This window comes from Musa acuminata, chromosome BXJ3-8 (genome assembly GCF_036884655.1).
Source record: "Musa acuminata AAA Group cultivar baxijiao chromosome BXJ3-8, Cavendish_Baxijiao_AAA, whole genome shotgun sequence".
Lineage (NCBI taxonomy): Eukaryota > Viridiplantae > Streptophyta > Magnoliopsida > Zingiberales > Musaceae > Musa > Musa acuminata.
Window position 1 is genome coordinate 6,485,099 of NC_088356.1, and position 119,502 is coordinate 6,604,600.

General features: G+C 38.2%; 14 protein-coding genes and 1 long non-coding RNA gene across 21 annotated transcripts; 6 read left to right on the forward strand and 9 right to left on the reverse strand.

Annotated features, from left to right (window-relative positions):
* Positions 1 to 823: 823 nt before the first annotated feature.
* LOC103993444 (mitochondrial import receptor subunit TOM20) lies at positions 824 to 7,391 on the reverse strand. The gene is made up of 6 exons (XM_009413517.3): positions 7,198 to 7,391; positions 6,898 to 6,976; positions 6,575 to 6,744; positions 6,432 to 6,479; positions 2,324 to 2,407; positions 824 to 1,235 (listed from the first exon to the last, which is right to left on the reverse strand). Exons 1-6 carry the CDS (start codon positions 7,294 to 7,296, stop codon positions 1,110 to 1,112), a joined length of 606 nt encoding a protein of 201 aa, XP_009411792.2. The 5' UTR covers positions 7,297 to 7,391; the 3' UTR covers positions 824 to 1,109.
* A 1,000-nt stretch (positions 7,392 to 8,391) lies between these two features.
* Positions 8,392 to 9,303, reverse strand: LOC135645720 (uncharacterized). The gene is made up of 3 exons (XM_065164362.1): positions 8,909 to 9,303; positions 8,547 to 8,684; positions 8,392 to 8,434 (listed from the first exon to the last, which is right to left on the reverse strand). Exons 1-3 carry the CDS (start codon positions 9,301 to 9,303, stop codon positions 8,392 to 8,394), a joined length of 576 nt encoding a protein of 191 aa, XP_065020434.1.
* On the reverse strand, positions 9,301 to 11,695 carry LOC108953546 (uncharacterized). The gene is made up of 3 exons (XR_010498614.1): positions 11,454 to 11,695; positions 11,224 to 11,315; positions 9,301 to 9,657 (listed from the first exon to the last, which is right to left on the reverse strand). It is a non-coding gene; the product is annotated as an uncharacterized LOC108953546 (long non-coding RNA).
* A 2,505-nt stretch (positions 11,696 to 14,200) lies between these two features.
* LOC135645004 (large ribosomal subunit protein eL30-like) lies at positions 14,201 to 17,452 on the forward strand. The gene is made up of 5 exons (XM_065163026.1): positions 14,201 to 14,334; positions 14,432 to 14,537; positions 16,250 to 16,351; positions 17,106 to 17,174; positions 17,261 to 17,452. Exons 1-5 carry the CDS (start codon positions 14,314 to 14,316, stop codon positions 17,299 to 17,301), a joined length of 339 nt encoding a protein of 112 aa, XP_065019098.1. The 5' UTR covers positions 14,201 to 14,313; the 3' UTR covers positions 17,302 to 17,452.
* A 1,304-nt stretch (positions 17,453 to 18,756) lies between these two features.
* On the reverse strand, positions 18,757 to 24,635 carry LOC103993441 (histone H3-like centromeric protein CENH3). 2 transcript variants are annotated; one of them, XM_009413514.3, is made up of 7 exons: positions 24,461 to 24,635; positions 24,327 to 24,367; positions 24,203 to 24,239; positions 23,905 to 24,035; positions 23,670 to 23,744; positions 21,111 to 21,186; positions 18,757 to 19,072 (listed from the first exon to the last, which is right to left on the reverse strand). In XM_009413514.3, exons 1-7 carry the CDS (start codon positions 24,549 to 24,551, stop codon positions 19,020 to 19,022), a joined length of 504 nt encoding a protein of 167 aa, XP_009411789.1. In that variant the 5' UTR covers positions 24,552 to 24,635; the 3' UTR covers positions 18,757 to 19,019. The 2 variants fall into 2 exon arrangements, with proteins under 2 accessions (XP_009411789.1, XP_018685259.1); XM_018829714.2 differs by having other exon boundaries at positions 23,905 to 24,039; positions 24,461 to 24,601.
* A 964-nt stretch (positions 24,636 to 25,599) lies between these two features.
* On the reverse strand, positions 25,600 to 28,102 carry LOC135645175 (AP2-like ethylene-responsive transcription factor At1g16060). The gene is made up of 7 exons (XM_065163302.1): positions 27,559 to 28,102; positions 27,402 to 27,484; positions 27,200 to 27,208; positions 27,034 to 27,122; positions 26,829 to 26,953; positions 26,645 to 26,721; positions 25,600 to 26,275 (listed from the first exon to the last, which is right to left on the reverse strand). Exons 1-7 carry the CDS (start codon positions 27,762 to 27,764, stop codon positions 25,770 to 25,772), a joined length of 1,095 nt encoding a protein of 364 aa, XP_065019374.1. The 5' UTR covers positions 27,765 to 28,102; the 3' UTR covers positions 25,600 to 25,769.
* A 6,490-nt stretch (positions 28,103 to 34,592) lies between these two features.
* On the reverse strand, positions 34,593 to 44,010 carry LOC103993438 (uncharacterized). Its single transcript, XM_009413510.3, has 12 exons — positions 43,784 to 44,010; positions 43,503 to 43,653; positions 43,003 to 43,080; positions 42,602 to 42,717; positions 42,462 to 42,515; positions 41,197 to 41,284; positions 41,022 to 41,114; positions 39,259 to 39,299; positions 38,727 to 38,780; positions 38,350 to 38,513; positions 35,803 to 35,872; positions 34,593 to 35,025 (listed from the first exon to the last, which is right to left on the reverse strand). The coding sequence occupies exons 1-12, from the start codon at positions 43,895 to 43,897 to the stop codon at positions 34,900 to 34,902; spliced, it is 1,149 nt and encodes a 382-aa protein (XP_009411785.1). The 5' UTR covers positions 43,898 to 44,010; the 3' UTR covers positions 34,593 to 34,899.
* A 992-nt stretch (positions 44,011 to 45,002) lies between these two features.
* LOC135644894 (pentatricopeptide repeat-containing protein At2g22410, mitochondrial-like) lies at positions 45,003 to 47,441 on the reverse strand. The gene has a single exon (XM_065162849.1). It carries the CDS (start codon positions 47,426 to 47,428, stop codon positions 45,578 to 45,580), a length of 1,851 nt encoding a protein of 616 aa, XP_065018921.1. The 5' UTR covers positions 47,429 to 47,441; the 3' UTR covers positions 45,003 to 45,577.
* Positions 47,442 to 51,025: 3,584 nt separating this feature from the next.
* On the forward strand, positions 51,026 to 55,446 carry LOC103993435 (zinc finger CCCH domain-containing protein 53). Of its 3 annotated transcripts, XM_009413508.3 has the most exons (10): positions 51,026 to 52,799; positions 52,881 to 53,072; positions 53,175 to 53,360; positions 53,458 to 53,555; positions 53,678 to 53,944; positions 54,041 to 54,215; positions 54,396 to 54,647; positions 54,739 to 54,780; positions 54,870 to 54,897; positions 54,980 to 55,446. In XM_009413508.3, exons 1-8 carry the CDS (start codon positions 51,799 to 51,801, stop codon positions 54,770 to 54,772), a joined length of 2,205 nt encoding a protein of 734 aa, XP_009411783.2. In that variant the 5' UTR covers positions 51,026 to 51,798; the 3' UTR covers positions 54,773 to 54,780; positions 54,870 to 54,897; positions 54,980 to 55,446. The 3 variants fall into 3 exon arrangements, with proteins under 3 accessions (XP_009411783.2, XP_009411782.2, XP_009411784.2); XM_009413507.3 differs by having other exon boundaries at positions 54,870 to 55,446; XM_009413509.3 differs by having other exon boundaries at positions 53,175 to 53,354; positions 54,870 to 55,446.
* Positions 55,447 to 57,928: 2,482 nt separating this feature from the next.
* LOC135582662 (L-ascorbate oxidase homolog) lies at positions 57,929 to 60,098 on the forward strand. Of its 2 annotated transcripts, none has more exons than XM_065163935.1 (3): positions 57,929 to 58,411; positions 58,488 to 59,585; positions 59,670 to 60,098. In XM_065163935.1, exons 1-3 carry the CDS (start codon positions 58,161 to 58,163, stop codon positions 59,965 to 59,967), a joined length of 1,647 nt encoding a protein of 548 aa, XP_065020007.1. In that variant the 5' UTR covers positions 57,929 to 58,160; the 3' UTR covers positions 59,968 to 60,098. The 2 variants fall into 2 exon arrangements, with proteins under 2 accessions (XP_065020007.1, XP_065020008.1); XM_065163936.1 differs by having other exon boundaries at positions 58,275 to 58,411; positions 58,504 to 59,585.
* A 1,642-nt stretch (positions 60,099 to 61,740) lies between these two features.
* LOC103993433 (probable galacturonosyltransferase 7) lies at positions 61,741 to 71,244 on the reverse strand. 2 transcript variants are annotated; one of them, XM_009413505.3, is made up of 10 exons: positions 70,553 to 71,244; positions 70,299 to 70,327; positions 70,155 to 70,214; positions 69,983 to 70,039; positions 66,427 to 66,553; positions 66,258 to 66,313; positions 65,692 to 65,987; positions 63,474 to 63,831; positions 62,838 to 63,383; positions 61,741 to 62,608 (listed from the first exon to the last, which is right to left on the reverse strand). In XM_009413505.3, the coding sequence occupies exons 1-10, from the start codon at positions 70,716 to 70,718 to the stop codon at positions 62,327 to 62,329; spliced, it is 1,977 nt and encodes a 658-aa protein (XP_009411780.2). In that variant the 5' UTR covers positions 70,719 to 71,244; the 3' UTR covers positions 61,741 to 62,326. The 2 variants fall into 2 exon arrangements, with proteins under 2 accessions (XP_009411780.2, XP_018685042.2); XM_018829497.2 differs by lacking the exon at positions 70,553 to 71,244 and adding an exon at positions 70,418 to 70,532.
* Positions 71,245 to 76,923: 5,679 nt separating this feature from the next.
* On the reverse strand, positions 76,924 to 80,904 carry LOC103993432 (protein SCARECROW 2-like). 2 transcript variants are annotated; one of them, XM_009413504.3, is made up of 3 exons: positions 78,615 to 80,903; positions 77,515 to 77,988; positions 76,924 to 77,378 (listed from the first exon to the last, which is right to left on the reverse strand). In XM_009413504.3, the coding sequence occupies exons 1-3, from the start codon at positions 80,234 to 80,236 to the stop codon at positions 77,375 to 77,377; spliced, it is 2,100 nt and encodes a 699-aa protein (XP_009411779.2). In that variant the 5' UTR covers positions 80,237 to 80,903; the 3' UTR covers positions 76,924 to 77,374. The 2 variants fall into 2 exon arrangements, with proteins under 2 accessions (XP_009411779.2, XP_009411777.2); XM_009413502.3 differs by having other exon boundaries at positions 76,924 to 77,988; positions 78,615 to 80,904.
* Positions 80,905 to 88,800: 7,896 nt separating this feature from the next.
* Positions 88,801 to 95,486, forward strand: LOC135646269 (ankyrin repeat domain-containing protein 2A-like). The gene is made up of 8 exons (XM_065165628.1): positions 88,801 to 88,946; positions 89,665 to 89,816; positions 92,188 to 92,397; positions 92,482 to 92,630; positions 92,701 to 92,863; positions 93,969 to 94,061; positions 94,868 to 95,007; positions 95,081 to 95,486. The coding sequence occupies exons 1-8, from the start codon at positions 88,928 to 88,930 to the stop codon at positions 95,178 to 95,180; spliced, it is 1,026 nt and encodes a 341-aa protein (XP_065021700.1). The 5' UTR covers positions 88,801 to 88,927; the 3' UTR covers positions 95,181 to 95,486.
* A 7,840-nt stretch (positions 95,487 to 103,326) lies between these two features.
* Positions 103,327 to 105,546, forward strand: LOC103974846 (polyphenol oxidase, chloroplastic-like). The gene is made up of 2 exons (XM_009389741.3): positions 103,327 to 104,636; positions 104,722 to 105,546. Exons 1-2 carry the CDS (start codon positions 103,452 to 103,454, stop codon positions 105,307 to 105,309), a joined length of 1,773 nt encoding a protein of 590 aa, XP_009388016.2. The 5' UTR covers positions 103,327 to 103,451; the 3' UTR covers positions 105,310 to 105,546.
* Positions 105,547 to 113,492: 7,946 nt separating this feature from the next.
* On the forward strand, positions 113,493 to 115,721 carry LOC103974847 (polyphenol oxidase, chloroplastic). The gene is made up of 2 exons (XM_009389743.3): positions 113,493 to 114,811; positions 114,897 to 115,721. The coding sequence occupies exons 1-2, from the start codon at positions 113,621 to 113,623 to the stop codon at positions 115,482 to 115,484; spliced, it is 1,779 nt and encodes a 592-aa protein (XP_009388018.2). The 5' UTR covers positions 113,493 to 113,620; the 3' UTR covers positions 115,485 to 115,721.
* Positions 115,722 to 119,502: the final 3,781 nt, after the last annotated feature.

Below are 119,502 nucleotides of genomic sequence, written 5' to 3' on the forward strand. Positions count from 1 at the left end.
CCTAGGTTGATAATGTTTTGGCCACCCTCCCTGCTGTGAGGCCTGTGGTGGTTGCTGCAATTCTATGCCCTCGCTCCCATCACAGTCTTTACACCGTATACTGACAACAGAGAGGTGGGATTTAGTTTTTATCACCACTGACGTTGAGCTCAGTGGAGTCCCAATTGATAACCGTACCTGCAGATCCAGGCCTGGAGTGAAGGAGCATTGAAGACCCAGGTCAATGAGTTTGGTGTGGGAAAGGGAAAAAGACAACCCATGTCACACACCAGCAAGCCTTTGTTGTCATTTGAACCACCTCCAATCCTGATGCCCTCATGAGACAAGCCTGTTAATTGGATGGGAATGTGATAAATAACCTCATTATGCTCCCCAAGCATGCTCAAAGGGCAATAGATTCAATGCAGAGGACACGCTGTGGACATCAACTTGAATGATACATAATGCTGGTAGAAGAATAAGGGTCCAAATAGTGGAGCAACCAGACTACCTAAGGATTTAGCCAACGGATGAGGATAGGTAATACGGAAGGCCTCTGCAATCCAACTAAACAGCAGTAACGAAGTAATAGTTATCAGAAACAATTTAGGGGGGTAAACATTCAATAGGAAGCCACTAAGCTGCTTGACAATGGTGTTCCCGGAGTTCCGTCAGAAAATTTCCAGGAATTTTCTTGTTCTAAGCTTATTGTTACTGTAAAATGTAGTTTGGCTTTCTGTAATGGAAACCTATCGATGTATACTACTGCACTAAGACATGCCGAAGAGTAGAGCTACAAACACCAGTGATCATCATAAAAGTTCACTTGCACAGTCGAGCTGCATTGAGATTTACCCAGCAACACTAAACCTGGGTCAAATATAAAACTCTTCCTTTGATCATGTGTTGGTGACAAGAAGGTTCCTTTTCATGGCAGTGGAAAGAAAACACTAAAAACTTGAAAATATGCATAGTAAAGCAAATCATGAAAATGGGCTTGAGAAGAGTAAGCCGCATAAGCAACATACTAGGCATTCTCCATCGGAAAACACATTGCTTTCGTAAACACTCTAGGATTAGTGATAAAGGCAGAAGCTTTCTCTCGTGGATGCATAAACAGGCCGACAGCCTTACCTAGGCGGTGGGGGAGGAACATGTGATTTAGCCATTCCGACCCATACAACAATACCGACCACAAGAATTGCCCAGCCAAGTATATCATACTTTAGATCGCTGCTTACTTTCTTCTTGGGTTCCTGGGATTCAACAAAAAGGAACCAGAAATTGTAATCATTTCATGGTAAGAAGGGGCACCAAAAATTGAAAAGCTGAGGCTAGTTAATTTATGGGTCAGATCACAATCATAAAAGAGTTCATATATCAACCCTATTGCAAGACAAAGTTGAGCAAGCTAGCATGACTTGCATCAAACAAGCAAAACTCAAGCCACACTTATCTGACACTAAAAGCATCACCACATTAGTCTGCTGCCAAAGAAGCCAACAAAGTTGGGATACGGGTGTTGCTTAGCAGCTTCGAAAGGCAACAAATGCAACATATATGGTATCAAAGTGTACTAGGGTATAAATGCCTGAATTTACAGAAAGTAGCAATGCTACAAGAATAAAGGGCTTAGTGGGAAGTTGCGTCATGTGAGAATTAATATAATCTTGAACTACAACAGGAAAACGCAAGAAAGCAGATGATGGCTATAATCAGTTCATTTATATACTTCAAGAAAACATATGCACTGGATGCACACGTGATAACTAACGTGCCTCAACAGAATGCTGACCAATATTCTAAAACTGAAACAGGGAGTTCGTCCATCACTTGGCTATGTTGCAAGAGGTAACAGGCAAATCCAAACCAAATAAATCCACTGAATATGGAAATCTAAAACGAATTAAAAGGATCTAAAGAATCCATTTAATAAGTCACTAGTTTAACCGTGGAATATGAAAATCTCTGAAACGAAGGTATTTCACTAATGAACCGGCAAAACATGTCCACACGAAAAGGCAAGATAAATCAATCGAAAGGAATGCTGAGTTTACCATATACCAAATTTATACTCTTAAACAAACAATAGTTTGAAGAAAAGACCAACCAATACAAATTACATTTGTCTAACTAGTCAGACCTCACATAAAGAAGTAATCTAAATGTCAATGTAAATCTTGCAGCGGAGAAGCAAAACAAGAGCATTAAACATGCAAAAGTGTTGCATCAAGCAGAGAAAATAGAACATATAGCTGATTTTGCATTGACATATGAACAGAATAAAATGGTAAAATCTGCTAGAAAAGAACATTATCTTTCTTCTGGAACAGGACAGCCATACCTTCCTGCTCGAAGCAGAAGTTGTTACATGTGAAGCCTGTTGACTTGCCATTTGCCTTTGGAGCTCTAGATGCAATTCAGGTGCCTGAGGAAGATGTAAATACTATATTTCAGATGAAGGCAGTGTGATGTTACACACAGTTGAGTAAATAGAATGGGAAAAGGCATTTCACCACACTAAAGATCACCGAATTTCTTTGGAGTTTTTATACATCTCTATTTAGTTCTTGTTTCCCAATAAGTCCAACACAATCAACAATCAAACTAGTGTACATATTTACAGCATTTACAATTGGGAGAGTTTCTACCTGATGAGCATATCAACCAACAAAACCTGATGTGTGAAAGACTTGTCAAAAAAAATTCCATATCAACTAGCTGAGCAACAGATTTTTACCCATTGGCACAAGACTGAAATCTATTAATTGCAGTTCCATGAGGCAAAAAATATGCAAAACACTGAAAAAACCAAAAGCAACTCACTAAGTATACACATTCTCAACGGCTGAAAGCTTATTCAAAATCACATTTCACATCCTACATTGCCTGTTTTCCTGCTAAGTATACACCAAAAAGGCACAAACTCTTTGCCAAGAGCAATAATATAAATAGTTTTAACATTTTGAAGCAAATCCAGAGACCCACTAGCAAAAAAAAGTCAAACATATGTCAACAACCAAATGCAAAACCAAAAAGGGAGGATAAAAATCAAGAACAGCTTGTATTTACACGCACTTTCACATGCTTACATGTAATCCCAAAGTCAATGCCTATAGAACTGTCCAATTATCGATGGTGACAGACTTTCTTGTACCATCCTTCGTCTCATGTCAAATTATATGGATGAGAAAATTGGTTAGTTCCAGGTTCTCATGCACCATATATAGGCCAGTTCTCAAGTTTCATAGCTCCCGTACCATGATTTAGAATATCAGAAATCTACTTAATTATGGTTCATCTTGTAAAAGTTGATGCTGATAAAAAGAAGGGCTCAAAAAAGAAAACAGATGAGAAAGACCAATGCAGGAAAAAGAAAAACCATGTTCACACACAAACAACAGGCATTGGACAATCCAATAGCAATATCTCAAGTGTTGGCCTTGTTAAGCTAGGAGGCCCTACATAAGTCACACGAGGGAAAACTCAAGCTCCTAAATGTCAATGTGTTGATAGAATAATGGTGTATACTAAGGAGAAAAGTCATAAATGCCAACATATCAAAAGTAAAATGGTATAGCATTATATTGGCTTTCATTCTCTTACAGGACACCTACAATGTTAAATTCATGCTACAACTACATGAAAAACACATCCACTCATCAAATATATAAGTAATTATTCACCATACCAAACAACAATTAGAAAAGCTCAAGTGCTTGTGGTTCGCTAAATTTCCTATACAAAGTTACACTCTCTGCTAGTTACAAGTGTCCTGCAAACCAATCACGTGAGTGATGGCACGTGTGAAACGCTGCACAATCTTTTTGGTTATTATGACTTTTTCTCATTTTATATTGGATAATGAAAATATAATATGATGTCCTTGGATCTGTGCAATAGAAATTGGATTATGATGAGATCATGATAATGAGACCAATTCGGCTTTAAACACAGATCACTAAATATTCTTGGTCATAGGTTACTTAAGAAGGACATCGAGATAACCGGATAGACCGATGTGCTATATATCCGTCCATATGATAGAGGCAGCTGGTCTCATAACTACTAGTATGAGGACACTATGGATATAGTGCAAGTGCTCAATGGAGAATGAGCTTACTGAATGATCTGCTTATGGAATGCTGGTTGGTTAATGATATCTTATCGTCGGACAACAATTTCGTAGTCTCGGTTCTATGTCTGGTCCTTAGACTTGAGACACCAAGGATGTTCTGTATGAGTACTCCACTATTTGATACCGAACTTATAGGTCTGAAAGTTTCAGATCTAGCACAGCCGATCGTCGGAAGTGGTAGCCAATCTTACGAGGACAATTAGACGTCAATAGAGGATTATCTACTCTTAACATCATGAGAGGAATATCTCATGTGCTCTCACTCAGGCAAATCCCTAGCTAAGGTCAATCGGATTGTGATGAATCCGATAAGCGTGAGATTCAAATTGAGAAATGAGTTCTCCGGGAAAATCCGATTATAGTAAAACTTGAATAGATTTCGTACGAGCCTAACAGCGTCATGCCCGGTATATGATCTTTGAGATATTAAATGAACGAAGGACTATAGATACACGGTAACTGAGGGCAAACCAATCCAATGAATTAGATTCCCCTGTACCGTCTAGGGACTATGGCGTAGTGACCTAGTACATTTGTAGTCGATTAGTTAAGTGAATTATTATGAAGATAATAACTCATTGAGTTAAAAGGAGTTCTGGCAAGTGCATCTCACGGCCAGCTCGGTATTGAGCCTAGAGAGACACACATCTGGTGGACAATACGACGAATAAAGGATCGGATATGGGATATCCGATAAGCCCCTGTTTTAATGGATCCTTAGGAGAGACCCAATAGAGCTTAAGATGATTATTGGATGAGAATCCAATATCCATTAAGCTAGGAGTTATTGGAGGAAGATCTAATACCTAAAAAGAGGATCCATTAAGGTTAGTTAAAGGAAACTCTCTATAAATAGGAGTTGGGACTAAAAAGGATCATAGGATAGACCCCCAATGCCACCACCTCTTTCATCTCCTCTCTGCCCCTTCCTCCAGTGGACGACCCCTCTTTGGTATGAGAGGACAACAAAAGGGATCGATCCATCCTTGGTTGCTGTGGTGCGGTAGTGCACGAACACAAGGAAATAATGTGCTATGAGATGAGGTGCATCGTCGCTGCATCCGCTGTGTAGATCACCGCTAAAGAGGATTTTGTGATAGCTCCTTCATCCACGGAAGGGAATCTGCAAATTTGGGGATATACGATCTCCCTTAGGTGAGAACGTCTCAACCACTTTATACAATTATGTGATTTTGTCGCTTTCGAGTTTTACGCTCTCGATTTTCGCACAATGATTCGATAAATTTGTTTTTCGGAAACCAGTTTTTGTTTTTATTTTCCGTTGCGCATGTGATGCTCTTTGCGGTTTCCCAACACACTCAATCTACAACCCCCTATAGCAACATAACTCTAGAAACTGAACTAGCAAAACAAAAAAAAGAAGCTAAAAGAACCCTAGGTCTCCACTTTACTAATAACTATAAAAAGTATTTCACGATTGTTTGGCTCTAAAAAGACATTTATTAGTTAATATCAGTAAAAGAGCTTCGTTAGCACTATCAAAAGATATAAATTTCCCACTAATGTCTTATATCATCATTGTGTTTAGCATATGACATTTAATGAGAACCCCTGCCGAAAAAGATGATTATAGAATCTATCTTGGGGTGAAAATAGGCCAATTTTGTCATTCCAAAATTATTTTCTTTTCCGCATGGAGCTGGATAAGGTAAAACAAATGAGTTTCTGCCATTTTAACATTTCCATCAAAAATTTGCATTATAATGCAGATTTTGGTTAGTTCCCTTCATATATGGAAATCTGAACTTCCAAATATATTTTAAAATAGTTTTTTCTTTATTAACCGAAGCAATGATGTTTTTGATAGAATCTTTCCGTTTTGATTTTCACATTTTCCTCATAGTCTCCTAACTCAAGAAACATGATTGATTGGTTCAAATAATCATCTTATAACTATTTTCAGGCAGTATAAACTCATAACTACCAGTCTGATTTAAATCCATACCTATCATGTATCTTATTCATATTCATATTTGTTTTATAATCACAGTTAACAAAGTTAGTACACCTGATATGCATTTGTTTTGTTTTACAATCTGTATAGTATGGCACCAGTCCTTAGTTGACTGGTAAATATCAGTCTTTGTAATCATTGCCTATATCACACTACCTCAGATATAAAAACCAGAACCACAGAATAGAAAATAAGATCTTTAGAAAAACCAGCTCTGCTCAAAGCTAAAGATGGACAAGAAAAGAACAAATAATATACAAATGATCAACATTTACTAGGTAGAATATTTCCATGAACTAATTGACACGTTATAGTCTCACTACATATAAACATATATACCTTCGCTGACAAATCCAGTGACTTAAGATACAGCTCGTTTCCAGGATCCTACAATAATCTGAAAATCTTAACACAAACAAAAAAATAACAAATAATCATGGAGAAAGAACTAAACTGGATCATTGTGTGCGCAAGAGAGTTACCAATTCCACGGCCTGCTTGAAACACTGAGTTGCCTTGTCAAAATAAACCATAGCAGTCTCATGTTCCGGTGTGAAGAACGCATGAGAAGTATGGGCGTTTCCCAAGCACCAGACCGTATCATGCTTGCTCGGATTCACCCCCAAGGCTTCCTCCAATTTGGATATAGCATCTTCAAGAATAAGAGTAAGGGAATTATATGCAACGCGTACAAACTTGCAATGCTGAGATTTCTTTCTTTTCCCCTAACTCAAGTTTGCAGAAAACTATCCTTTTCAATTGCAACTGTAAGAAGAATTTTTGCTCTAAATTCCATCCTACGGACCTTTTACCATCTTTATGGAGTCATCACCACTCTGAAACGAGGATAGCTCGAGAAGCGCTCCTCCCCACCTCGTCAGATTCTAACACCACGATGACACAATTCCATCACCAACCATTCAAAATAGAACATCGCAAGTTCAAGAAAACCGATAAAGGTGTAGGGAACACGCAGCGATATCGTTCATGGAAGCACCGAATAAGTCAAGAAACCAAGTGATTCGATCGAATCTAATTAATCCACACGCTGAAAAAGGCCAAATAGACGGGAAAGGAACAACACAAAGCGAGGTATGTCACGCACATCGGCGTCAAGCGGGTTCACGGCGTAAGCCGCCTCCGCTGCCTTTCGCGCGTGCTCGAAGAAGACGAGCCGATCGAAATCGTTCGGCTGCAAATCCATGGTCGCAAAAGATGAGAGGAACAGCTTAGTCGCCCCACCCTCTCTCAACGAACTCGAGAGGGAGATTAGGGTTTATCGAACGAGGGGATCTTGGACTACTCATGACGCCCTTCAAGGGGCCGATCTTGTTGCCACGGTTGCGGCGACCCCTTCGGACGCGTATGCAATATTTCGAATCTCGATGCATCGTTTGGGTCTAACTCCGGTCGGTTCGGTTCGGTTCGGTTCGGTCCAATTCGGTTCCCAAAAATTTTCAAACCTGCTTCGATTTTTTAAGATAAATACAAAATGCAACCGAATTGGATCAAATGTAATTTAACCTTGCATATCTATTTTTTTTCCAACTTTTAGATTTTCCATAAGCTTTGCAAAAGATGTATATACCCCTTTGAATATTTAAATCTTTTGCATGTATCACTTCTGTTGGTATCCATCTAATTAATACATTCAAAATTAACGACCATTAATTATAAATATAAATGAATTTAAGATACATAAACAAATTATTTGACATGTCTTGATTCTGGTAAGAGCTCCTTGGGATGTAGCACAGAGCTTGGATAAGAAACATCAATTCTAAATATCTCATTCTTAAAGCAATAGCAACTCTAAATGTATCATTCTTAAAAGCTCTGCAACCTTATTCCCTTGTAATGTTTTTGGGAATGAAGAAGCTGGATGCTTAAGATTGGATAGAAACTGTTTACAAGTATATTCACATCAACTAAGATTCAGCCACAGAAATAATCTCACAAACTGTAAGGACAAAGTCATGTATATTGAAGGAACCTTATACTAAACTCCATATTAGAAGGAACCTTAAGCACTAGATCGTTTATTTTACATAAATAAAAGGCAATGGATACAGAAACAAGTTGAAGTGCAGATCCTAACATTAACATCGATCATTAAAAAGATTAGATGTAGGATGGTACAAACTGCAACAGATCAAGGCCTCCTTCCGACAATTTTCATGTGAACTTTCTTCCAATTTTTATGAATTGTGAGGCTACTTCCCAACTCACTCTATAAAAGTTATTCACATGAGGAACTGATGATTACCTTATGCTTTTTCTACACTTGATCTCCACTCGGTTAGGAAGGCTGAAAAATCTCTTCTTGTGCGTTGAGCAGAAACCTGCAAAACAATTCACACATAATGAAAAGGAACATGGGGCTGACTTGCAAATGAGAATTACTCTACTTCTTACCCTTCTCAACAGCATGAGCCACAAGAAAAGCATGAGAACCATCTTTTCTCTCCTGCAGCAGGAGCTGCTTTTGGGGTCCCAGTCTGCAGTGGAAGCTGCTCTCCCTTATCTACCTGCGGCGATTGTCCAGGTTCCGCCTTTAATGAGCCACCACTTCTTTCACCTGTCAATCTGTTTCTACACATTTTAGTTGGGCAACCCAAAATTCAAGTTCACAATCACATATTTAGGCAGGAAATTTAAACAAGTAATTCAGTTTGCATGTAAGCTTGTCACTATGACAACCTCATCCCAATAGTTTCTGTGTAGTAGCAGAAACTGACATGTTTTCATGTTCATGTGCATTGTCAAGAACAGCAATGAATGATTAGTCAGCTCAAGTGCATGAGTAGTGATCATACATCGGGAAGGCAAATGATTCATCTGAGCGGTATAATGAGTTAGTGGGCAATGTTGAACCCTCCTCAGCTGAATGCTGCTCTTTTTTAGCATGTTCCTCTGCATGTTCCGGCAAGACATCCTTCATGGCCTCAGCATTTGCTGCCGCTGCAGCAGTCAGCTCCAACGAAACCTGCTCTGCATCGATTCCGGCCCGGTTCAGGCCTGAATCAGTGGACATCGGCAGGTGTTCCACTGGGCCAAGGACATGGTCCCTGGACAAGCTAGAATTTCCTACATGGATGCTAAATAAAGACTCATTGGAGGCCACACTCCAATCTTTTTGTGTTGTTGATTTAGTCCTTGTAAAGACGGAGGAGGGAATTCGATCTGGGTCGGAAGCATTTGACATCTCCATTGCCTGAACAGGAAGAGACTGCCTTGGTTCGAGAGTGCTGGAGGTGTCTGCTCCAGCACTGCTAGCTGAAGTATCAGGAAAGAATTGCTTGCCCCCCGGTTGAGGTCTTGCAGGTATATTATTGTCGTCAATGAGATCTAAGAAACCACCAGTAATTGTAGCTGCACCAGTTCTTGAGCTACGCCTCCATGTTGAGGCAGTGAAATGACATGCTGAGCTGAGTTGGATCCAACCAGAGAAAGTCCTCCTCAAATTAGTCAACAGATGTTGTGGAAGATGTGCATCTTTCTCGATTCAGCTCTTGTTGCCTTGTTTAGCCCTCTGACCTTTTATGACACTGTATAATGGACCTCTCTGCAGAAGTTCAAAATAATTATCTCAAATCATATATACTTGATTAGGAACAAGCAAGACTGATAGAGTGAAGACATATGATGTACTTGGGTAACGTGGAAACAACAAATTAGATGAGCTAAATTCATACTTGCTTCAGTAGAAACTAATTAACGTGAAGATTAAAACTAAATTCATATTGCTTTTATTATCCTGATGGCTAAGGTTCTTTCATGTTTATCAAGACAAGACAAAACAAACTGAAGTTACAAAATTAAATTATTCCACACAGAAATATCCAATGTGCTTGCCTCTGTGCCATTAAGAAATCTTAACTTGCTAGATCAGTAAAATAAATAAAAGAAGAATGCTTAGAAACTATAAATAAAGAATTAAATATTCTAAAATTAACTAAATATATAACTTTTTACAAATAATTGAGATTTACTGATTTATTTTTATTATATTGACTTCTTTCATCCATAAATCACTATTAAATATTAGTAAGAACCATTAGAAACATTGATTGAAGAAATCATGTCTATAATCCTTATCCATAAGAACAAAGACAAAATAAACCAATCATAGTAAATTGGACTCATTCATAGAACTAAGTTAGTTCAAATCAGCTGCAAGAAAGAAAAAAAAATCTGTTGTCCCTAATCACCTCAGAACAACATATTCGGGTGGTAAACCACTCTTCTGTTAGCCCACTTCATTCTGATTTTTCAAAACCAGTATTATAAGGACTAAGAACAAGAAGCTGCATCTAAGCTATTATAATGTTCCTTAACTCATTTCCTTGAGGTAAATTGGAACCCTTGCTTCAGTGGTCCTCTTTCTCATGGCGTTCCATGTTTCTGTGATTCTTAAAATGGATGGAACTTATGGCATTCAGACTTTTAACTCTCTCAGGTCAGCTGTATGGATTTATCCTCTTCACTGGATGTTTCCAATGGATTGCTATCATCCTCCAAGATCATTATAGAAAGTGCACAAACAGTGCTAATACTCGAAAAGAGTCATCTGATATAATGAACATGAGGAATAGACATGCCCAAGACATTCACAACTTGTGTTGAAATAGTGGAAGCAGTCCAAAGCATGAGGTTCCTATCACAGTACAATCTTAGATGCTGATGTTCATGACTTATCAACCAGACCTTTGAAGAGGCTGCAGGTTAAAATCCTTGACGATTATCTGGTTGGCATCACCTCTTCACGTATTTTCAGAAAACAGAAGGAAAAAAGGAAGAAAAGCATAGGTCTTATCCACCTTTTTGTTAAGGAATTTTACATATTGGCATCTCATCTAAGGTAGATGAAGCAACCTCGCTACCGTGTCAAAGCCTACCCTTGCTTGGGGCCTGGAAATCTCAATTGAAACTTCTTATAGAAGCTCAAAATAACATCATCATCATCATGTCACTTAAAATTTTGTTTTTTTAAGCTTAATTTGTAATCGAAACTGATCGTTAACCTAAACATATGTACAAACGAAAACAAGAATCGCATCAGCTGAAGATTGACAAAAAGGGAGAGGAAAAACAAGTTATTGTAGAAGAAAACGCTGCCTAACACACTGACCAGGATCGTTCGAGGAAGATGATGCCTTGCATTTGGGTTCTGAAAGGTAAAAGGGAGCATACAAACGCAGCCTTCTCCAAATAATCTGGGCCCTGCAGAAAGGCAAATATGATCAGATACGCTGCTCAAGATGGTGATTCCATGAAATGTATATACATGTACCTTCACTTTCACCTTCGATTGTTCTATGTTTAACAACAGGAAACAAAATGGGAGAGAACAAACTATACAAGGAACGAAGGCGAAGGCCGAGCGTCGCTTCCGGTTCCGTCCTTGTTGGATCGGATGGAGGAGATGCTTTCAGGGATATCTTACAACTGGATCGAATGCTCTGATCTGAGGCCTGTCGAAGAACCAACCGATCCGTGATGTTGATCTCCGCGCGATCGCCAATGGACGGCGAGACGGCGAGACGGCGGGAGATCCGAGATTGCAAGGGAGATAACGGCGGTGAAGGCGACCCCGTGACGGGCCCCACGTCACGGTGGAGGACTTTCTGATCGCGGACCCACCTGATCTTTCTTGACCAACGGTCCCTAAGTCTCCCAAAGAAAATAATAATAATAATAATAATAATAATAATAAGGATTAAAAACAACACGAAATATTTTAAAATCTAATAAATTTTACTACATGACATATACTTATTAAATTTCCTTAGTTATGTGATATTATTTTTGCAAATCAATAACTCGTCCAGAGCCTAATTATTGGGAGCTGAGGTTAAATCCAATTATTAATTTTTTTTTAATTTTATTAAAATAGAAATATCATATTTAAAAATCGTTTGAGAGATTATTATAGGTCTTACTTTTTTTTTCCCAAAATAAAGAAAGTTATAGTACTTCAAAACCCTAGTAAAAAAAAAAGCTCCAAGAATCAGAGCAAAGTGTCCTGGCCAGTTGGAAAGCATTTAATGTCAAAGGTGAATTTTTTAGTACAAAGAGTGAGAGAAGTGGGTAGATTTTTTATACATTAGTAATCATTTGTATCCAAATTTGATAGTTGTTATGTTAGATTTGGATTATTTCATTGGATGTTAATTCGTATCCAACAAATATTATTTCTTATGTTTTATGATGAAATGATGTGAGTATGCATCAAGATCATACCCAACAAAATCTCTTCCAATAATACCAACCGGACAAGATGAGACGAGAAAAAGATGAGTGAAAATAAGAAGAAGAGTCTGAGATTGATGAAGAATACAAAGATGGACACTAGACGAAATAGGAGTAAGATGATTGAGACGAAGACGCAGGTTTTCATCTTTATCACCAGAGATCTTTCAAATCCTGGTGGATGAATCAAGAGAATGGTAGTGGCATAGTATAACATAATTATAATGTGCGATGAGGGGTTAATTATATATTATCTATTATAGTTAGACATATTTAGTATCTCGATCTCTAGACTTAAAAAAATTATATTTAAATATCTATAATTATAAAAGTGAAATATTTAATCTCATTTATTCTAATATTATCAGTTTTATCGATGGAAGATACAATAAGTGACAGCATACGTAAGAATGACACAAAAATAATAGGTAAAAAGATAATTTCAACATCCCAAGTGAGGCATCTGTGTTAATGCCACTCTACAACTTTATTGCGGTGAGGCAAAGTCCTTGTGTCCCACGGATGCAAGTGCAAAGTAGCATAGTGTCAACACAAATGCCTCACTTACCATCGACGTAGATGCATAGCGGCACAGAATGCATTACAACTCTGGAGGAGAAAGAAGAGGGAGAGTGATAGCATAAGATAAGGCGAAATGAGATGAGGAAGAGGATGAGGATGATGGCCACGCTAACACAGATACAGAGCGACATTGATGTAGATACAAAGCATCGGCATATGCAGCTTTTGCTTCTCTGCATTATCTTATGTTTGTATCGATATCGACATAGATGTAGAGCATCAGCATCTCTGGCTTCTACTCTGCATTACCCTGCATCTACGTCAGTGTCGACGTAGATGCAGAGAGACAAAAGATGGAAAAAGAATGAGGGATTGGGGAAAGGAGAAATGAGGGAAGAAGGATGAGCACCACTTTGCATCTACGTTGACGCTGATGTAAATGTAAAGCGATGCAGAGTAGAAGTTGCTAATATAGAGTAGAGCTGTGTTACTCTACATCTTCGTCGATAGGGCCATCATCCTTATCCTCTTCCTCCTCATTCTTCCACAAGAAGCCGTAGAAGTCCCTCCACCATCACAACAATTGATTAAGAAGAAAGAAAATATAACTGAGATATTAAAATTATCTTTTTGCTCATCGCTTTCATATTTGCATGTGTCGTTATCTTTTATCGGTAAAAACAATGATGTTAAAATAAATGAAGATAAATATTTTATTTTTATAATTATAAAAAATCTAACATAAAAATTTATAATTATGAAAATTCTAATATAAAATTTTTAAATCTAAGATGTCAGAAAGATTTAACTACAATGAGTAAATTTATAATTAGCCCTAACAAAAGCATAAAAATAACATATTAGTGACGAGATTTGTTATTGGTGGGAGAAGGTTACAATCTTATAAGTTGAGTTGTAAATACGAAAAAACCCAATAACTACATGGACTGTTAGCCCAAAATGGCTCCATATTCATATTTATCTCTTTATATATTTATTTTCGCTTTATTAAATGACTATTTTAGGATTTATTTGGATATGAAGAATTAAGATCTTTACCAATTCGTAGGTTGTTGAATGAGCATGTGCAGTAGTACGATGACAGCATCAAGCAAATATAACCACAATACATTATTAGAATTTCGTGGCCTTAAACAACAGCTTGCTATAAACAACATAATATATCACGGTGAATTTTAGGGTCCGTTATATCTGTTATAACGGGCTCCATTTTGATGCGGTCTGATGAAACCAATCAAGTAAATGACGCCCACATGATTACAATGAAGGGTAATTAAGTAAATGACGCCCGACCCCTCCTCTCCATATATATATCAGAAACCCTAGCGAGCACTTCAGGGCGTCATTCGGAGAGATCTCCAACCTTTGCCGCTGCCTCCGCCTCTCGCCGCCCGAACACACCACTGCGCACCAATTTCCTTCACCAATGGCGCCCGTTAAGAAAGCGGTAAGCTTAGTTCCATCCTTTCGATTGTAGGCAGGTGGACGCGTCATCTCTCCTTTTTGATGGCCTCCCATGGGTTTTTGTGATTTGGATGGTGCAGAAGAAGAGTACGGAGAGCATCAACAACAGGCTCGCTCTCGTGATGAAGAGTGGGAAGTACACTCTCGGCTACAAGACCGTCCTAAGATCTCTTCGGAGCTCTAAAGGTTGGCGATGTTTATTTTCTTTTCATAAGGACGGCGAGATTTGATCTGATGCTGCATATCGGGAGTCCTATCTGTTGCTTTAACAATTTATTTATTTTGAAATTACTAGGATTTGTGAGGTTCCTAATATTGTAGATCTGCAGCAGTAATCTATACGGGTAGTAGAGGAAAGGGTTTGTTTTCTCATGGAACTATGGATATTGTTTCTTGTTTAAGGCTGGGTGGTTTCGAATTTTGGACGATGGGATTTTAGTTTGTGACATATCTTGTTGTTTGGAGTGGATATGGTTTGGATCAGGGGTTTGGTTCTTAGGCTATTGATTTGTGCCTATGAGCTGATTAGAGTTCTCGTATCAAGTTGGCTTCTCCTGTTTTTTGATTCCGATATCTATTAGATGATTTACTTATCTTTGGGAATGTGCGGAAGCCAAAGTGCTGCTTCTTTCATGGGAAAAAGGGTTCTTAGCCTATAATTGCTACATCTTTTCTGTGTATATGGATAAATATCATTCCTGTTCTGTCACTTCTGTTTTATGGATGGCAATTATAGTAGTAAGATTCTTATTGTAGTTACGGGAACTTAATAGCAGGTTTCAGATACCTTCAAAATTCACTATCAAATGCCTTGAAAATGTTATTGAATTCTTCCACTACTAAGCTTTAGAGTGATGCATAAATTGTGAAATTTCCATCTTTCAATATTTTGATAGACACTGGAATGAGGGATATAAAAAAGTGGGTCGAGTGATTAATGCACTGTCGAAATGCTGATAGGTAATTTCAGTTTGCTGTGCTTCTTGTTTCTCTAAGGGTACGAGAAGTCAAGTTATTGAACTTCATTATTTGCTGCAATGTCATGCAAATGTTGCAGAACTGCACCACCATTGATGATGATTTGGTTCTTTCCCCTGAACCTTATGTTGTTCCTTAATTGACTATTAGTCTGATTTTTAAGATTCTGTATCTTTTTTTCATTCCTGTGATGTAAATAGTGCGAATGATAAGGATGCTAGCTTGTTTAAGGATCAAGATTGAGGTTATAAACAGTCATAATCAGCTGAATTGCATGTGTGGCTTATACCATATCCCAATGGCCTTGAATTAGTCAACTAGTAGAAGTCACGCTAGTAAGATTTAAGAAAGGCCTGTACCATCCTTCACAATGGTCTTCACTAGTATTATGGTTTTTCATGGGTTGGCATATAGAGGGATCAAGTTGAAGGTGTTGTTAACCAATGCAAATTTGTGGTCCTGAAACAATGTTATCGGTCTTTGTTAATTTGATAATTTGTGTTAATTTTGATAATGTTATCGGTCATTGTTAATCTTGGCATATATAGGGATATATTTGAAGGTGCTAACCAATGTAAATGTGGTCCTGAAACGATGTTATCGGTCTTTTTTAATTTGATAATGTGTGTTAATTTTGATTTGTTTCCAATTTTAGGTTGCCAGACATATAACATTATCCTCTTATTTGTTTACTCAAGCATATTCTGCATTCTATACTTTTGCTTATGTCAATGTTATATTATTCGTTTTGAGATCGTTTAGCTTATTGAAGAAACTGCTGCTATGTTAGACAATTTAGTATAGAAACTGCAAACTTGTTGGATGAAGTTTTGTTTTTCAGTCTTTCCCTTGTTTGGAGTCTTTTCATTATACATGATAGATTTGCTTTCGCATTATCGAAATTTATTATGTTTCAACAGCCAAGTTGGTTATGATTTCAAACAACTGTCCTCCGCTCCGCAAGTCCGAGATTGAGTACTATGCGATGTTGGCAAAGGTGGGAGTACATCATTTTAGCGGAAGTAAGTCTTTTAGACCCTTGCCAAGACTTAAAATTTGTGCCACTTACGCAACCATAATTTTATTTAGTTCATGTCCATGGAGTAATGGACATGAAATTTCTTCATGATTTACTAATTTTGTTGCATTTACTGGATTTTTTTCCCATAAGTCAGCTTTTGAACTTTTCACACATTTAATAAATTCGATGGATGTGTTACTACCTATCTGGTGCTACCTTGTATCAAGGGAAGATATTACGCTCTTGGAAATAAAATTGTTTGTAATGGGGAGGAGATTAGAGTGAAGAGACATTGCAGGGGGAATAAAAATGATTGGTGTAACTATTAGTTAGATACATGCCCAAGAGTTAGTTTATAACCATGTATTTACAGACTTTTGATTCTAGAATTATTTGCTCTAGACGTAATTCAAAAAATTATAAAATTAGTATAGATGTTGCTCGTAAAATACTATTACATTGCTTTCTTATGCTGGGTTGACCATTTTTGTTGTGATTTAAGCTGTGGATGAAAACCTAAAGTGGCTGATGAATCCATGTTCGGTTTGGTCAGCCATATGTTAATAACTATTTCAGAATTGGGGTCGAAGTAATGCCAAGCTTCTACTTATTTGTCCTGAGTCCATGATAAACTTGTTTGTTCTATTTTGGGCAGATTTTGGCCTAAAACTATTCATCTCTTTTCTTCAGTTTAATGTCATAGCTATGATGATTGATTATTTCTTTAATTCTCTTTTGCTGATATGACACTTCAGGCAACGTCGACCTTGGAACTGCATGTGGTAAATATTTCCGTGTTTGCTGCCTCAGCATTATTGACCCTGGTATGTTTGCTCCATCTGCAAACTAGTGAACCTTGATTTACCTTACTAGGTGCCAGATCGTTAGTGTTTGATTATTTGTGTTTCAGGTGACTCTGATATCATCAAGAGCATGCCTGGAGAGCAGTGAGAGGAGAGCGCATGTGGTTTGGGAATTCAATGTGGTTCGCGGCACTTTTCTACTTTTTAGTTGATTAAATTTTGGCTCCAGTTTGTTGGGATTTTATCGCCACTCTAGATTTATAACCCTCTATAATAGCAGTTGGTTGCCTACTTGAATATCTTGATGCTACTGATTTATGAAATTTTGGTGATGAATATTTAAATTCCAATGAATCTGAATTAGGTTTCACAAATTTCCAACCTCTAGCAAAAATGAAGGATGCATGGCAGTTGACTCCCAGTTAGTTTCAGTTCCAACTTTGATGTATATCGTAAATATTATAATATAATTATTAATTTAGCTTTTACCAAGTATTTTTATTGTTGAGCCCCAGCGGTTTTGCTTGGGTTGAGCCTTGTTTTAATCGAATCTCTGAGAGACCGGCAAACCCCGTCGAAACACAACGACAGTGATGTTTGGAACTACTGATATGGAACAGCCATACATACAAATGGCACAATGGTTGATGCGTTGGAGGTGGGTGTCTTTGTCGATACGTTTTGTCTCAAAATTATATTGCAGAGTTGGAATAAGTGGAGGCTCAAAGATGGTTTGCCCTTGAAGGATCTGAAGTTACGATTTGTGGGTGAGCCTTCAAAGCCACCTGCAAATATTAGAAATGAAAGAAGCCTCGAGTTGCAACAAGAGGAGGCTCAAACATGGTGTGCCTTGAAGGATTTGGAATCGCAGTTTGTGGGTGAGCCTTCAAAGCCACCTGCAAAGATCCGAAATGAAAAGAGGCCTTGAGTTGGAATAAGAGGAGGCTCAAACATGGTGTTGTTGCCTTGAAGGATCTGGAATTGCGATTTGTGGGTGAGCCTTCAAGCCACCTGCAAAGATCCGAAATAAAAGAGACACATGAACCGTCCCGTAATACCTCTCAGATCATGGAAGACAACATGCACATGAACGCAAAAGATTAATAATGTATGTTTAATGACTCGAATCACTCTAGTACGTCTACAAAGACTTCAATAAAAGTTATGGTTTGTGCACTTTGCAGTTTGATTGGCACCACAATCAATTTCCAGTGTCCAAAATTTAACTCATAAACAATATGACTCTGCTATTGCCTGCTTTCCATTTGTAAGGATGATACGTTCAACAATTCAAACAAAGAAATAATTCAGAGAACCCCTTAATTATGCCACAAATAAAAAAGCGGAGTCGCTATTTGGCTCATCAACAGAGACTGCTATATCAAATTTAAATATACTCGATGTAATATAAACATGCACATGAAAATATTTGCATTGCCAAATACTCCTGAGTACTCCGGATGGACTATTTGATATACAAACAGCATAACAGACTTTTGTATTCACAAAAGATGAGTCAGATAAAGAGAAACAACAAAGGCTTCAGGTTATAAAGAAAATTAAGCAGCTACACCCATTTAGACCACTTGAGGATATATTTGCCTGATGCACTACTCATAATATCTCTGAATCTTTTACCACAAAAATATTAGAGTTTCACATATCAAGTATCTTCAGTGGCCAACCAATTAGCATTGAATGAAAAAAGAGTTTAGCAGTGGTCATGTGCAGATATCTAGTTACCATTCACACTTACATTATATTCAGAAGTCACTTCTCAAGGGAGAAAAAAGGCCTGATGAGGTTACAACATGTTTGTGAGAATAGAATCCAATTCTCACAACATATGGGTTAGTTTGGCTTGTTTCACCAATGTCTTCTTCCTCCTATTCGCCTTGCTAGATGGATATCTTTTTGCACTGCAATAAAGTAAAAGCCACCATAAATGGATGAATTGAAACAATGTAATTATGCAATCACAACAATGTAATCAATTCAGTTTGTTTGCAGGCATCAAAACAAAAAAAGAAATTGCACTTCCGATAAATGACAGGATGACAACCAGTACTGCAGAGATACTAAGTTAAGCCTTTTACAATTGATCTAATAATTTGTTAGGCTCTTCCTCACTCCAGAGATACGAAGTTAAATCTTGGTATTTTGTGAATAAAATGACTGTTAATACACTATATATACCATGAATCAAATCACACTGGGATTTTACACAACTGTTTTATAAAGTAGAATGGATCCTGATGAGGCCGGTCTTGAAACAAATTCTCTTTAAAATCAATTAAGGAACAGCATTTTTTATTTGGGTTAGAGTATAAGAGATCTCTCATAAGGCTATCGTTGTTTCTCACCGAAGTGGAGGCCACAAAAAGAGGAGAGGCAAGATTTCCACTTTTACTCCATTGTCTTTGTCATTTTTTTTCATTTGGATGCTGGCAGTAAGACTACCTCAGCATTGTGATTTCCTATGTGGCACCAATGGAATGTACTGTACCAGCTTATGGCCAAAATGAAGGGTGCCAGGTGGCACTTGAATCTTTGGAAGTATTAGTTCATGCCTAGGGAATCTTTGGAAGTCTTAATTCGTGCCTTGGCAATACAAGAGATTGAGTACATTATTGATTATGTATCACTATCACTATAACGAAGTCTTTGATGGTTTTCGTTTTTTTCTCTTCTTGTTTTGGCCACTGATTATACAGTAATAAGTTCCAATTATTATGTAGACACTGACATTCTGCAGTATACCAGTTGCCAACCTGAATTGATAATGTTGGCTCTAATACAAGTCTGTATCCTGTTTTTATTAGTTTAATTTGTGTACAAAAAATTTATCATGTAACATGCACCCTCAAATGAGCCTTGATGCATGTCTCTCCATCCTTAATCAATGTTACTGCATTAGAAAGATATTATATTTGTATATGCATTTAATAGCATTTTTTGCAAAAAAAAAAAAAAGTAGGAACTGTTTTAGGAGCATCCTTTTATAGTTATACTGTGGCTAAAGAAAGTGGTGTCATTAAGTTATATGCTCCTGAACATCTTCAGAATTTCTTTCTATATTGTAGTTATTTTGCTCTAGAGCAAACATGCGATTTCTAAAACTAATATTTTCATGATGCATCAGCGACAATTACCTGAACATCTTCAGAATTTCTTTCCATATTGTAGTTATTTCGCTCAAGAGCAACCATGCAATTTCTAAAACTAATCTTTTCACCATGCACTGGTGACATTAATCATAAGAGGAACCATACCTAGATTTAAGTTAATCAGAAAGGGATGAAAGGAATTAGAGGTTCAGGCATTCAGATCATAATGTATTTGCATGCGGGTGTTCACCAAGCAACTTCATGATTATCTGTTAGGAAAACAAACAATGTCCTATTCAAATAAACTAGTGAAGCAGTCTACTACCAGATCTTCATTCAATTCTATTTTGGTATGAGGAATTAGATTTTCCAGAACCAGTTAACGATTTATGGAAACACATTTATTAATCATGTCACTCCAAAGAATCAGTTGTGTGCCACTCCAATTTCCTTTATCAAATCAAGAAGACAACTATAGTCAATGACCCCAGCTCTGTAACAATATAACCTAAATGACTAACAAGGCATGTGCATGTTTAATTCAAAATATGACACGTTCTTTAGGGGGAAAAAGAGATAGTTGCTTTGTCTATGTATTTAAATTCACCAAGAACAGACAAGCAAGATATGATGCAAAGTATAAATCAACTTTCAAAAAGAAAATTTTCAGTTAAAGATCAACTTTCATTTTCATCAGTTAGACATCTTTACTCTAATTGCAGATATATAGTGGAACATATTACATAGAGGTTTTTTGGATCAAAATTCCCCTAAACAAAGATTGTTAAGTGATTTTCATCTAAGGAATTTGCTGCAAAAATAGAACCTTATTTCATGGTGTGTAACTTACTAAGGGTAACACGTTTTGCATGAATCGCACAGAGATATGCATCTTCAAACATTTCTATCATATGAGTTTCCGCTGCCTGCAATAATTTGGAAAGTTTTAAGTGAAATTCAAATGACGAATAAAACTGTTATAACAAGTTTATGATGTCAATTTCTATATGAATGACAAAAAGTAGACATCGGTTGCACAGAAGCCAGCTTAGATGAGCGAATCTTTCACCAATACGATAGCAGACCATATTACTTTCTGCCACAAATGGTAACTGCTTTTATGTTTTACAGTGAAAAACATGTCCAGCTTAAGATAAATCAGAGTCTTCACAGTGGTCAGTCTGTTTCACAACAAATAAATAAGAAAAGCAATTGAAACCTTGGATTGGTCCTCATGGACCTATAACCCTTCTCTAGTCTCTTCTGCTTGTGCAAATATCAAAACTGGCAGTTGAGCATGAATCTCAGCCAACAAGGTTGTGTTTAGTTACTAAATATTCGGTTGACACCTGCTACCAAACACTGTTTCACAAAACAACTGAAGGTGGCTATTTTTGCTAGTATGTGAAACTGGGCAAGTTCACCTACACATATAACCCATCCTTCCAAGCTCCAACTATTTTCATTGGCCAAAGACATTGTAACAATCTAAAATTGTGAAGGACAACAACTCTCAGGCATCCAATGACATTTACTACAAAAAGATTAGCAAACTAAGGCCAAGGCAACCACTCAAATTTCTCAAAGTTTGAGATTAACACACTGATGATGATAGGACTGTCACATAAAGCACACACAACTGAATATAGGAAATGGATGACAAAGAACAATTTTTAAGTTGGACATGCAGGTGAAAGAAAATAGCAACATATAATTTGTCACTAGATAAATCCTTTGCCCTATTTTTTTATCTACTCATTATTTATATGACACATGGATAGAAAACACTATCTAATATCCAAAAAAATTCCATGTTAGTCTCAACTAAATTATAAATGTTTAACACTAATCAACGAATACTAAAAAAAGGTTGATATGACTTAAATTAAGACAGATAAGCAGGACTCCAAGGCAACTCGATGCCTAACTCAGGTTGATCAAAACTCTGAACCAAACTCAGTATGTTTTAATGAGTTTCTTAGAATTTCTCACAAGTTATTGTACTCAACCAAGTTAAGAACACCAAAATCAATTATTTTTTAAGAAAATGTCAACTAGTATTAGGTTGACTTACTAGCCAATCATAGTTTTAATATATTAATTGAAGTGATGTTCTTAATTTCAAGTTGGGGCAACAGACTCCTACTCCTTTCTTTGATTGAGGCTTTGAACCATAATTGTGACTTGAATATGGCATTTCTTATATAGAAGTTCTTGTTCAAAAAAATTAGATTTAAGCAAGTAAGCATAAGCATAATCAGCAAACTGATGAAAGTAAAATACATAAGAAGTCAACAATGATCGAATCTTCCGAGTCAGTTAACTTTGATTCAAGATGAGGTTTTGAGTGACTTTGTTTACATTGGTTCAACGTATAACCCTTGTCCCCTCTTGAAATCTTAACATTGAACAACAGAGTCACATGGTCAAAACCATTTCATGTTGTTATTAAAGGCTCAGGAACCATATACAATTATCATCTGTTTATCATAATCATCAAAAACGACCATAATTATCGCTACAAAAAATGGTGATGTGACTTCTATTAAATTGAACTTATCTAAGAAATATATTGCTCTTTCCAGAACACATGTAGAAAACAATTAGTATTTCTTTTTATAGTCTTATCAACAACCAAGTTCATCAATCCTAACAGAATGTATGCTGTCAATCCATGATGCTGATGTAAAAGATCTGGATACTGAAATGTATTATCTAATCAAACAGATAGGTTTAAATGAAAAGTGAAATGCAATTTTTTAAGGAAAAACACAAAAAGGTTCATTGACATATTTGGGTTGTTAGGAATCAAGTTCAAGCAGGCACTTCAAGGTGATATATGGTACTACAGTCAGTTGTGGCCAGCTAATTCTGGTATCACTAACCATTTATATCTAAAGACAACAAAACTCAGGAAAGCTCTGGTGACAACCAATTGAAGAAAGCACAAAGAAAAGAGTACACTAATCCAAAAATGAAAAGCTTGCTACAGTTCAAGCACCATCAATCTAGAAATCTTAAACTGCAAGATCTTTTGGTGTATATGAATACACCCTTGCTCCCCTGAGTAGGCAAGCAACCCATCTGAAGGTGAAACAAAGTTGATTGCTTGTCAATAGACCTAGACATGAGCCAAATCTGGGGCCGATTTATTTGCATGTTCTGTGGACCTCAATAAGATGTTATCTCATCATGCTGATTATTCTTTGTGATGTAATTAGCGACCCAAATATGTAGGGATGGACCTTATATGATTATGATATTTATTTTTTTTTAACTTAGTGCCAAATTATATAAACAACTTGAGGTAATTATATTATTCATATATAATTTTGAATTAGCATTTTTGATGAAAATTTACAAGAAACTAGTGAACCAATGTCCCAAAGTGAAAATGAAGGAAAAGTACCTCTTGAATCGCAACCAAAGCTTCAGGGGTCCATCGGTTTACTTCTTTCGAGTAGAAATGAGTGATCTCCCGTACCTAGATCCACTGACAAACATCATTAGAAGTAGAACATGTAAACCTTTCTAAACCCAAAACCACAAGTCATCCCCAGAGCAGCATCTACGGAGCTTGGAGAACGTATTTTTTCTGCATTATTGTTGCAAAAGGGGAAAATACAGACGATGATGGTACTAACAAGTCTGACAAACGGAGCGAAAGGGATCAATAGATTCCACGTCTTCTGCAAATTCCTGATCTCGCGTAGCGCCACCACCCCCGGCCTAAACCTGCGCCGCCTCGGCTGCTTCTTTGATTGGCTCGGTGCCCCTGCCTCCGCCCAACAAAAAAAGGGAACCCTTTTCATTCAAATTCCGACCTCTTTTTCCTTTCTTTTTCCCCTTTTATCTAATAAGAACTTATTTGGTGTGCGCGTAAGAAAAAATAAATAAATAATCACATATAATCAAGCGCAACAAGTACGAAAAGGTGAAGACCTTGAGGCGCGTTCCTCGATCTGGTGGCCGTGGTTCTCTATTCGTGCGAAATATACAAGACAATCAAGCTTAAAAATCCAAAGAAACGAGGAAGAAGGAAAGAATAGTGAGAAGAGAAGCGCACAGGAGTAGCACCAGATGGCGTCGCAGGTCGATTCGCATCAGCTATTAACAATGAAAAGAGGCAAGGAAAGAGATCAGAAGAAATCTAACACCAACAAACCAGAGAAGAGAGGAGAAAAGGAGAGATGGGCGGACCGGGGGTTCGCTGCCCTGGAGACCGACCGAAATGGAAGCGCTTCCGAGGGCGAGAGGAGGACCTGTTGGACAGATGCTTCGTTCTCGCCATCACAGCAGTCTCCTCCCGAGAGAAAGAGAGCAGCGGGGCGAGGGAGAGGGGGTCATTTGGTACTTTTAGGGGATGTCACGGTTAGACCTGAGTCGATCCCTGGTGACGACGGCCCGAACACGGATCAAAATGCACACGCTCAAGCAGCGCTGGCCGTTCGATCAGGGATCGCGGTGAGACCATCCACGGCCTGGAGTCGACAATTTCGACGGAGGAGCAAAAGGTTTCCCGCCACATTTTCAAAAATGTGGCCGCCTCGGATTTGCCATGCATCGAACTTAAAGCTCGTATGGACCAATCGGGGAAGTATGCTTGTGCATGTAGATACATATATTTGTCATGCATCTCTCCAAGGCTTGATCACGGCTATCATAATTGATAAGGATCGATCGAGGATTAGGCTCTCACTCAATTTTGTTAGAGATGATGAAATTTACGAAAGTATAATTTGACAATACAATAAAAATAATAAAACAGAAAAATAAAATAGACAAGGACATCAAATTTATATGATTCGATCAATCACCTATGTCCACAAATGGAGGAAGAGCAAAACTCTACTATAAAAAGGATAATTATAAATGTCTTAGAAAAATATTCCTATGTCATAAAACACATGAAACTACTAAATAAAAAAACTCAAACTATAAGCTCAACATATTTTAACTAAGTATGAACTTAATAAAAATTAAATCTAAAATAAATAATTAGATTTTTGTGATGCGTATGACTTCAAAAGATCCTTATTTATAATTATAACAGGAGATAACAAGCTTGAATGTAGAATTTGTCAAACTAATAAATTTGTTTTTTTCGATTTGTCAAACTAACAAATTTGATTTTAGTATGGGATCATAGAACAGTAATTTGCGGATATTCCAGGCACCTGGAGCTAAATTTTCTCAGCTGCAGCTTCTTAGAGAAGATGAGATGACCTTTGATATTAAAAGGTCAAATTGTTCGTATATTTGGTATAGATTAACATGTGGATTACAGTAGTTCTGTACTAAAGATTTCATGAGCTGCACGCACAAGAAAACAAAAGAGGTGGGGAAAATGAAACAAGACATGCGAACAAAATGAACTCCTTTTCCTAAAAAGTTCAGAGGACCAGTACCAGAGTACTACTACTACTACTACCTGCACCACCTACCACAAAAGTCAAAGTTTTCCGAGTCCAAGTCAAAACACACAACAGTACACCCTTCAACGCGAATCCTAAGAACATATGCTAATTGGGGAAGCGTAGGAGACTGAGTTCATCTGACAAGAAGCCATTTCGCCAACCTCTTCAGCTTGCGTTGCAATCGAGATGTCCGCATTCCCTGCATCACGAGCCTCATCGCCTCCGCCACCGTCCGTGCCTTCGTTTGCCTCGGATCCTTCGAACAGGCACTCGATGTTGTCCTCGAAGCCGCCACCGTCCAGAAAGCCGTGCAGGTAGTCCGTCCGGTGGAGGCCGGCGTGGTGGTCCGGATAGATGCTGAAGCCGTGATCCATGCAAGGGGTCCAAGGGATCTCCATCATGCTCTCATCTCCTGGTGTTTGATCGATGAGCTCCTCGGATCTCTGTTCCTCCTGCGGCGGCTGTGGCTCGGGTTTCGGGAGGAGAGGCTTCTGCGGGCATTTCATGTAGCAGCTGATGTCGAAGTTGGTCACTGCGTTGGGGCCTCTGTACTCTATAGCAGCAAGATCGTAGGCTTGGGCTGCCTCCTCCTGCGTACCTACACGAGTACTGGTGCCATCAGGACATGATCAAACTATGATTGAGCTCGAAGCCATTGGATGGGCAGACTCAACATATGTTCTTATACACAGCGAGAGACGGTGTATAAGAAAGACGACGCACAGGAAGCCTCAGGTCAACACAGAACAAACAGGTGGGTGGCGGGGCCCCAACGCTGTAATTCGACTCACTGTCCACGTGGGGAGCACTTGAATAAGCAGAACACACGTGGATCTCACGTGCATCAACACCACGTGGAATCACGTGACACTTGCAGGTTGCATCAATGACGCATTATGTCTCGAACGAGACATGTCACCGAAGATTAAACGAAGGCAAAATTGGATGAAGAAGGCAAGAGGCGTACTGAAAGTTCCTAAATAGAGGTACTTGTTGCCGAGAACTCGGCCGATCCTGGCCTCCCAGCGGCCATTGTGATGATGCCTGTCAAATTGGGGGTGATTTGGATTAGATCGAGTGATAGAATCGACAATGTTCCTTCGCATGGTTGTTTCTTAGGACCAATTCGAGTGTGCAGGGAGAGAGAGAACCTGGCAACCCCACGGTACTTGGAGACGCCTCTCGAGAACCCGCTGCTCCTGCGCCGAAGCGAAGCCAAGTACTCTTCTTTGGACATGCTCTGCATCTGCTCGTACTCGTCGGCGTATGTCTGAAGCTGCAATTTTTGTCAGCAAACATGTATATTAATCCTCAATTTATCTTCGATTAAACATACATAAATGAGAATAAGCGTACAGGAAAGTTTAGGACTGTTTCTGGACCCCAATATTTGAGCGCCGCAAGATCGTAGGTGCGGGCCGCAGCCTCCTCGGCATCGTAAGCTCCTGTACCACATCGTCGGTCGTCCATGTTAACTTGCGGTGATCACCATCAACATGGGGGTTTGTGATCGATGGCTTACCCAAATAAACTAAGCGGAGGCAACGGAGCAGCATCGGTGGAGGAACCACATGCAGATCGAAGGACGGGATCCGAGTGGAAAGAAAAATGGGAAGCACACAAAAATTGTCAGCCCTAAGAATCGTATGAAGGCCGAATACAAAATGAATTAACAAACATCAGGTCAGGATTGTTAATTCTAATCTGAGAGATTTGTGTCGGACCTTGTCTTCCCTTCTTGTTCTGGATGGGGTTCCAGCAATGCTTGTCCCAGAGATGAGCTTCGAATCTCCCTGTCCATCGGTGCCTGATGAAATGCAGCATCCTAAATCAGGAGGAATGGCTCAAATCGAGAAGGGGAGCTCACCGGATTGGGCGTACCTTGTGACTCCTCTGAAGGCAGAGCTCCGCTTCCCGTTGTCGCCGCCATTGCCGATGGCAGTGGCCGGAGCTCTTTTGGAGCGCCTGGGTTTCTTGGGCTTGCTCACCTGAAGCACATCGCAGGAGGAGAATGTGGACGAGTTTGAAGAAGAGGAGGTGGAAGGAGATACAGGGAGGGGAGGAGGAGGAGGAGGAGAAGGTTTCATGTGGGTTGCTGCTGGAAAGGGCAGTGGTGTTCTTTGGGGGGCTGATGTGATTTATACTGGGGAGTGGGGTGGTTCAGCCTTTCGAGGGTAATGTTAGCTCGAAACATAGTGCTATTAACTCATGGTTACAGGTTGTCAGATGCGGCCAAATGGCTCGAGGGTCGGCGACGGGGTTGCATGGCTCTGTGTCAGAGTTCCAACACTTGGCCGAAACGCCCGCCATGCTGCCAATCTCTATGTCTCTGTGAATTGGAGGAGAGGGCTAAAGTGGGGGAGAAGTCCAATAAGCAGTGACCTAAAGGTCCTTTTACAAGCAGCTTTACCACATCACAAGGTAAATGCTTTGGGATCACTGTGACATGATTTATCTACCATGCATTTCCAGGACACATTGATACATACACTGCAGTTTTAGTACTCGTGAAGGATGATGAGTTATGTCAGACTAAATAGTGTCATCCATATCTACCTTTTCTCTTTCTGTAGGACAAACTTGTTGCTTTCTTGTAGGGTTTGATATTAGGTTGCCAGAAACAGAGCCAGGAAGGAAGGAGTTTTCGGGTTTTCCAAACAACTCATTCTTCTATTCTTCTGGAAGAATGAAATGGACCCTAAGATTAATAAGAAAAACTATGGTAGTTTAGAGTGACACTTTATCTAAGAGTAGATTAACATATTTCGACTTTAGCTCAATCAGGACAAAAGATCTGTGGAGGATGCAAGTAAGTCAGTCAGCTTGGCCATTGAATTACTGTAAGTGCTCTGTGGTGGATGCAAGATTGGATTTGCTAACCTTCAATCGGCTTTCTAGTGTTCTTTCTACTGTCATAGTATAGTTAGGAAATCTGAAGAGTTGGTGTTGAGGATTCATATCTATGCACAACATAAAGCTGGCAACATTTAACATGAATCTTAGAATTCTACTTTGCCCTTCTTATGGGCCACCTCCATATGTTATTATATACACTATAGCTATTCTCTTCTTGATTGTGAAGCATAATCCTTATTTTTCTCACTCCTATGGACTGATGATTTAGGATTGACTTCTTTCTAGATTTTGCTACATTGTTAGGATTGTTCATCAAGTGCTGCTGCACATTCAAAAGTGCAGTATGTTTACCTCAGAATGCTGACTGACACACATGCGCAAGAACATACCTGTCTTCAACATCCTAAACACCATGCATTAGTGCTGCACACTGCACCATTGCTTGTAACCTGTTAGCACTCTGAGGTGCCATATCTTTCCCATCAAATGCCAAACATTCTTAACTTTATAGCTTACATGCCATGCAGTAATTTGTGGAATCAACAGCAGTCATGCAACCTTATTCCTTTAAGTTCTGTGCTTGCGAACTGATTACTTTGAGCTAATTTTTTGGACAAAATGTCACTGAAATATGGTTATATTATCAAGAAAACAAATTTTCAGTGACATTTTGTCCAAAAATTTATTAGGCAAGATGAATTGATTAGTTTGAGTGATCTACTAGAAATACTAAAGAGTAATTAATAGAAAGAGATTTGGATATTCTTGACTTTATTAGAACTATTAGCTTACACAAAGCTCAAGGGGGAAAATTTATGAAGCTTATTTGTTGTTTTTGACTTATATTTGTTTATGTCAAGCTCTTATTACATATTGTTAACTTGAATTAGAACTAAAGCCGGATGTTTATTATGAATCTTGATGGAAAAATTCTCCTACAAATTAGTCATTACATGTTCTGCATATGTTTTCTTATTTCCTCTTGCTATAGTTCAATTGCAGATCACTTTATAGTGGAAGGCGAATCAACCAACTATTGCTACAAACAAATTAATATGACACACCAACTTTTACATGGCATTAGAAACAAGCAGTGGAAAGACCGTAAATTGTTGCATGGGACTCAGATGCATTGAAAGCCGTAAGAACAGCTGTAGATCGAAGAAAGTGATATGAAATGACTTGCTCTGCTTCCAGATGGCATGGAAATAATAAATGTTTTAGGTCGTGCAAAAGCTCTCGTGATGTGAGAAGAGAAGCTCGGCAAATTGACTGGTTTTTCGCCTTCAGATTTGTTGCAGGAGTTGGGAGTTGATAGGTTTATCTTTACCTCCACACGAGCGAGGTATCAACCTCACAGGTAGGCTTATGTTCGATCTAATGGAGACATGGTAGCTTTCAGTTTAGCTGTCTTATTTTGAAGCCGTCCAGTTGAGAGAGTGACAGCCATGACTAGTGCTGTTGCTGCTGCTCTTCCTATTGCGGCCTCTTTCTTGTAAAGCTCACTTTCCAGTGCAAACCTGCAAGCGAGCGACCTCTTTAATAGTGCTTTTTAATGGTTAAACAAATGTTTTGACCAACAAGGATTTGATGTGTAGCAACTTTATATATATATATATATATATATATATATATATATATATATACATATTAGAGGATAAAAAAAATATAATAAAAAATAATAAAAAATAAAGAGATAACTATATGTTCATCATTTTCATATCGACTATATCGGTTTCACATCGCCACATATCTCATAATCAATTTATTTTATCGAAAAAAATAAATATGATCTCGTGTCATTCACGACGAGAAAAATTTCATTTCTAGTCATTTCATTAAAATGATCTAATCGGCTACAAGTACAAAAAAGAATATATAAAAATAAAAAAAATAATACGATCATATCAGATCAAATATATGATATATTTTAAGTAATAATTCTATCTTGATTTAATGGATAATATCTCTCTTGATGATATTTTTTATTGATAAGTTGTTGGATAATCTTCGATCAATTTATATGAAGATCTTAAAATTCACTAATTAAATTAAAAACTAAACTCTAGGGAGTTTCCAAAATTACCTCAAAATATAATGATAAAAATATATTTGAAGAGATGAGAGTTATCCCATATAGTTGATTAGGTTTTGGCATGACTTTACTCCATTGAAAGGTCCATCTAATTTGAAGGACAATTCTTGTTGGAATGTCACGGTCTAACAGGGCTAAGCCTGTTGACATTTTATGTAAGTGATCGTATGGAACATACATCACCGATATAGCTTTCCACAGGTGTTGGTCAACCCATTGAAAAGTCAAAAGCTAGATAGATAGATAGATAGATAGACTCTTGTTAGCCATTAGCATTGGGTCATTGGATCATCTTAATTTTATATTGTAGGGTTATTTTAGGTACTTTGGTTATTTAAGTTTAAGGATTACATGAACTCTTCGATGCTAATGACAAATATAGGAAAATACACTTTATATAATGCAATTTATAAGGGTGTAAATCATAAGTTTGTAAAAGTAGAGGGTGCAAAAAAAAATAAAAATTATTTTATTTTACGCTCGCATAATTTTTGTTTCTTTTTTCACTTTAATATAATTTTATTTATCGAAACTCTTGCTTTACGATAAGATGCATTCATAAAGATTTTAATTATTGATAATAAAATTTTACACCCCTAAGTCATAATAATACATAATTATATGATTTACGTAAATTAAACTTCATTACTCTTAATCGAATTTCAAATTGACTATTGAAATTCTCTGACTTGGATAGAACATTAGATGTCCGAATCAAATTCAAATGATAGATAGTCGGGTTTGAAACTAAAAATTATTAATATTCTATCTATTTTAATTTTTATTGTTAAGTGAAAAGATCGATTTATTTAGTATTTTAATTTTTATCATCACCAATGCGAATTCTTGGAAGAGAGAAATTGTCTATCCTATAATAGTTGACACCTCTCGCATGAGATCTAAACTAGTCATCTGTTCTTGGATCGATATGGTTAATTAGATACCCTACCCTATCTATGCTACACTACCCTACACGTTGGTGCTACTAAAAATAGGTATGGTTGACTCGGCGGCTTGAGATGAGATGGATTCTTTCAGCATTAAACGCGGCAAGTAAATCTCGAACATCTGATCCAGGATTCAGCGCATGGATTTCATGGATCAGCAGCGGATCCCAGGAAGAAGACGACGACGGACTTGTGGAACTCCACGGGGGTGGGGGGGCCTTCCCTCCACGCAGCTGGGGACACGGCTTCTCCTCCTTGACGTGCCACCGGCGAGGGGGACCAGTCACATGGGGTGGCGGCCATCCATTGGACATGAGGGCCTATCGTCGATTCAGAACCCACCATGGTTGCTCGTCTCTGCTCCGTTCCTCTGTTTCACGTCCCTTTCCTCCCTCCCCGCCCCACTTTTGCCTCCTCTGCTCTGCATGTCCACGCCCCCTTCGTAAACGTCCAAGGCTTCAACCGTGTCATGGTCTCGAACGTGAAGCTTTTACCGAGACTTCACCTGCAAGCGTCGAGACTCGATTGATAGAGTCGAATCTTCGTGCAGCTGCAGCTGTCACTTCCATTTGCTTCCTTAAAATGTCCAGCGGCTCCTGAGCGAACTTTTTCTAGTTCCAAACTCGTGCCTGTCAGCTGTTCGATCATTCCCCGCACTCAACCGAGCGAGTGCTTTTTGGTTTGCACCTCTCGCGCATCATTCCAGCGGTGAACGAGAATGGCACATGGGGAGGAGCTTGTTTGGTGTGCGTGATGGATGACCACACAACAGGGCAACATCTTGGACCTAAGCAAATGCTTCATGGATGGCCACCTCATTAATTGCACCACCCACCCACACCTCACATCTGCTTTCATCTTTCATCCATTTGGGAGGAGGGTGACGATGATGATGATGATGACGACGATGATGAATCTAATGTCGTAGATCCCTATCACTACACCACTGCACCCGTTTATGGTTTTACATATATATATATATTTGGTGATATAGGATGATCGACATGCGTTTTACCATCAGCTTCGTACTCTTTTATCCACAGGTCTCTGACAAGTCTGTTTCGTCGTCATGTGTGCCACTGCTGTTCTTGCTAAGGTCCCTTCGGCAGCCACCACTCGTCACAGCAACGCCATGGAGTCTTCTCTTGCAACAGAGATATTCCAGTGCGTGCAAGCCATGGAAGCCTCAAAACCAGCACCAGAAATCCTTCAGATACATCATACATACATGACATAATTTGATCCACTCAACAGAGAAGCAAGAAGCGAAAGGATCCATTACCACCAAAACATCATCAATCCTTCCTTACAATCACCAAATCCAAACAAGAATCGGATATAAAATGAAGAAAACAAAACCAAGCCCCCCACCCCCTTGAAACAATAAGCAAGCAAGACATATCAATATATATATATATCTGTGAAGGCAATGGAGCACGAGGGAACGAAGCCACAACCAAACCACATAGGCGTAAGGGGAATCCGCGATCACCGGGGAGAGGTGGAGTTGGAGGAAGAGTCACAAACGGGGTCGGTGTCGACCTCGCGCTTGTGGAAGCTGCGGTGGCAGTTGCAGGCGGCACAAACGAGGGCTGCGCTGGTTCCCTCCTCCCCGGACGCCATGAACTCCCGGCAACCATCGACTGCGTATCCGCCTATGCTGGCAGCATGGTTCTTCCTGCACTCCTTGTACTTAACCACCTTCTCCTTCTTGGGTGCGGAGCCATTGGAGTCCTTCCTTGGGGCTTGGTGATGAAGGCCCATTCTGGTGTGCGTGGAGTGGAGGGGATGGGAAGAAAGAAACGGAGGGAGGGAATTGGGTGGAGAAGAGAATGGAGGGAGGAGACAACATGGAGGTCCATTTCTATGCGCCTTTGGGGGGGTGGGTTTAAATGGAAGCAGTGGGTGTGGTGGGGGGGAGAAGGGGGCTTTTGGGTTATTTGATCGAATAATGCAGCAGGCTTTTCTTTCTTGCTTTACTCGTGTCAGTAATTTGACTCGCTTTTTATTGACGTGTGACATTGTACCCTTTCCAAGAAGACCCATTCCAACTGGGAAGGTTTAGCCATACAACCACAGCTCACGTTGGCCCGATTCAATCCACCCCCATGATAAATATCATCTAATAATATATTATATATATACATTCGATAAAGAGTAAATGGTGAAGATGAAATTTGATTCCAGAATTTCTATATCAACGGCTGAAATCTTTGCAGTAAGGTAGATGGTCTCAGAAAAACAAGTTTCTAAGCAAAACCTACGCTTAGGTTCGAAATGTAGGATTTATTACTACGTTTGTTATGAAACTTATCCTTTGTTATACAAATCTACAACTACGGAGAGAGAGAGAGAGAGAAAGAAAGAGAGAGAATAAAGGAATTTGATAGCTTTAATGTGATAAACAGATGAGGATAACAATCCTTGGATTGGGTTATGGAGTGACATTAGTTGAGTGAGCCAAATGCTAATACTAAATAAGAATGTTTACCTCTCAGCCAATCACTAATCACCCATAGTTTTTTTTACTTCTTAGAGACAAGGGAAATACGAGCAACCAATAACAAATCATCTTTAACAGGCGGAGGCCGACATCTGATCAACACATCATCATCTCCATTTGATTGATTACTCTAATCTCATTCATTTGATTGATACCCTAATCTCATTCGACTGATGACGACAGATGCGTCATCAGGGACCCATCCTACAAAGTCGACAACGCACCATCAACAATGACGTCGAATTTTGCTCCACAAGGTCGACCATGCACATTTACCACGATCTCAACACACACACAATTCTTAATGACCAACACTCTCTGACTGAATATGTTAATGGAATATCTATATTATCAGATGATAGATATATCATCGATACAATATGTATGTGTAGGATCTTGAACCCGAAACCCCCCAATCTTTCGACAAGATAAAACACACTTAGAAATGAACCTCAATTAGTTCTGATTCCCCTATACGTGTCAAACAACCATAACCTATTGTAATACTTACCAATGAAAAAAATCTTGGACAATATTAAGATATCTAAGGCATTTCCTTGATTCTACAAAAGTATGCTGTATATAAAATAGAACATATCCAGCCATAAGTTTCAAAACCAGCAGAAGAAATCATGAAATATCCAACTTTCTGGACAATGGCAAGTATCTGTTACCTCCAGCATCTGTTACCTCGATCCGAGAACCAGCATGATGTTCATGTTTTGCTGCAGTGCTGACGATCCATAGGCCAGCATTGATGTTTAAGTTTTTCTGGGACACCACCAAAGACACAGAAAGTCCCAACGTTAGATATTCAGAACTTAGTGGAAAAGATCTTGAAGGTCGATAATGTCAGCAAGGACTCCCGCAGCCGTGGTGTCATTGCCTGCTCCTGCTCCTTGAATCACCAAGGGAGAATCTTTGTAACACCTACTATATATTTCAACCTGCCAAATTATTGTATCCAAGAATGGAAATGTGTTAGAAAAAAAGGCAAAATCAGCATGACAATTAAAAGCAATGAGAATACAAATTGAATATATTACATGTGGTTGCTACTGTAACTGATCAGAATAAAATTAAAAAAAAAAAACCAAAAATTGATAGTAGCAGGAGAAAAATAATGAATATAGCATTTCACCGACTCCAATCTTGCACTATGTCCAATGTTATAAAACTGCACATTTGAGAAGTACCTTCATGATCTACAGAATCTATAAGAAATCTTAAATACAGAAGGGAAGATGAAGTGAAAATTCCCAAACCAACTTGGATTTAAGAGCTCTTCAGTATAATGATCTAAGTCACTTAACCAGCAAACATAAGAAGATAAATTCTTCCGTTTGTTAATTGTCTTCTTGTATTGAGAGATTCTGATGGATGTTTTGCCATTTAGTTTTCCCTCAAAAAAAAAAAAAAATCTTATTTACTCTGCAAACTTTGGAAACCCTTTATATAGCCTAATATTGAATCTTGTTAGATCCTGATGAAACTCGAGCCTTTTTCCTTGTTTAGGATGGGTAATTACTTATACTTATTCCTCGTCAAATGATTCAAATATTCTTACATATGGCCAATGGTTGACATATGTAAGGGGCACAAAAGAGGGGCTCTCGTGCTTTCAGGGGTATACTGGAAACTTGGCATTTTTTGGGCCATCAGCAAACACAAATAAATGATGGATATAACAATATTTGTCCCATAAAAACAGAGAAAAAACATACCACATTGTCGCTTCCTCTCAATCTCCCCAATGGAGAATCTTTTGGGAGCTCTTGAAGACCCACCTGACACCTACAAGGATAATATAGATGTGTAATGAAGAATTAAATTACGATCTTAAGAATGCTCGCAGAATACTCATCTTAGTTTTCATCTAAAAGAGAGTGTCACATAAAACAACAATTACTATTAAGTGAAAGTTGGGGGTTTCACACTGTAAGAAATGGACAAACTGCTTTGTACATCTTTTACAATAATAAGAGTTCACACATGTTGGTGTTGTCTGAGCTGTCAAAATGAGCAAGCAACAGCGAGCAGCTTGTGCTCAGCTAAAAGTTTGTCACATTTAAGAACATCTTGTTTAGCTTGACAGCCGTCCTTCACTTGTTTCAGAAAGATTTAAATTGCAATTGGAAAAAAATATATAAATAAGGACCATGATTGGATATTTGACAAAAATGTAAGTTTCAATATTTGTTAACTGAAGTTACAAATCTGAGAACACTAATAAGTGATAATATTTAATAAACTCATGCATTTCTTAAAGGCTACATGAATTCATACAACAACAATATATCCCAACTAATCAGAAACGGCTACATGAATCTTCTTGCGACATTGAACAAAAATTTATGTAGATGACCTCATCTAGCTATCTTTTTCTTTTATATGAGCTCTTCACAAGTTACTTGATTTTCAGATTGAGGACCAGTGGACCAGCTCGAGTTCAACTGAAATATGGAAAAGCTCCTTTACAATCAACCCAACTGAATTTTCCCTTCTATAATGTTGTACCTTGGAAACAAATCAGCCACTAGCCAGTGAATTATCAAAATCAGGTACAGTCTCTTTGTCACACCAGCCCAATAATACCTTTCTTTAAGACCTATCTAATGTGTGGGAGGACTAACCAGGCCTAATTTAGATTCTACTTGTCTAATGCATGAGATTTGTCTAATAATGCATGCAGGTACTGTTGACTAACCCATCCAACATGAGATTTGTGAAACTCAGTTACTCAAGCCCATCAATTGCTTGCCCACTTAATCTCTCCTGTGTATTTAAAATATATATTAAAATGACATTCAAACTCAAACTACTTAATGCAATCTTTGACTTCTAACAGTTGCAATACTTTAAAGAAACAACACTGACTCCACACGAACAAGTTCATCCCCAGACCTCCAGGTTAATTCCAGCGTAAGCCACCTTGGCCAACTACTTTAAGAGGCCATGATGGACCATATTGTGGTCTAACGATTGTTGCATCAGCCCTAGTTTTGAATCGACCGACACCATCAGCCTATACCCATCATATGCTTTGGTCAATAGCAAGAATAGCCAACAATGATAGGGGCTTGGACGACCATCATAGGGGTCCAATCCACTGCAGGACAACCTCGTACAGGCTCTACATTGTATAAGATAACCTTGTTCCAAATCCAAACAAGTTGAGTCAACCCTATACTTACGTCGGTTCAGCATATTACAACCCAAAGTAGCCACAATTAACCCAGTTCAGTCCAGCTCCAGATCATATGGATCTTGGCTGTCACGGTCCAACTTGCAGAAGGCTTACCTAGAACTTGGATGACAACTACTCAGACTAGAGAAAGATATGCAAGCTGTCCAACCTAGAGCATTTCTGGTTGGAATAGGCATAGCAACCTTGTCGCAGGGACACAGCTTTCTTGCCTAGGTACTCGAGCAAGGCAATGCTAAGGAATGCACTCTCTGTAAGCATAGGGCTTTTGATTAGGTGCACCTCCCATTCAATTAAGAGGCAGGTATGTGCCTGGCTGAACCAGTTCAGCAGCACAAAGCTGTAATATCCCAATTATTTTCCCACCATTTAGCTATATGCAAGGCTAATTCCTAGTTGAAGGACAGTTAGATCTGTTGGCAATTATAGCTTTCACCGTGGTTGCTATACTGGCTGATGAATGCAAGTGGTTGATGTGATTTGGGCTTGGCCACCAATTGCAGCCCGCTGGTGACTTTGTTGGGATTAGGAATCAGCAGAAATTATTGAAATAGTTGTTGTACAGGCCAACAAAATAATAGGAATTATAAAACCAATGAAAAATTCTCAATAAATTATTCCATAAGCAACAATTTCAACAAGTTGTAACATCTCAACTATTTAGGATCAGTTACATAGATCTCTTGCCATCATTGATCTATGTAAAAAATAATATCTTAAATTAAATTAAGATAATTTAAATCTTTATTTTTAGTTTCTAGTAAAGTATTTTTAGGTCTCTCTCTACCTCTACCTCTTCTCATACCACACCATCAATATAATCGTCTCGTATCTTGTAGACTACAACATTTGTGTTTTTTTAGCACATGTTTATATCATTTTAAAGACGTCATTCTCATTTTGCTTCCTACTGGAGGTACACCTAATCATGAATGTAAATATTTTTTTTTTAGCAATTTAACATATCTGCCTCAACATTCTCAACTAAAGATGACTCTAAAGTCTAAACAGTATCTTAAGTGATATCAACATCTCTATCAAGTTATAACTGGAGTGAGAAGTGTACCTTGAGCCCTCAATGACGCAAACGTATCGAAGGACTTTTCCTCTGGAAGAAGCTGCACTAACTCTTTCTTGAACATCTCTATCAAGTGAAGGAAGACCAATTCTGAGAAAGTCTTCTGTGGACATTGAATTAGGCCCATGTTCATTTGAGTACAAACTTTCTACCTGCATGTAATTAGAATTGAAGAAGAAATTCTGTCTTGAGTGCTGCTAAATATCATTCAGCAGAGGAGTTTCCAGCATAAAAAAGATGATAATTTTCAATGAGCTACATAAATTTTTATGATCAAACATAATAAACTGATGTAATGCAGGAAAAGATACACATTCCAATCTAAAAGGATAAATCTAAAGAACACAGATGATGCCGATAAAAACCTGTATGTCATCCATGTTAATTCTCCATCCAAGAAGACGGGCAAGGATCAATGCCTGTTTCCACAAAAACCAAGGAAAAGAATAACTAATGCAGGTTTCTTTGGACAAGATAAACAAGTAGCCATCCAAAATAACTCTAAATTTCAATTTCCTATTATGGTAATAATTCCACACACTAGCAGCCTACCAAATTGATATAGAGTAGCAAAAAAATGAAGCTGCCTGTTTAGGTTAGAACTATGAAAGAAAAAACATCTACTGTCAGAAGTTCTTAAGACAGAAGCTATATATACATTCCAAAACTAAATTCAGATATCACTGATGCAAAATAGTAATAAGCCAAAAAAGCTCAACAAATTGACAAAAACTAAAAAGAAAGGTAAGCTTTTTTAATAATAAAGGTTTTATTTAGATGATAAACTGATAATAAAGGTATTTTTGTTGTCAATAAGATTAATTCTTGTAAAAAATACAAGTGAAAGCATAAGCAACCAGAAGAGTATGCAACTGAAAGGCAATCAAGAAGTTGGACCTTTCTGGCAACATCCATCCCACTAAGGTCATCACGTGGATCTGTTAAGAGAGAGGACAACTGTCAGTTTATTTCATAATTTATGTATTCTCTGTTATATAACAATGCATGTCATATTTCAAGGTCAATTATAAACACAACTAGATTTCCACGAGTTACATGGTAACCTCGTACAGATAGCATAGAGAAACAAAATAACTGCTTCCACAATGAAACTCCTATTGTTTTAATTCATTTCGGGAAAGGGGACTTCTTTACCTGCTTAGTGTTTAAGGTAATCTTTTCCCTCTCTTTCAAGAAAACAAATGGATATTAATCTGAGATATGAAATCTCCTCTCTTAAAAATGGAATGATATCAGAGTAGCTGATATGTGTATCTTGCTTTACCTTGGACAGATAATTGCGTATCTCATTGCCATCCAAGATACTATTACTTCATTTTCAAGGTACGACTGACTTGCTCTCTAAATGGAGTTTGGGCTCTTGTCTATAAATTGGGATGAAATAAGAACAAGAGAGAAGGGAGAAAAGAGTGGGCAAGTTCACAAGCGAAGAAAAAAAGAAGAGAGACAAGCTCTTAGCAGATTTGTGAGAGAGAAAAAAAAGTGCACAGCAAAAAGTTCATTCTAGAGGAAAAGAAGAAAATTATGATAGGTAAAAGGATATTCGTCATCCTCTCCTTCTCTTCTCTCTTTCCTCCTCTTTCTTAATTTCTTGACACTGATCCTTAAGCAAGGTTTACCTGTCCAGTGGTAACTAGTAAAGATATTCCCTATCCTCCCATTTTCCCCTTCCCTCCCATAAGGGGAAACTAGAAGGTTGACAGAGAGAGAAAGACTCACAGCTGCAAAAAAAGGAATGAAAAGGAAAGGAAAAATAAGGAAAAAAATGAGGGATACAAAAGGGAGAAAGAGCAGCAGCACTACTTGGACAAATTCTAAAAGAAGGAAATTCAATTCACTACTATATTCTACAAATACGGTACTTACAAACTAAGACTATGGATTAAAAAAATAAAAAAGTAAAATATCATTACTAAGCATGTTATCTTCATGAATATTCTCCAAGTAGGATTACAAAAGGGCATCATGCATGGTTCTACGTTGAGACAAGAACAGTTAAAAACATACTTGGATAATCTTGAGCATATGGAGATGCTTATTTTATTGCTACGCAAAGATTAGACATTTCATGAGAACATTTTTAAGAGTGACATCAAGAGAAAATCAGCAGTGACCATTGACAAAAAAACCCATATAAGGTAGAAGTGGGATTAGCAGTAGGATCTAACATTAGATAGTGACAATTGAATGCCAGCAAAGAGGAATGGTAATGATTTTTATATTGAATACAGTGACAGGTAAAAAGGCCATTGACACATATGCACTGCTATAACTAGGAGAACAGGAAAGAACCAGAAACAAAGAATGGATTTGGAACATCAAACTCTGTACCTAAGTCATAGCCTAAATGAATAAAAATAACTAGTACATGGACAGCCGGATGTGATTGTATGACAGCATGGCTATGATGTAGCAGCAGCAAATGATCAAGTACCTCTGGAGGAAAGATGAGGGTCAGAGAGTGACCAGTCAATCAGTACAACTTCCTGTTCTTAAAAATGAAAGATATCCAAACATTACCCGAAGAATGCATCCAACGGTGAATTAACATTCCAGTTCAACTTTTATATTCAAAATGACTTTATCAGGTACTTATTACTGTTGAAACTAAAATTTAGGGAAAACATTATAGGTTTTACCTGGTTCTGTGTATCCAAGAGATTTAGCTGCGAGAACAACTTTGCTGAATGACTTTCCATCCTCTACTTCACTCATCACATAACCTAGTGTACCTATAAACAAATTTACAGGAATGATTAGCACTAGAATATGAAAACAATGTAGATAGTTGAAGAAGTATCTTTAAATAAATACCACTCAAACTTCCAATGATACGATAAATGGGATCTCCCGACGCAAGCACACGAGTAACAGAAACTATTACTGGAAGGCCTGCTCCAACCTACAAAAACAAACACTGGAGAATTTCATGATCTCCAGCCTCGGGACTACAGATCCTATTTCCTAGCAACTCAAGACAATGAGTAAAAGGTATTAGGTATTATCCATTCAAGTACAAAGTATTAAGAAAAGCCATAGATCAATCAATCAATAATATATCAGACACGAGAAATAGTAGAGCATGGAATCTGGCATGATATCCTTCTAATTTTAAAAGCTAATTTAGAAGGCACAAAGAGTTAAGCTAAGCTATGACTAGAAAGCTAAGTCATAACAAAAAGAAAGGCTAAGAGTAAAAGCATGCGATAGGAACCTTGATAAAAAATAAATTACAGGTCTATTACCATCAGTCATCTTTTCACTTTTACCAAAAAGACAAGTGAGGCAAAGTAATGTTGAACAAGAAGAGAAGAGGCTGAGAAAGATTTTGGGATATGATAAAGAGAATCTCTTTTTTTTATTATCTTGAAGTAACTTAGAACTAAGAGTTCAGTTACAATTCATATATCCATATAGGCTGATTCACCCATCTTTTATAGATGATTTGCACATTAGATACCTCAACCACCAAAAATCTAATTAATTGTTTCAATTTACTAAGAGAAAAAAATACAATATACTATTAATTCTTCGTTTCTTGGAAGTTAGTAGCATGAAACTTCAAAGCTTGGGATTTGGTCATTTGGAACTTGACATTTTGAAATTGGGTGACATGAAAATTGAAATTAATCTTTTCCAGTACTGCCGTTGAACTTCAAATCTATTTATATACTGCATCACAAAGCCTTTCAGGGTGACTTGTCTATTCTATAAATCTTTTCAACAAGCCTCGGGGAATGATCACAAAAGAATAACTTGTTCAGTAACAGAAAAATGAAAACAGACCAATACCAAAGAGTAGACCAACTTAGAGTGACCCTTGTTTTGGTTTGATGAGAAGAAACATCATATAACTTAAAGAAAAAAGAGGAGAAGAGAGAAGGATAAAAAGGTTCATAATAACACTGATGTTCTACCAAGTAAACAGATGGATCACATCAAGAAAGTATAGATCTGTGTTCGCATGATTGATTCAATAACCTCCATCAATCAAATCAAGAAATCATATATACTGATAGAAAATAACTTAATTCTTTTTGTCTTGAAAATGATTCAGCTAAGAAATAAATTGCTCGTACGGTTGATTCAAATCGAATGCGACGGAAGTTGGAGATGAGCTTGTCATAATCGTCCTGCAAATAATGCATTTTTTATTACCACATGATATTAGTTAGATCTTCCTGAAACAGAATAAGAGAAAAAAAGAAGATGAATTTACAATTCCACAAGTAAGTGGCTTCTTGTTTGCCAACACAATGCAGCAACAGAGGTCAACAGTCTCCTTTAATATACCTACTGTCTCAGTGCTGGCAGTGCAATCAACTACAGATAGACCTGTTTAAAATAATCAAGATTTAAATGAAACAGGCATACTTTTTAACAAAGACAAATGAAGAATAAGAAACTCAACATCAGCAACCACAGGAAACTGGCATAGATGCACATTCCAGGAAAAGAGCTCTCTTTTTGGTAAATAGTCACCTCCATGTGCATTAGAACTAAAATCATGCAGCAGCATCAGCCAATGCCACATCAAATATTTCTGATACTCATCATGTCCGGAACACACAAAAGATACAACATAATGTCTTAGCTCAGAGTCTCAGACATTCTACATACCAGTGGTTCTGCCAAGTAAACCCGCAATATCAAGAATCTTTGTAGTGGCTTCTGAATCCTTGAACAGGTGACAATGTCCTGAAATCAAGTATTCAAACACCATAAATGATATTGTACAGATTTAATATGAATAAAAACTTGGTAATCCAATCGCATTCAAAGTCAATCAGCCAATCATCAATCTCCAATTCCTATCTATAAGTCGTACTATGATTGGTTGGAAGAAACTCAATTAGGTTAAATTTGAGTTGTCAATGCTTAAAGTTGTTATATTTTATCTGAAGACAACCTAAAAGATAGAATCATTTTCCTAGATCTCGTTCGAGAAACATTTTGTTGACTTCACTGCTATTCAGTGTTCTGGAAATAGAAGGGCATTTTGACATCCGAACTTCTAATATATCCAATCATTCAACAATCTGTTCCACAACTGTCGCAAGAAACAAAAGAATGGCAATGTAGAATGGTAAACCAACGAAAAATATTTCAAGCTGACAAACCAAAATCAACAAGGGCTGAAAGAGATGAGGATGAGGATTTTATCCGGTAAATCTCGGTCAAGAAGGCATCATCGAACCCCATCGTGGCGACATCTTCCACCAGGAGCAACGAACGGCTGTCACAAACCCCCACCACTCGCAGAACCAACCCCTGACAAAGAAAGAAGGGTCGGGAGAGGCGGTGTCAGAAGAACGGATGGACAAACGAAGCAGCATCAACAACAACCAGGATGAGCAAACCATCACGAACAGCATTAGATGCGAGAAGGGGAGAGACATGCCCGTTTGGAGTGAAGGTGGCGCGAGGCGACGATGTGGTGCAGGAGATCGCGGCCGACGCCGCCACAGCCCAACAGCAAAACGGGTATGGTCACGGTGGTTATGCCCTCCGTCATCTCGCTTGCCACCGCCTCTCGGCCTCCTTCCGGTCTTCCCTAACTAGCGCAGTACCGGAGTTTAGTTATCTCTAATGCGGAGTAAGAGGCTGAAGAATCCATGGATCCGATCCGATCAGATCAAAATCGGACCGTGTAATGTGAACCAACAAATCTTCATATCATCTGACCAAATTTGTAGCGAATTCCTAAGGTTTTGTGTGTCCAAATATTTGTTTTGTTTCAAAGCAAATATATAATCAAAAGATCATTTTAATATGCATTGGTAATATGTATTTCATAATCTAAATAGATGAGATTTGTAGAAATGGCAAAACGTGCAATCGCCACAATTCCTCTCTTCTTTTCTCTCTGCGTAGTATTTATTCTCTTTTCGGTCTCTCAAGAGGGTACATTCATTCTCTAAAGAAAGAAGATTTCTAATAGAAGATTGCTTATACTTTGTTCCTTACTAGATGACTCTTATCCATACAAGCTTTAGTAAACTGGCATTCAAGAGAAATCAATGGTTCTACTTCATTTTAAAGTGTAGGCAAAACAAACATTCTACAAGAGGTACTAAAAGAGGCACATCCATCTGCATGAACTTGAATGATGGATAATCTAATTAAGTTCTTGAACAGATAGTACAATGTCACAACATAAATTTAGGTGTCATCGCCTTCGGTGGCGTAATTCTTCTGAATTTCTATATAATAACTTGATCCAAAATGATAAATTGACTATTAAATTTAAAGCCAAGATATCAAAGCTATCATCGATATAAACATAAGAAAAATGCAAGCATTGGCTAATCCAGAGTCTCAATTCGCTATCCAACATGGCTTTCATGCCTAAATATGATGAAATAATATGTTTCAGTTATGGAGTACAAAACTACGATTGTATTTTAGTTAATAGACATAATTGCAACATACATTAGCCAACTTCCCAGAAACAGTATCAATAAATTCATCACTATCAGTTGCAGCTGAAAGAATCATACTTAAGTCTTCCATATTCTGGGGAAAAGTAGGTTATGTTTATTATTTTTTCAATGCAAACAAAACCTTGGAAATCTTAGTTTGGTTCACAACTGCATCAGCTAGTCCTAAGGTTCTCCCCCTGACCGACGAAAAAAACCAGTAAGGATTTACTTCCAGATCACCAAACTGATTCATTTCGGCTGTCACAAAGAATCTGAAAACTTATTAAGCCATCATTTTGTTGGTTCCACATGTATATTAGTCCAATCTGCCACAGGAATTTTGGATACTACAGGGTACAGAGTCACCAAAATTTAGTGCTGCTTCATCTAACAAACAGCAGCACTAGCTCTTCTAAGCGAAAAAGTTGGGTTACTTTTTACATTACTGTTCCACTCATAGCCGAGCTGTGCAACCTGTAAAGACATTTTGAATATATACTGCAGATTGTTTGCTGGATACACATGTAAGTTGCTTCTCCAAGGTGCCAAAGAATTTTATCGCATTATCATGGCAGGCGAAAACAATTTAGCGTGTAACCAATATATGGTGTCTTGCATCTCACAGTTTGGAAACACCTCCATTGGTATCTGAATGACATCTCTAATCCTTGAATCATGAGCCCGGTCAACTTGGTAATAATCGATTAGAGCAAGTGCCATGACAAATAAAATCTGGTCACTTGTTATCCAGAAGCATTATGCAGTTAACAGAATCAGATAGGAACACCTTGTTTATTCACCATAAGTGGCATTTCAGCAGCCGTTAACTCATCTGCCAAGTTTGTAACTTCGATCGAGCTACAACCAGGTATTTTCTGCACATCGGTATACTCCATTGTTTCTCTAACTTTCATGGAGTCATTCCATCTATTTCCACTGGAATAGGTGTCGGACAAAAGCATGTAGTTGCCATTGTTACTAGGATCCAATTCATTAAGCTTCTCTGTGGCTATCTCGGCCAAATCCACATTGCCATGTGTGTGGCAAGCTCGAAGCAGTGTCCTCCATATGATTAGATCTGGGGTCATTGGCATCTCCTTGATGAAATTGTAAGCCTTATCCAACTCACCGGAACGACTAAGAAGATCAACGACACAGCCATAGTGCTTCATCTGTGGTTCCAACCCATAAACTTCCTTCATGCTCTCAAAATATTTGAGCCCCTTGTCAACCAATCCACTGCGAGCACAAGCATTCAAGACGGCAAGGAAAGTGACATCGTCAGGCCGGAATCCTTCTCTCAACATATCAGTAAATACTTCTAGAGCACTATTAACATAACCATTAGCAGCAAGTCCAAACACAATGACATTACATGACAATGTATCCTTCTCTTTCATCTCCATGAAGACTTCGAATGCATCCATTATACATCCACATTTTGAGTACATATCAATCAGAGAGTTTCCGACATAGATGTCCGTCCTGATTTTCTTCTTTCGAATGTAGTTGTGGATCCACTTACCTAGGTTGAGTGCACCAAGATGGGCACAAGCTGACAGCACACTGACAATAACAATTTCACTTGGTTCAACCTCTGCCTCCTGCATCTGCTGAAATAGTGCCAAAGCTTCTGAGAAATGGTTTGCTTGGAAGCACCCTGTGATTATCGAACCCCAAGATATCAAATCCCTCTCAGGCATGCTATCAAAGATTCTTCTAGCGGAAACTAAATCCCCAGCCTTAGCATAAGTTGTAATCATAGAATTTAAAGTCATCATATTCTGCTCTCTCATCGCATTAAATATCCTTTCAGCAGAATTTACTAAACCTCGCCTACCGTAATAGTCAATTAAAGTATTTCCCAGGTAAACATCCACCTCTACACTGTTCTCTTCTATATACTTGACCATGGATTCAGCCAAGTCCCACTCTCCCAAGTGAGTGCAAGCAGAAATGACGTTGACCATGGTCACCTTATCGGCCTTGATACCTTCCGCCTGCATCGCTTCAAAAAGACCCAATGCGTCCCTCAAGCGGCCGTGTTGGCTGCACCCACAGATCAATGAGTTCCAGGAAACCAAATCTCGCGCAGGCATTTCCTCAAACACCAAACTTGCGCGACTAATATCCCCGCACACCGAGTAAAGATGAACTAACGAATTGGAAACGAAAACATCCGACAGAAACCCGAGTTTGAGACAATGTGCGTGCACCGTGCTTCCTTCTCTTACAGCTGAGATCCGTGCGCAGGCCTTTAGTGCAAAAGGGAAGGACATGTGATCTTGCGGGACGCCTTGTGCTCGCATTAGGTTGTAGAAAAGGATGGCATCATCGGGCGCTTCACTACGGGCGAATCCTCGGATCATGGTGTTCCAGAGGAAAGTGTTGGGTTCTTGTACTTGTTCAAAGACACGACGGGCGTGGGTCAAGTGAGGCGGGGAGAGAGCATAGGAGATGAGGACCCTGAAAATAGGGGACGATGAGTGCTTGTACAATCCTGTGACGATGAGGTGGGAATGGAGTTTTTTGATGGCTTCCATGGGCGGCAGGTTTACAATGTTTTGTCTCGGTTGCCATCTGAAGTGGGAGGAAACCATGAATGAAATGACCTCCAGGTTCATACCGCGGCTACAGGAAGACACGATTCATGATTTCATAACCATGTGTATATATATATATATATATATATATATATATATATATATATATACCTCTCTTTTTTTCCTCAAAACAGTATTTTAATATAAAAAATATTCAAATTATCCTTAAAAAATTTCACTTGTTACAGTATTTTAGTATATTATAATACTTTTGACTTGTTATAGTGTTTTACCATCTCCCCCTTTTCGATCCTTTCGTGCAGGCGATTGTCTTCCGGTATATGCGTCACAAACAACATCCTAGAAGTCATTCTTCGTTAATGACATATCACAAAAGAGTGTATATCAGTCAACCGTCGACATAAATGAGCCCCTGAAGGATACATGGATCCATCCTAATCAGTCATCAATTTCTCTCCATTGACCGCTCAAATATAAAAGTTATTCTCACTCCAATACTAATTTTACTATCGGAAGGGTTGGGTCGAAAACTTCCTTAATGTTGATCATTTGTGTAAGGATCCTAATGAAACCAAGGTACATCTCGATTCGTCTCTAGAATACCGATGAAGCTCGGACCATCTCGGTCCAATGCGAAATTCACCTTAGGCGAACAAGTAATACCTCGGGATTGCATCAGTTGAATCTCCTCCCACTCCAACCACCTCTCATTATTATCATATGGACCCTGTGGATGAACTTATGTCATCGTGATGGAATCAAGCTATATTGACTTATCAATGATATCAAGACAACACTAAATATAATTGAACTCATCGAGATATGATTTCTATTTTGTTATAGTAAGAAGACAAATAGATGGACTAACCATTATGGTGAGATCGACAACTCGAGCAGAGATCAGCATGTTGCCTTTCATATTAGTGTTGCTGGTTTAGGACAATACTATGTTGCCTTTGGAGCTTAATTAGTGGCCTTCCATTATGTGGCAAGAGATCCAAATTGGAATAGTCCATCCACTATGCAAGCATCAGAGTCCACATACACATATTGTCATGCAATCTTGCATATTTTAATTCCATTCTCTTTGTTCTCAAGCTGGATTCCAACTCTGTGAGAGCTGAAAGCTCAGCTTCCAAATTTAGTTTGTGCATGAGACTCCAGCTTAGTGTTGATTATGGGCGTAGCTGTCGGTAAGGATGTGATGGCATGACACTGTTGACAGAAACAAATAAAATAAGTAAATGTGATTTCCAATTGGCATGTAGCCTTCAAGCTGGATGGATGGGACTATTCAGAAGTTGACTCTCCTTGATTAGGATAAGGAAAGCTCTTCAGGTAGGAATCTGTACAGTCTTTGTTGATGATGTTATAAGACAATCTCAAAGTACACATGTAATTTTACTTTTATTTTCCGTGGTATCCATAGAAATATTATGATCATTGGACTGGGAAGAGTGTATTGCCTCTATCACTTGATATGCAAGAGAATGGTCCATTGCATAATCGTTGCAGGATAGCTAAATGGTAAAGGGGAATATATAGTTATTTGCAACCAAAAAATAAATAGATTGAGTTGCTGTTTGCTTGTCTCCATGTATGATCGCTGCCTATATAAAGATATAAAGTGGAGAAGGGGGAATATGTTGGGAAGTCAACAAATGAGAGGAGATCACAATTTGATTTTGACTTACTTATAACCCAATTGGATATGCGATGTTTCAAATCACAGATCCACACGCATCAGCTCAATTATTTTTGACATGTTGATAATATACTCTGATCACTTAAACTTTTACAAATGAATTATTATTTGAATGACTTGGCGTTGATAAAAAAAACCATCTTTTTAATCTCTAATTGGTGAGGGCCTATACGTCAAAGTATTCCGATGATTATTGTCTAAAAGAAATAATTACTTAAAATTTTTAATATTATATATTAAAAAAATAGATAAATTTTTTTTCGTGTTAAGTCAAAATTTAGTTGTCCAAGTAGGATGTGAATTCAGAAGTAACAAAAGTTCTATTTCGTATTTATTTCTGAATGGTGTGGAGAAACGTCAAATCTCTGGGGTGTATATAAGAAAATTCTTATGTTTGAATTGAATGATGAGGTTGTTATAGTGAATGCACAAAAGATTTATAAATTATTATGTGTGAAGAAACGTACACGATGAGTATTTTTATAATGTGGTTTTAGGTTCGTTATGCTTATAGATGGATATTAATATCGAGGATGGTTACACATCTCTCAACCCTAATGAAGTTATATTATGTTCAATTCATAGCACATGCGATAGTCGTGATGTTGTTGTTAATATTCGGGGAACATTAGTCATATACGATTAAAATGATAAGGATACGATACCAAAATATTGATCATATCATTATTTTCCTATCATTTATCCCTCGTTGAGTCTTGACGAGCGTAGCGAAAGCGAGGCATGATCAGATTCTCACTTTACTATCGATACCAATAAAAATGGGTAATTATTTATCCATCATCGAAGTGAGGGTTTTGGACCGTTTCAATCATGTTATCGTCAAATAGTACATTGTGGATCGTATCGATTGAATCATGTCAAATGTTTTATCGTCGAAAGAGACACTTTAAGCTGTTGAACTGTGCTATCATTGAATAAAATACTTTGACTATCTTATGTTTATCTACCCTAAAATCTTCCATGCACATGAGATCATAATTCCTTTTTTTTTTGTCATTGAATGAGACATTGTTGCTGGATTGGTTGAAAGGAGAAAGAATGATCCCTTTTTATTTTTGCCTCCAGTCCTCCTGTTGTTTCAATGCAGGAATCACTCAACCAGTAGCTTTCCCAACAACTACTACATGGGTTTTTTTGCTTCACGGCCTCATAGTGGGAGGACTACTTGGAAGGGGAGTGACTCCTATGCCTCCATGTGAGAGCCTCTGACAGCCATCAGTAGCAACCCCAACTTTAAAGCGGTGTTGTTCCCCGTCGGCCCCACGAGAGAGAGAGAGAGAGAGAGTCCTCTTCAGCACAATGTTCTGATTCCATGCATGTGGCTGGAGAAAAGGCTACTATGCCTCCCGCCATGATTGCCAAGCTAATCCAATGCAGATGTTTGAGATGGGGAAGGCAAAACTTTCAAAGAGAGATCATTCGGGCGTTGGTGAACTGAGAGTACTATGGATCGCATGGCAATTATGGTGGGATGGAAATCTGGTGATTGAGAACACATCCAAAGGCCACACATTTCTGATGGGTGTGTACTAAGTGCAGAGTGCACATCAGGGCAGCGATTAGTGGCTATCTTATTCTCGGCGAAAGCAGGAGCAAATGGATAGGATCTGCTCCAGCTGAGCACAGTGAACCGCAGATAAGATTAGATTCAACAAGCGTCTCTCTCAAAAAGGAGGATTCAGAGGGAGAAAGATGTACTTGGTGGCACTCATTTACGACTAATTCGGAGATGATGAGAGAAGAAATCGAAGGAAAATGTTAATCTTCTGTGCTCCGACTTGCCATTGCTTCTAAATTAATAGAGTCGATGTTGGAGAGCATTATGTGTTTGATTGTGACATAATTGCTTGTTAATGGACGTCGATCTCACAATGGCCATTTGTCACGGTTAAAGAAGGAGCGACAGGACCAACATGGAGAGCGCTCAGAGGGGGACCCGGCGCACGACGAATGGGGGTGTAAAGACGGGGAACCTGGCAGCAATGGAGAAAGGACTGATGGCGTATGTGTGAGAATGAGAGCAGGGCCAGAGGACGAAAGAAAGAGAAGGCAAGATTGGAACTTTGAGCTTATCCATGGGAAAGAACAATGGAGACACTTCCGGCCAGCTGCTAGTAGCCACAGCGGAGGAGGAGGAGGAGTCGCCGCTGGGTGGATGGTGGCGGACGTGGTGACCGTAGCGAGCTGAGCTCCACCAGTCCAATCAAAGCAACAACCACCACCAGTAGCAGCAGCAGCACCACCTCGGGAATGGAGTCACCGCGGAAGAGAGAGAAAGGGAGGGGCGCACTCCGGTGAAACAGCGAGGAGAAAAACAAGGGAAAGCAGCGTTCTTTTTCTCTTTGAAATTGAGAGTTTGTAGCTGAGCCGAGCCCTCTCTCTCCTCTGTTCTCAGCGTCTGGGAACGCCAGTGGAGAGTCTTGCATTAAATTGGCAGCAAAAGAATCGTTTATTTTCTTTCTTCTTTCTTTTATTTTCTTCTTTTTCCTTTGTTTTCTTCTCGCTTATCCTCTTTCTCGCTGAACACTGTCCCCCTCCCTTCCTTTTAAAACCAACGCCAAAATTGTTCGCTTTCCTTTTACATCTGTCTTCCTTACCTTTTCCTACTTCTCCCTCTTCTTGTCAAAAACACAAAAAGTGGGAACTTGGTGGCAATAGCTCCAAGGTCGTGTTTGTGGGAGATTTGGTTGCTTAATCGAACCAAATGGACGCCTTCGAGGCGACTCAGGTGGTATTCTCGCGGATTCAGAGCTTGGATCCGGAGAACGCCGCCAAGGTCATGGGGCTCTTGTTGATCCAGGACCACGGCGAGGAGTTGATAAGGCTGGCCTTTGGCCCCGACGCGCTTCTCCAGTCGGTGGTCCTCAAGGCCCGGAAGGAGCTCGGCCTCCTCCCGCCGGCCACTTCCCCGTCCGCCGCCGCCAGCGCCGCTCCTTACGCGTCCCTCCTCGGCCGGCAGGGTTTTTCTGCTCGGTTCTTCGGCGGCGGCGCTGGCCCCCTCGCCGAGAGCTCGTCCCCCTCGTGGGCTCCGCCCTCCGTCTTCTCCCGCACCAATAGCAACGCTGGTGGCGCCGGCGATGAGCTCCAGAGCTCGGATGAGCTCGAGAACGCGAGCAATCCGGCGCCGACGCAGTTCTATGACGGTAGTGGCGATGGAGCGGATCTTATAGACGAGTTCCAGCTACAGGATCAACTCTCCTTTTTGAACGATGGCGCAGCCACTGCCGCCCACGGCCTCCAGATCGGTCCAAAGAGGGACCTTTTTTACCAGGAGCTGGACGGGAACTTCCGAAGCCCGAGCAGCCACGGGGAAAACGCGCTCTTTCCTTACTCCGGTGGCTGGGCCTCTGCTGCAGGGAACCACCGCCGGAGCTGCTCGGCCACTGACAACTACCTCGGCTCGGAAGCTGCCGGGTTGGGGTGGAAGCCCTGCCTCTACTTTGCGAGAGGGTATTGCAAGAACGGGAACAGCTGCCGCTTTCTCCATGGGCAACCAGACGACTCCAACGCTGCCATGGCCGGCGGCGGCACGGTGGACGCCGCTCTTGAGCAGCAGTGCCAGGAATTGCTGTTGAGGTCTAAGAGCCCGAGGCAGTTAGCGGCGTCCGCCTTCCCTTACTCCCCCACAGGGTCGGTGCCGGCGTCGCCTTCAGGCACGAATAAAAGCATGAACTTTCTCGTCCAGCAGCAGAGTGAGAGTCAAAGGTAGCATTTTTAACACCAAACCGTTGCAGCCATTGCCGGTGTATGGAATGGATTAAGTTTAGGTAAATCGAATATGAACAGGGCGATGGCAGCCGCGACGGCTGCAGCTCTTATGCTGGGAGGCAATGGGAGCCACAAGTTCATGGGGCGACCTTGGATGATGGAAAAGAGCGATTTTGCTACCGGCATGGCAAATCCTGGCTCAAGGCAGATCTACCTCACATTCCCAGCCGACAGCACCTTCAGGGAAGAAGACGTCTCCAATTACTTCAGGTCATTGTTCGATGAAGTGTCCATGAGAAACCATTTTTAGCTGCTCTCATTCTTTTTCGCTTCTAATGGTGGAAATGTTTTGGCTTGTCGACCAAATTGCAGCATCTACGGTCCGGTGCAAGACGTAAGGATCCCTTACCAGCAGAAGAGAATGTTTGGATTCGTGACCTTCGTCTACCCAGAGACAGTAAAGCTAATCTTGGCCAAAGGCAACCCCCATTTTGTCTGTAATGCTCGAGTTCTCGTCAAGCCTTACAAGGAGAAGGGCAAAGTCCCCGACAAGTACAGGCACTCTTTCTTCCCATCTTTCTCACCACCCCTTACCACTTCTTTGTAGATGCAGGGATTTAATTATGTGTAGACTTGTTCCTCCACATTTGTCCAGAAAGCAGCAGCAACCGCAAGCTGAGAGAGGTGACTTCCCTGGGTGTACAACTCCTACTGGCTTGGACACCCGAGATCCCTTTGACTTCCCGCAACTTGGTAAGAAGAACATCTCTGGCGCCGCCATGTCCATCGCTTCAGTCTCACTCGCATTGAATTCTTAACTTCCCACCCGACGCATGCATTTGTTCTTTACTCATTGATCTTTTGGTTCATCTTAGGATCTAGGATGATGTTCAACAACAGCATCAACCAGGAGGCACTGCTGAAGAGGAAACTAGAGGAGCAGAAGCAAGTAGCAGAACTCCAACAAGCGATCGAGCTACAAAACCGGCGATTCATGGGCCTGCAGGTCCTCGACCTCAAGAACCGAAACCACTTCAATTCCATCGCTACCACGACCACCAACAATATTACCAGTCCTATCATTGCCACGACTCAATCTAATGGTGGAAGTAGCACTTCCCAGGAAGAACCAACATGCCAAAGTGAGGACTTGTCCCAAAAAGAAACGATGATCTTGCATTAGGTTAATTCTTCTTTCATGCTCCAACAATTGACTTCGACAACTTTTCTGTTTGTAGATAAGAACTCGAATCCTGTTGCAGCAGCAGCTGCTGTTTCAGTGGCAGCAGAGCCACTGCAGAAGGCTGCTCAGCAGTCGGCAGTCAAATCACAGAAGCCTGATTCTGTTGATAAAAGAGAATCTTGTGACGGTGAGCCAACCTGCAAAGTTGCAGATATTGGCTTCCAACAAAGGTAATTGAGCTAATTCCTCGCACTTCTTTCTGTGATTTGATTTGTCTTTCCCCCATTGCTCTCTGGTGCATTTGCTGCGCACCTGCAAATGCATTAAATACTCCTAGAAAGGTGTTAGAAAAGAAGAGGTTGGAAGAAACAAAGTTCCGTAATCGATTGGCTGTTTCATTTAAATAATAGCTGCAGCAGCGTGGAGCATAACCTGCCGGATAGTCCCTTTGCATCACCCACGAGAGCTTCTTCTTCTTCTTCTTCTTCTACCTTCATGGGACCCGCTTTCTCAGCTGCACTGCCTGCCGAAGAAAACCTAGTCGAAGCTGCTTCGCTCTTCGGTACTGGCAACAACCGACTCATCTCCTCCACCCTCTTCCCGTCCACCACCACCACGCTTGACATGCCATCCCTCAACGCCTGCTTCTTCCATTTGCCCAGGTACGTGCTTCGTCCAACTCCTGCGTCTTACCACGCCATCACATCCAAGTTTCAGTAAGTTGAATCCATTGCATTGTCACCATGTCATCAGGCTTTCATCTGACCAAGGAGCTGTAGGAATGTGAATAATGGAGTGAGTAACAATCTTTTTCCACCATTAATTCTTCAATCATCATAACTCCGTAACCTCTGATCGCTCTTTTGTCATCATGCTGTGTGCAGGAAGACCATGAACTTTTGGAAAGAGAAGGTAAAGTATACTTGGTAACGGAGTTATAGGTTGTTTCCCTAATCCTTAGTATGGAGTTAAAGATCACTGTTATCCTTTTTAGGTTTAGCCATAGATTACATATAGAGAGAGAGAGAACTACGTACCTTCATTCCCTTCACACCCAAGAAAAAGGACCATAAGCTATATCATCAAAGTTGTATTACCGTAGTATCATCGTACTTCTACTACGAGTTATGGTTGTGAAGTTGCCCTTCACCTTCCCCACAAGCAGCGAGTACAGACACCAAACAGAAGAAGACAAAGGCCACACTTGACATCAGGAAAGGACAGCAGCGGTAAGGACCGAGCTATCAGAGAGGAGAACGTGAGAGAGAGAGAGAGAGAGTGGAATCATCATCATCACACCATGACCCACTGTCCTTTCTCCTGTATCCTTCTCCTTTCTCGCTAAGCTTTTCCTTGTCTAATTCTTTTTCTTTCTCTCTTTCTTTCTTTCTTTCTTTCGAGTGTTACTGTAGAATGTCACAAAGAAAAGCAAAGGAAACCGACAAAAAGTTGCTGCTCTTCTTTTCTTCTTGTCTTGCCATGAAAGCTTTGTTGAGGTTTTACTGCCCGTCAAAGTGTCTAACCTTGTCCGGAAGGGGGTAAATAAAAGGAAACCCTGTCAGCAGTATCATCAGCTCTGCATGCCATGGCATACGTACGGTCACGAACTCTGACCACATCGTCTCTCTCTCACACTCTCGCTGTCTTATCTTTGGCGAATCCAATAGGAGAGCTGATGTGGAGCCCAGGTCGATGCCCTGTCAGCCAACCGGAGTCGGTGACGGGCCAACGTTGCTGACTTTTCAAAATCGCTGACAGGCCAACCTCACATTGGGGCCCACGTATGGTCCTTTTCATGATCTGTCAGTGAATGAGTGCGGGTAAAGAAATGGCGTAAATTATCGATATTATGTTGATGGTTGGTGAATAGTATATGCATGTGTTTTCTCGCTGCTCATCGATGGCGAGGTCGAGTTAAGGCTTTGGAAGCACAGCAGTCTATAAGTAGGGATGACGGAGCTTAAGAGAGAGAGAGAGAGAGAAGTTGTGTTCTGATCACCGACGATGGTGATGGGGAGTGACATGAGAGCGGTGATTGAGACGTAGCGGAAACAGCGGGGAGTTACGGATTGCTGATAATTCCCCTATAATTCGTTTTGACATTAAGATTGATGCCGTAATGTTGAGGTAACATCTCATTCTCAATTTCTTTAGAAAAAATAATATATATATATATATATATAATTTATAAAAATGACTACAAAATTCGTACAAGATATTAGAATGGACTAATAAAAATTAAGAGAAAAAAAAGTAATTTTCCTCTCTAGACTCTCTCTTGTAGTCAAGAATAAACTAATCTATAATCTAATTTCTTCTCTAAGAATAATAAGTATATTGTATTAGATTATAAAAAAATAGATTTAATATATATATATATATATATATATATTATAATTAGAAGCAATAAATATTAATTAATTACTACCATAAATCTCAAAAGCTCAATTTGTTAGAAAAAAAGTCACATATATTTATAAAATTTAATGAGAATTTTTTGTTTTTGCTAAAGTGTCATGTAAGGAAGCCCAAATTACATTACCTAATTAGCAAGTTAGCATTTACCCTATAAAGTAGGATTTTGTAGCAACATTCCACGTTCAGAAATTAATATAAAAATTTACATACAAATTAAATTAGACCAAAATAAAAATTAGTCTCAGTAGATGTAATTCTTGAAGGACCAATTCTTACCGCAATCGATATCATTTGCAATATATATATATATATATATATATATATGTATCCTTCATGTCATAAATTTGAATAAAACTATATTATATGTCTTGAGCATCCATTACGACCGAATTCATGTTTGCTTAGGTAACCAAATAAAATTCTCCTAAATGCATGATTCTTCTAATGATAATAAACAATGACCATACTTTCTCTAATAATTACATGTTAACATTATGCATAGTATACGGTTCATGTCCAAAGAGGATTATGTTCAAAGATCTATTTTTAATTTCAAATTTATTTTCAAATATCCAATGTCGATCATGCATTAAATATGGAGGTGTCAGCAATTATAATATTTTTGAAATTGAATTCATGTAGATAGTGATAAATGAGGAAGAGTATTTTCCTACTCTTCTATTTATTTATAGGGATTAGGGGACACATTTTGAAATAACTTATTCATTATCATGCACATATTCAAGATTTGTACATATGAAATTATACTTCTTGATCCTACTAGTTTTAAGATATTATACTGGTTCTGATCCATTCTCATTTTCACACAAAGCTGATCTATAGTTAGTGTTTTTATAAAAAATCCCTAAAATTTTATTTTTCTCGTACAACGCTTCTTATTTTCTAGCACTGACCTCTACTTCGCCTCAGTTCTATCGTCTCGTCGCCTTTCGCTTTTCTTCGTTGGCTCCCTCATCTTATATGATCATCGTATAAGAAGGTTTACTATCTCGTCTTTTTTGTCGATTCTCTCGTCTTCCTCTCTAGCATTGACCTTACTCACATTGTGACTCTCATATTCCCTAACTCTTTTGATTAACATGTTAGATTAAGAGTAGTAGGTGTTAGATGCCCGGACTCATGATAGAGGTTGTAGATGGGTGACCAATAGAGACTAGAAATAATTTCATCTTTTAGAACTTCAAATAAAAAGATAAAAAAAACTTATTATTATTTTTTTTATAATTTAGCATTCATATATATATATATATATATATATATATATATATATATATATATATATATATATATATATATATATATATATATATTCTGCATAGATAATTTCCTAATATAGTATACAGGTTGTTGATCTTCGACCATTGCGGCCACCCTTCACCTTCAATCTCCTCCAGTCTCGCCTCGTACGCTTTATGTGGGAGAAGACCGCGATATGAGGAGAACCAGTGGAAGGGAGAGTGGCCTTTGAACGGGCGGTTGGAGGTCCAAGTTGCCGATCTCAGCTTGCTATCCCCCTCCTCGTTCCACCCCTCTATATAACCAGCTCGAGGTCATCCCGCAAAGATCGAAGCTCTCCCCGGTTGGCCTTCTGGTAGTTCCTACCGCTACCACTTCATCTTCCCCAGTCGCTGACCGGGATCTTCCAATGGCCTCCCGCTAATTATATCCTATCCTTCCAAGGTCTGTAGCTAATAGAAGCAGAGAGAAAGAGAGAGTTTGTTAACAGAGGAAGAAAGATGTCGCGAGCCGTCGTCGTCGTGTTCATCGCCGTCTTATCGCTCCTGGGAACCTCGGCCGTCCTCGCCGAGGACCCTTATCTCTTCTTCACGTGGAACGTCACCTACGGCACCGTGTCTCCCTTGGGAGTCCCTCAGCAGGTCATCCTCATCAATGGCGAGTTCCCCGGCCCTAATATCAACTCCACCTCCAACAACAATCTTGTCATCAACGTCTTCAACAACCTCGATGAGCCCTTTCTTTTCTCATGGTATTTACTACACTCAATTATGTGCATTTTATGGCACATATGAATATGACAATGCGCATATATTTACTGTGTGAAGGAATGGGATTCAACAGAGGAAGAATTCGTGGCAAGATGGAGTCTCCGGTACCAGTTGCCCCATCGCTCCCGGCCAAAACTTCACCTACCACTTCCAGGTGAAGGACCAGATCGGCAGCTTCTACTACTACCCATCCTTGGCCATGCACAAGGCGGCCGGCGGCTTTGGCGGCCTCCGGATCAACAGCCGTCTCCTCATCCCGGTGCCGTTCGACCCCCCGGCCGACGACTACACCGTCATGATCGGTGACTGGTACACCAAGGACCACAAGACACTTGCTCGGATCCTCGACACGGGCCGCAGCATCGGCCTCCCCGCCGGCGTCCTCATCAATGGCAAGGCCGGCAAGGACGACGAGCCGCTATTCGTGATGGAGGCCGGAAAGGTGTACCGCTACCGCGTCTGCAACATTGGGACCAAGACCTCCCTCAACTTCCGCATCCAGGGACATTCCATGTTGCTGGTGGAGATGGACGGCTCTCACACCATGCAGAACACGTACGAGTCCCTCGACATCCACGTCGGCCAGTGCTTCTCCGTCCTCGTCACCGCCAACCAGGCCCCCGGGGACTACTACATGGTGGCCTCCACTCGGTTCTTGAGGAAGGAGCTCACCGCCACCGGCGTGATCCGCTACTCAGGCTCCCACACCCCGCCATCGCCCGTCCTTCCCAAGGCCCCCTCCGGCTGGGCGTGGTCGCTTAACCAGTGGCGGTCGTTCCGGTGGAACCTCACGGCCAGCGCCGCCCGGCCGAACCCCCAGGGGTCCTACCACTACGGCAGTATCGACATCACCCGCACCATCAAGCTCGCCAGCTCGCGCGCCATCATCGCTGGCAAGAACCGGTACACGCTCAACGGCGTGTCGCACGTGGAGGCCGACACCCCGCTGAAGCTCGCAGAGTACTTTGGCATCGGCGGCAAATCCTTCAAGTACAACCTGACCAGCGACGAGCCCCCATCGGGCGGAGCTCCGGCCATCCTGGCCACCAACGTCATCACGATCGAGTTCAGGACCTTCGTGGAGATCATCTTCGAGAACCCTGAGAAGAATGTGCAGTCCTACCACTTGAACGGCTACTCCTTCTTCCTCGTGGGGTACATATCTTTCTCATACCCGCAGACGTAACTCTGATATACAAATCTTTCTCGCTAAGATCGACCATTGCTGGTGGACAACAGAATGGGGCCAGGCAAATGGACGCCGGAGAGCAGGAAGACCTACAACCTTCTCGACGCGGTGAGCAGGCACGCGGTGCAGGTTTACCCTAAGTCGTGGGCGGCCATCATGCTGACGTTCGACAACGCCGGGATGTGGAACCTCAGGTCGGAGCTGTGGGAGAGGCGCTACCTGGGCCAGCAGCTCTACATCAGCGTCCAGTCGCCGGCGCGGTCACTCAGGGATGAGTACAACCTGCCCGACACGGCTTTGCTCTGCGGAGCGGTCGAAGGGCTCCCCAAGCCCGCTCCGTATACTTAAGAAGCGCCATAGATTGGTGCCCTATGATTGATCGCGTGGTGAGAGTGTGAGAAGCTTAAATTGATCAACCTCGTGTACGTTATGAAATATTCTCTTCTCTCGATCTTAATGGAGATTTTTATGATTGATTACTGTTGTTGTTTCCTGAGATTGAACATTGCGATTTACTTATCATGACTCGAAAAGAATGATAATAAAAATAATAATAATAAAGCGATGTTGCTCCAACATATTCTTTTTTAAGTAAATTGAGCAACAATCTTTAAATTTATTAATGATATCTTGACACAATGGTAAAATAGAATTCATTTATCATCGACTTAGCTTTTGTCTAATTAGTATAGGAGTCAATTTTTTTTACATCCCTTAAGAATTAGTAAAAGAAAATCCAATTAATAAAACGTGAAAACTCAAATCCAAGTAAACATTATGAATGGTCGCAAAGGCCTAAGACAATCCGTTGCACCTAAAAAAATTTTATGAATAAGTGCTCATATGACATTGATGTAGAATTGAGTAATGATCCAACCCAAGATACTACCCCAAAAACTCATCTATACATATGCTATCTGAGTTGCTCCAATATATTAAGATTAAATTTTTAGCTCTAATGTGTCACTCGAGTAGCCAAGACTTTCATTAGTCACATAATTTTCATTTGTACTAGATAGACATAAATATCAATAATAAAATAGTTTAAAGATAGAGGTTAATTTGATTCTTATAAAATCTTGATTCTCATACTCAATCGATATAAGAATAGACAATGTCATTTTATCATTATCTCTTGTAGGGAGCTTGTGAACAATTATTCATTTTAAATAAATCTCACATCATTTTACTCAAAGAATCCAAAGATGTGATAGACATGATACCTCTTTTAAGATGATGGTCCTATTACTCCACAATCATACAAGATTAAACTAATTTATTTTACTAATATAATCGACCTGAATCATTTTAATAATACTACTATCTCAACTCTAAATAGATAACTTTCTCTCTTGTGAATGATATAATCAAAGTTCAAATGCTTATAGTAGAGCACTACTTGGATTACTCTCCTTTGTATCGACGTCGATTCTAATTGTAATTAGAGTGGATATTGCGTAAAAGAGATTAGGTTCAAATTTAGGCATTTATCCAAGATGATGTAGATCAATCGAATGAGGTTGTCTTGGCACTTCAAGTGTGATTTTCTAAACGCCTATTGCTATCAATGCTTAATTTGATTGATCATTTCCTATCGTCTTACAGGAAAAATCAAACATTCCATAAATTACACCTGATCTCCCAAGGCACGACTACCATAGAAAAAGCATATAAATTCAAATTTACTCGAGATCTAAACACGTTTAAGTGGATCAGATGATTTGGATATCACAGAATGACAACAGACAAGTAATTGAATCAAGACTTAGTTAAGAGAGAGATTGTGGTTGTTCGACACATTATGAATCTGAGACCAGTCAGATCCAACGTTTGAGCGCGTCGAAAGTTCGATGTCGGGAAATGAGAGGGTTCGATTGTGAATCCAATCGAACCTGAACCCAACTAAAGTTTCTAGTTTTCGGTCAGATTCAATATCAAATCCAGTGAAATGGATACTTGAAATTATTGATACACCAAAGACTCTGAACCCACCCGCCGTCATGCGCAACTGAGTACACTACTCTTGAAAACTTACCAAAGCCTAGTCATTTCTTTATGGTGCATCTTCCGCCTGGATCGAACTCACCGGAGCTGATCACAAGACGTGCAAGAAATGACATATACTGCATATGAGATGGACATAAGAACATCAAAATACAAAATCGTTTGACTACCAAGTTTACCACACAAGTTTGTCGAGGATGAAGACCCGTCTACGTGCACTTGACAGACAAAGAATTACTAATAGGAAGACGCCGACTACACCCTTATTGCAAAAGAAAATGGAACAACAAGGGTTGGGAAAAAAAATAATAGGGGGAAAAAATAATAAATCTACAGTGGTCCAAGGATGGCATCAATCCAATTTGAGGTGCCACCCCATTAATCTTCAGACTATATATAACAAATGAATGATGGATGCAAACCAGCTAATACGTGAACTTACCTGAAACACATTGTACAAGATCAACTCTTGTAGCCTTTATCTTCCTACGCCTTTCTCTGCGGTGAAGAATCTTAGAGTTAAACCAATGCTCGCCTTGCTCGATGGCCGCTGCATAAGGACGAACGTTCCTTTCCAATTTTATTGGTGACACTTGACAGTTGAAGCATCTGATGTTTCTGCTTTAGTTGCAGACACAACAGCAAGCAAGTTTCCTCGGCTCCCCTTTTGCTTCAATTCTAATACTGTTTCTCGCAGCTGAAGCTATGGATTAACGTTGCACTCATCCATAAATCGCTCTTCTTGTGTGAGGTACTTCTTCCAGTATTTTTTGTACTTGGGAATGCCTAGATCAAGCCAAGGCTTCATGTTGCCATTATAATGCAATGCTGCCACATTTTCTATGGTGTCTTCAGGGACTCCATAATCATGACCGAGCCCTTGCTGAACCAATGCATCATCTAGAGCATATATCTGACCATGGAAAGAAAGTAAACTTGCTGGGAGTGTTGCAGCCCTCCACCCCGCCTCATTTTCATGTTGCAACTGTTATAAGCAGAAAAAGAACAAGATAAGAATTAGATGATGGATAATAGTAAGAATATTATGTCTAATGCTTGAATTTAATGAACTAGAAAAAAATTAGGCACACCAAAAAAATTTTAGACTAGTAAGTACAAATCCAGAAAAACCTGATCATTAGCAAACAAATCTTTTTATACTGGTACCACAACTGAAATTTGGAGTAAGCCAACATCTGATTTATAGCAATTACCTGATGGAGAAACCTTCTGTAAATTCCAGTGATATCATGTTCTCTCCATTTCTCCAAGTCAACTATGTTTAGTCCAGACATCCAAGCACAAGAATTACTCTCATACCCACTGGTGCCCAAGTACGGTTTCAGCTGACCCAATTTGACCCCACAAAATTGTGTCGCACCATTTACTTTTCCTCCCAAGTCAAGATTCCACAAAAATGATATGTCCTTCTGGACAACCACATCATCATCCAAAAGAATTACCTTCTTTAGATTCTTGAATATATCAGGGAGAAGAAAGTGGGAATGACCAAAAATTGAGAGGTACTTGGTTCTCATCTGCAAAGGGGTTGGTTGAGAAATAGCCTGAGAAGAGAGACGAAACTCCTCAGACACTGACAGCTCTGCCAAATCCAAGTTGCCAAAGAGATTAGCCTTAAGCTCATCAAAGTTTTGGATGTGAATGGTCGCCTTTCTGTATGAATTTCTGGCAAACCAATGTTTCATGGAATAAAAGTTCTCTTTATCAGTGATCACATGGAAAACTATGGTATCAGATTCCTGTAACAAAATGAAGATAAGTCACTGATAAACAATAGAATAAGATATTCACCATTCAAATTGTAGATCAACAGGACCAGAACACCGTACCTCAGAATTCATAACGGTAGAGTTGATAGTTACCGATAATGCAAGTATATTTCTGGAAAAGATAACATAGTGCTGAAGATTTGGACTGTCAATTTTGTGAGCAAATGGATGCTCCATATCTGATAATGGTGATTTGAAATATTCTACTGTCAGTCTCATGGAAAGGCAATGGAAACTTTTGGACATGGTCTGGACACCAAGTTGATATAGGAATGCACTTTGCTTCATATGAAAATGAGTTTCATCTTCTGTCAGATCAAGTATCTGTCTAAGTTTCCTGTCAACATTGTTGCAATCAACACTGCATGACTTGGCTTTTGCAATCGCCTCATTCAACCTTTTTATATTCTTCCCCACACTGAAAAGAAAATTCTTTGATCTTTAGAACTAATTCTAAATGATAAAAGAAAGAATGATGAATGCAATATCTTAACGAGATTTTTCATAGTCTAATCTCATGAAAGTTTCAATGACCAGGTTCAGAGCAAAACATACTGGTTATCTTATATAACCACAAAAGCATTTCAAATTTGGGGTTCTTTATAACCTTCTGCTCGGGATTGTGGTTGGTGGGTGGGTTTCAATGTTTAACTTCTGTTAACCACAAATTAAGTATTCAACATATTAATATCAATATTAGAGAACCAAAACCAAGAGAGATGAGATATAATGTTTAGAACAGGTCTAATCCTGGCATTGCATTGTGTTTTATTCTCCACACACTTGAAACAACAAGATAGTTTGTTGCCAGGTTTTGGGGGTCAGTTTTGTTTTGACAGCAAAATTAAAAGATGTTCTCGTCAAAAGATGTTTCAATCAAAGGAATGAAGCTTAAATGAAACCGTAAAGCAAATCCTCTTTCTTCATTGAGTGACAGAAAATTTTAATCAGCATTCCATTTCAGAATCGTTGGCATAGCTCAAATTTCTGCTTTAGAGATAAATAGCACATCATATATGTCAATATCGTACACATAGAACTCATATTAAGGCCAACCAGCTTGGATCAGAAGGAAAATAATACCACAGAGGAGATGAAAGGATAGAGAGAGTGTGTGAGTCCTTAGGCTCTCAAGACAAGAGAATTTTCTAGAAGCCCCTCTTTAGAAGGCCTTTCCTGTAAAGGTCCTCCACAAAGTTAGATCAGATGAAACCTCTTTACCATCAATGCCATAAGAAAGTCCAAAATTCAAGAATAAAAATGTAGTCTGTCATGAATTAGGTGTAAGCAAGAGGAGAAAGCAGAAAAGCATAGGTAAATTAAAAAAAGGAGATGCTGGGAAGAAAGAAATTAGTGGAATCAACTAAGAAGATTATATTTTATTTAAAATAACCAATACATACTTCAGAATTTTCAGTAAACCCGAGCTACAAGACATGAAGTAGGTTGGCAATTTGGATCTTTTCTTGCCATTCAGCACTACTAGGGAAATTGAGGCAATTTGGCAAGTTGTCTAGGCTTCAGATCAAGCATGATAGTCACAGCAAGGAGCAACAAACTCTTGCCACTGCTGAACATCTGAAGGGAAATTGGAGTGGAGAAAGATGAAATTGGAGAGAAGAAAGACCATGGAGAAACAAGACATCAATAATATGGGAGGTGCATTTTAATTTTAACTAAAGAAATATTTCCACTGTTTTTTGAGTTTCTCTTTTCTATTTTTCTTTTCTCTTTAGAAACTTCAACCCTCTCACTCAACTAGGTGACGATTTTTCTCATTTCATTATTGTGGTTGATTGTGGAAAAGCCACCAAAAGTATATTGCTCCAACTTTCTGTGAGAAAAAACACCAAAAGTTTGTGGATTGCAAAAAAGAATGGATGTACCATCAAACTAAGCAAACAAATGTAAGGATAAACTCATGATTCCATTGGGTAGAAGCAAGTTGAAGTTGCTCCAGTCAGACATGACTCAGTAAAACTGATAAAGACAAAACAAGGTTACCAACTGGATTTGGACCATCTCACAATAGCATCAAGAACTAGGTTGCCCTTTTACACCACTATAACTCCACTCCATTATAGGCATATATCTGATATAGTTCATAATTAACTTATGTATACTTATTAGGACAAGACTTCCTAGAATATTTGGACATTTATAAGCTGGGACTACATTCTTTATCATGAAGAACTTATGAATTAACTCATATAATACAGGGAACCAAAAGTTCTAAATCCTGAAGCAAAAAATCCAGCAATAATAAGAGATTACTTACAATGGTGGAAGATCAGGATCAGAAACTGCTTCACTAAGCATGCGCTCATGATCCTGAATTTTCAGTTTCAGTTCACGTGTTAGGTTTTCTTGACCCTGAAGTTTTGCAATGCTCGGATAGTAAGCTCTTGCCACGAAAAGCTGATCCTTCAATCTCTTCACAACAGAATCTTTCATTACTTCCCTGTGTTCTCTGGACCATAGGCAATAGCTTCCAAATTCAAGTTCACAGGAGCTCTCTGTCTCATAAGCATTTGAAGCTTTGTCACGGTTCTTCTTTCCATCTTCCCCACCAATCTGTAACAACATAATAATTATATACTCAGGAAAGCATAGAAATAAAAACCATAAGGCATCAAGAGCTAGAATCAGTTCACATACAAGGCATAAAACAAGGTCAAATTACAATATGTGTCAAAATAAACAAAAGGAAAATTAGCATATTACTTAATAATACAAATAATAAGCGTGCAACTTTGCTACACTTACTAGTCAGTTGGTTAAATCAGCCACCGCAATACTAAACACAAGATTGTGTAAATTTCTAAAGGTATCTAGATTTCTTACTCTATTACTCAGAGATGAAGGTTCCTTCGGAGCAACATTATTTTCTGTAAGTGGACCTGCACATGATTGGTACATGTTTCCATGGTTAAAAAAAGCGCTATGGAACAAAAGAAATGATACATCTTTGGGTACAACGAGGATCCACATGTAGTTATCCCGAGTTACATACCTTTCGATATGGATGCCTCATTCTTTGTTATAGGCTGAGAGGTATGGTCCTTTGGTTGCAAAGTAGATGGTGAACTACCAGTGTTGTTGATTCTCATGTATTCATCAGGTGACACACTATTAGCATCCTGATACAAAAGCAATTAAAAATTTCTTTTTTCAGAAAACCGTAGTCAACAACATAAGAACTTGAATAAGTTTTACCTCTGGAATTTAATTTTTTTTTCCCTGTCTATAGGTACATTATAAATTTTCCAAGATTCAATTTTCAGATTTATATGTATCCTAAAGATTAATCATGCATAAAAAATGGCATAATTTTAGAATTGGAGATGAAAAATGAGGAAAAATATATTAAAGGAAACTTTTGTTGCAACTGAATTTATCCACTGCTGAAACCACTAATTTTGAAATACCCACATTGTACTATATATCCCAGCCAAAGTCAAATAACAGTTTCAAGATCAGGGATCACTCATCACAACCAGTGGACTTATTGAGTACCATGGATGAGCAACAACTTGAGCTTGACAAGATCTTTTTCCTCTGACTTCGCACTTCATGAGATTCAGAATGATAAAACAGATTTTAACTGGTTACAATGTTGGCAAAGGCTGTGAGGCATGAAGAACAGATTTCAACCAGGTTGCACGTGAAAATTTGATAAACTAATAGATTCAAAGCACAGAAATCTGGTGTGCATCATTCAAGAGTACAGCACTATAAGGGTACTTTGGATGTACTTGATGGTAAAATGCACCAACTTTGTCAAAAGACCAGTTCAAACATCAACCCTCAGAATGTTGCAAAATGCACTTCCTAACACCGTCCGATCACCAATTCACTATTATACCAGAAACATACAAAAATTGTTGAGTACCCTTTGGTTACATGAGGGTATTTAACTAGGTGTCTAAATGGGTGTGGGAAACATTGCTCTAAAAGTAATAGTCGACTTCTTGCTATCTTCTGTGAAACTATGATTAAATGCCAACAAATTATGCTGATATTGGTTTATAAAAATCATACTTAAAAATAGGCAAATTACTAACCATAGATTCCTTGTGCAAGACATAGGCCATACAAGAGAGAAATCAAGGGTACAATTGAAGTTAAGGAGCTCAACAAGCTAACTAATATATTTAAAACCTGTGCGGAGAAAATCTAGCTCCATTTATTCCACTTTAAAGCAAAGTAAGGATCCTTCAATCCATATCTTCAAAAGCATCATCTGATTTTCGGTCTATCTAGCACTCCTTTACACTAACCAATCCGTGTTAACCATATGAAAAATATCTTCTTCAGTCTCTCCTTCCTACTAGACAATAAAGTTAAAACATCAAATTCCTATAATTTTGAGGACTTTTTGTCCATATATTTTAATTATATTTTCAATCTTTTCTTTGACTAGCTAAAGTTGCACTTCATGTAATTGGTCTTAAACTACTATATTTAAAACCCTAGATTTTCTTTTAATTGTCTCTATAGCTCATGTTCAGAGTTGATCCCAAGTCAGACTCCCATCAATCAGAACAATGTTGTCAATGAACAATATACAGCACAGAAGTTCAATGATGATATGCCTAGTAGTTCATAGTTTTTTCTTAGTAGTTCATAGTTATTAATGCAAAAAGATAAGAACTTAATGTTGATCCTTAATCCAAGACTATAATAACTGTAAACTTAGAAATAACATAACCTCATTTACAAATGCCAATTATCCCAATCAATCAGACATGTCATTGAATATATCAACATGACCACTATAAATCCGTTTTATTCTCCAAAATAAAAAATTGTTTTGTACCATGCCACTCCAGTGGCAGTTGAACTCATACTGTTCTAATTAGTACAGAACCAATAGCTTGGTGACACACTTTAACACCCAAAAAAACAAACCCTCAATTCAACCCAAAAATAGCAGGACCAGTAACCTGTCATATGCCAAATCAAGTGTCATCAGATCAGACCAATACCGACTTAATTCCAGTTAATCTCCCAGCCATATTATTGGCCTATCAGCTGCAATGGCAAGGTCTCATGCCCTAAACCACGTGTTTTCAACATTGCACTCTCCATTGGACTTGCTGAAAATCAACTAAAATTAGACAATTAAAGCAAGATCAGTACAACACTCTCGATCCATATAGCAGAATAACAAGGTATTATATATACACTTGATATTGGTTTTGGCAACCAATCAATCTGATACAATAGCAGTATGTTGGATGGTAAACTGAACTATACCACCCAATAGCATTAAATATATTAATATACAAATAAAAATAATCTGTTTATGTGCATACATTTTGGAACCAGTACTTTGTTGAAAGGGTAATACTGCATGTATTATATACTGGTCCAAGAAATATCTATGCCCTTGGAAAAGAGTACTCTTGTCAAGGCAGCCACTGCAACTGTATTAAGAGAAATACAGACTCGAGACAGTGGATCAAAGAAATGGAGAGAGAGAGAGAGAGAGAGAGAGAGAGGGTAAGTTATTGCTTTGACTCCCACAACTTTATAGGAGAGATGGAAAAATTATGACATAAACATGTCAATTTGTTCTTTAACTTTTTTAAAATAAACTTCTTAGAGTATATGATACATGAAACTGTCACATCTTAGCATATACATATTTTATATTCTCCATGGTTTTCTTTTATTTTGTGATCCTAGTCCAACAAATTTTGTCAATCCCCATATGAGATCCCTAGATCCCCAGATACTGCTCATTACAGCATATATCTTTAAATGTAGATAAACTTCGAAACCAAGATAAAAAAGCACCAACTGATATAGGAAAGTAGGAAAAAATTCTACTAAGGATCAAATTATGATGTAAATTGGAAGTGATCAATTAGAATTGCAGGAAATTGTATTTCAATTTTGATTCTAACTAAATTGAAAAATAACAGTAATCACAGAGAACATATTGTAAAAGACATACATGTATGTAACAACGAAAAAAGTAGATCTTCCCAGTGTCTAGCACCTAAATTGGAATCATGAAAGCGATTAACAGAAAGGTTTTCTCCAAAACAATCTTTCGTCCACCATTTATCAAATAATGTGGCCACGCAAAGAAGCAGGTGAGACATGGCATTAGTTCAAAATCCAATACCCATTGCTTAAGGCTAATAAAGGACTCCCTACATGATCAATAACAAGCAGAATAAAGCGTCTCCATACTTCTCCGACAGTGGAGAGTAAAACTTAACCAGTTTGGGACCCAAATAATTGAGAAGAAACCTAAGACGGCAAGAATTGCATCAAGGAATGAAGGAAAGGTACAAAATTGGTTACAGTCTACATGACTGGCAATACATAAATTTGAAAATACCACCAAAAAATTAATATTTAACATACTCCTGTGACTTCTCCCTTTCCAGCATTCCAAATTCTCCAAGGCAGATGTGAGTCTCATTAAAAAAGAATACAAGACAGAATCCTTTCATTGCAGTAGAACAATGATGAAGCACCAAGCTCTAGTTAAGTAAAAAAGCAATAACAATTATAATAATAATAAAAGCCTGATAATTAGGTGTAGGATGAACCTTCTGGAAAGGTGGCGCAAATCTGTTCATAAGGTTAAGAACCCTTCGCTGATCATCCTGTCAAATTCCAGATTATAAAATCATACAATAATCTGAGAACCGAGCAGGCCGATAAAAGAGCCCAATTAAGACGATGACCAGAGATAGTTGAGGAGAGAGAAAAAAAGAGAACCTCTGAGGGAGTCTGATCTTGACCACCGCCCACATTATGGTAATTCTCAAACGTAGTTTCCTACACATGAATCAAAACCAACAACATTGTGAAATCAACCAATCAAAACGATTCCTCTAACATCAGCCTAGTAGGTTTCCTCACCTGCTGGGAGCGATCATCAACCAAGTATCCTGCAGCCAATGAAAGATGCGGAATAAAAGATGTCAAGAAAGGAGCTTCAGATCCAGAAACAGAAAATGCAATCGAAAGAACAATCGAACCCCGGATCTCCCAGACACCACACGCGCAGTGCGGAAATCCGACTCCGACCGCGCACCGCGGTCGAACCAGTGCTCCTCGCGGGGGAGATCTGAGGCGAAGGTTAGGGTTTTAGAAGCAGATCTGGGATGACGCACCGGACGGGAAGCGGTTGTGGAGGCCGAGAAGGAAGGCGAGTGGGACGAGCAGCGAGAAGACGACGAGGGCCAACACGGCCGCAGCTTGCCCCTTCCACCGCCGCTTCGACGCCGGCTGGGCGACCACCGATCCTCCGCCGGCACCGGCGGAGCCGTACCCTTTCATCTCCTTTCACCTCCCGGAGCTCTCTCTCTCTCTCTCTCTCTCTCTCTCAAACCTAGCTCCTCTTCTTCCTCGTTTCCTTCCCGCGAAATCTCAACTACTAGTATGATTCTCTCTCATTATCATTGAGACGACATCCAAATCAATGTGGGAAGATCTCTCGCCCGCTCTCCCTCCCTCTTTATCTATATCTCTCGCTATTTTGGTGTAATTGCTTCAGTTAAGATTGATCTCCGATTGCATTCTAAGCACTGACACCCACAGAATGAGGAAAGAGGCGAGCGGAGGATAGGGAGGGGAGAGAACCGGAACGGATCGTATATAAAAAGGAAGAGCCTCGATCCCTTTCTCTATGTAAAATGGGGATTCGGCAGGCCACGTACGGTTTGCAAGACACAACACACACCCACACACACAGGAAATAACTATTCCTCTTCTCTTCTATGATTTATTGGAACCAGTTGCCATGGTCGCGATATAGCGCGTTTATTGGGGGGGAGAGGAGAGGAGATTTGATTGATCCATGTCCGATCTCCGATCCATGTGAACAACCAAATCTCGGATTTAATAGGGGATTTATTAGTCGACGAGGACGACGACCTCATCGATCACGCTCGAGCGCGAATCTCAACATCATCTGATGGGTTCTTTGTTTTAAGTGACAAAAGTAGGCCTCACTTTCTCGATGCATACTTGTCATGGAATGGGAATACGTGTGTGTGTACGTTGTCGGGTCTGTTCGAGCTTACTAAGTAACATTCCAAGTCCATTGACAATTTCGCACCCCACTAACTGAATATTGAGATTTAATTTCGGTCAGCGTATAGATCAAAATTAGTTGGACTCTTGAATTAGAGATGTAGAACTTCAAGATATGATATCACAGATATAATTATCGTAATCTTAAATTTTTTTATTTTACTTTTAAATTTTATTATTATTTTATATTTTGATTTTCCGACACGTTAGGGTTTGGATGGAACAAATTTTTAGGGTTCGAGTTTACTACAAATTGGTATTGAAAAATTGAAAGATTTGATAATTGATGTTACAAAAACTATATTGAGTAGGTAACCACTCTTCCAAAGTTAATGGAGTCAAAATATTAGTAAATATGAATTATGATGGATATATTTTTTTTTATATGAATACAATTTCATTGATTCTTTATTTTGAATAGTACAACGTTGATGGACTCTATTTCGTCATTTTTTCGGTACTAATACATTTGCTCCAAGAAAAATTATATTGATAATGACCCTTTAACCAGTACATATATATTAAAATTAGAATAGATAATTTTGAATCGATTAAATATAAATTAAAAACAAATAAGTTTAATAATAAAGACTCGATAGAATACTTATCAATGAAGCCTTTAACGACCTTTTCTCACATCAAAGTTCACTTAGCACCATGCAAATGGGATTCTTTGGGATCTTGCAAAAGGTGCTCGGAGGATTTTAGAAAAATGGGCACTGTGTGATTGCCAATGGGGATTATTGGGGTGAATGATTGATAATGATTGAAGTAGAAATTGTTTTTATAAGCTTTCATGAACGAAATAAAAAGAATTTAATTGATGGTACAAAAAGCAATCAAGTTGCATACACATTTCAACAACAATTTTAGAGATGATGCAAATTTGCATTTGCTTGGGCGTGTTAGAAGAGGTGGGTGAGGCATTCAATCGATCGAGCAACCAAAACAGGCAACAAAGAGAAGGGGCCACTGGTTATTAGTGAGTGGCATGCCAAGTTATCATTGGATCCCATGATTTCTGTCGGCAAAGCCCGTCGTTTTCAGGTGCGGCATTCTGCTGCGCTCCCTCCTCGCGCCGACGGCCCCTTCGCACTTGCCGATTTGGAAGCCAACAGAGAACAGAGAGGACGACGTCAGATGCCACCGTTTGTTTCTGCTGCCACCTCTCCTCATCTGTGTACGCAATTATACGAATGACAGGTCAATGGCAGAAGGCTGTCGTCGCTGTTTTCCTTTTGATGGTTGACGCTTTCCAATGGGCTGCTGAGGATTATGTGCTCTTTCATGTCCTCACAACCCACAGCTAATGGGAAATCTGAACAAGCACAGCTGCTTCTTCTTCTCCCCGCCGTGTCGACGACGCATGCACGCATCCACTTGGCCTCGACTTGTGCTTGATGTCATGCACACCTTATCTCCACATGTATACATACATACAAGAGACTAAGAATAGAACACTGGCTCTCCTCCTATGGGTATTGTGAGCACGAGGCTGCTTCTCTATGCCAGAGTTTACTATGAATCAACCTCTTTCCTGAGTGAGTTCATCATTCCTCTCCAGTACTAAATAAGTGTCAATTAAGGTGTCAAGCAAACTTCCTCGGTCTAAGGTGTTGTTCTCAAAGCAGCTCATAAGGAGGCTATTCGTCCTATGGAATGATAGTTTGCATTGAGCTGAGGAGATTAATATGACTTGTTACTGTGTTTTCTCTTTTCCGGGCTCGATGAGAATTCGAGATGTCTCCTAAGTCGTATAGTGTTTCCATACACAAAGTTCAAACGTGTGGTGTTATTATGACGCCCAACAGTTCGATACAGACATTTATCGTTGAATGATGATCGATACTTTCGTATAATCCTTCAGTTCGAACATTATTAAGTTTAATATAAAAAGGACTTTCAAATGCATCCTTTAGTCCATTTGAGAACATAATCTTATATTTTCATACATCATATGGACTATTATCGACTTGGATGTTTGAGCATAGATTATATTCAAACCCTCCATATATTAGACAACCAAAATATAAAATAATAATTTTAATATAAAGCTTTAGCAGAGTGTTAATATGTCATGGAATGGAATGCATGTTAATATGTCATATGCCAAATGCATCTATCTTGTAAATTAAGAATCAATATATTTCAAATGTCAACATCAAGGCTGGGATTGGTTATGCACAATATAATCGACAAGATCGAACATGCACAAAAACATGTTCATCAAACAAACAAACAAGAGAGAGAGAGAGAGAGAGAGAGAGAGAGAGAAATTGATAATGAAAGTAAAATAATTCATCAAACATAACTATTATAAACTTTCTAGATTATTGTTATGCACATCAAACTAAAAATTTTTAGAACTTATCAACTAATGACAATTCCTCTTTCGACTAATGCATCTCTAATAATTGTGCTAATGAAACATAAAAATGAACAAAGGAAAAATGATTTAGAAATACACATATCCGGAGGCATGTAAGAAAATGATTTATTTTCCTGTATTTATGATTTCTTCCTCGGTTCTTTTTCCGATCATATTTTGAACATTAAATATTTTTCTATATCTTGACTTTTCATGTTCATCTCCTCCTCCACCTCTTCTTTTCCTTAGTATCAATTTAAATAAAGTTGGATAAAATTAGCTAGCAGAATGAATTCAATTGATTCTAATTCTTATCAAAAAAAATTTCAATAGGCATCTAATTTTGAGAATTTATTATATAATATATATATATATATATATATATATATATATATATATATATATATATATATGTGTGTGTGTGTGTGTGTGTGTGTGTGCGCGTGCGCGCGCGCGCGTGGGCGCATGCATGTGTATGAATATATGTGAAAATATCGCGTGTTGCATAATTTTATATAAAATCAAGCTCGTAAATACATAATCAATGTTTAACAAGTGATGTATATGAATATATGTGGTGTGTGTGTGCAATATGTAAAAATATCGCGTTTTGCATGATTTTATATAAAATCAAGCTCGTAAATACATAATCAATGTTTAACAAGTGATGTATATGAATATATGTGGTGTGTGTGTGCACAATATGTAAAAATATCGTGTGTTGCATGATTTTATATAAAATCAAGCTCGTAAATATATAATCAATGCTTAACAAGTGAGGTAGAATTTATTACTCGAAATTAAAACAGGGTTTTGTGTAGTTAAGATCACTGTATTGAGACTTGGTGTAATGGTTTGGAAAATCTCACACATGAAACCGATTCAACCCGATGAAATCTTTTAGATATAAGTTTGTGTTCTATGAGTAAAATTTCTTTTATAATTTAATTGCACAGTACAAAAATTCAGCATTTGCATAATCAATTTGGATATGCATTTCTCAATCAATTTCACTACAAATCAATAAGACAATTATCATTTAAAAATTTAAATTAAGAGGAACTAAAGATAATAATTGATTTTTTTATTTTTTTGGCCTCAGAACTTGTCAAATGCCTTACGAAGAGGTTTCTGACACCCTTATAATCAAATGTAAATAGGAAGTGATCCATCGCTATAAAATAGAGAGGTATTCGATATTTTGTATAAGGAATCATAAAGTATAAAATCAAATGTAATTGTAACAATATTAAGCAACTAAAAATAGAGAGCATCAATACTTTACGTAAAAAAATATAATAAAAAATCACAAGGTATTTGAACACATCCATTAATCAATAAGGATGAAGTGCGGAGGTTTACGATGATAATATGAAATCCAAAGAGCACATAAGAAATTTTTGGTACAAACCAAAAAAGAATAATCTTCTTGCAGAGAAATTAAGGTAGTGATCCATTGATAAGCCCAAACTCCAGTTAGTATCGAGCACTCACGTATGGTGTCAAGTGTCTATTGGTTGATGGAATGTGAATCGACTCGCTGATATGATGGGTCAAAGTTGACCAATGCCAAGTCGCGTTGGCTCAGTCAACTCTCAGGCTGTTAATATTCCCCCCATTAAGCAGAGGAATTCGCCAATTGTCTCGCCACCATTTACGGCCCTCTCAGCTGATAACGTCACACATGCAAACGTATTGTCAACCGTAATGGTGGGAAAGACTTTGCTTCACTACCAAAGCGCATTTCGACTCTGATAACCCAAATAAACATGTCGATCTGACTTCACAGCCATGTAAAGCACGCACCCACAGATATATAACTATATCACCACCATCCTTTCGTTGTTGGTGTTGATTGAGATGGGCATGGCGTCCGGGCAGCTGGTGGTGGTGCTGCTCCTCCTGGTTTCATGCTTGCAGGCTCCGATGGCAGCGAGGGTGGTGGAAGGGAAGTCGTGGGTCGAGCGCCGCCGCATCTTGCCGCAGTCTACAAAACCGACGTCGAGGCCTTCGAATTGCACCCATGATCGCACCAAGAGTGGCGGAGCTTGTTTCCGCAAACAAAAGCATCGAAGGTCTATCGACATGTTATTCCAGTGGCTATTTACTTTTAGTATTTCGATCCATATATTTAAAAAAAATTATTGATATCTATATACTTATGACAATAAATTATCCTAACATCATCGATTTTAATAACAAAAATATGAAAATAATAATAATAATAAATTTAAAATTTTAGATGATGATAACTGATAATGTCAGTGGTGATGGACGAAGATATTACGAGAAGTCTTAGGTAGCTGAATAATTTTACCTTCATATCATCTACAATAATTATTCATAGTCCCTAACAACACCGTCGTTCATTACTATTGGTGTCATCCATTATCACTAATTGAAATATTAAAATTATTTATTTTTATATTTTTTAAAAAATAAAATCAATATCATTAGGATAAATATATCTAGATGTTTTACCTTTATGATTATAAAAATATTTATATAAAATTTTTAAAATTAAAAAATTAAAAAAATTAAATATAAAAAATAATTAAAAAAATAAAAATATGTAATTAGTCTTAATCGTGACTGACAGGAAACTCTCTCTCTCTCTCTCGAAGGGAGAAGTTGCTGCTTCCATATACTTGGTTTGTGTTTTCTTGCTTTCTCGATACTTCGGGTTGTACCTAATAAATTGCATGGACTATATGATTGACCGCATCAGGCTTGTCACAATCAAAAAGCACTTGCCATCACGAAGGACGTGAGAAGAGGCTGCCTCGACCGACCCTTTATCTCCACCTCCGCGTGTTGCTGTTAGAAATTTCCTTAAAATCTTTGACATGACACATCAAGCAGCAGCCACGTACACCCTCCACGTCAGGTGGGACCATTTGGTACCTCATCTGTCAGTCTTCCGTTGACTAAATAAAATTAGGTTAGTGCATGATCACGTAAATTTGTAATAATCGAGGTTGAGATTTGCGAAAAGGGAAATTGAAAGACGTGATGATATTTGAGAAATATTAATATATATTTTTTATCGGGTTTCTTTTTTTCTTTCATAGTGTAGAAGAATTCTTGAATCTTTCTTGCAACATTATCATCCCTATCATATCATAAAGATCGTCACAACAACTATTGAAACCCAATCATTTCAGACATGGCTTCCTCCGAGTATTAAATATCACAAGAATCCCATGAATAGTGATTTCTCTGCACACACCACAAGCCACAGCCTCCGCACTGCATGAAGACAAGAGCTGTCTGCCACATATATCACGCCCAGACCCCGCCTTACCAGTATCTTCCATCTCTTCTTGTACCGCCTCCTCTCTCTCTCTCTCTCTCTCTCTCTCTCTATCTCTGAATCTAAGAGGGGCTGATATACTGTGTAAGAGCGAAAAGGACCTCTCGTTGGAAATTACCAGCTCGCGCCTCACCTCGTTCAAGGCACTGACAGCAATGACAGTTCTAAGACATGCAGTCTACCCTCTCCCATCGGCTTCGTCTGACAAAAACATCAGTGTCACCTACACCAGGGAGGAGGTGAGAGAGAAAGAAAAGATTTCAATCACTCGAGACTATGAAACCCAGAAGGGCAAGTAACCAATGATACCACCACCCTACAAATCGTTTCCTAACAATGAGCTATGGATGTCCTCGTACCTATTGTCGACGAGATGAGTGGTGGTGGAGGTGGCTGAAGGATGCTGAATCATTGGCCTCCAAGCTGAAGCTGTAAGCAAGCAAAGGTCCTTCCACCCCAGCTTGAGGGTGCCATTCTCTTCGACCAAAGTGTAGCCGTCGGACGGGAACATGCCGAGGAGGAGGGTGGCCTGGGCTGCCGCGTTGCCGGCAAGCGAGACGCCTCGGAAGCCGGACTGGCTCAGCTTCTCCCGCCAGTTGCTGAACTTGACCTGGCCGGTGCGCGCCGGGCCACCCACGGCGAGCACGTTGCGTATCTCGCGGGAGAGGAGCTGCTGCTCGACGATGTGCCGCTCATGGCTGTCCTCGCCGTAGCTGGCGCCGAGGGAGTCGAAGAGGGCGGAGTAGTAGTGGATGGCTTCCACGAACCGGGCCAAGAAAGAACCTGCTTGGCTGAGGTCCTGCTCTACCATCGTCACAACCTTGGGGGCCAACCTGCACGCCCATGCGAACAATCAATGTTGCCAATACAGAGACCGTCATCACCATTATTGCCTTAAAAGAAACAACAATGATTACTGGAACTCTGGAAGACGATGGAGGGGAGAAAAAGAAGTCTTCGGGGTAGAAATAATGAGCTACTCAAAAAGTTCAAGCGAGTCCTTCGAAGCGATCTCTCTCTTTTGTGCACACTTCCAAATGGCATAAACTAAACGTTTCAAGACGACGTAAGGCTATAAGAATGATTAAACAAAGAACTCGTTGTATAGACTCTTATCACCTTTATCGAGCTTCTGAAGATTACTTTCAGAAAAGTGTGATAATAGGAGATCAGAATATCGCAAATGTGGAAACTTGGAGCAAGATCAGAGGTTAACACAGAAGAGGAAAACGAAGTCTAGCCATATAAGGTAGTAATGATTAGATCGTCTCCTTGTAATCTTTTCATGGAGTAAAAGAGAGTGATGGTGATGATGTCGACGATGAAAAGCCACGGAGGGTTGAAGAAGAGTCGCTCTGTTTGTACGCGAAGCAGCAACCATTTGCGTTAAAGAACAAAAGGTTTGAAGCAGCAAGAAAATAACCTAAACTTTAAGTAAAGAAGGGGGAGGCTGTTGTACCGCTGGAGAAGCCAGAGAGTGTTGGTGTCGGAGCCGGTGACGTCGTACAGTGAATGGCGGAGCCAGTGCACGGCGAGGGCCTCTTGGCGAGAGACGCCGAGGCGCTCGGGGTTCAGATTCCCGACCTTCTCGACGACGGGTACGAAATCAAAGGGGAGGCCTAGCGTGTCGGCGAAGTCGGAGAGGCGCTTGCCGGTGGCCTCGAGTGCTTCCATGGAGGAGCCGACGCCGGTAAGGCGCACATGCGGCGGGCCGTTAGGGCGAGAGGCCAGGATGTGGAAGAGGCCCGGCCACTGGAGTCCCTGCATGATGTCGAAGTCGATGATGTGCACGCGGTCCTCCAGCTCGAACGCCTCCTGGATGACCTGGTTGGCCGTAAAGTGGGAGAACTTGACGAAGGGGCTAATGCCGTTGAAGACCTGGAAGGCGGAGGCAAGACGATGGCGGTGGGGCACCGTCCGGAGCGGCGAGTAGAGGCCCAGGCACGAGCTCACCAACCGGGCCGACATGGCTTCAGAGAAGTAGGCCGCCACGCGCTGCGCCGACGTGCCGAAGGGGGTCGACAGCTCCGAGATCTCCAGCAGCAGAAGGCTGGCCTCGTCCAGATTGTCCGCGGCCACCGCCTCCGCACACTGGAGCAGGAGCGTCAGCAAGTGTAGTCCCTCCGCCTCCTGCTGCCTCTGCTGCAGCTCTTCCCTCTTCTCCTTCGCGGCTGCGGCTGCTGCCGCGGATTCGGCCGCAGCAGCAGCCGTGGCCTCGTCAGAGGAGGCGGAGTTGGAGCTCCGTGGAGGTCGAGATTGCGGTGGTGGCTGCGGCTTCTGTTGTGCACCCTGGAGGCGACTCGCTGGCTCTTCCCATCCGACGCCAGCAACTGCTGCTGCGGACGACAAATATGACGCCGTGTTGGCCGGTGGCACTGTCTCCGGCAGCGGCGGGGCCATTCTAGCATCCCTTCGCCGCTTGTCGGAGGGATCTGGCGCTAGGCTCCCGGAGAGGGAGGGCAGACACTGGGTCGGTGAAGGGTCGGAGACGAGCGACCGGAGGCGGAACTCGAGGAGGGCCGCCAAGCCAGGGTTGCAAGGGTGCACGATCTCGCGGACGCTGTTTACTATCTGAGGGATGGAAACCTCCCCGCCGGCAGCGGAGCTACAAACTATATCACGTATAATCCCGTCCACCCAATCCGTGCCTGCTGCGGCGTCATCGGAGGCCCCACCACCGGCGACAGAGGAAGCAACAAGCTGAAGGCCCTCCGCTCTCGAAGCAGGCAAGGCAATCCGATGGGTCTCGGGCGGGAAAAGTGGTAAGCCAGAGAACCCACAAACGGTCAGCGAAGGAAGAGCAGGAGCAGGCAAAGATGTAAAGAGAGGAGCACTATGAGTAGCAGTAGTAGTAGCAGGCAACAAAAGGGAAGCAGCAGGGCTGTGTTGGGCGGCATCGACGGACAGCGTCGAAGGCGGATTCAACAGGACGGAGGGTTGGCCAGAAAAGTCCCCTGAGCACGTCGGATTCCCGGAGGAAGTGGAGGAGGCGCCAGTTGCAGCGCGGCGAGGCAGGCGAGCAGGGTTGTAAGAAGAATCAGGCTGAAGGTCGAGCTCGGACACCAGCCGCTTCCTCGCCATCTTATCTCGTCCCTGCTGCTGCAGCCGACGATGATAGAACTGCTGGGGTGGCAACAACAGAAGAATAGTAGGGGAGGAGGAAGGGCAGAGTGAGAAGTACTATGAATAAGGGAGGATGCAGCAGAGGAGGCCTGAGCTGGGGGGAGTGACGAGGAGGAGAAGGAGGAAGGAGGTGCAGGCCATCAGAAAAACCAAGGGGAAGCAGCACTCCGCATGCCAGTGGAGGGGGGGGGGGGGGGGGCGCAGGTCTCGCGGGAGAAGAGGCAGCAGCGATCGCAAGAGCAGCAGTAGCAAGCGCAGGAGGATACCAACAACAACAATAGCCACCTCAATGATTATAATAACACAGACACAGTCAGAGAGGGAGAGAGTATTAGCCTGAGATGGAGGAGGCGCATCGCTCTGGGGTCCGTTTAAGGCCGGGTTGCTACAAGGAGATAACGGCGGGGGAATTTGGACATGGGCGCTTGGATTCGATTCCCTGCTCTCTCTCTCTCTCTCTCTCTCTCTGCTTCCTGCTTCCCTCTTCCTCAGAACACGCTAATATATCTATTGTGCAACGGTGAGAGGTTCGAGGATAATGGACCCGCAGTCTGATGCCTGGTTTACTTGGGGAGGTGGATTTGTTTGGTGGTTTACTTGGATGGAAGAAGCCTTTTGCTTTTGACTTGGGGTGTGTAGTTACTGGCGGACGGGGCGTGGACGGAGAAAGGGCGGGATGGGTTGAGAGGGTGGAGAGCTCAGACGGCCGCGTCGTTGGACTCGCCTTCCCTTCTCTTTTTGCTACTGAAGAAGAGGTTCGCCTTTGCGATCTCTTTCTTTTTGGTTGGCGTTGACACTGTGTTCATTGTGTCCTCGTAACCAGTCATTTCTGGCAACTTAGGCATGCAATAGGTGTTAAGGTCAAAGGCACTATGGGGTATATTACATATCCGTCATTTGAAAGTTTCCGAATGAAGATTCAAATAATATGCATGCATTTTATTATAATCTTCTAAATATTTAAAGTTCTACATATGTTACTCCCTTTAACATTCATCTAATAAAATCAAGTTAAACTATCAATATTATATAATACTATGATGATATATATAACATGTCTCTCAATCATCAATCATGTAAGACTATCCTCTAAATCCGTCTCTCTTAATTACGCATCCGAATATTTTTTGATTAATATATATACATATAACTCTTTAATTTATTGGGCTTATCTTGATGAATTCTATCTCGACTTGCTTAATTTTTATTAAATTTTAATATTTTCAAATCAAATTTTATCCATCTAGCTCTAATACCATGTTAATAATCGAATATTAATAAATATAAATAAAATTGATTAATATTAACATTCAGACGTCAATTCAACCCAAATAGTTAAGCTTCTAAGTTATGATTAAGACTCAATATATGTAATTTGATTTTTTTTTAATCCTTAGTAATATGAACTATCATATTAGTTCATATCTTTTTATCTCACACATATATAATATTTTCAACGATAATTACTATTCATATAGAGTGTCTAAGTATTATTATATTATAAATTTAATAAATTTACCAATAGTTCTTAGAGGCATAAGGTGAGCTATTTAATTAAGTGTGTGCTATCAAATGGAGAATTAGTAGATATCGATGTCAATATCAGAATGTTATGTTGTCAAATTGGACTCCTATGAATTGATTATGATTGCTAAACTAAGCCATCATCTTAAGTTGCATGAAAGTTGAGGAATAAATTGATGGGAGTTCTTTTATTTTTTTTCTCCCATAATAGAATTATAATACTAATATAAAATATTTTGACGATTAATCACTATCCGACACCTAGTCATCACGTGGAGACTAACATGAAAAGAAAAAGTCTAAGTCACCCTTCGCCTGTCTACTTTCGTGAACAATATAGTTCAAGAGAGATTGTTCATACTTACCTCCCTTCTATTGCCCATAAGGATAAAACATCAAAGGAAAACGTTGAGATAATTATAAACGATTTCCTCGATTGATCATGTATAAAAGCTAACTCTCTCGACGTTATACCATAGGATTCTCTTTTTGAAAAAAACTCATACTAAAAAAAACTTCAAACTAATTTTAATATCGAAGGGATCGAGTTAGAAAACTTTCTCCGACGCCACCTGTATTGATGCAGGTACCATCTTGAAATCACTTTGAAGGCATCTCAGATACACTCGAGATTACTAGAGTTTACCGCTCATATCAGACGTCGATAAGGATAGAATTAAAATGAGGGGGGAGAGAGAGAGAAAAGAAAAATAATTTGAAATATATTATATTTCTATGGTTTAGTAGAAAATGGACGAAGTTGACGGATTCAGACACTTATTGACCGAGAAGCCAAACCAAATCGGATCGGTGCGTGCCATATGCTCAATTTGTTTTGGGGGGTACAGAGTTAACAAAGACACCTGCAATGATTGAACGATGATGTGTCCGGTGGATGTTGTAAACCCATCTTTTTATGTTCGATAACGACATGTCTACCACTGTGGAATAGTTGATCGTGTCAAGTCAACTCAACCTGCAGTACGTACAGCATATACGACCCATTCGTCAACAAAGAGATGGCTCGGTGATGTATTCCTCCACCACAATATTTGGCCTGAAAGATACTTGTCATGTCATGTTACTAAGCCTCGCTCGAAAAATCATCGATAGCTTCGGATAAAACCTTTTTTTTATTAGATTAAATATTTAATCTAATAAAATTTGGATCTTAATTTTTCGATCCGCTCGAATAGTCTGATCTAATTATTTTTTAAATAAAACTTCGTCTATGTTCCTCCCTCCAACACATTCTTTTTAAGGTTTTATGTTGTTAGTGAGATGTATCGATAGATGACTCATTCGAATATTAATTGGTTGATAAAAATTTTGATAGTTTAATATAAGATTTTAGTTGAGACTCTGCTAAGGATTCTGTGTCTAAGTCATGTTCTGAGAAGCATTCATCTCTCTCACACACACACAGATAGATAGTGTTTCTTTATTTTGATAGAAGGAATTGAGTTGAGAATGGAATGTTGATTGCTCCCAACGCTCCTTTTGAGTTTGGTGGCTTTCTCAAATCGCGGGTCTTTTTGGCTCCTACTGCATCGCCGGCATCAGCGGCCAACGTGGGGGCGGCTGAGGAAACCACTGCAGGGAGGAGCAGCCTTTCAGCTGGCATGAGATGATGGTGAGCAAAAAGTCCATTGTCTTTTAGCCCATCCAACGTGACATGATAAGAACTGTGTTTCTTTCGGTTGATTCTATGAATCGTTACCCAATCAAACAAAATAATACGATGTAGTCGATCGATTTCTTGATGCCATTTAGCACTGAATCAGCCCGCCCGGGGTTTTGATTGATAGAAGATCATCGTAGAGGTAAATATAGAATAAACGTCTATATATATATTTTTATTTATAATTAATTTATAATTTAAGGATAAATCAATGATTGATTTGATTACATAATTTAAATATAAGATTGAGAATATAAATATACATTAAGTTACCGGATGAAATCAATCTCTTTCACGATATATTTCTCTATTCTACATTGATAAGAATTTTTTTTAATCGTTTGAGTAAAATGAAAGCGCATATAATCGTTTGCGTCGAAACAAACCAAAATATCAAGATGAGAAGGTCAACCCTTCGTCTAAAAGTAAAAATATTTACTAATTCTAATAAAAATGACTAGTTAATTTGTGGTTGTATTCCAATTTTGAAATACATAGACTTTGTCATCTTTGCACTCTAGGGTTATACTTATTAGTTTTGGGGTTATTCATAAGCAATGACGATAGTTATCGCTATGGGGAATATTGAACCAACAAAGACTAATATCGCGTAGAATAAATACGAGTCATTCGTGTGTCAATTATTTGTGTAGAAAAGACAATAAGAATTTAAAAAATTACAATCATTGGAAGATGGTCGCCACCTCTGTGTCTATCTATAATGAAGAAAAATAAACTACATGAAACCTTATTTTTCTTTATGATAAGAAAAAGATTAGTGCATGGAATAAAGCTTAAAATTAAATATTTTTTTTAAGTAAAATAGAACGTAAGATTCATAATATCATTTAGTATGACCGGTATGTATTGATCCAATAAAGAATTGATACGAGTGGTACATCGATATACCCTAATATATTATGTGTTAATATGTTTGATATAATTCAGTATGATTTTGTATATATCGTATTAATATTTGATTGGTATATCAATATGGATCAATAAGATAAACTATGATAAAATGTTAGAGTGACTTATGGGTGGATTCAATATTAAAAACACTTGAATGCAAACCCAACTATTAATATGGAAAGTAAATCTAACCTTCGTTCTCCAAGTCACGCATAGTAAAATCTACCGCAGCTCGGTCAATTCATTCATCACGTCACCCACTATGCCGAAACGAAAAGATCATATAAGATAGAGAATATTCTCTCTAATAATTGGGATACAAAGGATTTCATCTACCCATCAATTCATTGGCCTAACATCGTATAAGAGTCTCCTTCATAGTTAAAGTGATCTATTTCCACAACTTTGCACTTATTTTTCTGGATCTCCTTTTTCTTACTCCGACTATTTTGTAATTTAAATATCAGAGGAGGACCTATTGGGAATCTAATATTTTCTTAGATTCTCTTATTGGATCTACTCTAAATTAAGTTATATATTGATACATCATAAACCATACTTATCGAAGACTCATGTATGGACGTTGAGTCTAAAGAAAATACCCGTAACATTGAAACGATTCGATTCTATTATTATAGAGACATACTATTAATAGTTCAACAATCGACGATTCTTATCTTATCAAATTTGAAACTGAAACCTTAGGCGATTTTAAAAATATATTTTTTTAAATATATTTTAAAAATATATTTATCAAATATATTTTAAAAAAATATATTTATCAAATATATTTTTTAAAAAAATATATATTTTAGAAAACTATAGAACCAAATGGTCAAATTTTGTTTTGGTACTTAGTGAAGCCTATTGACATCACCACCACCATTACCATTGTCAATAATATTATCATTAATGTGCATTACTGTTGTTGTTTATCATCTCACTACCATTTTCAACACCACCATTGCATTGCATCGATGCCCCATAAATAATATAGATTGAAGGCAAGTATGCCAAAGAAATAGAGAGACTTTTTGACTTTGACACATCCTATTTGTTGCTCGGTGAACTCGATGCTTTTCACCACTACGGTATAAACTAAATCCACATGCTTATGCATATGGTGGCATGTGATTCTATGTTATGATGTATTAAGAACAAACTTGCTTGTGCATGCGACAATAGTAAGTAGCATTAGCGGCGACCAAAGTGCTTGGAAATATAACCACGCACGGTGCTTTACTTTTGACCTGTGCCTTCTACCTGCTCCCATTCTTCCACCCGAACAAGTGAGTTTGTATCTCCTTGTCCGCTTCTCTCTCTCATCTCTCATCTATCCTTTTTCTTCTTGTGTATATATATGTAGCTTTATTATCTTAGCTTTTGATACTTACTCAGGCATCAACCCAACCCAACCCAACGAAGATAGATTCCATTACAACTCTTAGGATGAAAAGTATTAAGTGATTTTGTCATCAATGTACGAGTCTATCCGACGTGGTTCGAACATGAAGGCACAGAAATATTCGATGTGGCTCCAAAATGATTCTGAAGTGGTTTTGAAATAGATATGAGATTTTTTCAAGAAGAAAGCCCCTCGATATAGCGTAAGAAGTTGACTTTTATACCTGATCTACTGAGAGGATAGCTTGTAACTGCCCCCAACATCCTCCTTTAACGTTTTGTCCACATGGACGATAGGAGAAAGATAAATCCGAATAGTCTTCTTTGGATTGATGTCCATTGAGGTAGGTATGTGACCGGCGACATGGGCCTTTCCCTTTCACGTCATTTTCGACGTGATAATTATATGTCCTCTACATAGCAATTAGGTGTCGAATAATGATTTACTAATGATTTATTTTCTATCAGTAAAACAATGAACTTAAATATAAATTGGAAAAGATGTAGAAAATTCTTATGTGTATTGAATGATGAATTGAATGAAGTCCCGTATAGTTAAAAATAAGATAATCAGATTATGTATAATAGATTTGACTCATAATCTAAAATTTTAAAATTGAATTGATATATGTGGTGAGATTGATATTTATTTTTGACAAATAATAATTTTACTTTATAAGACAATTTGAATGAGAAGAAATTGAAAGTTTATAGTGGATATTGGGAATAACATCCGATCTTTTCCTTTGTCTTATCGTTATAAAAACCATATAATAAGACCAAATATTCTTATAAATAAAAGGCCTAATTTTGCACAATCATCCTCTAAAAAGATTATTTTTTAGGTAGAGACCAAAATAAAATATGATAGGTCTAATTTTTTTTAGGTAATATCCATTAAACATATAAGTGCAGTCATAAGACTAAGATCACATCATTGTTTAACGAAACAATAAATAACTTAAAACTTATTAAATGAAAATTATGATCACGAAGTTAATCGATCGATAGATTAGATGATGAGAAGATTTCTACTATGGCTCCTTTCAGTGTTTATGGTATTTGTAGGTTTTCTCGAAACCTCTCATATATCATCCTACATAATATGAGAAATGATCATTGAATTAATCTGAATAATTTTATTGTACGAAAGTTTAAGTTCGTTCTTATACGAATAGATTGAAATGACCCAAACAAATTTGTTGTTCGAAAGCTTAACTTAGTACTTCTATAAAGAAAAGAAAGACTTTTATCTGTTTGATTTTTCCTTCTTAGCTCAGCTACTCACGAAAAATGAACAATTCTTGTATAAAATTGCAACCATTATTATCCACAATGGTATGTATATTTGCTTGGAATCGATGAGATTTGTTGTTTATTACCTATTTGGGAGTATTAAAAGTAGATTTTGATTGCTTAATTTGAATGCTAATTCAAAATTAATCGAGGTCCTATTTTGCATCTATCTCTAAACGAGGTGGCATCCGACAAAGAGATTTTGAAACTAAACCTTGTTGAACTATGTTAAACCCTACAAAACTATATCGAAGGTATTCCTGACGAAGTTACTTTGATTTTTGAATTAACCTTTGATTCGATAGATTCGATTATATGCTAACTTTGTGATAGAAAAATATATTAAGAGAGTCTCGCCCAAAGAATATACATTGTGAACTTTTTCATAGTGAAGTTTAAAACTATTATATTCATTATTTTTAATATTCTAAATAATTACTTATCATCGTTTATTATTGAATTTGAAGAGCATGATCTAATCGTGAGTATGATCATAACATTCTAACCAATGATGTCATGATAATCACATGTATTAGTCACATAACGATAAGGTATCATTAATCTTCCTTACATTATTATATCCATATCAGATGGGTACGAAAATATTTTTTCCTAATGATCTTTCGCTCTCTCTTTGCTAAGCAAGCTTGCCATGTTGTATCGTATCCATATCCACTAATTTAGATAATCTATATTGTAGTTATATCAGGTAACATAGATAATAGAACTAGATATACCTTAGCAGATTATAAATTAATATTTAAATATTAAAGATATTACTTTGTATCGATCAAGCAAAGATAACGGATTTAGATCAATTCCTTATCATTATACATCTTTGTTCACTCTTATGAGTCAAAAATATCATAATTCTATGAAATATTATTCCCACAAACAACAAAGAGTGCAACTATAACATAAGTCATCTTAAAAATTAACATCATAAAATTAGCAAAAATGATCTAAATGCTGTTCATATTTAATGCCACGGGGAAAGAACTCGAGGACACGATGATCAAGATGAACCTGCACCATGACAATCTTAAAGTCCACGTTCAACAAATCAACGGGTGATTGAGTCGAGTCATATACTTGTGAAGATGCCGTAAAGAAACTATAGAAAATACTACCATATAACTATATTTCTCTGTATTATTATCCTTTACAGGCTGGAATTCGTTGATTAAAGCATTTATAATTAAATGAATATTTAATTATTATACATATTGATTTCGAGGATACAAGACGATGTTACTTTGTGAGGCATATTTTTATTGAAATTATTATAGATGTGCAAAGGAATATTTATATTTAAGTTATATACAAATAGAAAAAAAATAAAAGAACATGAAATTTAGATCATGATAGCATCGCTGGTAAAATCGACGGCCATCCTCGTCCAGCAATTCCTTACCATATCTTATCCGTCATCCAAACAATAATAATAATAATAATAATAATATTAATAATTAAAGAAAAGGAAATGAGAAAACCACCTCCCGTGGCTGTCAGTTAGCGGCACGGGACATCCGTCTGTCTGTGATGGGTCAGGGAACACTGAGTTCCCTCACGCAACACGCGCGGCCCATTTGGAAGCTGGCGATTGAGCCTGCTTCTTTACTTCGGTTGGTAGAGAACCGTGTTCCCTGATCTGACAAGACAGGAAAACCTCACCGTCTTAGCTTCCAACCCAGCCCTGGGAATGTATTCGACCCCTAGCCGAGGGTTTCCTTTCTTGTTAACCCTCCCACCGGCCAGGGCAGAAGGCGAAGGCGAGTCCCTCATCGACGATTCGCATCCCAATTCCCCCTCCAGGGCCTGTTCCGCTCGTCATGGCTTCCGGAAACCAAGGTTTCAGCCCTCCCTTTCTCTTTCTTGAATTATATCTCGTCGATTCTTGCTCTGTGTTGGGGAGTTCTGGATTTTCGCTTGGTTCTATTTGGTTGGACCGTGGGGGAATTCGGATTCGTCGACACGTGTGTGTAGTGGGAAGGGACCCTCGATGCAATTTTGGTAATCTACGCTCTAGGAAAAGGAGTTTGGGCTGGAATACGTGCTCGAGGTGTTTGATTCTCTTGAAAATTTCGCTGTGCAGATCCAAGTTACATGTTGAAACTGATTCTTTTGTTGAATCGGCATGCTTCGTTCAACTTTTGTGGAGCACAGTTTCTAGTAGGACGCGAAGTAGATTATTGAGAGGTTTGTTTGACATTCGGGGACGGACCAACATTAGAATTTTAATTAAATGTGCATGAGAGGCGACTCAATGCCAAAATCTTCCTTTGGTATGCCACCATCACTACAACTAGTGCGTCCTCTTTTGTTGGCTCCCTAAGTAGCACTACTAATTGCTTCAGTCTTGTTCCATCTTGGTGCTGTCGGTGGCTTGTACACAGGTTGTTAGAAGATTATCATGCAAGTCACAGGATAATATTCCCCATTTAGAAATTTTCGTCATGCAAACCAGTTTCCTGGTGGACTCAACTACATATGCCCCATCATCACACATATTTGTAATTTAAACTTTACATGTTTGATTGTAAATGTGTGAAAAATGCCTTGCTTTCAGAGGGCAAGACTGGTTCAGATGAGAACAAGACTTCCGCAGCTGAAGCATCGTCTACCCAACAGCAAGCAGGACGCCGTAGGACGACTTCAACTCCAGCAACTGGGTTTCCGACAAATCCTTTTGATTTTTCTTCTATGCAGAACCTGCTGAATGTAATTATCTTCTTTTATCGTTGTTGCAATGAGATCTCAAAACTTAAATTACACCCATACATCAAGTAGCAGCTACTGAAAGGTCACTTGGAGCTTGTTGTTTTTGTTAATTTAGGTACAATTTGTAATTTTATTGTTCCCACAAATGAAGAAGGTTACACTGATTCTGGTTGCATCATTAGTTGCCTGACATATAGTAACTGTTCTTATGCTATATCATAGTGCTTGGAAACATCATGATGGACCAGTAAAATAAGGCACACATTACAGTATGCTTTTGATTTTTTCTCTCTGTTATGTGTCACTTTTATTTGTGTTGCAAACTATTTTACTTTAAAGTGATTACACCATATGAGAAATAAATTATTCCTGGGAATAAACAAAAGAATATAGTTAAGTTGGTTAAAATGACGTGAGAATAATTTAAGATGGTATGGATATGTGCTTAGGAGATCTATATATACGATAGTTAAAAGAAGTGAAATAATTAATAATAGTAGTAAAAGGAGAGACAAAAGAAGAACTAAAAAGATTTTAATAAAAATTATAAACAAAGATTTAAATATTTTAAACTTAACAAAACATATGACTTTTTATATATCTCAATGACGACAAAAAATCCATGTAGGTTGACCTCAAATAGATGAGACTTACGGTTTTGTTGTTACTGTTGTACTATTTTGCTTTAATCCATTGCATGTAATAAAAGATTAATAAAAAATAATTTTTATCTTTGTTTCTGAGAGGTGGGGTGCAAAATATCTGTTTGGTCTAGAAACACATCGTGTAGCCAGCATCATTTTGTAATAATTACAAAGCTCTTTTTTAACCATTCATTTTAATCTTTTACAGGACCACTATATGAAATTGTAAAGTAGACTATTAATTAAGTACCATCTACATTATTACAAAATTCGGGTAGACATGGATTTGTACGTTTGTTTTTCAGAAATTGATTTTGTGGGGCTTGTTACCATGTGAGTGTTACTTGAGAAGCATTTATTCATTTATTTTTTTGAATAGAGGAAGATCTCTTTAGTACCAATTTTGTAAGAATAGGGAAGATGACCAAATTTGTTCTAGTTATAGAGGAACTATGAGAGTCACACTATGAAACTTCGGGAAAGAGTGTTTGAAGAAACAATAGGATGTGAAATAAATATTTCAAAAATTCAATTTGATTTCGTGACCGGAAGACCAACAAAGAAGTTAATTTATTTGTTAAGACAACTAACATAAGAAATATAGAGAAAAGAAGAAAGGAGAAAGCATATGATAAAGTCTAAAGATTTACTATGGTAGTCTCAGAAAAATAAGATGTTTTAACTAATTATTTTGATGTTTTAGAAAGATATGCAAGATAATATCAGAATTATAGAAAGTGTGTCTAATGAGTTTCCTATTATTAAATAATTACATAAAAAATAATTTTAGATCTTAACCTTTTGCATTAGCGATGGACAAATTTACTTATGATGTATTTATTTGCTGAAGATATTATCTTAATTGATGAGAGTTCAAATCATATTATTTATACAATTAAGTTATTGAGATAAATATTGAAACCTAAAAGTTTTCAACTAAGTATGACTAAGATTGAATATGCTAGATATTATTTTTACTATAATTAAGAGTCAAATGAAGGACATAGTTAAGTTGAATAAATAAGAAATTTCAATCAGAAGTTTTAAATATTTTATATCGATTATTCCATAGAATGGAGGGATTTAAAGAAGATATTATTCATAGAGTAAAAATTAGGCGGTTATGGTGGAGTGCGGAGTCATGAGTTTTGTGTGATCACCCGGACACCTCTTATCTTAAAAGGAAAATACTATAAGATGGTCGTTATGCATGAGTGCATTGTTGACTTTTCATTTTTTTTGCTTAATGGCGGGAAATCCACTGCTTATGTTTTCTTTCATTTTATTCTTATTTGTTACCAAATACATGAGGATCTGCCTGACCTGATAAGAGGAAAAGTGTTATATTGTTGGTTTGTTGGGTATTCCCTGTTAGCCTTGGCATATTTTCTAGCACTATTAAGATTTAAAATTGCAAACACAAGCGTGTGAAAGATTTTGAGTTCACATAGCCTGTAGGCTTTGTGACTATTCTGTCATGATGTAGTTTTGGCAAGGTATTGGTTGTTTGTGAATGATGATTGATTGGACCAGTTTCTAAAGACAATATGCATTCTCTGACATTATGTGGACTTGTGGAGGAATATAATTATTTGACTAATGTCATTATGAGAAAATTGGTTATATTTCAGTGCCTGCCAATTTGTTGTCTATGTTTGGATGATCTTTTAGAAGCATAATATGGTCATTTTTTGGGTTGTATCTCTATAATTTAATTATAAATGCAGGACCCTACTATAAAAGAAATGGCTGAGCAGATTGCGCAGGACCCTGTGTTCAGCCAAATCGCTGAACAGCTTCAAAAGAGTGTCCATAGTGCAGGGCAAGAAGATGTACCTTCGTTGGATCCTCAGCAGTATATGTCAACCATTCAGCAAGTCATGCAAAATCCTCAATTCACGAAAATGGCTGAACACCTTGGAAATGCAATCATGCAGGTGGTGCGACTTTTAGTAGAAGTTCTTTATGTGAAAACATTGAAATTGTTTTGAGTGATTAAGGTCATTTGTATTTATTGGCAGGATCCTGTTATGTCTTCAGTGCTTGAGAATTTGTCAAATCCTGCTCAAAAAGAGCAAATGGAGGAACGAATGGCTCACATGAAGGAAGATCCATCTCTGAAGGCAATTCTTGAAGAGATAGAAAGCGGAGGTCCATCTACGATGATGAAGTATTGGATGTTAAAATACTACAAAAGATTTTTATTTCCATGTTTCTTTTATTAATTCCTTTTTTTTTAGGTACTGGAATGATCCCGAAGTTCTACAAAAGATTGGTTCGGCTATGGGAATTGCACCTTCAGGTGATGGTGCTACCTCTACCGAGCAGTTAGGACCTGAAGAAACAGAGGATGATGAGGAAGAATCTGTTGTTCATCATACAGCTAGTATTGGTGATGTTGAGGTGCGATATCATATTTCTTTTGAAGAACATATTCTTGTGGTTTTTGTTGTTTGCCTTTCACTGGTTTTGATTAAGACTCTGAGAAACAAAAAACCTACAAGACTCATAAGTTAAGAATGAGCTATCAAAGAAGAATTGTTTTGGATCTAAAGTGTATTAGTTCCAACCTTAGTTCTTCACTCTTTGCTATTAATGAGATCTGCCAGCACTGAGTAATGATTGGTTGGAGAATGGATCATAATGTAGCAATACATATAAATGGTACTTCGTTATGATTGTAAAAATAACCAACATGCACAAGTTTATACCGAATGGACGTCAATGAAGAACTTGTTACAAAGAGGACCTCAACTGAATTAATTGTTGTATGAAGATTTGAAATTGATTAAGCTTTGGCCTAAACTGTCTTGGTTGTGAGGATGTATATTGTGTAGGTTAGTGCTGTGAGAAACATGTAGGATATCCTATTAATAGCACATGCTAAGGTTGTTCTACTATTACATAATGTTTTAATGTTTCAGAATTGTGATTAGAATTTTGGTTACCTTTTCCGACTTTGAGTTGATAAGCCTAGGCCTAGGTTTGATCATATGTAAATGATTCTGATTCTGGATTTTAGGTACACTGCACATGATGTGTGATCAGGATGGTGTATAACAGTCATGATATGAAATGAGAAAAGATCTGTTTCAGGATTTCTGGTACTCCTAAAATGATTGTAGTTCATCTCTCTCTGCATAATTGTTTATGCATATGTACTTATATACATTGTTTATGTTTATTGTATTTTTTCACACGTGTGGTATAGATGGAAATACACGTTACTTTTGCTTGTGTCATTATTGCAGTGTGCACTAAGTTCTCTGAATTTATTCGTATTAGGCATATAGTCCTTATTGTAATTATTGTTGCAGCTTTTTGAAGACTTGCATTACAGGAGTTGGGGGATTGAATAGGATAGCTATCTTGTTTTTGCTTAAATCTAAAGCAAATTCTGATTTATTTATTTTTGGCATTTTTTATATTCAATTTTGAACTTATGATGTACTTATATTGGTTCTATCATTTTTGTGAATTTAAATATTTAATTCTGCTAACCATGTAGGGTTTGAAGAAGGCTTTAGATTCTGGGGCAGATAAGGATGAAGAGGACTCTGAAGGAAGAAGACCTTTGCATTTTGCATGTGGCTATGGTGAGGTATGATTGACATATTTGTTGATTTATTATTTAGAAAACTAATTATCCTGTCGTTCAATTGTTCCTACACTAAATGTTTCATATTCTCTTGTCTTGCAAAGCGTCCTGCTGTTCAGGGTTTTGTACTTTGATTTTGTTTAAACCAGAGTGGATCATTGATGCTATTCATAACCTTTAAAGTTGAATTGTTGTTTCAAAGAGCAGGATAATGTTTGGAGCGCTTAAAACAATGCCATCATGTTGAGCTCCTCGACTTTTTCACATTTGAAGTTTGTGATATCCACAAAAAGTCAAGTTGCTCGGATGAGCATGACAAACAACCCTGTTAAACATATAACCTTGGCATAACATATTAATTAGCTACCACTTCTTATGAAAGTTAGGGCGATGGGATAGGCTTTTAAAGAGACCTAATCTAATTTTTCTCTTCTATATGCTGGAACAATAGCATAAGCAGTAAATCAGGTTTAGTAGAGTGAACATGGTCTACTGGATCTTACCAATTTGACCAGCTTCTACCAATATCGTGATTCACTGCTGTTGCAACCTGGATTTTCTGTAGGATTGTCAAGATACTTGTGAAATCATAATATGTGCGAAACAGGTCAATCTTGGACTGATTCCATTGATGCTGTTTATCATGATTAACTTGTGGCCAACGTTAATGGATTACTAATCGAACCACCGGTTCAGATTGATGTCACTGATCTTAATCAATTAATGACTGGTCCTTCTAATCTTGGCTGATATCCAGCCAATTTACATCAGATCCAAGTTATCTTGTGTGTTTGTTTATTGTTTCTCAGGTGAAATGTGCTCAGATCCTTCTTGAAGCAGGAGCTGCGGTTGATGCACTGGACAAGAATAAGAACACTCCACTTCACTATGCTGCTGGTTATGGGCGCAAGGAGTGCGTGGGACTTCTTTTGGAGCATGGTGCAGCTGTGTAAGTCTAGCAATTAAAAGCTCGACTCCTTTCACGATCATTTTTGTTTCACCCCTATGCTTCCTGGGTACAGCACTCTGCAGAATTTGGACAAGAAGACGCCAATTGATGTCGCCAAGTTGAACGATCAACATGAAGTTCTGAAGTTGCTTGAAAAGGATGTCTTTCTTTAGACATATGATTGCTTCTTTGGGTTCTGCACGAGAGAGTGAAAGTTGCTGTAGTAGGCAGGTGTGCTTGTCTTGGTAAATTTGGCTGTTTCCAGTTTATCGTGTTTCTTTCTTGGTTCCTAGTTCCAGGATCTTCACTGGATTTACGCGGCATCGTCCCTGCGCACAAAATTATGAACCTAGGATGGACCATGCGTTGTTGAATCACTCAGTTGACTTTAGTGTTCTACCATTCGGGTATCATATTGCATTCATTAGGAAAAATGTGAATGGTGAATATTGTTTACATGAACTCGTTATGTTGCTATATTTGTGACGTGTTTATAATTTTATGTTAACACAGCAGAAATTTAGAGATTTGCATATGCTTAAATGTTTCAGCATACTTTGTAAAAATTATATGCTTAATAAAATCTTATAAAAATATAATATATGGTATGTAAAAAATATAACATGTAGAAAAATATTAGGAAATATTTTATTTGTGTTGAAAAGAATTAAGAAATTCGTATAGGATGCTCACTCACGTGAGGTACCTGAATGATTCCAGCTGGGTGTTGTCTAACTTCAAGGTTGTGATCTGATCACAACAAAGATCTTTGTATCAAGGATCAAGAAACCAAAGGATCGATCTCAATCACGAAAGCTCGGCTCCAACCCGCTTAGCAAATTCTGCAAAGATCAAAGAAAATTCGGGCATAGATATCTCATTTGAAAGGAGTCAAGGAATGGGGAAGAGAATGGAGTTGTGTATCCTAATTATTCCACAGTAATAGAAATGCATCGGAGACTTTTTCTATAGGAAGCCCATGGGAGTGTCAACCTGTGGAGACGATCACGTCAAATTATCGATCATTATTTAATCATGAAGAGATTTACTGAACCTCAAGCTTTACGACGGATGTAGGGTTCGTGTGAATAAGCGGAGGATGCGTCGAGATGATTGGGTGTTCGACGTGGCTTCGAGTCGATATTGATATGATGTTCCATCAAATATGTACGCCATCTCTGACGAGATGTGCCATAATGTTGAAGCATTCATCTGTTAGATCCTAACAAAATAAAAATAAATAAATAAAATCATCAAAATTTACTTGGTGATAAACACAATGTCAATCAAATATGTTGTCTTTAGCATATTGTATGCACAGATAAAGGATCAGGACTTTTTGAGTCCACGATTAGTGTATATTATATATATATATATATATATATATATATATATATATATATATATATATATATATATATATATATATATATATATATATATATATATATATATTGTCTAAGACAAAACTGAGTTTCATATTCCGAATAATTGTGACATGAAATTATTTTTTTTAATCAACAAAAATCTTAGATATAATGGATGTTAGTAGTTAAATATGCTCATTGGTGAAAATATTTATTTGTTAAATGAAAAGATATGTTTAGTTTGACACATAATCTATTAGTTTAATCTTTTGGTTGTTTCTTTGGGATTATACCACATTTTTATCTTTATGGTATAACATTAAGATTAAGAATATGGGCTGACAGCCCATATTCAGCCCAATGTGAGTTTTATCAACCCACATCTCATCCCCTCTTAATCTAATCCTAATTAACATTAGAAGGTGTGGATGGCTGTGTTTTAGAGATATAAAAGGGTAGCAACGAGGGTAGCAACAAAGAGATCTTTGCAACAGCAAAAAGGAGAAGAAAAAGACAGAAAAATAAGAGAAAGAAAGAGAAGAAAACAAGGACAACATGGAAAGAGGTTTTAGATATTGTGAACAGTGACGTGATCCTTGTATCTCAGTTGTTCTCTTATGATTGTTGATAAGGTTTAGGGCAAAAGATTGAGATTTATATTTTCATTATTCTCATAGTGGATTATCTCTAGTTTGTCCCGTGATTTTTACCCTCCACATTAGAGGGGTTTTCCACGTATATCTTAGTGTTCTATTTGATTATGATTTCATTTAATTCCGCTGCATATCATGGCTTGCTATTATTTGTTCATATACAAAAGTTATTTCTCTTTATATCCCATCACGAGTAGAACAGGTATAATATTATGTCTATCTATTTTATTATTTCGTATTATATCGACTCCAAATTTCTCATACAGTATTAGTCTTACGATTTTTTTTTTTTTAATCCTTTTATCTTTGTCTCGACACCTGAATTTTGTCACTGTATTTTTATCTCCTTAGACGCTTTCACCGTCGTTACGCTCTCTCATGTAAATTATGTCACTTTAATGGGTTTGAGAAACTAATTTAAATATATATGGTAGCATATAATTCTGGTTTTAATCCAACTACTTCACAGCATGTCAACCCAAACGCTAGTCTTCGTCGGCGGAAAGTCTCTGTTGTGCTTGTTTCACGTGCAGAGTTTTGAATCCTCCGTTACCTAATAGAAAACTGCAGAGGACAATGAAATCTTGTGCCGGTGGCAGACAACTTCACACACTTAATTATTGGGCAGAGGGATACTTTGTTTGCACTATTATATTTGGACGAACGCTTGGATCATAATGTCCGGTCAACACCCACGACCCCATCACCGTCCTGTGACTCGTTTGTGCAGGGTGGATGTATCGCACATCCATTCATGTCTTCCCAATCTCCTTGAAAGCAACTTCAACAGTCACCGAGTGACCCATTCCCATGCATCATTCACTTGGTCACAGTGAATAATACATCCAATTGTGTGCACGTATCTGCACAGGAAGCCACGTACGTACGTACGTAGATACACGAGTAGTCGTATACGTACCATCGGAGGATGACCATTGCCAACTTCTTCTCCTCGCATTGCACGAGGAAAACGTGGGCTGCAAGATAATGTAATTGGTGTCACGTTGCAGTCGACAGTGATAGATGCAGCATATTCGTTCGGCACTATGCTTGCTTTTCGTGAGTGTGTTGTTTATGATCTAACTATATTATCCTCTTTCTTTCTTAGATGTGTTTCTATATTATCCTCTCTGTTTGCCAACCATTCAGAAGCTATAGAGATATCATAGTCATTGGAAGGCATGCATTCACAATAATGTCATTTTATATTCTGCAAATTGTTTGTGTGTGAAAAGATTACTAGTATCAGAGATTAAAAGATTACTTCTAAACTGCATCATCAATGGCTTCGCCTACGTATCAACGACGTAATGCATCATCGACAACTGCAATAAAGGAGCGCCTGCAATCTTTAATGGATCGCTGCCCAAACACACCACCCATCCACTAAATGCCACATCTCGTGACAGTGTCCCCGAGGCACCACCACCTTGCACATGAAGGCACGCAGGCATTATTGCAGTGCCAGAATGCTTTGCTGGTGACACTATGCATCGACCACCACCACCACCACGCCTGCATGAGAGAGAGAGAGAGAGAGAGAGAGAGAGAGAGAGAGAGAGAGAGAGAGAGACAGAGATAGTCAATGCACAGCACCTTCTCTTCCCCACAATCACACCACGACGATTCTGAGCATGAGAAAAACAAATGGAAGTGGGGGGTGGAAGAGGGGTTGGTGGGGTAGGTGGAGGTATAGTTTGCTGGTGACATGTTACTGTCAGTACGACGGTGGACAACGCAATGGGTCCCATCTTTCAAATAATTTATCAGTCACCGTGGATCACATGGAAGCACAGCGAGTAGTGTTTCCTTTCTTCTTTCTTTTTATTTTTACCCTCTCATGAGGATTCGTGCATCACGTTTTGGAATAAGAAAATAATGGAGAACAATAATTGAAAAAGATCGATGATATTGTTGTCCTTTTATATCTAAATTCAAGACATTTTTGTCCTTCGTATAGATGATGCAAAGTTTTTTTTTTACCACAGCAATCGAAGAAGAAACGATAAATTCTCGAAAAAAATTCTTATATTCGAAAATTTTTGGTAGAGTTCCTTTGCGAGTACGAAAAGATTGTTTTATCCTTGTCTTTACCTTACCTCTCCTTCTCTCTATCAAGGATGATAACAAGGTGGGGATTCATGAGCGGAGGTAAGCCCTTAGCCACTTATGCCACTAGGCATTGGTTGGTTTGTGCACATGATCATACTTTTGTCTTGTCAGTTGGCTCACTCTATCTCGAACTATCGCTCATCGTTTATAGTGCAAGCGAGGTCACTAGTGAAAATAATCAAGGCTTTACCCTTGTTGCTCTCGCTTGAAACCCTTTCACTTACACCTCAGTCATTAGATGTGAAGGTTGTTGATGAGGAAAGATAAGATTGTGATCGTAGAAGTAAGGGCAAGGTCGGCGATGAGAAGAGTTTGAGCAACAAAGGCCCTTGTGAGGTCTGATAAAGAACGATGATGTTGGACGATAATGATTGGGTTATATATATATATATATATATATATATATATATATATAGAGAGAGAGAGAGAGAGAGAGAGAGAGAGGGGGGGGGGGGGGGGGGTAGGTACCTCCGTGTCATTATCTAGTGATCACTAGGCAAGTGAAAAAAAAAATAATATTAATTTGGTTTGGTAAGAAACATTGAGAAGATTGGGACTAACCCGACCACATCACATCGATGATTGAAGTGAAAGTTTTTCAGCCTCGGTGATTTCAACAAAGACATGATCATTCCAACATGCTTCGCATGTGGTGATGACTTCTTGCCTTTTCCCTGCTTTCCCTCCTTGGCTGGCATATCTCGTCATCACCTATCGACAGTCAATGCAATCAATTAAAACACGTCCGGTGCGTGGGTCCCACTAAAAATGCTCATTGCATCTCGTGGCGACAAGAGAGTCATCGTACGATGTTGTCCACCAAAGACGGTGTGAGGGGAGTGACTGCACTCGATCACGAGTGACACCATGACAAGAGAAACGAACCTTCTTAAACCTTAATAATAATTAGAATCACTGCGTCCCACATGAGGGTTTGGTCATATCATCTACAGGTGCTATTGTAAACCGCATCGATGCCGTACTCCAATTGTTTGTTTAGGTGGAAGGACATGATAAGATCTTTTCGACGGGTCTGATAGTGACTCGACGTGATCCAATTTTGTTCATTGAGTACGAATCATATTATTATGGATTCAAATTATCCTAACGTGACAATCGACACATCACACATAAGCCTTTGTTACATTCACATCCCACGCACGTCTATCATACTCTCGCTCATTTTTCTTTTTGTTTTTTCATCTTTAAGATTTTATTTCCAAATTTAGATGATGATGATGATGATGAGAAATTACAACATAAAGAAGAGGAGAAGAATGAATAGACTTCAAAATTAAAAAAATAATATTAAAAATAATAACTTTAATCTATGAGATCTTAGATCCATAAACTTATTATTTTTTTCTTGATTGCTAAATTATTAGATTAGCCCTTTATTTATAAAGGGATAAATCTAACACTTTGACTTTGATTTTAATAGGAATTTCTATATTATCTAAGATTTTAAAACTATGATCCTAAATCCTAAGCTTAATTTAATGTTATAGTATTATTTATATACAAGGATGAGTGACGAGGAGAATATTTTCTATTCGAGAAAAAAAAAATTTATCAAAGAAAATATTATTGGGATTGATAAATATTTTAGAATATTTGAGTAAGTATCCAATGAGATAAAGAATCATAATATAAGGAGTTCTCGTAAAAAAAAAAATCTTGACAATTAGGGTTTGATTCTTTTATAAATATCTCAGTATCTTTAAGTTTTAACGAGAAAAAAAGTAAAATATAAAAAATACTTTTGGTGTATTTGAGTTTTTATCCAAATGATAATTTTTATTACTCTAAAGAGGCTGAGAGAAGATGATGTAAATTCTTCGAAATTTTTTAGAGGGTGTACAAAAAAATTATACTTGAGTGAGGATAACTAACTCAAGATCTTATAATTAATTTTACGTAGTGAATAATTTGATCTTTATCTATGAATATAGGTAAGATTTATTAAATCATATTAAATCTTATGTTAAATTTTTTAAAAATATATATTAATATTAATATTTTTAATTTTAAAAGTATCCTCTTTCACCCCAACGATAATACATATGGTTGAAAAGGTAACAAAGACATATAATAATACTATATTCAATAATTTGATGCTCATGTGTTCATTTTTAGACGAATCAAAGATGACTTATTTTTTAAAACATATATGTAACACATAATATATTAATTATATAAAAATTAATGATAATAAAACTTGGTTGGATCTACCAATACAAATGATAGATTGACCGATTGAAGAACCAATACCTTTAATAAATTAATAATTAATTTTTCTTTTAATTATTTATTTATTTTTGACTTCTAAAGTATTATATTATACCTCTTTATAGTTAAACCTAACACTTTGAATTTTTTACCATAACAAGAATTCCTATCTCAAGAATAAATTTTAAACAACTATCATATCTAATTATAAAATTTAATATAATATTTTTGCTCATATTAGACGCACATTTAACACGCACGTCTATCATTAAAAGCACATATAGGTGAGGCACATGACCTATTATGATCACATCCAATAGGCTCCGATTCAATAATTTCTATCTTATTTGATTTTATTTCTATTCAATGAATCAAATTCCATCGATGACTTGTTTTTATAAACATATATATGACGCAAATTACATTTATTATCTCCAAATTAATAGTAAAAGAAATTAGATTGGACCTACTAATACAAATAATACATTAGTCCATAAGAGGACCTCCAACTTTGAGAAACTTAATTATTGGTCTCTCCTCCTATTATATCTTTTTGTTGTTTCCAAGGCATTACAATAGCCAATCATTTATTGAGGGGTAAATCCAATATTTTGACTTTGACTATTGGAAGGAGTCGTCCATTTTTAAGGGGTAAACATAATATTTTAATTTTAACTATTATAGGAACTTTTTTTATCTTTAGTGAGTAAGACTCTTAAATCATAATATAATTTAATATTAAGAAAATCATAATATAATACATAATATATTAATTTTCTTTTCTCTGCACACTCTTTATCTTCTGTCCCACATTGCATTGCACATGGAAACAATGACATATAGCATAAAACAAACAACATGTGCAAAGTGGATTTTAATTGGACAAATAAAATAAAGTTTTTGAGGATAATTCCTCGCTAAAAACACTAAATTGACAATGATGATGATTATAACAATGGCTATGAGAACATTAATCTCAGGAATTATGGATTTAATTGTTCTTGGCTACTTTAATTTCTATAATCTATTATGCATAAGCCTCTAAACACATGAACTTTTCTAAACAGTATAAATCATAATATACATCGAGGCATAAGTGGATTGCATCTTCAATGGGGAGCAAAAGCTAACAAAAATATGGCACAATCCAAGTCAATAATTTGAGGGACCCATCAACAGTTGATCTCTATATGTTTGGTTAAGAATTGAAGATATGATCGAAGGCCTAATTTGTGTGACCATATAAGTCCAAGAAAAATGATCACTTTCAGTACAGAATTAATATGATTAAAATTATTCTCGTCCTTTAAAGTTTGTGGTACAAAATAATTTGGGGGAAGACTTTTGCTGAATATTAGAGCATGTCCTTTTCAAATATGAAAAGAAATTAAAAATATTATTAGAAAATTATTTTTAGAGATATTTCATAATTTTATTTTATATAATTTATTTATTAATATATGAAAACTTTGCTATTAATAGTCAGGACTTCTTACAGACTAGCTAGTATCGTCATATATAAATATATTTTTCATATCTCAGTCAATCTTTGGAAGACAGCAATATTTTACTCTTCTTTTTTATTTTGGTAAAGAGGGGGGTATTATTGTCTTCCTCAGAGTAGATGAACCATTTGCGGGTCAATGGGACTCCACGTTTATCTCGCGGCTCGGTATCAGATGGACTAGGAGATATACGGACACTCTTAACGAGGACTCTCATGACGGCGCACGTCGAGCATGTATAAGGAAAAATGATACGTCGTCGGCTTAGACGGATACGTGTCACGGTATGGTTGGTGATATTTAAATATTCGTGTGTGGGCAGGATATAGGAGAAGGTCTCCTGCTGTGCCGATTGGAACAGCCACGGTGGTCCTTTCGTTGTAAAGGCACTCAACAACGGGGGTTAAACGAGGAAGTGCGCTCTGCATGATGCTTATCCAGACGCCCTGCCCTCTGTATGAGCTCAGTGTTCTTTTTAAGGAGTACCAGTGAAGAGCTGCTCATCACCGGCCAGTGGTTTTCCCTGTAGACTCCCACGCCACCCCTCTCTCTCTCTGGTCCACTGAACAGTAGTAGACATGTCCCTGCTGTTGAACTCTAGCTTCACCGGTGCTTCCTCTGCATGCCTCCTCCAACGGGAAAGGTCCCGCCGCCGCCGCCTCCACGTCCCTGGCGTGACATGCCGCCAGGGCAGTAATGGTGACCGCAGCGATGCCGCCCGCCAGCAGCAGTCGCCGCCGCTGCTGGATCGGCGCGACATGCTGTTGGGTTTAGGAGGGCTTTACGGCGTGACCGCAGGACCCAAGGTTCTGGCGGCGCCGATAATGCCGCCGGATCTGTCCAAGTGCTACCCTGCCACCGCACCTGCCCTCGACAACAAATGCTGCCCGCCTTACGACCCCGGCGAGACGATCTCGGAGTACAGCTTCCCCGCTACGCCCCTCCGGGTGCGGCGGCCGGCCCATATCGTGAAGGACGATCAGGAGTATATGGACAAGTACAAGGAGGCAGTGAGGAGGATGAAGAATCTGCCGGCAGACCACCCTTGGAACTACTACCAGCAGGCGAACATCCACTGCCAGTATTGCAACTACGCCTACCACCAGCAAAATACCGACGACGTGCCCATCCAGGTCCACTTCAGCTGGATCTTCCTCCCATGGCACCGCTACTACCTCCACTTCTACGAAAGGATCCTCGGCAAGCTCATCGACGACGACACCTTCACCATCCCCTTCTGGAACTGGGACACCAAGGACGGCATGACGTTCCCCGCCATCTTCCAGGATGCGGCATCCCCGCTGTACGACCCGAAACGCGACCAACGCCACGTCAAGGACGGCAAGATCCTCGACCTCAAGTACGCCTACACCGAAAACACTGCATCCGACAGCGAGATCATACGGGAGAACCTCTGCTTCATACAGAAGACGTTCAAGCACAGCCTGTCGCTGGCGGAACTGTTCATGGGGGATCCCGTGCGCGCGGGGGAGAAGGAGATCCAGGAGGCTAATGGGCAGATGGAAGTCATCCACAATGCGGCGCACATGTGGGTCGGAGAGCCGGACGGATACAAGGAAAACATGGGGGACTTCTCCACCGCCGCCCGCGATTCTGTTTTCTTCTGCCACCATTGCAATGTCGACCGCATGTGGGACATCTACCGCAACCTCCGCGGCAACCGCGTCGAGTTCGAAGACAACGACTGGTTGGACAGCACCTTCCTCTTCCACGACGAGAACGAACAGCTCGTCAAAGTCAAGGCAAGTCAGATGCTGTCTCCAATTTATACCCATCCCTGCAAATGCAATAGAAACGTTGTATACATAACTGTCGTATACCGTGCAGATGAGCGACTGCCTCAACCCGACCAAGCTTCGGTACACGTTCGAGCAAGTTCCCCTCCCATGGCTGGGCAAAATCAATTGCCAGAAGACGGCAGAGACGAAGTCCAAGGCCACGACGGAGCTGTCGCTGACGCGCGTGAACGAATTCGGGACGACGGCCCAGGCACTCGACGCGAGCAACCCGCTGCGGGTGATCGTGGCAAGGCCGAAGAAGAACCGCAAGAAGAAGGAGAAGCAAGAGAAGGTGGAGGTGATTCAGATCAAGGATATTAAGGTGACCACCAACGAGACAGCTCGCTTCGACGTCTACGTCGCGGTTCCTTACGGTGACCTCGCCGGACCCGACTACGGCGAGTTCGCGGGCAGCTACGTGAGGCTGGCCCATAGGATGAAGGGAAGCGACGGGACCGAAGAGCAGGGCCCCAAGAAGAAGGGAAAGCTCAAGCTGGGTATTACGCCGCTGCTCGAGGACATCGATGCTGAGGACGCCGACAAGTTGGTGGTCACCCTGGTTCTCCGCACTGGGAGCGTTACCGTGGGCGGAGTTTCCATCAATCTCCTGCAGACAGATTCTACCGCCGCCATCTAAATGATGGCCTCGGATCACAGCTTCTCCCCGCTTAAGTTGGAGTGATCGATTACTGGTGCTGCTTCCTTCCTCCCTGTCGTCGTTGCGATCTTCTTGATCTGGAACGATCCTTCAATAATTAGGGCATGACAGTAGTCGTCGCCCGATCCCATATGTACGTGTTGCTGTCAACAGCTGTACATGTGACGTTGTGGTGTGACTATATATTTTATTGCGGTCATCGTTGTTTCTTTCTTACTTATGGCTTCTTACATCAAATTGTTTGCATTTGAATTATCCTAAGAATATCTTATATATAATAACATATATAAAATCAAACTATTTCTCAATTTAATAGAAGTCCTAAATCGTCAAAACAACCGTAAAATGAAAAGATACACATCTCAAACCCAATTTGGCACGTTCATGTGTAAAAGTTACTCTTACCCAACCCGAACAAAGGAGAGGCTAAACAAATGAAACCCAAAGCCCCTAAACAAGAGAATAAATAATTTTGAATTTTCATCTTTCAATAAGCTCTTAATTTATTATTTTTTAATTGTAAAATGTATTGTTGTTTAAGGAATTTTCTATCACCGAGCTATATAGCTCGTGAGACTACCACGTAGCACTTCAAATGCATGACCGAGTTGGTAAGAAATACTACAGTAGCTAGTAACATGGAACAGTGAATATAATAAATCCTACATCATCGGAACTCGTACAAGTGACAACTTGGAGTAAGGCATCTTTGACTAGTCAAACACAAGTTAATGAATCAACTGTCCTTTCCAAACTGAATAATGACTGAATACTGATCAATATCCATCGATATTTTAAACTGTTCAATGATGACATAAATTATTATTTTTTGAACGGAGATAAAATAAAATATTATTACTAGAAAAGATTCTAGTAAAGTAAGTGAGGACGATGGAAATTAACGAGGAAAATTTTTTTATAATACTTCAAGATATTATTTTTTTTTTATAATTTTATAGATTTAGAGAAGACTTTTATTTGTATTAGTTCTAAGGCTTAAAAATTAGATTGCTAAAAATGTGAGATAAATAAAAATAATAAGTATATAACTTTTAGGTTCTTTTAGAATAGTTTTCTTTTGCTTGTTTTGCATTAAACCCCTCCACTTGAGTTTATGTTTGAATATAATGAATTTTCACTTAGAAAATAGTTATATAAATTTACAACATTGAATGTCATTGAGATGTCCAAATCATTTAGTAAAACAATTATATAGATATTATTATTAAATTTCTTTAAGACCTTGTAAGGACTAAATTTCTTCGGCTCAATTTATTGCAAGTGCATACGAGAAATCTCTCTTTTTCGCAAGTAGACTATAACTATATCTCTTTCATTGAATATATTTTCTCCCGTGTTTATCAGCTACTTTCTTATATTAAGGACTAGTCGCTTTCAAGTTCTTCACTTAATCTTGGGTTGATTGTACTTACTAAGTCATGTTATTAGCTGCTATACTCATTCTAAGAGTATTTGATAGGTGAATTAAATCGAAAGCATGTTTTGGTATTTTCTTGTAAACAATAAAGAATAGTAATGCTCCGGTAAAACTATGAATTGTGCTGTTATAGGTAAATTCAATTTGTGAGAATGCAAAATCTTATTGCCTTAGTTTGTTATCACAAATGCAATGAATCAAGTCTCCTGGAGTTTTATTAGTTATCTTCGTTTAATCTTGAGTTTGTGCGTGAGCTTGCATCAAATCTTTTTCATAAGATCAACCAAAAATGAGATAAAAATTTACATTATCTATTAGAAGTAATTGATTGAATTTACTGTCCTATATATGCACATGATTTTTCGAAAGAATAGTTTGGTAATATCTTATTACATCTAAAGACTTCCGATATAGTATGGAATGAGCCATCTTCGAGAACTGATCCAACATATCTTTTGATTGATGTATGAGAAAGCGATACATGATTGTGATTTCATTGATAACTCTGCTATCTATGTACATCATCCAACTTCTATCTTCGAGCTTTAACAAAGTCGAATATCACATGAACTCATGCTTTCTCAAATATATCTCTTCTAAATAAACTCTTCTACCTTCTCCCCGAGCATCTCCTTCTCTTTTAGGTTCATTTGGTAGTAGGGTAAATTTGGTAAACTTACTCCTGGAGCAAAATCAATTCAATGCTAAATATCTTTCATGAGTGAAACTCTTTATGGTAACTTGGGTGATATCTTTGAATTTTTTCAATATCAATCTTAGTTAATTTAGAATCTTTACTTTAGGTGACTTTTCTAGCATACCAGGTTCTTGTTTCACTTGAATCGATGATAATGAATTCTCACACAAAATTAAAAATTAATTAAAAAACTTATTCTCCACTTTCGATAATCTTTTCTCAAAGTTTCATGACTCATTATTTAATTCCTCTATAATTTGAATAAATTTACATGTAATCTTTATTTTTATAAGGTGATACTAAAAAATAATTTTTCTTTTCATTATATTTTTTTGAACCTCATGATTTTGTTAAATACACTAGTTAACCAAGCTGCTTCCTTATCTCCTAAAATTTTTAAAACTTTAATAAATAGAGATACCAACATGCTCCACATTCTTAGTTATTTTTATTTTCTTTAATATATATTTTACATCATTAGATTTAATTTTATGAACAAATCTATTATTATTAAATTTATCACTATTATTTATCATCCTAGTGAAATATTAATAAAATAATTAATAAAAATATTTTTTATTTTTAAAATATCATTATCATTAATAAGTATTCTTTGATTTTTATCTGTAATGCATCTAATATTATATAAATAATTTAATTTCCTTCTCTAGCCTTAGTAATTCAATATATCTTTTTCGTCATCTTTAATATCTAATTTATTAAAAAAATTATCATAAGGTTTATTTCTTACCATACTAAACATTTTTAGTCTTTTCTTATTTTTACATATTTTTTATATTTGTATTTTTATAATTTTATTTTATTTTCAAAATATAATTATTTTTTATTTTTTGAACTTCCTAACACCATCACAAACTCTATCTTAACGTTACGCTTCTACTTTTAGTTTCACTAAGAATTTTCTTTATTAAATTTATAATTTTATTAGCCATTATATTCTAAATAATATTAATATTATCCTTATGTAAATTTCAAATCATCTTCTTTTTTATCTTATTTTTAAAAGTGTTTACATTATCTTTTAAAAAATTTCACCATCTACCCCTAGTAAATTCTTTTACTATCTTTTTTTTTTCTTTCTTTATAGCAAATATATGATACCATCAACTTATATTGATTCATCAAACTTTTATCAAGTAAAATTTTATAATTATTGAAAATAATTTTATCTATCATTCTAGTGAAAAAAAATCTATTTTATCACAACTACTCCTATAAGTAATCAAATATTCATCTCTTTTTCTAAAGTAAGTATTTATAATTATAACATATGAATCTACAAATTTTAAAATGATATAATCATCTTCATTTTTCTCCCCGTGACTAAGGCCTCCATGCATTTCTTTATGTTCACTATATGTTTTATTTGCTGGTGACATGTTACTGGCAGCACGACGGTGGACCAACGCAATGGGTCCCATCTTTCAAATAATTTATCAGTCACCGTGGATCACGTGGAAGCACAGCGAATGTGATTGAGCCTCTCGAAGTAGTGTTTCCTTTCTTCTTTCTTTTTATTTTTTACCCTCTCATGAGGATTCGTGCATCACGTTTTGGAATAAGAAAATAATGGAGAACAATAATTAAACAAGGTCGGTGATATTGTTGTCCTTTTATATCTAAATTCAAGACATTTTTGTCCTTCATATAGATGATGCAAAGGTCGGTGATATTGTTGTCCTTTTACATCTAAATTCAAGACATTTTTGTCCTTCATATAGATGATGCAAAGATTTTTTTTTTTTTAACCACAGCGATCGAAGACGAAAGGATAAATTCTCGAAAAAAAATCTTATATTTGAAAGTTTTTCGTAGAGCTCCTTTGCGAGCACGAAAAGATTATTTTATCCTTGTCTATCTCTACCTTACCTCTTCTTCTTTCTATCAAGAATGATAATAAGATAGGGAGTCGTGAGCGAAGGTAAGCCCTTGGCCACTTATGTCTTTAGGCACTGGTTGATTTGTGCACATGACCATGTTTCTATCTTGTCAGTTGGCTCGCTCTATCTCATTGGATGTGAAGGTTGTCGATGAGGAAGGATAAGATTGTGATCGCATAAGTAAGGGCGAGGTCGACGAGGAGGAAAGTTTCGAGCATCAAAGGCCAATAACCGCTTGTGGGGTCCGATGAGAACGGTGATGTTGGGCGAAGACAATGATTGGGTGTTATATATATATATATATATATAGGAACCTCCATGTCATTATCTAGTGATCACATCGATATCGTACTCCAATTGATTAGGTGGAAGGACATGATAAGACCTTTTCGATGGGTCGGATGGTGACTCGACATAACCCAATTTTGTTTATTGAGTACAAATCATATTAATATCGATTCAAGTTATCCTAACGCGACAATCGACACACCACACATAAGCCTTCGTTACATTTACATCCCATGCACGTCTATCGTACTCTTACTCCTTTTTCTTTTTGTTTTTACATCTTTAAGATTTTATTTCCGATTCTAGATGATGATGATGATGAGAAATTACAACATTAAATAGGTCTCATGCATATTATGGGAATCACAAAATTACTTATCATAAAGAAGAGGAGAAGAATGGATAGACTTCCAAATTAAAAAATATATGAAAAATAATAACTTTAATCTATGAGATCTTAGATCCATAAACTTATTATTTTTTTCTTGATTGCTAAATCATTAGATTATCCCTTTATTTATAAAGGGATAAATCCAACACTTTGACTTTGATTATAATAGGAATTTCTATCTTATCTAAGATTTTAAAACTATGATCCTAAATCCTAAGCTTAATTTAATATTATAGTATTATTTATATACAAGGATGAGTGACAAAGCTTGGAGAATATTTTCTATTCAAAGAAAATATTATTAAGATTGATAAGTATTTTAGAATATCTGAGTCAGTGTCTAATGAGATAAAGAATCATAATATAAGGAGTTCTTGCAAAAAAAAAAAGTGTCTAATGAGATAAAGAATCATAATATAAGGAGTTCTTGCAAAAAAAAAAAAAAAAAAAACTTGACAATTAAGGTTTGATTATTTTATAAATATCTCAATATCTTTAAGTTTTAGCAAGGGAAAAAATAAAATATGAAAAATACTTTTGGTATATTTGAGTTTCTCTCCAAATGATAATTTTTATTACTCTAAAGAGGATGAGAGAAGATGATGTAAATTCTTCGAAATTTTTGAGAGGGTGTATAAAAAAATTATGCTTGAGTGAGGATAATTCAAGATTTGTAATTAATTCTACATAGTGAATAATTTGATCCTAATCTATGAATATAAGTAAGATTTATTAAATCATATTAAATCTTATGTTAATTTTTTTTTAAAAAAATTATATTAATATTAATATTTTTTAATTTTAAAATTATCCTCTCCCACCTAAACGATAATGCATATGGTTGAAGAGATAACAAAGACATATAATAATACTATATTCAATAATTTGATGCTCATGTGTTCATTTTTAGACGAATCAAAGATGACTTATTTTTTAAAACATATATGTAACACATAATATATTAATTATATCAAAATTAATGATAAAAAAACTTGGTTGGATCTACCAATACAAATGATAGAATCGCCCATTGAAGAACCAATACCTTTAAGAAATTAATAATTAATTTTCCTTTCTATTATTTATTTATTTTTGACTTCTAAAGTATTATATTATTCCTCTCTATAGCTAAACCTAACACTTTGAATTTTTTACTATAACAAGAATTCCTATCTCAAGAACAAATTTTAAACAACTATCAAATCTAATTATAAAATTTAATATAATATTTTTGCTCATATTAGACGCACATTTAACACGCACGTCTATCATTAAAAGCAAATATAGGTGAGGCACATGACCGAAGAGCTGATGATCACATCCAATAGGCTCCGATTCAATAATTTCTATCTTATTTGATTTAATTTCTATTCAATGAATCAAATTCCATCGATGACTTGTTTTTCTAAACATATATATGACGCAAATTACATTTATTATCTCAAAATTAATAGTAAAAGAAATTAGATTGGACCTACTAATACAAATAATACATTAGTCCATAAGAGGACCTCCAACTTTGAGAAACTTAATTATTGGTCTCTCCTCCTATTATATCTTTTTGTTGTTTCTAAGCCAATCATTTATTGAGGGGTAAATCCAATATTTTGACTTTGACTATTGGAAGGAGTCGTCCATTTTTAAGGGGTAAACCTAATATTTTAATTTTAACTATGATAGGAACTTTTTATCTTTAGTGAGTAAGACTCTTAAATCATAATATAATTTAATATTAAGAAAATCATAATATAATACATAATATATTAAGATAATTAGATTGGGACTACCAATACAAATGATAGATTGGTCCATAAGAGGATCAGCAACTTCAAGAAATCAAAGTAACAAATGTTCCCTCCTCGACTCCAATTAGTTCGAATCTTAGAGATAACAAGAAATCATTGTACAGTCAGAAAAAGGAAGAACACTTTTCTCCCTCACTCTCTGATTGAAAGAAGGTGAGATTTGACTTCTCTTTATTTAAAAGAAGTTATTGTCTTGTAGAAATCCAAAAAATAGTTGAAACAATAAGACTTTCTTGTTGTTGTTTTAAGACACTTTGCAAATTATGAAAAGCTAAGCTAATAATTCATTGTGTTTGTTTCTTGATGGATTTTTCTTTTCATTCTTCTCATCACTGCCCTCAATTTGTCCTCACTCAAAGTCCCATTTTCTTTTCTCTGCACACTCTTTATCTTCTGTCCCACATTGCATTGCACATGGAAACAATGACATATAGCATAAAACAAAAAACATGTGCAAAGTGGATTTTAATTGGACAAATAAAATAAATTTTTTGAGGATAATTCCTCGCTAAAAATACTAAATTGACAATGATGATGATTATAGCAATGGCTATGAGAACATTAATCTCAGGAATTATGGATTTAATTGTTCTTGGCTACTTTAATTTCTATAATCTATTATGCATAAGCCTCTAAACACATGAACTTTTCCTTTTATAAGGTTTGGTGATTGCTCATCTTCATTTATAAACAGTATAAATCATAATATACATCGAGGCATAAGTGGATTGCATCTTCAATAGGAAGCAAAAGCTAACAAAAATATGGCACAATCCAAGTCAATAATTTGAGGGACCGATCAACAGTTGATCTCTATATGTTTGGTTAAGAATTGAAGATATGATCGAAGGCCTAATTTGTGTGACCATATAAGTCCAAGAAAAATGACCACTTTCAGTACAGAATTAATATGATTAAAATTATTCTCTTCCTTTAAAGTTTGTGGTACAAAATATTTTGGGGGAAGACTTTTGCTGAATATTAGAGCATGGCCATTTCAAATATGAAAAGAAATTAAAAATATTATTAGAAATTTATTTTTAGAGATATTTCATAATTTTATTTTATATAATTTATTTATTAATATATGAAAACTTTGCTATTTATTTCATACCTTAATCAATCTTAATTAACCTTTGTTGGATTGTATTATGTGGTTTTATATTAGAACTTCTACTCTATAGTTTTCTGACATTATCATTTTTGGAAGACAGCAATATTTTACTCTTATTTTTTATTTTGGTAAAGAGGGGGGTATTATTGTCTTCCTCAGAGTCGATGAACGATTTGCGGGTCAATGGGACTCCACGTTTATCTCGCGGCTCGGCATCACATGGACTGGAAGATATACGGACACTCTTAACGAGGACCATCATGACAGCGCACGTCGAGCATGTACCAGCAAAAATGATTCGTCGTCGGCTTAGACGGATACGTGTCACGGTATGGTTGGTGATGTTTAAATATTCGTGTGTGGGCATGATGTAGGAGAAGGTCTCCTGCTGTGCCGATTGGAACAGCCATGGTGGTCCTTTCGTTGTAAAGGCTACTCAACAACGGGGGTTAAACGAGGAAGTGCGCTCCGCATGATGCTTATCCAGACGCCCTCTGTCTGAGCTCAGTGTTCTATTTAAGGAGTATCAGTGAAGAGCTGCTCATCACCGGCCAGTGGTCAGTGCTCGCTCCATTTGCTGGCCCCTCCTTTCCCTGTAGACTCCCACGCCACCCCTCTCTCTCTCTCTCTCTCTGGTCTACTGAACAGTAGTAGACATGTCCCTGCTGTTGAACTCTAGCTTCACCGGTGCTTCCTCTGCATGCCTCCTCCAACGGGAAAGGTCCCGCCGCCGCCGCCTCCACGTCCCTGGCGTGACATGCCGCCAGGGCAGTAATGGTGACCGCAGCGATGCCGCCCGCCAGCAGCAGTCGCCGCTGCTGCTGGATCGGCGCGACATGCTGTTGGGTTTAGGAGGGCTTTACGGCGTGACCGCAGGACCCAAGGTTCTGGCGGCGCCGATAATGCCGCCGGATCTGTCCAAGTGCTACCCTGCCACTGCACCTGCCCTCGACAACAAATGCTGCCCGCCTTACGTCCCCGGCGAGACGATCTCGGAGTACAGCTTCCCTGCTACGCCCCTCCGGGTGCGGCGGCCGGCCCATATCGTGAAGGACGATCAGGAGTATATGGACAAGTACAAGGAGGCAGTGAGGAGGATGAAGAATCTGCCGGCAGACCACCCTTGGAACTACTACCAGCAGGCGAACATCCACTGCCAGTATTGCAACTACGCCTACCACCAGCAAAATGCCGACGACGTGCCCATCCAGGTCCACTTCAGCTGGATCTTCCTCCCATGGCACCGCTACTACCTCCACTTCTACGAAAGGATCCTCGGCAAGCTCATCGACGACGACACCTTCACCATCCCCTTCTGGAACTGGGACACCAAGGACGGCATGACGTTCCCCGCCATCTTCCAGGATGCGGCATCCCCGCTGTACGACCCGAGACGCGACCAACGCCACGTCAAGGACGGCAAGATCCTCGACCTCAAGTACGCCATCACCGAAAATGAAAGCACTGCATCCGACAGCGAGATCATACGGGAGAACCTCTGCTTCATACAGAAGACGTTCAAGCACAGCCTGTCGCTGGCGGAGCTGTTCATGGGGGATCCCGTGCGCGCGGGGGAGAAGGAGATCCAGGAGGCTAACGGGCAGCTGGAAGTCATCCACAATGCGGTGCACAGTTGGGTCGGAGAGCCGAGCGGAAACTATGAAGACATGGGCGACTTCTCCACCGCCGCCCGCGATTCTGTTTTCTTCTGCCACCATTGCAATGTCGACCGCATGTGGGACATCTACCGCAACCTCCGCGGCAACCGCGTCGAGTTCGAAGACAACGACTGGTTGGACAGCACCTTCCTCTTCCACGACGAGAACGAGCAGCTCGTCAAAGTCAAGGCAAGTCAGATGCTGTCTCCAATTTATACCCATCCCTGCAAATGCAATAGAAACGTTGTATACATAACTGTCGTATACCGTGCAGATGAGGGACTGCCTCAACCCGACCAAGCTTCGGTACACGTTCGAGCAAGTTCCCCTCCCATGGCTGGGCAAAATCAATTGCCAGAAGACGGCAGAGACGAAGTCCAAGGCCACGACGGAGCTGTCGCTGAATCGCGTGAACGAATTCGGGACGACGGCCCAGGCACTCGACGCGAGCAACCCGCTGCGGGTGATCGTGGCAAGGCCGAAGAAGAACCGCAAGAAGAAGGAGAAGCAAGAGAAGGTGGAGGTGATTCAGATCAAGGATATTAAGGTGACCACCAACGAGACAGCTCGCTTCGACGTCTACGTCGCGGTCCCTTACGGTGACCTCGCCGGACCCGACTACGGCGAGTTCGTGGGCAGCTACGTGAGGCTGGCGCATAGGATGAAGGGAAGCGAGGGGACCGAAGTGCAGGGCCCCAAGAAGAAGGGAAAGCTCAAGCTAGGTATTACGCCACTGCTCGAGGACATCGATGCTGAGGACGCCGACAAGTTGGTGGTCACCCTGGTTCTCCGCACCGGGAGCGTCACCGTGGGCGGAGTTTCCATCAATCTCCTGCAGACAGATTCTACCGCCGCCATCTAAATGATGGCCTCGGATCACAGCTTCTCCCCGCTTAAGTTGGAGTGATCGATTACTGGTGCTGCTTCCTTCCTCCCTGTCGTTGTTGCTATCTTCTTGATCTGGAACGATCCTTCAATAATTAGGGCATGACAGTAGTCGTCGCCCGATCCCATATGTACGTGTTGCTCTCAACAGCTGTACATGTGACGTTATGGTGTGACTATATATTTTATTGCGGTCATCGTTGTTTCTTTCTTATTTATGGCTTCCTACATCAAATTGTTTTCATTTGAATTATCCTAAGAATATCTTATATATAATAACATATATAAAATCAAACTATTTCTCAATTCAATAGAAGTCCTAAATCATAGAAAAACTACCGTAAAATGAAAAGATACACATCTCAACCCCAATTTGGCATGTTCTCATGCGTAAAAGTTCCGACCCGAGCGAAGGAGCGGTTAAACAAATGAAACGCCCCCAAACAAGAGAATAAATAATTTTGAATTTTCATCTTTCAATAAGCTCTTAATTTATTATTTTTTAATTATAAAATGTATTGTTGTTTAAGGAATTTTCTATCACCGAGCTACATAGCTCGTGAGAGTCCCACGTTGCACTCCAAATGCATGACCGAGTTGGTAAGGAATACTACAATAGCGAGTAACGTGGAACGGTGAATATAATAAATACTACATCATTGGAACTTGTACAAGTGACAACTTGGAGTATGGTATCTTTGACTAGTCAAACTCAAGTTAATGAATCAACTGTCCTTTACAAACAATACTGATCAATATCCATCGATATTTTAAACTGTTCAATGATGACATAAAATAATTTTTTTTTGAACGGAGATAAAATAAAATATTATTACTAGAAAGGATTCTAGTAAAGTAAGGGAGGACGATGGAAATTAACGAGGAAATTTTTTTTATAATACTTCAAGATATTTTTTTTTGTAATTTTATAGATTTAGAGAAGACTTTTATTTGTATTAGTTCTAAGGCTTAAAAATTAGATTGCTAAAAATGTGAGATAAATAAAATAATACGTATATATATATATATATATATATATATATATATATATATATATATATATATATATATATATATATATATATATATATATATATATAATCTGACTATTTCTCAATAGAAGTCCTAAATCATTAGAAACGGTGACAAATAAAATGAAAAGATATATATCTCAACCCAATTTTGATACGTTCATGAGTAAAAGTTATTCTTACCCGACCCGACCCGAGCTCAAGGAGAGGGTAAACAAATGAAACTCAAATCCCACAAACAAGGGAAGAAATAATTTTGAATTTCCAACTTTCAATACGCTCGTGAGAGTAACACGTAACACTCCAAATGGATGACCGAGTTGGTGAGGAATACTACAGTAGCGAGTAATGTCGAATGGTTAATATAATCCTACATCATCGGAACTTTGTACAATTGATAACTTAGTTTAAGACATATTTGACTAGTCAAACTCAAGTTAATGAATCAACTATCCTACCAAACAATAATGACAGAATACTGATCAATATTAAACTGTTCAATAATGACATAAACTATATACAACTTTAAGATATGATGCGTCCTGATGTTACATAATGGGAGATGTTGTGGAACAATTGACTTAAAGGTTAGCAGTAGTAAGCTTCACCTCCAAAATCATACTCGTATGATACTTTTCAGATCGTATAAGATAGTTCATCAAAATATTTCATTTTAAAACAATAATTTATAGATAGAATATTCTTGGGACATTTCTTGAAAGAAGTTTCGTTTTCTTGCATCTTCGATTGTTTTTTATAGATATAATGTATAAAACCATTCGTATATATTTTGTATGAAGCATTATCATGCAGTGACAACAGTCTGGGTTCAATGTGATAAGATCTTGCTATCCATACTCATAGCAGACACCTAATCCTGTATAGGTACTAAACAATAGAAAATTAAATGATGCAGGTGACACAAATTAAATACGTCATGATAAAATTTTGATATATCGAAGATTAAAGCTGCGGCATGAATCGAACGTGATTCTTTCTTTTTCTTTCTGCATAGCTGCCATGTTTGGTCTTCTCCTAATGGCAATTAACATGCCATTTGGTCCCACGCAAAACTCGTGGTATCGATAATTGCAATGAGGAAAGAAGGCATTGCGCGACTGAAGCGTTCTGCGTGGTAATATCTTCTGTTTGTGACTATAGTCGCCTCAAAAAAGAGCTGAGGTGCATAATTAGTAAGTGGGTTCCCAGCAACGGTCAAACCCTTCAACAATAAAAAAAAATCATAAATTTTAATTATTTGAGATTGATTATATAATTTTTTATCATTAAAATTTGTAAAACTTATATATTTAATTAAATTTAAAAAATATTTTAATCTTTATTTATAGTTTCTATTAAAATATTTTTAGAGTTTTTTTAATCTTTTCTCGTATCATAAATATTAATTATTTCATCTTTATTCAATATCACATCTAGAGGACTTTTAAGAATATGTTCATATCATTTTAAATAATTTTTTCTTATTTTATTATCTATCAAAATAATACCTGATAGTTCATAAATAATTTTTTTTATTTTTCTATTAACTCTACATATTCATCTCAATATTTTCATCTGCATTAATTATATATATATATATATATATATATATATATATATATATATAATTTCTTCATTATTTAAGACTCTAATCCATAAAATATTATTAGTTTCATAATTATTATATTTTTTTAATATTAAATATATTCATAATCACATAAGACTCCTAATGTCTCTAGTCATTTTAATCATTTTATTTTTATTTTATAAATAATATTTTGATCGATGTTTCTATCTTATTGAATAATTAATCTAAGGTACCAAAAGCTTTTATTTAAAGGAATTTCTTATCTACCCAGTTTAACTATATTGTCATGTCTATTTTTAAAATCACTAAAATTTATATTTTATATATTTAGTTATAGTCCTACTTAAACTATAGCCATTAGATTCTAAGGTTTGCTTCTATAGCTCAAATTTATAATTAATGTCATTTAGGCACTCATTAGTTATGATAATATCATCAACAAATAATATATATTAGGGAGGTTTATCAAATAATTAATTAGTAAGTTCATCTATTGTTAATTTTAAAAACTAATGATTTAATGGGAATCATTGACCTAATACTATTATGTTAATTAGAAACTCACTAAATATACACTCTATAATTATAACACAAATAGTTATTTTATTATATATATATATTTAATAACATTAATTAGTGAATACATCTTTCTTTTTTAAAAACACACTATAATAACTATGAAGCGCTTTTACTAAGTCAATAAAAACTATACATAAATCTTTTTTCTCCAACTACATTTTCATTAATTATCTTAATAAATAAATAAGTTCTATGGTTGATCTTCCAAGTATACAACTAGATTAATTTTTAAAGATACATATTTTAAATCTTATCCTACTTGATAATCCTTTCTCAAAGTTGTTGAGAAATCTTAAGGGCGATATCACATGCGCGAACAGAAAACAAAATCCTAAATTTTCCAAAGATGTGTTCATCATTGTACGAAGATTGATACACAAAATTCGTGAAACTTAAAACTGCGTGTAAGATAGAATGTGTTATCTAGGGAGATCGTATATCCCTGAACCCTTACAGATTTCTAGGAGAGGGTGAATGAAGTCAAGCATCCATCTCTCTAGCGGTGATCCATACAGTAGGGTTATGACGATGCTCCTAAAAAATCCAAGCCTGCTATCTGAGGTGGAGAAAAGGGAGGAGAATAGGAGAGGCAACCCAAAAAGGCTCTAGCCTATGAATCATTGGTTCCCTCATATTTATAGAGGTCTCTTGTCTACTTAACCCTAATGGATTCTATCCTATTGGGTATTAGATCTCCATCCAACTATCCAAGTCTTTTAGATTAATGGATCTCTATCCAATAATCTCTCATTAGCTCTTATTGGATCTCATCCATAGGATTCAATAATTTAGGGGCT

Excerpts from the sequence above, each read along its gene's own strand:
- LOC135646269 (XM_065165628.1), top strand. Across the intron at positions 94,062-94,867 it reads TTGCATGTGGCTATGGTGAG|GTGAAATGTGCTCAGATCCT; the intron begins GTATGATTGACA and ends ATTGTTTCTCAG. Across the intron at positions 95,008-95,080 it reads TTGGAGCATGGTGCAGCTGT|CACTCTGCAGAATTTGGACA; the intron begins GTAAGTCTAGCA and ends TCCTGGGTACAG.
- LOC103974847 (XM_009389743.3), top strand. The coding sequence starts at position 113,621 with ATGTCCCTGCTGTTGAACTCTAGCTTCACCGGTGCTTCCTCTGCATGC. Across the intron at positions 114,812-114,896 it reads AGCAGCTCGTCAAAGTCAAG|ATGAGGGACTGCCTCAACCC; the intron begins GCAAGTCAGATG and ends TATACCGTGCAG.
- LOC135644894 (XM_065162849.1), bottom strand. The coding sequence starts at position 47,428 with ATGAACCTGGAGGTCATTTCATTCATGGTTTCCTCCCACTTCAGATGG.
- LOC135582662 (XM_065163935.1), top strand. The coding sequence starts at position 58,161 with ATGTCGCGAGCCGTCGTCGTCGTGTTCATCGCCGTCTTATCGCTCCTG. Across the intron at positions 58,412-58,487 it reads GAGCCCTTTCTTTTCTCATG|GAATGGGATTCAACAGAGGA; the intron begins GTATTTACTACA and ends TACTGTGTGAAG. Across the intron at positions 59,586-59,669 it reads TACTCCTTCTTCCTCGTGGG|AATGGGGCCAGGCAAATGGA; the intron begins GTACATATCTTT and ends GGTGGACAACAG.
- LOC135645004 (XM_065163026.1), top strand. The coding sequence starts at position 14,314 with ATGGCGCCCGTTAAGAAAGCG. Across the intron at positions 16,352-17,105 it reads AGTACATCATTTTAGCGGAA|GCAACGTCGACCTTGGAACT; the intron begins GTAAGTCTTTTA and ends ATGACACTTCAG. Across the intron at positions 17,175-17,260 it reads CCTCAGCATTATTGACCCTG|GTGACTCTGATATCATCAAG; the intron begins GTATGTTTGCTC and ends TTTGTGTTTCAG.
- LOC135645175 (XM_065163302.1), bottom strand. The coding sequence starts at position 27,764 with ATGAAACCTTCTCCTCCTCCTCCTCCTCCCCTCCCTGTATCTCCTTCC. Across the intron at positions 27,485-27,558 it reads GCCTTCAGAGGAGTCACAAG|GCACCGATGGACAGGGAGAT; the intron begins GTACGCCCAATC and ends GCATTTCATCAG. Across the intron at positions 26,722-26,828 it reads AAGTACCGTGGGGTTGCCAG|GCATCATCACAATGGCCGCT; the intron begins GTTCTCTCTCTC and ends CCAATTTGACAG.
- LOC103993444 (XM_009413517.3), bottom strand. The coding sequence starts at position 7,296 with ATGGATTTGCAGCCGAACGATTTCGATCGGCTCGTCTTCTTCGAGCAC. Across the intron at positions 6,977-7,197 it reads TGAACCCGCTTGACGCCGAT|AATCTGACGAGGTGGGGAGG; the intron begins GTGCGTGACATA and ends TCGTGGTGTTAG. Across the intron at positions 6,480-6,574 it reads TCAAGCAGGCCGTGGAATTG|GATCCTGGAAACGAGCTGTA; the intron begins GTAACTCTCTTG and ends AGATTATTGTAG.
- LOC103993435 (XM_009413507.3), top strand. The coding sequence starts at position 51,799 with ATGGACGCCTTCGAGGCGACTCAGGTGGTATTCTCGCGGATTCAGAGC. Across the intron at positions 54,216-54,395 it reads GATATTGGCTTCCAACAAAG|CTGCAGCAGCGTGGAGCATA; the intron begins GTAATTGAGCTA and ends TTTAAATAATAG. Across the intron at positions 54,648-54,738 it reads TGCTTCTTCCATTTGCCCAG|GCTTTCATCTGACCAAGGAG; the intron begins GTACGTGCTTCG and ends CCATGTCATCAG.
- LOC135645720 (XM_065164362.1), bottom strand. The coding sequence starts at position 9,303 with ATGGAGATGTCAAATGCTTCCGACCCAGATCGAATTCCCTCCTCCGTC. Across the intron at positions 8,685-8,908 it reads GAATCATTTGCCTTCCCGAT|AAACAGATTGACAGGTGAAA; the intron begins GTATGATCACTA and ends TAAAATGTGTAG. Across the intron at positions 8,435-8,546 it reads GCTGCAGGAGAGAAAAGATG|GTTTCTGCTCAACGCACAAG; the intron begins GTTCTCATGCTT and ends ATTGTTTTGCAG.
- LOC103993441 (XM_009413514.3), bottom strand. The coding sequence starts at position 24,551 with ATGGCGAGAACGAAGCATCTGTCCAACAGGTCCTCCTCTCGCCCTCGG. Across the intron at positions 24,036-24,202 it reads ATCGAGGAACGCGCCTCAAG|GGGCACCGAGCCAATCAAAG; the intron begins GTCTTCACCTTT and ends GGGCGGAGGCAG. Across the intron at positions 19,073-21,110 it reads TGCAAAACGTGTTACCCTTA|TGCAAAAAGATATCCATCTA; the intron begins GTAAGTTACACA and ends ACTTTATTGCAG.
- LOC103993433 (XM_009413505.3), bottom strand. The coding sequence starts at position 70,718 with ATGAAAGGGTACGGCTCCGCCGGTGCCGGCGGAGGATCGGTGGTCGCC. Across the intron at positions 66,314-66,426 it reads TGAGGCATCCATATCGAAAG|GTCCACTTACAGAAAATAAT; the intron begins GTATGTAACTCG and ends AATCATGTGCAG. Across the intron at positions 63,832-65,691 it reads GATCCTGATCTTCCACCATT|TGTGGGGAAGAATATAAAAA; the intron begins GTAAGTAATCTC and ends TTTTCTTTTCAG.
- LOC103993432 (XM_009413502.3), bottom strand. The coding sequence starts at position 80,236 with ATGGCGAGGAAGCGGCTGGTGTCCGAGCTCGACCTTCAGCCTGATTCT. Across the intron at positions 77,989-78,614 it reads ACTCTCTGGCTTCTCCAGCG|GTTGGCCCCCAAGGTTGTGA; the intron begins GTACAACAGCCT and ends ATGGGCGTGCAG.
- LOC103993438 (XM_009413510.3), bottom strand. The coding sequence starts at position 43,897 with ATGACGGAGGGCATAACCACCGTGACCATACCCGTTTTGCTGTTGGGC. Across the intron at positions 41,285-42,461 it reads GCATTCGATTTGAATCAACC|GTTGGAGCAGGCCTTCCAGT; the intron begins GTACGAGCAATT and ends TTGTTTTTGTAG. Across the intron at positions 41,115-41,196 it reads TATCATTGGAAGTTTGAGTG|GTACACTAGGTTATGTGATG; the intron begins GTATTTATTTAA and ends ATTTGTTTATAG.
- LOC103974846 (XM_009389741.3), top strand. The coding sequence starts at position 103,452 with ATGTCCCTGCTGTTGAACTCTAGCTTCACCGGTGCTTCCTCTGCATGC. Across the intron at positions 104,637-104,721 it reads AACAGCTCGTCAAAGTCAAG|ATGAGCGACTGCCTCAACCC; the intron begins GCAAGTCAGATG and ends TATACCGTGCAG.